Source organism: Corythoichthys intestinalis, chromosome 5 (assembly GCF_030265065.1).
Source record: "Corythoichthys intestinalis isolate RoL2023-P3 chromosome 5, ASM3026506v1, whole genome shotgun sequence".
NCBI classification, from domain to species: Eukaryota; Metazoa; Chordata; class Actinopteri; order Syngnathiformes; family Syngnathidae; genus Corythoichthys; species Corythoichthys intestinalis.
Genome location: NC_080399.1, coordinates 9,959,111 through 10,081,006, shown reverse-complemented (window position 1 = coordinate 10,081,006; position 121,896 = coordinate 9,959,111). Strand labels below are relative to the sequence as shown.

Genomic DNA, 121,896 nt, shown 5'->3' with positions numbered 1-121,896 from the left:
AACTCTTTAAGCTGCATACAGACTACTTTTCAGTGTGTCAAAGTGTCATTTTGTTAGTGTTGTCCCATGAAAAGATATACTTAATTAAATATCTGCAGAAATGCGAGGGGTGTACTCACTATTGTGATACACTGTATTTGTGAGAAATGTAGCCCTGACCCCCGCTCAATAATCTGTTTGGTTTTATAATGTCCTGTTCGCAGCAAAACGTGTACATGCAGGTTATGCTGTTATATTATCCCTACCAATGTTGAGAGCCAACCTACGCCCTGGTCTCAAACTATGGCGCCATTTTAAATCAACGCTTTAGTTAAAACTCTTCTCGCCCTTCACTGCCCAAATGTTTGTGTTTTGTTTAAAATCTACCGTGTTTTATAGAAATGTAAAGAGGACAACGTGTGTTAATAATGGGTTTTGCAGCGTCAGGAAACGAATAGACGACGAATTCGGTAGAACTTGTCAGCCATTGCGAGGTAGGAGAGGAAGTGGATGTTCGCTTACGTTGCGAGGCAAAAAGTGGGCTGAGCCGTCGAAGGATATGAGCTCGTCGGGAGGCGGAGAGGAAGAACACACGCCACAGAGAAGCCGAGCGGGCAACACGAAGAGGAGAACGCGCCCGAGCCATGCAGACCAAACGGCCACCAAAACGACCAAAATGGCCAGAAATGACCGCACCAAACGACGGTGGATAGTCACAGCCGAGGATGTTGGTAAGAAAAAACCTAAGAATTACACGTTAAAAGGCGGGAAGGCGCGTCGACATGGGGTACGAGGCAATATGGTGGAAAAGAACAAGCTACCAGACGCAGTGTTGTAAAAAATGGCCATGGTGTGCTGGGGGGAATAAAGACAACGATTTATTCGACGAAATTTGCTAGATAATGTGTGTTTTTGAGTGGGAAATGACTTATTTGCTTGCCCTACATCGACTTTACATGGAAGATATTTGAAGAAGAGTCTTTTTGCCGATGTTTCTTGTCGTCTTTGTGCCTACGCATTTAAAAATGGCTTTGTCCTTGAAAGGACAAATGCCCTTTGTGGTTATTGTCGAATAAATGCATTTCATGAGGCAAATGTTTCGTGTTTAAAACATGTACAATTGCTTTGTGACAACCCCAATGTGGATTTTTGTTGTTTTGATGATTTTCCTTTATTTGTTCATTTTTAAGTGTTTTCGTCGAATTGCAAATTGTTTAAAATCTCATAATGAGGTGTTTTTCCAGCATGTAATCTAATGCACAGTCGATGAAAGTGCATTGGAAAATTTTATTTCAAAGTCTTATATTATTTAATACATTTTGATTGGTAAACTAATCGCAAAAAATAATTTAAAAAAAATCTAAAGTAAGATTTGCAACAGTAGAGTCACTGAATATTCTCAAAATGTATTGAAACTGATATATTCAGCACATGAAGCCCTTACATGTTAAAATACTTAGTATATCTGGAAATACAAAATAGGGTGTTGGCTTTTAACCCTTTAAGGGAATGGCTGGAGATTTAATTTCTATTTTTCCCATCCATTTTGCATCTCCTTTTTACATTAATCATGCAAAAAACGTTTCAAAGTTATTTTAAGTGAACATGAACTCACATTTATATAGTTTACTGGAAATATATGACTAAAATGGGAATAAATACAATGTATTCTTAAAACTGCCATCTTGTGGACGAGACTTGGTTAGGATATAGTAGCAGACAAGTAATACTTGACAAAATACTTAACCATATTTAAATGACCAACTATATGTAGTTGAATATAAAGAAGTAGTCTACAATTGAAGAAACAAAATGTCCTCGCTCAGCTATTCCCTATGGGATCCTACTGTAGAGATCAAATATAATAAGCCCCCTAGAGATAGTAAGAATTTTCTCACAAAACAAACATGTTACCATGTAACTGGACTAATTTAAACTAAATTACACAACATTTTGGGAATATTATTGTAAATCGTAATGATATGAAATACATATCAGAGAAATGAGAATACATATAAAATTGCATACTTTTGTGTTTTGAAGGCATTCAACTTGGCGGATAACGCAATCCGTCATCGAAGGACCAGCTCGTCTGACCCAAAGAAAATGGTAGGTTGTGGTCCTTTTCCATGTCAAAGGTCCGAATTTGCTGTTACTTACACTTCGCCACTAGGGCGAGCTATTGCCTTGTTTCATCTCGTAATTCGGAACCTTTTGTATTTAAGGGTTGACGTCGGGCTACGAAGGCATTATGGATGAATTCGGACGATTTTCTCTCCTAACTAGAACGGTAAGTGTTTTTCGAACATTGAAAACTTATCTTGAAAATCTTCGTTTCTGATCGAGAAGACAGAAATTTTAAATTACGCTAATGCAGATTATTATTTTTAGCTGATGTACATTTTAGCAACTTTGATGTTGCATGTTTAATGTAACATCGCCTATGCAACATTTTAATTTTGAAAGCAATAAGCTCAGTAGTCCATCTTAATGTTTTGTGTTGTATAGTTCTAGAAACTGATACCTACAGTAATTGAGTCATCCCTCATTTTCCGATTTATATTTTTTGGCTAGCTAGCTAATATGCTAAACATTTTTTGGTTATTCCAAATATATTGTTAGTGTTTCATAAAATTACATTAAATTTACCTGATGGCCATTTCATCGAAATCATACCATACTTTTAAAACAATCCTCGGACAAATAAAATTTTGGTAGATGCCAAGTATCCTAGCTTTAGTAGAAGTTTGCAGTTGAAAGTAAGGTTCTTTGCCAAAATCTTTTGGCATAAAGTTGAGCATTGATTTGAGCCAAATTTGTCTCCCTTAAACGACACAATGCACACTTTTAACATTCCCGATCATGGTGGAAAGAAATAATTTAAAAAAAAAAAAAAAAAAAAAATGCGTTGCCAAAACTGACAGAAAAAAAAAATGTAACACAAACAACCATAATTACTGATATGGCCCGGGCCAAGCATCCATCAAGCCAGTGGTATGGTTTCCACTTCGGATTGGATGGAATACTTTCAACAGCCACATATTTAACATACACCAACATCATAGTGCAATCTGGAGATAAATTCAACCAAGAAGATGGAATTACAAATGACCCTTGGAATATTCTTTCATTGTCATTGGCAACCAGAAGAGTCCATTTGAGATTGATTCAAAGCCTTGGAAAATTACCCGGTCTTAAAACTTGCCAAAAGGCACACTTGGGTGACTTTGCGCCCTGATTCTCACTGATGGCCAACCAGCTATTCAAACTGAGTAGTTGCTATCATGAGCCACATTTTAAGAATCTTTTCTGATACTTCTTCAGATTCATCTGGATTATGTCTTTCAATCTCTGCATGTTCATGACTTGAACTTGGATTCCCGAAGTCCTATATCTGGACTTGAGTGGAGTACTTTGACTTCAGACTTTCTCTTTGTCCTAATGTGAAATTTTAGGGACATGCACAATGTACACGGACGTTTACACAATCCATCAAGTCACCTTTTCGGCTTTATCCCCTTAGGAGTTCCTACAGGGAAACAGTCGAATAGCATGATAGATTTGACACACAAGACTTTGCGCTGGATGTCCCTCCAGGCGCAACCAACTAGCAGGTATCAAAACCGGGCGTCATCAATGGTAACAGCCCGGGTACCCATTATCATTACTGTATGGAATAGATATGGCACACAAGATTTTACACTGGATGTCCTTCCTGGGGCAACGCACTAGCAGGGTTCAAACCCCGGCTTTATCAGTGGTAACAACCTGGGTACCCATTATCACTCTTGTATGGAATAGATTTGGCACACAAGATTTTACACTTGATGCCCTTCTTAGTGCAACCAACTAGCAGGTATCAAACCTGGGTTTCATCAGTGGTAACAGCCCAGGTACCCATTATCACTACTGTATGGAATAGATATGGCGCATTAGATTTTACACTGGATGTCCTTCCTGGCGCAACACACTAGCAGGGTTCAAACCTGGGCTTTATCAGTTGTAACAGCCTGGGTACCCATTATCACTATTGTATGGAATAGATTTGGCACACAAGATTTTACACTAGATGACCTTCTTAGTGCAGCCAACTAGCAGGTATCAAACCTGGGTTTCATCAGTTGTAACAGCCCAGATACCCATTATCACTATTGTATGGAATAGATATGGCACACAAGATTTTACACTGGATGTCCTTCATGGGACAACCCACTAGCAGGGTTCAAACCCGGGCTTTATCTGTGGTGACAGCCCGGGTACCCATTATCACTATTATATGGAATAGATTTGGCACACAAGATTTTACACTGGATGCCCTTCTTCGTGCAACCAACTAGCAGGTATCAAACCTGGGCTTCATCAATTGTAACAGCCCAGGTACCCATTATCACTATTGTATGGACTATATATGGCACACAAGATTTTACACTGGATGTCCTTCGTGGGGCAACCCACTAGAAGGGTTCAAACCCGGGCTTTATCAGTGGTAACAGCCTGGGTACCCATTATCACTATTGTATGGAATAGATTTGGCGCACTAGATTTTACACTGGATGTTCTTCTTGGTGCAACCAACTAGCAGGTATCAAACCTGGGCTTCATCATTGGTAACAGCCCAGCTACCCATTATCACTATTGTATGGAATGGATATGGACAAGATTTTACACAGGATGTCCTTCCTGGGTCAACCCACTAGCAGGTATCCAACCCGGGCTTTATCAGTAGTAACAGCCTGGGTACCCATTATCACTGTTGTATGGAATAGATTTGGCACACACGATTTTACACCGGATGTCCTTCCTACCACAACCCACTAGTGGGTATCAAACCCGGGCCTCATCAGTGGTAACAGCCTGGGTACCCAGTGTCACAATTGCATGGAAAAATACCTTTATAAGCGCATTTATGCATTGTAACCTTGACCTCTAGTGGGGAGCAGAATTTTGCCGGTGACAAAAAAAAAAAAAAAAAAAAAAATATATATATATATATATATATATATATATATTTTTTTTTAATCAGCAAATTTTCAGGTCTGAAAAGCGCGAGTAATTAATAATGGGTCAACAAAGTGCTATGTTGATCCCAGTAATGATAGTGATCCCTTGCGCATGTATGCAGTTATTTTTGGACACAAGGATGGCCATTCCCCAAATTTTCTTTGCCCTTCGCCCATGTAAATCTTGAAACTACAATCTGTCGTTTTAAATAACTGATTCAGTTATTCAGTTAAAAGTTTAAGTAAACACTGACTTAACAATGAAATAAACTAAAGGCTTCCATGCCTGGCACATGAAGTAGTAATTTTATAGTGGGATATTTTAGTTTTGGATATCACTCATGTTTGTCCTCCTCTCTTTCACAGAAGAGGCATGAGGATTGACAAATTGGGATCAGTTTGAAGACAGCTCTGTAAGTTCCTTTCAGGTCTTTGACTTAAAAGCGCCATTCTTTTAAATGGCCTTTACATTTGCTGAATACATTTACTTTCTAATCACTTGCAAGAGACCTATTTGTCACATAAAATGCTACGATGAATCTGTTTCACGAATGCTTCAGTTTAGACTATGTTCAATACATTGCGTCTTTCTCGCATTCTATTTCATGCTGTTTAAATAAGGGGGTGGAGCCACACATGTTGACTACAGTTGATTAGATTGACTACAGAATGGGCCATGTACTTCATGGTTTGCAAATTAAAAATAAAACAACCATTTCGAGGATTTACTGGTAATGCTGGGTTTCATTTTTTTTGTTTATACAGTTGACCCACAGCGCTGTACTTTTAAGGGTTCATTTTTGGTATATTGGTGATTTCTACCATGTATCAAAGTTATGTTATGATGTCGCATGTATCTGACATCACTACTACAATCCCACCAATAGACTTCACAGTAGAAATGAATGCTTGATCAGGGTTTACTTTCTCCAAACCCCATAACAAGGCAAATGGAACCATACCACTGAGTGAAAGTCGGGTTTTTCTACGGACGAAAATGGCATTAGCTACTTTTGTTGTTTTTGTTTTTTAACATTCCTGGCTCTTTTATCGCTAACTTTAATACTAATTCAACAGAGTGAGGGGAAAAAAAGTTCGTTCAGCATTTCATTTTCAGATATTTATTAATAGTGTCTCTTCAGTCACTTCCGTTAGTTTATATCAAGAAGGCCCACTACTCAACCTGGATACATCAACAAACCTAAACAGCATAAGTCAATTTGGAATGCTAACTGATCACAATTATACGTCAAGTTTTTTGAACCACCAAATGGCATGAAATAGTCAAACATTTTAATCCAACTAAAACGCAGGTTTTAGTCTTCTGTCAAGAAGTTCTGATTAAATTAAAATGTCTTATAAAATATTACAAATATTTGAATTTATAATAAACTTAACTAACTTGGCCAAGATGCGTTGAAATTGAGAATCACTTTTGTTTTCTTTACCGTCATAAGTTACTATTGTCGCATAATAATGTAATGGCCTGGTTAGCATGACCTGTTAAACCCCTAGTGGTCAATTGTTGAATTGCTTTTACCAAATTGTTACAAACGATTGACCGCAATTAGTCTACTTAAGCTTCTGATTTTTGTCGATTATGGGACATGAGTGATAATTTGACATTGTTTCCTTCTTTTTTGTCCCATCAAGAACCCATTCACCTGGATTTCGCTGACAATGGAGCCAGCGTTAAAACGTGAAGATAGCGTTGTTTAAACGCGAAGATGGCATTTTTTTTGACAAGCTGAAACCTTTTTTTGATGGGATTTCCTATGGATTTTTGAAAATGTTTTAAAACATCGTAGACATCGGATGGCTGTGTCATGGACTTAAAATATTTTTTCACTGTTTTTGAGAATCACAAAACTTGGCAATTGTACGTTGTTGGTATTCATGCTGTTTTGAATAAAGTGTTATGTATTTTTTCTTTGACTTTGTTTCATGAGAATTGTTATTTTGCCGTTTTCATTAAATTCCGGAGTTTCATATTTGTATTACAGTTGGCTACGATTTTAAATTAACTTGATAATTAAGATCGGTCGATGTACTTACAAGGCAAATGTAATTACGAAATATTGGTAACACCTCTTAAGTCACTTCTGTTTCTAATAATCATGTTTTGTATTGGGTATTTTTTGTCATTATTCCTTATGTTTACTCAATTATGTCAATAAAAGTTTTAAAATGGTGACTCTGACATGACATTTAATGAGATGAAATGGTCTCCTAAAGCTTTCTAAAATGGCTTCTGGTTGTTCTTCTTCCTGCTCAAGCAGGAAGTGATGCAATTGCTGCAGAAGGGGAGAGAAAAAAATTATTTCCACTCGTTATTCTTTGTCCATTTAAGTGATACTACCACTTACACTTTAAGGTTGTTTTTTTTCTTTTAAATTGTGATGAACATAATTCCACGTTTCCCTAAACGAAAAGTTAAAGATGAAGGGGAGGGACTTAAACATCACCTGAGTGTTGGCTAAATGAAAATAACGTCAATCAAAGGCTTTCAGAGCTAGGAAGGAGCTCTAGATGGCGGATGATCCTTAGGAAGGCTGCTATGGACTGTCGTCATTCTGTTTTTCTTGCCCCCTGTGTCGACTGAGGCGACGTCCTGCTCCGTTCTAGTGATGCCTCCGGTTATACGCTCGACGTTTTGACCGCTTTGGTGCCGTTTCGCCGAGCTTTTTGGGTGGTTTTTCCGCGTTGAAGGTCTGTCGGGCTGTGGGCAGTGCTTGTCGTTGTTTTCCATGCAGAGCTCCGGCAGCCATGGCGCGCCTCCATTTTTAGTGTGCTGCTGCTCGCCTCTTGTCTCGCTCAGGCTTGACAGCTGAGCAGGTTCTGGGAGGCCTAAAATGTATTTAAAATGGCATTTTTTTGTATTTCATTAAAATAACTTGCTTTTCCCTGCCGCTTCTGTTAATTTGACATTTTAGTTCATTTTGCAACCGCGGCGAATCGAAACGAAATAGTTGAATGCATTAGCTGCTACCTTGTTAAGATTGCTATGTTTGCATGGTTTGTTTGATTAATCCAACATTGTTTCAATGTTTAACTTTATTTTTTGGTGGTCATTCTGATGACGCAGTTAAAATTAATTGACGTGAATCGGCCCACATTGAAATGGATAGCCGAGCATATGTAGGCTAATGGAATAGCACATGTCCGTAGGAAGTATATTTCGTGTATATAATGTATATATATTAAATATAATGATCAAACATTCGTATTTAATTCCACTTTCTCCTCTCGCGTCGCACCGGGGATTTAAACTGTCTGTCGAGGGGCGAAGACAATCTTGAGGGACTTGTGTGCTACTTCACGTCTCCTGGCTGGAACTTTTTGACACGAATACCAGGAGACAAGATAATTTCCCAAAGGATATAAACGCACAAAAATATTCTTCCACGATGAAGAACAGAAACAAAAAACAAGGGGATGAAGGATCGGCACAAAGTAATGCATCCAGGTATGGAAACAATGCTGATTATTACTTAATTATATAGATATAATTGAAAAATGCTCTTTAACGTGTACATGACTTGTTTACCCTGTTAAGCATGGTTGATCACCTGTCTCAGCGTGTGTGTGTGTGTATGTATTTGCATATGCGTGCTTTAGTCACTGACGAAATGCACGATCGTCACCAATGACCTTGCTATTGTTTAATAGCCACACCCTGATTTTCATTGCATTTGTTACACTATACGTACTAGTGAGTTTACGAGGCTGGAAGGGACATCATTACTCTAGAAATGAATTGGCACCTAACTATCCCCCAATTGAATGCATTGCTTGTAATATGTACTTGTTTAAAAATGTTTTACTTTGTTTTGTCAGTGTTAAACAACCAGAGCATATATTTTACTTGCTGCTGCATTGCACCAATTTTTAATGATATTAGCAGCTACAAACTAAGATTTAGTTGAAAGCAAGGAAAGTCGTGATAAGTTCATTTAAATAAACCTATTAAATCATTCTACACAAAAGTGAATTTGAATCTCGTCACTAAATGTGAAAACTTTTAAAATCTTTAACTCGTCTTCCATTTTTGTTAGAGGTACTTCAATGAATGCAGTTTAACTTGTGTTTATTATAAAATGCCAGTTTACATATTGTCCTACATGAACGAATTGATTCAGTTGTTAATCTCTCTGTAACATTAGTTTGATATTTATGAGCGTTTATTTGCCATGTTTTTGCTTTTAAACATTACTTGCATATCAGCTAACTACTTTGATTTTTTTTTTTTTTTTAATTATGACTATACATTGATATAACGTCCAAGAATTGTCAATTTCCTTTTAGCAAGGCAACTTTGTATACGGACTTCTCTTGTAACGTTTTACTCACATTTTAACATTATTTAGACATCATATTCGAATGTTCGACCCATCCCCCAACTTTGCTCAAAAAACAGCACGGCTTTAGCGTGTCGGTTAACATTTAATTACGTAAAGGTAAATTGAGGTGTTGTGTAATATCCTTGCTAATGCAACTCGCATTTACTAATGACGTACATTTTACATAAACTACGGAATTTCTTTGAGCACACGAACAGTCTACTCTCACTTGTATGCATTCGTGGCAGCCATTTTAGTTTGGTTTGCTTAGTAAAGTATTAGAGCCTTTTTGTCACTAGTTAAACCTCCTTTCTTGACACATAAACATTGTGGGAGCGCGGCAGGTAAAGATAAATTCGCTGACAGGAAGCTTACGAAATGAGTAACCCCTGTTTAGTTAAATATTGTTTAAAATCTAATGGCCCGAGCTCTCCCTGCTGTTTGTCCACTTCATTGGAAAAATGTGTGACTCGTTAACCGGAAGTGTTCATTGCTTGGGCGGGCTGAACCTAGGAACTCACGATTGGTTGGAATATTACCCAGCAACGCTTTGACCAATAGGAATTGTAGATTTCGTATATTGTCCCGCCCTCAGGGGAAGTAGCTTTATCCTTCCGTGTTAGGTCATCATCAGAAGTCCTCGACTATTTATATCTTGCTGTTGCAACCATTAATATTACTTTTTTAATAGCCGTCATGACATTTTTTATTTTTACTGCTTAAAAACAGTTTCTGCAGTTGCGACGCTAATAGTCTAGTTTTGTTTGTTGCGGAATGATGCCCTCATGTGTTGAGAAGCAGAATGACAGAACAGAAAAATGTGGAAGGTTGTGTTTCTGCGCGACAAACGACACTCTTTAGCCTTATCAGAGACAATGGTCGCTATACAAAAGTTAGCACTTAAGACCTTTATACGGCAAGTAACTATTTTTGTTTATTTAAATAAAATGAAATATGAGAAATTAGTGTTCGTTTTAATATAAACCATTATTGTAGTTTAAAATTGAAATACATTTATTAATTAATACAACGTTAATGAAAACAAAGTTGATTTATTTATTTTTTTGTTCATCGTATGTAACTCATTGCAAGGTATTTTTCAGGCAATAGATGTCCAATTTATTGAAGCCGTGAAGAGTGGCTGTGAATACTCATGTTTAAGTACCATTGACAGCGCTAGACGGCCAATCCATTTTGACTGGGAATGAACATTTATTCATCCCTCTCAGTCAAAATAGATTGGACAACTAGTGCTGTCAATGGCAGCCAATGATATAAATGAGTAAGGGTTAAAAACAATCGTAATACAAAGCTTTCAAGTCAGAAAAATTCCTAAAATCATGAGTACTAGTTATGATTGTGTTTGGCTTTTAGATATAATCACAGATTACATATGCAGCTGTACCTCTAAAAAGGTATAAAATATGTATTCATTTTTGGAAACTTGCTCCACTTTGTTTGCTGCCATGTTGCTAGTGCAAGGAAAGATACTGTATCAGTGTTGATGTGCTTTTAGCTACTGAAAACACATCAAGAAATCAAAGAAAATAATTTTGAAAAAGAAATTCAGATTAATCAATAAACTTATCTATGGCTGCAGCTATCAAATATTTTAGTATTCGATTAATCGATGGACTAGTTAGTTCGAATAATCGGATAAGTAAAATGAAAAATTAAAATACAAGAGCTCAGCCTCAAACGGTACAATTTTTTTTTTTTTTAATGCGGATCTATGTACAACAAAAGGCTAACTTACATATAAAAACTCCGCTAGCTTAAATGCTATAAAATGCTAGTTTTTTTTTAACAATGCTCTTAACAAATGCTTCAGATACATATTCTCTCAAAAAACGGCTAAATATACCTATAAACTAAATTATGAATGCATTAAAAAAAACATTAGCTCAAACAAAAACTTAGCTTATGTTGGTTTTAACAGGGAGCAGTTGGATTCAGGCATGTGAAAAGAGGCAGTCCAGAGGGCAGTGTATCTGCCCTAATCCATAAAACTAAATGCAAACACTTCCAAAGTTAACCATTACAACGCCACTTTGATTAAACAAATACTCAAAGCAACAAAATTTAATTCGAATATTTTTTTCAAATCGAATACTCGAGTTAATCGATTAATCGTTGCAGCACGAAACTTATCACGCTTATTTCAACACACATCATCACATGCAGAAGATATAGCTGTGAAAATATAATTCAAAAGGGGCCGTGTTCTTACCACAGCAATTCAGCGTCGGAAGAATCCAACCGCTCCGCGTCCGAGTCGGGGAGTCAGTCCGAGAGCGAACACGGCAGTGAGAGGCAACCTTCCCGCCGCTCTGAGTCCAACAGCTCGTCGGGATCCGAGAGTCACTCAGGCAGTGGAAGCGAGTCTGCCGAGTCCAAGAGGCAAGGTAGCGGCGATCTCAAAGACAAGCCAGTTAAGAAGAAGGAACGTCTAGCTGATGTCAAGAAGGTAAAGAAGTAACATTAGAATTCGTCTTTTAATATTATAAGGGGAAATAAATAATGAGCTTTAAATATACTCAATTTTCAAGATGTTGCTTGTCGTTATTTTTGCTTCAGATGTGGGAGGAACATCCAGACGTATATGGAGTCAGAAGGTCAAATCGCAGTAGACAAGAACCATCTCGACTGAATATCGGCGCTGGGGTAAAGCAAAATTTTCGGCTGAGTAAAACCAGACAAAAAATGTGCTTTCATTCAGCTTCATTTAGCTGTTGCATAACACCCTGCAACTCTCGTTCTTACTCGACTGGTTAAATAGGCCCCCTGAGATGCCATTTTGGTTTCCTCATTTTCAGTTTCAGCCAAGAATATTCATATCACTGATTTTTTTGTTTTGTTTTTGTAGTTGTCAGGCCTGGTGCTTAAAAAGCTGTATTGATGTTTTTTTACAGGGAAGCAGTGACTCAGAAAGTGAAAGTCCCAAAAGAAAAAGCTCTCGAGTAAAGAAGAAGGAGTGAGTATTTGGTCGTTAGCATCTTCTAATATCATTTAATTCACAATATCATTTATATTTTCAGTTCATGTTTTCATTGATATGATTTATTCTCATTTGGAGCTGGGTGTCTGTTGGCCAAGTTAGATTCTAGTCAGCCAGGTGTTGATATTATCTCTATTTTGATTGCTCCATATAGTGATCAAATTGTGTTAATCCCACACAAGGACAAACTTGCAATTGGTAACAGTAAAACAACAGTAATGCGCCGTGTGGGTGAACTTGTGGCATCTTTTTGTTGTAAAGTATCTGGAATGATGATGACTCAAATGATGACGAGGAGGAAGCTTCCAGCAGTACAGACAGTGAGCAGGAAGAGAAAAAAGTTAGATCCAGACGACTTCCTGCTAGAAGGTAAGAGCTTAGCAAGGCCTGGCCGTCAGACAGCTACCCGCTGGACAACTTCATTCCATTTTATTTGTCTGTTGCATGATTGAGTTACACCTTTATAGAGGACTTATTTAACACATTGGCTGTCATTGACGGCTCATTCACCCCTCTCAGTCAAAATGGATTGGACGTCTAGCGCCGTCAATGGCACTGCAGTATGAGCATTCGCAGCCAGTCCTCCCAGTTTGAATGAATATGATGATGTCCCTTGTCAATTGCAGTTAAATACTATGAAATTGTATCCATAGTTAAAAAAAACTTTTCAACAAGTTTAATTAGGGGCCATAACCAGTATGTTTCTGTTTTTATTCATATTATTTTTTAGTTTGTTTTAATTAACATTGTATCAGTTTAAAGTTAAATGTATGTAATATATATAATGATTAAAAATGAAAAAAAAAAAAAAATACTATAATTGAGACCTGGCATCCACATAGGGATGATTCTCATGAAAGCTATGCATTATGATAATGAAGGATATTTACCAAAACTATTGTAAAATAGCAGAATGCCATGATGTCAGTATTAAGCCTGTCGCAATATGCAATAATTCCATTTATCACACGGTAAATAAAAATGAAGGCGATAATTTTTCCGCTGCGATTTATCGCCTTGCGTGCACCTACGTGCGGCCGACGTGGTGTTAAAAGTTTGGCTTCCTTGTTACCAACTACGCAAAATGCATTTTTGTTCTGGGTCCAGCAAAAAATAGCACCGGAGCCAATTTGTTCCCATTATACATACATTATACATTCAACGTATACCGGCCGCGTCAGTGCTCCGGATTGACTGCGGACCATCTCAGGCGTGTCGGAGCCCGCCGGATGGTTTAGGCTATTTTTTAGTTTAGTGCAGTTTAAGTTTGTTGCAGGTGGAGAAAAAAAAGAAAAGGTGACGGTTACCATTGAAATGAAGATGTGAATGATAGCAAAATATAAGCATGGTGTGTGCATCCATGAACTGGGTCGACAATAGGGCCGTAGAATGCCGATCTCGGTCGGCGGTCCTCCTCCGTTCACCAGTCTTTATAAGTTAAGGTGACAGTTCTTATTGTGGTAACATTGCCAAAGAAATCGCCAGCTTCGTCAGGTTTCTAATCATTTATTCCATCAACTCGCTGAGTGTCCACTGCTTTTGACGCCAGGATTGAAACAGAAAGTAAAATAGCGCTCTCCTGCTCTCCGTCAGCCCCGCGGTGCGTTCAGGTACAGCAAAAATAGTCCGCCACATTAAAAGCCGATTCGTTACATTATTACAGGTACTGTACTGTATTATTGTTATTATTGCTATTAATATATCTTTGTTATTCTGATTTGTATTCATATTTTATTTGTTTTGCTCTTTGTAATTGCTATTTGCAATAGTAACAGCAGTATTTATTAAGGATGTAGTGTGGATTTTTGGTCTGTGGAACGAATTATTGGAATTATAATGTATTCTTATGGGGAAAATCCTGCTCGACATACGACCATTTCGATTTACAAACAAGCTCCTGGAACGAATTAACTTCGTATGTAGAGGTACCACTGTATTACACATGGAACGCCATAGCAGAAGCTATGAGGGGAAAAGTTTTAATTTGCCTAGATGCTTAAATTATTAAGTGGAATTTTTTTTTTCTTAAAAACACATTTTATTTCTTCTGTGTTTCTGTGCAGTATTAATGTTGTTGTCTTTTACTTAAAAGAGGCATGGTCTATTGTTTTTAGTTGTGATTTCTTAAGTATTTTTGAATTTAAGAGTAAACATTTATTGCTTTTAAATGGGTGTAAGTGGTCTATTATTATATACTGTATTCTCACAGTGCTATTGTACTTTTTTTTTTAATTGGAGGGGATGCAATAATATCGCATATCGCAATAATTCATGAAATAAATTATCGCACACTAAAATTAGTTATCGTGGAAGCCCTAGTCAGTATTCACATATTTAAGAGAACTTCGCTGACACACTGCTGTAGTTTTATATGATTGTAAATGTAATGTAATTTTGAGTTGTCAAATATATATGTTTATGCATTTATAAATGTTTTTAAGATGTGGACCCCAGTCAAAATAGCCATTTTAAAAGCAATGGCTAATGGGATCCCAAAAAATTAGCAATAGACTCAGTAATTTTTTTTCATAAACAGTTTGAGGTCCCTCGTATTGTATTTGCAGTAAAATATCCAATTGATTAATTTCTAAGAACATGTAATACACATGGTAACGATCACCTCTGGTGGGGAAGTAGTCATATGTAAACATAACAACTTTTAACAATTTCAAAGCTTACCTATCTTTTTTTTCTTGCCTTTTTTGAAGTGCATTATGAGAATAACTTCATTAAAAAATGATTATGATAGGACCATAAATGCAGTGCAAAGTAATGAAAGCTGCATGCTTCAACACTAGATTTAGCTAAAATATTTTTATACAAAATAAGCAACCACTATAATTGATCATAATCTGCCAAATGATACATTTTTAAACAAATTTATATTTTTTAGTGAAAATGATGCTGTATTGGAGTGAAAACATCAAACTTTCATAGACGGATTACATTACGCATTTACAACTCCAAAATTAGTTAAACATAAAATAATATTTTGACAACTAATAGACATAACCATCTTTCAGCTAAATATGAACCATTTTAGGTTTTCATGACTACAGTATATCCCTAAAATCTTCAAAGACAAAGTTTAGGTTAGCTTCATGAAAATCACATACAGTGGGGAGAACAAGTATTTGAGACACTGCCATGTGGATCATGTAGCCCACACACTTGTATACAAAATGCTATATGACCCAAAATGTGATGTCCATCTATGTCGATGCCAGGTCTTTATGGGCTACTTTTAAAAAAAAATTATTATTAAAAATAGTCACTTGCCTATATAAAGGATTAAAACAGAAGTGGGAACACAACAAAAAGCTATTAAACCATAAAAGAAAAATTCTTTGATTAGCAAATTTGTTTGCTTCTTGCTGATGACAATGGTATCTTGACATACAAGCTTCCCAATTGACAGGTCTTTGAAATACAAGCTGTTCTATTAGAAAAAATCAAATATATAAAATGCAATGCATTTGAAGTTCCTTTTTTGAAGTACTTTTTGTGTACTTTGGGCTTTGAATAGAATAGAATAGAATAGAATAGCCCTTAATTGTCATTATAAAATTGTAAAATGAAATTGTGGAGCATCTCCCTTTACAGTGCAGGATAAGATAAGTTAAAATCTCAAAAGTGACTTGCAGGTATAAAAGTATAAAATGTAATTATAAATATAAATGTGTATGATATAGTCTTATGTTCAGGCAGTGCAAATAATCAAAGTGAAGTAGCACATTGCCATGTTCACCAATCACCACTGTAGCATCTGTGGCTTTAAAAGGCGGGGCCTGGCATAAGGAGACTGAGTGTATGGTCACAGAGTGAATTAAACTCATAAGTCAAGGTACCACTGTATTTTTGACGAATTTAGTATGGACCTTAGAAGGAAGGATGTTACCCACTTCTGCTTTAAAGAAGATATTTGGTGAGGCCTCTCTAAAGTGGATCAACCTACCCCTTCTTCCCTTTTTTCCCTTCTTTTGTTCTTTTACAGACCTCAGACAAAATCCTCAAACAAAAAAATGTCCCAAAAAACGAGGAAATCAAGAAAACAGGAATCTTCTCCTGAGGACGAAGATGACGAGGAGGAGGAGGAGGATGATGACGATGATGAGGATGATGATGACGACACTCCGAAGAGACAAACTCGTCGGAGAGGGGCAACAAAAGTCAAAAGGTATTTAATAAGAAACAACAATCTGGCAAGTAAATAGAACCAAAAAAATCTGCAAATTTGTTTATGCCGACCCATAACTAACCAAGAAATAACAGTTCATCATATGCTATGTTGCCCACCCTTATTTTAGCTATAAAGAAGACCAACATGACTTTGAAACAGACTCTGACGATCTGATTGAGATGACAGGCGATGCGTGCGAGGAACAACAGGATGATGACAGCGAGACCATTGAGAAAGTCATGGACACCAGGATCGGCAAAAAAGGAGGTGATCGCAAGCGTGTTTCAAATAATTTCCAAATATGAGCCATTGCCTGTCCTACCTTTTTGTCAAACTTTCTATTAACCAGTGTTGTTTTTGGCAGCCCTTTTATGTTTTGTCTTACTCTTAGGCAAGGTTCATACTGCAGGTCTTAGTGCACAATTCTGATTTTTTTTTTTATATCTGTTTTTTGGCGTGCCCGTTCAGACTGCCTTTGTCCATTGAGCCCATTCAAGTATTGCACATGCGCACTAATTCGCAGTCCGCGCTGAGCAAAGTGATCTGCATGCGCAGAAGCATCAAAACAAATACGCACTGTGCGTGCATGATGTACAGACATAACCCTTACGTGTGTACTTCAGTTTGCCCCGACTCGGCCATGTAAAGCAATACTGAAATATTGCGCAGTTGGCGCAGGGTAAGAAATGGAGCATTATCAGGCTTATCCTTTTCTTCATTGTATTTTTTTTAATGACTGTGGTCCGGCCCGCCTCCTGCGCAGTAAAAGCCAAGTTCAAGCTAGGCGCTAACGCTAATAAAAAGTCACATTGCTGCCATCTTGCCTGCTGCTCTCGCTCTTTGCTGACGTAATTGCTGCATGAATTCCGATTTTGGAGCCTTGACAATTCAGACCGCCGCCACATTCTGGAAAAATTTGGCCCAGATTGGATTTAAACCACTTTCGAAAGTGAACCAGATCGGATTTGAAATGGTCCACTTTTATGCGACTTTTCCCGTTCAGACCATCAAGTTAAAGCCTCACTCGAGTCGGAAAAACACGCAAAAAATCTGATTTGTGCATTAACACCTGCGGTATGAACCTAGGCGTAGTCTTTAGAACAAGAATACGTATTATTCTTAGCCATATTTTTGTAATTTCAACATGTGTTCATCTTTGTCTAGTTTTTGTCGACGAAATCTAATCCAAATTTTGTCTCGTTTTAGTCGACAGTTAGTCAAAATGTTTCCGTCTGTAAAATTCAAAAGCTTTAGTCCAAAACTAAAGATCTCCAACAATTTCGAATGAGCATTGACAGACAAGCACATATTGTAGTGTCAACAAGGACAACGCCAACTTGGTGATGATAATACACACTCAGCAGGAAAAGCAGTACATTATTTTCAATTAAACCTTCCTAGATGCCACGAACTGTATGTTTAAAAAAAAAAATGAGTCTGACTTATGGAGGATGCTCGCTATGCTAAAGTTGACGCTAATGCTAATAAGAATGCTATGCTAATACGAGGAGTTACATTTAGTGTGAGATGATCACTCAACACAGACCTTTTAAAGGCAAAAGCAACCTTGTCTTCTTTCTTGCCATGATAAGAAAACAAATAATTACCATGTTTCAAAACATGCTAGATGGAGCACAGCCTCGCTTGAAACACATCCTAAACTCTGGTGAGAAGAGTTACGGAGAGGGGCAGCACATGAGTGACACGACCCAAACAATTTATGTATATAATATTGCTACATTACATTCTTTTAAGTGTTTGACCGTAAACACTGCAAGCTAACGTACTCCACGTACAATATGAAAATGCCATTCTGACTCACGCATTGTGAACATATGACAGAAACTGTTGCGTTTTCACCCCCATTTTCAGACGAAAACTGGCATTCGTCTCGTCTCCCAAGCCACGTTTTTGGCTCGTCACGTCATAGTCATGAAAAAAATTGTTGGTCGATGAAATATTTTCATTATCATCATTGTTAAAAAAAAACACTGCTATTAACATTCCCAGTTGAAGTTGGCTGATACACCTTTTTTGGGGGGGATCTTAGCCACAGGTGCTCCCACAACCATGTATGCAATGGAGGAGAACGGGGACCCTTGTGAAGGCTTTGACCCCAGTAATGACGAAGGGGAAACTCAGTATCTCGTTAAGTGGAAGGGCTGGTCTTACATCCACAACACATGGGAGAGCATGGACTCACTGATGCAGCAGAAGGTTAAGGGCTTGAAGAAGCTGGACAACTTCAAAAAGAAAAACGAAGAACTCAGCGCATGGTGATTTTTTTGTTTTTTTAAATCATAAACTAATCAAACAATGTAATACATATTTGGGAAAAAAACCCTAATAATTACAAATATTTCAGGTTGAATAAGGCATCTCCTGAGGATGTGGAGTTCCACAACTGCCAGATGGAGCTCATTGCAGACTTGAACAAGCAATTTCAGTTTGTGGAACGCGTCATTGGTAAGAGCTCACTCAGACACCGTAAACAAATTCCTACAGTTAATTTGGTAAACAAGGTGCACCAGACAAATTTAATAAAATGAGAAAAAGTACATATGTGAGCCGAATCTGAATACAAGCCACGGGTGTCCATGATATGTGTTGATGATTAAATAATATATGTTGCACTATGGTAATTTTAGTTTATCTTATGTATATTGTGTTTGGCTGTGTCTTACATTATATTGTTTAGGTGCTGTGTACTTTGCACTCCCTTACAATTTATGTATATAATATTGCTACATTACATTCTTTTAAATGTTTGACCATGGTTTTCTCTTGTAGATATACATTTTATCGATTCTCTTTTACATCATGGCAAGGGTAGTTCAGATGAAAACTAGTCTTCTGGCTTTTTTAACCATGTGTAATATGAAATTACATTGTCCCATTTCAAATGAATTAAACTGAGGTTAAACTAATATATCTTTATTAACCAGATTAACATCAACATGCCAAATTGTGTCCCCCTTTCAAATACAGTTAAGCTGCTTCACAGTCAGTAAAGCACTTCATTTTAAAAACCAGATCGCTACAATTAGGAAGAAGAAAAAATAAAAATCAATTTCACCTCGACTTGTTATGTGTAGGCATGTGCCGGTATGAGAATCTGACAGTATGATAACCTTTCGTCAAAATATCACGGTCTCACGGTATTGCAATTACAGCTCTAAAATGTATTACTTTGAGATATCTGGGTAAAAAAAAAAAAAAAAAAAACACCCTTTTTTCCTTTGGACAGGATTTTTATTTTTCAAAATACATTAGCAAATTGGAACATAGTATAATGTTAAGTTAAAATAAAATGAAAATAATTACAAAAAGTAACTGAAATATTCTAAATTAAAATAAATGCAGTCCTTTTGGTGAGTTTAAACCCACAGTTACAGTTCAACACTATTACCATCAGAACGAAAATAATTATTTTCCAGAAAAAGCACACGTGTCTGACTCGTATTAGGTTTACATTATACACACACTCTTTCACAGCACAGACAGTTGCCAGAGAGAAAAAAACAACACATTTCACCACCGCTAGACACACTAAACACGCTGGAGTTCCCTCTCGTAGCTGGTGGGAAACATTCATAACAATGTTTACTAACCTTTAATTTTGTATAAATGCAAAATCATACTGGAGGTATTGCCCCCTCGGCAACCACCTTCCGCAAACATGTCTTACATGTCGGTTGGCCCTCCTCTAATCCGTGGCTGTCTGTAACTTTTCTGTAGCCAAAGTATTCCCATACCAGCGATTTCGTTTTCTTTGATGGGGGGAAAAAGTCCAGGAGTTTCACCTCCTCCAGCCATCATGTAGCACAGAGAGCAACAACCGGTGGTGAAGGGTTGAGCCTTGCAGCTGCAAGCGAGGGATTTCTCCATGCATTTTGGACATGAAAAAATAGCCTATACTGTAGGGACCGTATGACGGAAAATTTTTGCGGTTTTGAAACGTGACGTTTTGGTACCACGGTATACCTTGAAACCGGTGACCGGCACATGTGTAGTTATATTGCAGCGGACGTAGTCCTCTTAAAAAAACACTGTTTGACTCCAGGCTAAAAACTTTCCGCTTCGGTGTAGCACAATGTGGATGTTTATTAGGGCCCGAGCACTAAAAGTGCGAAGGCCCTATTGTAATTCTTATTGAATCTGTCCAACAACTAGCTAGCCGTATACTTGTTTTTCACTAATAGTACTCTACATCAATAAAATCCCCAGAATGTTTGAAGTTCAAATAAGCAGCTAGCTTTATTGGCGCTAGCAACAGTTTGCCCTGGCAAATTATGGATGTTTATTTCTTTTCATAAATGTCAAACCACTTCTGTAGTGAAACCAAGGATCGTATTTTGACTACAAGTTGACATGTACCTGTACCTTTTCACAAAAATACCCTGCAAAATGCTATCCTAGCTACAATGCTAAAGGTTCATTCGGAAACTCTGGAGGGTATTGGTAAATAGATGGAAAAAGCTGTTGTAGGTTAACATTCTGAATGCTCCAAAAGTAGCTATGTCATCCCATGATGCTGCCTTCCGCTAAGCAAAGAAAAACTCATTAGCTCGTAAAAATCAATGAATTAAGCTGCTTTGTTGTGATAACAGCATTGTTCAAAGCTAGAGAAAAAAATAGCAACTCATAGTGCGAAAAAATGGTGTCAATACCCCTGTTTTAACTTGATTTGTGTCATCCACAGCAACTAAAACAGGAAAAACACATGGATCCTCTGACTTCCCATGTAAGTAAATCTAATTTACAACAATTGAACTGTCTAGAAGACAGCACTAAAATCAGTGTATCCTTCCAGCCCATAGTCACAAAACGTCATCCAATGAGCCCGAGTATCTATGCAAGTGGATGGGGCTCCCATATTCTGAATGCAGCTGGGAAGATGGCGCGCTCGTCATGAAGAAGTTCCAACCCTGCATAGACAGTTTCTTGAGCCGTAACTCTAGCAAAACTGTCCCCTCAAAAGACTGCAAGGTAGGAGTCAAACCAGCACCACCTTTTGGTCTTAAATAGACAGTGCTTGATATTTTTGGAACTTAACTCTGGTCGTAGGTGTTGAAACAAAGGCCGAGATTTGTTGCTCTGAAAAAGCAGCCGTCGTACATTGGCGACGAGAATCTGGAGTTGAGGGACTATCAACTGGCTGGGCTGAACTGGTTAGCTCACTCTTGGTGCAGGTATGATCGTGTTTCATTGACATTGTTGGCTATGCTAGTGAATTTAATGTGCCGTGTAACAAATCAACCCCTGTTCTTTAGGTGTAATAGCGTCATCCTGGCAGATGAAATGGGTTTGGGAAAGACAATCCAGACCATCTCTTTCCTGTCCTACCTGTTCCACCACCATCAATTGTATGGTCCATTCTTAGTGGTGGTGCCATTGTCTACGCTAACCTCCTGGCAAAGAGAATTTGATACCTGGGCCCCTGACATGAATGTAGTAGTCTATCTCGGTGATGTCATGAGCAGAAAAACGGTAAGTTGTGTTTTTGCTAAATCTGAATGAAATTCAATGTACAGTCTGCAATATTTTTACTATGATTTGTTCTGCTCAGATCCGCGATTACGAGTGGGTGAACCATCAAACTAAAAGAATCCGTTTTAATGCACTGTTAACCACTTATGAAATTCTACTCAAGGACAAGGTGGGTGCTTTGGATATTTTAATTGACATTAAGAAAGAGAAGCTCAGGAAATGGTGTTCTACAGGGGGTCCTGGGCAATATCAACTGGGCGTTCCTGGGTGTGGATGAAGCTCACCGGCTGAAGAATGATGATTCCCTCTTGTACAAAACCTTGATGGAGTTCAGGTCCAACCACAGGCTCCTCATTACTGGCACGCCACTGCAGAACTCCCTCAAAGAACTCTGGTCACTGCTGCACTTCCTTATGCCAGACAAGTATGTTCAACTCCACACCTTTAATGTGGATGGCATTCCATTGAAAAGACAGTTACTGTATATTTTCAGACTACACTAGCGTAAAAGAACACATATATAAGCTTCACTAGAGTAGAGGTTTCATTTTTGGAAGGAATTTTATTTCATCACAGATGAAGAACAGACACTGTTAGTAATAACAATAAAACTGAGAACCAAAAAAGCACTCTGAGAAAGCAGATTGCCAAAGCAGCCAAATTCAAAGCATCGCCATATTTGGTAGAGTGGGCAGTCCTCTCCTTTATACTCCACAATTCTGAGGTTTTCTCTCATATCTCAATATTGTTCTCTAAGCATCGAATTAAAGGAATGTGAGCATGTCTACATGGTCAGGTCAAGCTTGCCCTTTTTTTTGTTTTGTTTTTTTGTTACAGTGTTCCCAGCAGCTGATAAGAATTTTAGATGGTGTTGAGCAGAGTAGATTAATAGATGTCACGTGTTTCCATTTATTAATACGTAAAGCAGCAGGACTTGCAACGTGCCTACAAGCCTTAACACAATTTGATCAGTCACTGGAGTGAAATAGCTTGGTTAATGTTAGCGACATAATGCACAAAGCTGAAACACAACACTGTCATTTTAACTGCCACCCACTGCTTTAAAAAAAAAAAAAAAAACTTAATGATGTATGTGAGTATGACGCACATAATTGTATCTTCTGTAAAATAGTTTTGTAAGTTATAGAGGAGTTCCAAAAATTCGATTCTTACATGCATCGTGATTCGACACGAAACGATTCGATTACGATTCAGAAAGGTTCAAAAACGATGATTTTACCACATAACTTTATGACAGCCGCTCGTAGCGGAACGAAATTCAAGACACGGCCGCCGCCCGGACACCTTTAACGGACGCACGCACGCATAACGTTATAATGGATGCTGCCTGTAACTGAGTGAGGGATTTACTCCTTTTGAAAAAAACGGAAAATTAATTTGTGTATGAGACAGGCAGGCAAAGAGGCGCGACCGCTGTCTGTGCGACCGCACAGTTATTTTTTAGAACAAGAGGAGAAGAGAGATAGTTCGTTGCTCATTGTCTTTCAGATGTCCAGCTGTAGTTTCAAGTCATGTCTATTGAAAACTGTCCTGAGTGTGTTGCTATGACCCGTGTGAGTATAAGAGGTGAGCACACGAACCCTCTTGTACGGTTTAGCCTTTATTGTTGTTGTTTTTGAGGTGTTAATAGTTAGCGCCGAGCGCTAAGCTAATTAGCTAACGTTAAATTTTATTGTGTCGTTGAGGGAAATAAGTACTCCCTTTAAAATGGTTGTTTTTTAACTTTCTTGTAAAAATAAATAAAAATAAAAGCAGCTTAAGGGCAGCTTTTTGTTGTATGGGCATGTTTCCATCGTTCCTGTTGAATCATTAGGATATTTTAAATAAATAATGGACAAAAATTGTTCTACTTTATTAATTAGTAATCTACGATGCATCGATAATTGTGATAACTGTGATCATCGTCAATACCGTGATCATCGTTCAAGAATCGAATCGTAGCCCCCTGAATCGTAATCGAATCGTTGGGTGCCTAAGATGGCACACCCACTCACACTCAGGCCCGCTTTTTATACGCACTTTATTGTCCCGCTGTCCTCTTCCCCGCTCGAAACTCTTGCCTCCTAAGCCTCCGCCATCTCAACTTTGCACACGTGCTTTCAACTTTTTTTTTTTAAACTCTTAATCAACCGTCGACGGTATGCTGTGCTCATCGAGGCATTTGCGTCATCGGTGACATCGATAAGTCGAGACGGCTCTAATTCATACCATACGTTTAGATCACTGGCCTATAAAGCACAACAAGCAGTGATGAAATAGAATTTCAAAATCAAACCTTCGATTTCACTCCAAATCAATACCAAATTAGTAAGTCTTCTGAACAACTCTGGAAGTATAGAACACACTTAAAGTAGCTGCCAGTATGTGAAAAAAAAAAAACAAAACTATATTTCTTAGGCTTTGCAACTCAGTCCGGAAAATATGGTTGTTTGTTGTATGCCCAGATTTGACTCATGGGAGGATTTTGAGGACGACCACGGCAAAGGAAGAGAGAATGGCTACCAGAGTCTTCACAAAGTCCTGGAGCCCTTCCTGCTTCGACGAGTCAAAAAGGATGTGGAAAAATCCCTTCCTGCCAAAGTGGAGCAGATTCTCCGTGTTGACATGAGCGCACAGCAGAAGCAATTTTACAAGTAGGAGTCTTCATCTGTCTCATGCGTTAAACTTATTTTGCATAGTTTGAATATTTAATGCACTTTGCCCGACCATGACTTCAATTCTCACTTAGCTGTAGGCATGTTCCCAAAATTTAGGAATTTGGAACTTCTACTGTAATTTAAAGAATACAAAAGTTACCTTCTGTCAATTTAATCTTGAACATTTTCAGGTGGATTTTAACCCGGAATTACAAAGCTCTTTCCAAAGGCACCCGAGGCAGCTCCTCGGGCTTCCTGAATATTGTAATGGAGCTGAAAAAATGCTGCAACCACGGTTTCCTCATCAAGCAGCCCGAGGAAGGAGAGCCCGAGTCACAAGAGGAACACCTGCAGGTAAGTACCTACTTTAGCTACGGGCGGCACCGCAGGACAACTTTGGCGACGCAAATTAGAGCTGGGTTTGTTTGTGGCAGGCACTGGTGCGGGGCAGCGGGAAGCTAGTGCTGCTGGACAAGCTCCTCACTCGGCTCAGGGAGCGAGGCAACAGAGTGCTCATCTTCTCGCAGATGGTCAGAATGTTGGACATCCTTGCTGAATACTTAGCCAAGAAACGATATCCGTTCCAGGTAGGATTCAACACTTTGCTTTCATTTTCACCATATTAATTAATTTGGAATAGAGGACAAAAGATCAAGCATGCTTCGTTTGAGTCTCAGACGGAGAAAAAAGACAGACACAGATTGCTAAGGTACAGAAGCTATAAAGAGTGTGTTCCTATTTTTTGGGGTATTTTTATCAGTTTTGTGTGAATCAGCGTTTATGTGCTACACGCGTGTAGCGTGACTGATGTTATGTCTCACAAAATAGGTCCGTTTGCATTGTTTGTGTTTAAATATAGGGCTTTCCCCAAACGATTATTTATCTCCCGATTCGTCTGCAGACTTTAACGATAAGTCGACTAGTCTAATAATTTTTTATGAGTTTTTTTTTTTTTTAATGCTAATCTTGCAATTAAACGTTTGTTGACAATTATTAATTCACAATTAATACACAATCACAATTAACCTAATAATTCATTCTTACTTTCTATTTTTGTGGTATGTCTTTATTGTTCTGAGCATTATAGCAGTTCTTCTCAATTCTGTTACAGCCCCCCCACGAAGACGTAAATGTTTCGTGCCCCCCCCAACTCTCTGCTGCCACTGTGAATAGTACCATTTGTTTGTAAAATTATTATTATAAGTACTTTTCTGCATAACATTGTACTTTTTTATATTAAAGAGAAAAAAGCAATATAAATCAACTTTTATTAACAATGTTTTGTCTGTAACAGAGAAGAGTAAGGCGCATCAATTTGCCTTTATAAAAAAAGTTACATTCAAACTGTAAAAATACACTCAAGGGACATTTTTTTTGATCATTTGATATTGAAAAAAAAAACGTAATGAAATCAATCAATAATAAAGAATTAAAATTAAACGACAGTGTCATTGGACAGGTGGACAGTTTTTATTTTTGCTGCAGGCAGTATCAGCTCCTTTGCTATGGTTTGGGGTTATTTTGTATGTAGCATGCTCGTAGTGCATGCTGGTTTACTGCTGTAACATTGACAAAGAGGGACGATAGCTGGCAATATTCGGCATGTTTTCACTGCAAAAACAATCAAGCGGCTTATCAATGTGATCGGGGTCTAACGTCTATAAGTGACAACTTAATTGATCTCGCTTCCCGCTGTCCGCTGCAAACACTTTTAGACACAGTAAACAGACTGGCCTTTCCTCGTCTCCTACTGTATTCTTTTCTGTGTGCTCTTATTCTGTTCAGAAATACTGCACACACTCTGAAAATGAGAGCGCCACTGCCACCTACTGAGTGGGTGTGCAAGTAGACTTTATTCTCGTACGCCAAAAAAGTAGTATATTTCCCCGCGGTCACATGCGCCACCCTCGGCATGGCTCTGCGCCCACCTGGGGTGGTGCACGCCCCACTATTTGAGAAGTACTGCATTAAGAGTGAGCACCAGCAGATTAGATAAATAAATGTCACATATAACTGGAGTGAAATGAGAAAAAACATGTTGATGCACGTTGATACAACTCTACAACGGAGTATTAAGGCCAAATAAATACATTAAAAAAAAAAAAAGAACATGTTTATAGTCGTAATATTGCTACGAAGAGAAAAAAGTCACATTATTACATAGGGGTAATGTAGCTATGAGCTAGGCCTGAACGATATTGGAAAAAACTATTGCTGCGATTTTTTTGGGGTTTGCGATATTATATTGCGATATTTAAAAAAAACAAACAAACAAAAACAAACAAACAAACTAACAAAAAAAAAAAAAAATATATATATATATATATTTTTTTAAAGATATTGTCACTAGATGACTTGAATAGCTGTTTGGAAAGACTTTGGATGACTCTCAATGACCAGTGTACAGTGATCCCTTGTTTTTCGCGGTTAATGGGGACCAGAACCCGCCACGATAAGTGAAAAACCGCGAAGTTGCGCCCCCCGCCCCCCAAATTTTTATTTTTTTGTGTGTGTGCTCAATGTATTTATTCAGATTTAGCATTGGAAAGAGATACATATAAGGCATGTTTTTTTTTCTCACCTTTTCCCCAAAGTATGATTAAAAAAAAATACATATATATATATATATATATATATATATATATATATATATATATATATATATATATATATATACACACAGTACTGTGCAAAAGTTTTAGGCAGGACACCTGCCTAAAACTTATGCACAGTACTGTATATTTTTATTATATTATGTATATACAGGATATACTGTATGTATATATTTTCCCCAAGTGGAAGCTTCCATGATCCTAATAAATTTAATAATTAAAAAAATATATATACATATATAATGTATTGTATATATATATATACAGTGTATTAATAAATGGTTTTAAGCAATTCAAACGTTATTTTATATTATGATCAGTTTTAAACATAACTGTTAAACCAAATCATTTTTGAACAAGAATAAAGTACTGTAGTCGAAAAATGCTTGGCTTTATTAAATACTTCTGTTTATCTACCTTAGCTGTGACTCTTGTTGGACATGTAGAAATTACAAACTCCTCATGATCACTTCTGGCATTTAATTTATATGTCTCAAACGTCTCCACACACGCACACACATTCATTCCAAAGCGGCTTCCTCGCAGAAACGGTTTTACAAGTTAAACGATGATTGACAGCTGCTGCGCTGTGATGTCCGCTTCTTTGGCAAGATCAAAGATACCATCATCGTTAACTTTGATAAACAAGTGCTGCAGTGACTGTGAAGTTCAAAGAGCGTGTGAGGCTCTGCGCAGAGCAGAAAGCAGGGTGTATGTGGATTAAGAAAAATAAAAATTATCGCACGTCCTTGCGATGGGACTACAGCGCACGCACACATCGCGATGGCGATGTTTAAACGATATATCGTTCAGGCTTACTATGAGCCACTACCTACTTTACATACATGTACCTTCGCTGGGAGCTACGACCAAGCATTAGTATGATTTCTTCCATTGCTAATAATTCAATGTAGATGAAGCAAAATAATAAGAATTTCCTTATCAGTAAAACCGATTCCAGAACATAAGATGCTTTCAATATTGTTGATGTTACAGAGGCGGTAACGCGATACGTATAGTACGTGCTGCTTATTCAGCTACATTAGTCCGACATCAGCCCGTAATACTCTGTTGTACGACCCACATAAAGACAACTTCAATAAAAAAATGTCTTTATATGTACTTACGATCCGCCAGCTTGTTGTCTCCTGTCGTCTTCCAAAATTAGAACTGGGTGACGGCGCTTCAGGTGTTCATTCACGGCCGTCATGCTGCTGTGGTATGCAAACTTGGTGTACGGTAGGGCTGTCCCAAATGACTTATTTTCTCCCGATTAGTCAGCTGACTATTTTTACAATTAGTCGACTAATCTAATCATTTTTAATGTTTTTTTTTTTTTTTAACTAATTGAGCAATGAAATTTTTGTTGACGCTTATCAATTCACAAAAACATTTTGGAACACTTAAATTCTTTAATAAAGTACAAATAAACACGTAAATAACAATAATAAATTGCACATAAACAATGAATTCAAATGCTGATACAATTAACTTGTGCAATAGAATGGAATGTAAACAGATTCTGAACACTGACTTTGCCTTTCCAACATAATTCAAAACAATTCTTTAAAATACACCTAGCATTAATATAGTATAGTACTATATATAATAGTATTATAATAATTATTATTCATTGCCAATCAGATTTTTCATAAAGGGTGTCATTTTAAAGGTTTTCTTAGTGTAGAATCTAAATTCTGAAGTATGTGGATTTAACTCCAGAAATCGTTATTTATATGACGAACATGACATGCTTTTATTTTGAAATGTTCACCGGAAGTACGTTCTCTAAACAGCTAAGCTTTACACTCCGCAAAAAAGAACTTTTTGTCATTGCATGTGGTGTCAGTTATAGATTTTTTTTTTCATAATAGATTTTAAAAAAAAATTGCAAATGCTGTTAACCAGCGATTTTTCATGTTTGAAGTGCTACCTTTTAACCGCAAGTTTACGTTTACGAGAAGACTGCCAATGTTTTATTGCAGGCTGAAGTAGGTTGTCTTTTTTTTCCCCCATTCACCTCAGTGTAGCAATGCTAACGTTACAGTGTTTAATATAGATGCGTTTTCTTATTTTGTATGTCTGAACTTTAATTCTACAGAATGTTGATAAGAGAAAGGAACTGGAGTCTCATATGCCATCAGCACGCACGCACAAATGGAGGCATGCGCGCGCGCAGCGATAAAACACAACTGTGAAAATTACCGCCCTCATTTTTATTTGCCGTGCGATAAATGGACTCATTGCATATCGCGACAGGCTTAGCAACTTCAATAAAACATGGCGTTAGTTAGATGGACTTACTCCTGTTGTCTTCGAAAATTACAACTGGGGGACAGCGTAGGTGTTTATTCACGGCCGACGTGCAGCCAAGCCTGGCATTGAAGAGACAGGACACAACAGTGTACCCTCCTTTGTTCCTTTGAAATAAGTCAATGTTTTGGACACTTTGGTGCGCTTTTTTGGCTTTGTGCCGCTTCCCCCGCTTGCATACCGAGCGTCCAACATTCGGAACTTTTCACGCATATATATTTTTAACCCTTCATTACCCGTCGAAGTGATGTTGTGCTCGTCAACGGATTAACGTCATCAATGACGTCGACTAGTCGGGACAGTTCTAGTGTACAGTGTATCCTCCTTTGTTTCGTTGAAATAAGTCCATGCTTTGGTCACTCTGGTGTGCTGTTTTGACTTTGTGCCGCTTTCCCCGCTTGAATCCCGAGCGTCTGCCATTTTCAACTTCCCATGCAAATATTTTTTTAACCCTTAATTAACCATTGACGGGATGGTGTGGTCGTCGACGCATTTACGTCATCAATGACGTCGACTTTTCGGGACAGCTCTATTTAAAAATTAATTTCTTCATTATCAGAGCACGAAGTAATGCACAATTTGGATACTTAAATATTTGTGTAATCTTCTTTTGCGTGAAACCAATTTATCCTGTTCATGGACTCTTTACAGTTATGAATTTATGACTCTAAAATCAGTTAAAAATAAAATAAAAATACTATTTTGATCGCAAATCGTGGACTGGGCCACATAATAGACGTAATCATCGTTTAACTAAAAATGAACTATTTCAGGTTTTCTTGATTGTATCCCTAAAATCTTCAAAGACATAGTTTAGGTTAGCTTTATGAGAATCACCCTAATGTGTTAATGTTGACACGGATCAAATATCAACGTTGTGGCACACATACTTGGCTAGGCCGAGAGTTCATGCAGTTATTTATAACAGCGACTTGTTTTATATGGAAGCGCAACCACGCTTCAGAAGGGTGCTTAGCTCTGTCCGTATTAGTTTGCGTATTATTTCTGCAATAGCCCTGACTTTTTTTTTTTTTTCCTCTTTGTAGCGATTAGATGGCTCCATCAAAGGAGAAATTCGAAAACAAGCACTGGATCACTTCAATGCTGAAGGTTCAGAGGTACGTTCAAGACGTGTGCACCGTAACTAATGTGTTTATTAATGGATTCAAAACTGCAATCTATCTTCCAGGACTTTTGCTTCCTCCTGTCCACGAGAGCTGGAGGCTTAGGGATCAACTTGGCCTCAGCTGACACAGTCGTCATCTTCGACTCGGACTGGAATCCTCAGAATGACCTCCAGGCGCAAGCAAGGGCTCATAGGATCGGACAAAAGAAGCAGGTAAGCTACAGCAGAAATTAATGGCAAAGTGTGATAATGTTTAAGTTGTTTGGCAAGAATACAGTCGTATTTGTGCGTTTTGTAGGTGAATATATATCGGCTGGTCACCAAGGGAACGGTTGAGGAGGACATCATTGAGAGGGCAAAGAAGAAAATGGTTTTGGACCATTTGGTCATTCAACGAATGGACACCACTGGCCGGACTGTTTTGGACAGCAACTCTGGCAACACCAAGTAAGGCCTCACAGTCACATGTTTGTTTTTCTTGATTTTTCACACATGCTTTTCCTTTTGTCTTTCAGTTCCAACCCATTTAACAAAGAAGAGCTAACAGCAATTCTCAAGTTTGGTGCAGAGGAACTCTTTAAAGAAGCAGAAGGAGAGGAATCAGAACCTCAGGTACTCCACAAGTTTTACAGTACCTAATTTTTAGAAACTAAACAAGTATGTTGTCATTTTTTTGCAGGAAATGGACATTGATGAGATCCTGAGGTTAGCTGAAACGAGGGAAAGCGATCAGGGTCAAAGTGCCACTGACGAACTCCTGTCTCAGTTTAAGGTGCCTATGCGCTCATTGTATTTCTTTTGATTTCATTAACTAGCTAACACGTTACAAAGCACTTATTTAGCTCATTGGCTGCCATTGACGGCGCTAGACATCAAATCCAGTTTGACTGAGAGAGGCAAAAGAACGCTCGTTCCCAGTCAAAATGGATTGGACGTCTAGCACCATCAATGGCACTGAAAGATGAAAATTCTCTGCCATCCTCTTAGGTTTAAATGAATAGGACATCTGTCTATCATGAGTTGCTTAAAATGAAATTTTAAAAAATTAGGGCTGTCAAACAATTAAAAATCTTAATCGAGTTAATTACAGCTTAAAAATTAATTAATCATAATTAATCACAATTCAAACCATATATAAAATATGCCATATTTTTCTGTAAATTATTGTTGGAATGGAAAGATAAGACACAAGACGGATATATACATTCAACATACGGTACATAAGTAATGTATTTGTTTATTATAACAATAAATCAACAAGATGGCATTAACATTATTAACATTCTCTTAAAGCGATCCATGGATAGAAAGACTTGTTATTCTTAAAAGATAAATGTTAGTACAAGTTACAGAAATTTTATTCTCTTAATGTTTTCGCTTTATTAAAATTGGCAGAATTTTCAATCAAAAAATAAACTAATAGCTCGCCATTGTTGACGTAAATAATAACACCATGCTCACTCATGGTACTAACCCATAAAATCAGTTGGACCCAAACACCAGCAGAGGGCGCCAAACACCAAAAAACAAGTAACAAGCGGAAATTTCACTGTACTGTCATTTTAGTCTGTTTTAGCGGGGCATGTGCGTTAATGGCGTCAAATATTTTAACGTGATTAATTTAAAAAATTAATTTCCGCCCGTTAACGCGATAATTTTGACAGCCCTAAAAACAAATATGTATACAAGTAGTCCCTGGTTTACGGACGAGTTCCGTTCCTGCGCTGGTGATGTAACCTTGATTTCTGCGTTACTTGGAATTAACCCCTTAAATACCTCAAAACACCCTCTAAAAAAATAAATGAATAAATAATTTTTTATTTTTTTTTAAACTATCCAAAAACATGTATAATAAGTCATTGTACTGTCCTCGCCAAGACGTTGGAGCTAAGTCCTAGCTAGACAACGAGCTAAGCTCTGAAATGACGATGTCGGACGTCTGTATGGTTTGCTGATTTTATTCAGATGCTCATAAAATCAACACTTGCAGAATGAAACTAAAATAAAATCAAATTAAATCAGTCTCATTCACAATAACACCAATTCAAATGTGCTTTTACAAGTAACTGCTGATATAGCAATAACAAACTGTTAGCATGTATGAATTAGCGTCCTTACATCATAAAAAAAAAAAAAAAAAATCACATAAACTCGCCCAAGTATTCGGCCACAATTGAAAACACACAATAAACAGTACAAAAGGGGTTAGATAAGCCGTCACATTTTATTCATTTATAATGTTATTGATCAATAAATAAAATATATAAAAAAATATATATAGATACAATAATGATTGATAATTTTAAAAAAATATAGAATTATTATTGAAACTTGGCAGGCATCCACAAAATGGCTGCCACATCCCACAATGCAAAAAAGTTTCACACTGCATTTTGGACTGGCGTATCCGCGATGAATGCAAACTATGTTGTCGCTACACTTGCACGGTCTGTTCACGTGCGCCGAAGCTGAATAAGTGGCTTTAACCAGTGAAAAAGTGTGCAACAGATTTGATTGTATTTAATATGAACAGATGGCGGATTTTTCCGAAACGAACTTTGCTGCAAGATCATAATCAGTAGTGATGCACGATAATGCATTTTTCGACCGATATCGATAATCGATAATTTCCTGCCCCTTCCACCCGATAACCGATAATGTCACGCCGATAATTCTATTCAATTATGTATGTAAAATTTTAAAGTATACAAAGATCAAATGTTACTGTGCAAAAATGTAATTTAGTGCTATTTTTTTCCACATCAAATGTGAACAAGTAGTAAATTCCAACATCTAAACAATGGCAATGACATTGTGTAATGGTAAGCTTTTGGCAACAATTACTTAGAGATTAAACAACCAAGTTGCACAAAAATGCCTTTAAGAGTAAGCCATTCCTAAAATACATCACATTACTACACTGCAAAAACACCTCCTTAAAACTAGTAGAATTGGACAAAACTGTTGATTGCGCACATTTGGAGGCTAAATCATGTATGTAACTATCGGATTGCATTATCGATTGAATTTCGTTTTATCTGCATTATCTGTGTGACGTCATAATTGCCATTATCGGCCGATAATTATCGGTGACTGATATTATCGTGCATCTCTAATAATCAGGACTGCAATTCTTATGTTAAGATCTTTTTTTTTCCTTCCTTTTCTTCCCCACGAATAAGTTTAGAGATCCTACTAACACTATTGCGAAACGTTTTGCCTAACGCCATGCTGAAGAATAAATGCCAGCAACATATGACGCACAACTCAAATGTATTTATGCGGCAATGCGAAGTCTTTATCAACTGAAAATTGTACGTAAACTGAGATTAGATGAGTTCATAATTTAAGAAGAGTTATGCTGTTAAACGCAATCCTTTTTTATGTGCTTTAATTTTTAAAAAATCTGTAGGTAGCCAATTTTTCCAGCATGGAAGAGAGTGCTCCCGACATGGAGGAAAAACCTTCTCGGGAATGGGACGACATCATCCCCGAGGATCAGCGGCGTAAAGTCGAGGAAGAGGAGAAGCAGCGGGAAATGGATCTATTTATGCTGCCTAGAAGTAGAAGCTCCAACAAGCGGGTAATTAACTAATTTGTTGATATTGACGGCGATAGACGTCCCATTCATTTGGAGTCGCGTGATAGCTTGCAGCCCCTCTCAGTCCAAATGAATGAGACTTCTATCGTCGTCAAAGGCATTATATGAGTTAAAACGTCAATTATTCAAAGAATGCGGATTTATGACAGGCTCAAGCCAATGACAGCGACAGCGACGTGGGCTCCAAGCTTAAGCAACATTCTTCCGGCTCCGACAGCGAAACTGACGACAGCGACGAAGATAAAAAACCCAAGAAGAGAGGCCGACCTCGAGCTCGCAAAAACAACGTGGACGGTTTTAATGACGCCGAGATCCGCAGGTCAATATTTAATAGTGATTTGTTGTGTTTTTGTAGAGCCTTATCGATGTTCTTTATCATTTTGTAGGTTTATCAAAGCTTACAAGAAGTTTGGAGCTCCACTTGAACGGTAAGCGTGCATGGGTGACGTTACACGTGTCATTCCAGAATTGGAGGACATTTTACATCCCACACTTCAAATATTAAATAATCCATAGACTAAAACATCCAGTTTCTGTGTTATTTTACTTCTCTGGAGATAAACCACTGTAACTATTGACCCTCTTATCATATCAAGTTATCACAAAATTAAATTTTTTTGACCTCATGACCCCAAAATATAATCACCTCATTTTAAATTACAAATACTTCCAGTTGGATAATAATCCCTTTACAAATTCATGAGTTATCGAGAACACAAACTTATTTCTGACCTTATACCTTTCGATCCTAAAATTTTAATAACCTCTTCAGTTTCATATTTCAAACATACACTGGATACGCTTGATATTGTTCCCTTTATTTGTTCTTAAGTTATCCTAAAAAAAAGCCATAAGGAACCAGATATGTCGTTCATTTACTGGTGGAGGCAATTTTTAAAAATATGCAGTTTCTGGGTAACGGTCAATGTTCTTAAATGTTCTTGTCCTCAGACAAAATCTTTAAAAAGAATGCTTGGACATATATTAACATCATTAACATCCCAGATAATGACAAATTTAGTTGTGGATAAGACTGTGAAATTGAATTTGTATTGTATTTGTTTTGTTGTTGTCTCTTGCGCCTGTAGAAACATTTGCTACAATGAATAAAATATTTCAAATATTAATTAATTATTGGTGGAAAATGTGTACCACAACTTGGATGCAACCTTGTCATGGTAGAAAAAGAAAGCAGTAGGAAAGCTGGAAATAATCAGTTTTCCAAAAGAAACAAATTCATGTCGCTACTTTTAATTGTCATAATGTTATAGAATAGTTTGCCTTGATTAAATTCTTAATTTAACTCATGCAACATGAATATAATCAGACAATTATTTATTTTTTCTTGGCTCATTTTGAGTTCATTTGATCAGTAGTAACAGCTAGCATCTATTCAAGCAAACTTTGTTAGACTTTTATGGATATGATGGGAACGAGAGTTTTTTCCCCCTTTTTTTTAACGCAAAATAGCTTGCTTCTCCTCTTGAGAGATCACTAGCATTAGCATGGATTTGAAATCCTGTTACTAGCTTCTACTCGCATGGAATTCCAATCCTGGTATTGAAAAGTATTGAAAATATCAAATTAACAATGTAATAAAAACTATATCAGTAAGATGACCAAATCAAGCCTTTGAGTATTTAATACCTATATGTAGGAGAAAGCCAAAAAAAAAGGCAAATTCTTCAAGAATTCTAAATCCAAAATACCCTCCAATACTGGAATGACGCAAATCCCATTTAGTTAATGCAAAAAAATTAAGTTTTCACATAGGAGTGCACGATATCCATTTTTTGTAACCGATATTGATAACTTCCTGCCCCTCAAGGCCGATACCGATACGATAACCGATAACATATATAGAATTTTTGAATATACTGTATATTTCCCTGAGTTTTTGAACACATGGAGGTAAAAAATACTAGTGGTGGATTCAGCATAGATTTGCCTTTGACCTAACCAGTTTTTTTCATGATGATATGAACATCATTACAATGAACAAAACAGACAACAACAGTTTTGACTTCAAATGAAGTACCTATAATTCTTTTTTCAAATATATATAATTTGAGTTAATTACAATCAATTAGTCACTGTCATTGAAGATGTGTTCCCCTGAACAATGAGCACTAAAACAAACATACACCCAACAGGTATTGTGCTTTGTCAGCAGATAAAACATTTGGTGCAACAGGAGAGGAGACTGTTGTGGTCTTGGTCCATGAAACAACTTTCTTAACCTATTAATTATAGGACAGCAAGCCTACCAATAACCAAAAGGCCTCTCAATAACTTGTAAACATAACATTGTAAAATGCAAACATTTGGTAATTGCCATAGTAATGTTCATCACTCAGTAATGGAAAAATACGGCATCTAGAACAGTAACAAAACTTTGCATACTGGCAAAACAGGAGTGGAAACAAAATCCCACTGACACAGTGCCAAAAAAATTATATACATTATCGGGCCTATTAATAATGTTATCAGATTTACTGGGATGACGTCATAATTCCTATTATTGGACCAATAATTATTGGGCTGATAATTATTGTACACCTGTATTTTCACACCTCCAGGTTGGAAGCCATCGCCCGGGACTCTGAGCTGGTGGACAAGTCCATCGCAGACCTAAAAAGACTAGGTGAACTCATTCACAGCAGCTGCTTGGCTGCAGTGCAGGAGCATGAGGAACACTTGAAAGAGAACCCAGTTGAAGGTAAACTCTTGTTGCTCATGCCGATTTAGCAAAAATAGCTCAGAGCTGAGAATATGGTCAATGTAGCTAAAGGTCCCGGAAAACGGCGAGGAATCAACATCAAGATCTCAGGAGTGCAAGTCAACGCCAAGTCCATTATACAGCATGAAGAAGAGTTCGAGCCCTTGCACAAGGCTGTCCCGTCTGATCCTGCCCAGAGGAATACGTAAGCAAGCCATTATTTTATTCGAAAGGTTTTAGCACTTTCAGCTGACATTTGTTCACTTCCTGACAGGTTCAAGCTCTCCTGCAGAGTCAAGGTTGCTCACTTCGACGTGGACTGGAACGTGGAGGACGACGCTCAGCTCTTACTGGGGATTTATGAGCATGGATTCAGCAACTGGGATCTGATCAAGACTGATCCTGATCTTAAGCTCTGTGAGAAGGCAAGTTAAACGCAGTGGAACTTTAGGACTGAGCCAGAATGTAAATGGCGAAAATCCAAAATCAGGGTTTCCGTGACACCTTAAAAAGTCTTAAATTTAGCTTATTTTGATCAAGTGTATTAAAACGGTATTGAATTTTGTCTGTTAGGTCTCAAATCCCTTAAATGTTTGTGGCATTGCGTGAAATTGTGTCTGGAGAAATTTTCTTTTTCTCCGGTGCTTTATTAGCCTGGCGGGTTTTTGATGCACCTGCTAGCGTAATGCTAACATTTAATGGTAGAAGCCATTGTAGGAAAAAAAACTACCAATTAAGAAAAAAAAAAAAAAAAAACATTAAAAAGTAGTTAAATAAATTTTGAAAAGATTTGAGATTGCCCAAATAGTGCAAATAGTTGGTAATCTGTTAATGAAAGAAAAACCCACAATGGTCACAAAAATCACTTGAAAATAAAAATGATAACTAAAAAAATATATGGCGGAAAACACAGACAAGACTGAAAAAGCAGTTTCTGCCCTTGCACTTCTCTTTAAAAGAAACGGCTTTATTTTAAGCCAAAACAACTGTTGTGTTTGATAGAACAATATGTCTATATGCTGCCATAGCAGATTCATGGTGCATTAAGCCCCCGAACTATTTTTAATTTACCCGTTTTACCCTGGATACCCCCGTTTACAGACGTCGTGCAACCGTTTTTGTTTCAACCCAGCCATGAAAACAAGGTAAGTAATTATATTTATTATTCAAAATGTCTGTCATTTTTAGCTTAGAATCATTAATTGATGTCTAATATTTTGTTTAAAAAAAAAAAAAAGACAAAAAAATTATTCACTCGCATATTTTAAACTTTTAAACAAATTACGTCACAATGAAAAAAATGGCGTCTGTGGAAAAATTCACAGATATCTACCGCTAAATTGTATTGTCTCAGAGCGGAACTTCAAGTCACCTGAGTGTTTTCTGCCATATAGAAAATTAAAATCGGCCAAAACCTATTAAGTTTTCATTTTTTAATTCAACATAATAATTAAAAAATGCAAATTCGTGAAACTGGACCCACTATGCAATATTAAGTCTGATATTGACGGCGATGGACGTCCAGTCCTTTTGAAATATGAGCATTGGCATCGCCGTCAAAGGCGGCCAATTAGTTAATGGCATGTACAAAAAAGTCAGTTTCTATGTTTCGCCATCACAGATTCTGCCAGACGATCCAAGCAAGAAGCCTCAGGCCAAGCAGCTACAAGGGAGAGCAGAGTATCTCCTCAAGCTGCTCAAAAAGGAACAAGACAGCACAGACGTGTCAAAAACAGGGGACGAGGTAAGCCGACATCCAACATTTATTTTCTCACCGTATTTCCACCCGCGCAACTCACCCAGGCTGCTTGTCCGACAGGTCAAAGTGAGAAAGAGAAAACCTCGGGTGAAGAAGGAGAAGGTCGTCAAGGACGAGCAAGGAAATGACATCTCGTCCCCACGATTGTCAGATAATCCTTCAGAAGAGGGTGAACTCAAAGTAGGTTTAGCAATTTAAGCATCTGGCTTCTTTTGTGTAATTACCTCACACTTTCCAGTGTAATTACCTCACACTTTCCAGAACTCCTAAAAACTTTTCATTTCTCAAATATCACTGTAGTGCTGCAATGATTAATCGATTAACTTAAGTAATTCTATTAGGAAAAAGCTTCGGATAAAATTTTGATGCTTCAAGGATGTTTAATTAGAGTGGCGTTGTAAGGACTTTGTTTTGAAAGTGTTCATATTTAGTTTTATTGATTTGGGTGGATGCACTGCCCTCTAGTGGCAACAGTGAATAAGACAACACTCATCTAACATGGCTGGATGCAGCTGCTCCCTGTTAAGACCAACATAAGACAATTTAAACTGCAATAAATGCAGTAACCTAAAAAGAACCCATTGATTTTTCTAATGACCAACCTGTAGGTGTTAATAAAAAAAAACAAAAAAACATCAGTTTAATTAAAAACAAACTTTTTGTTTAAAAAATAAAATAAAAAAGCGTTTGAATGGAAAAATTTAGTTGACTCAAAAAAAAAAAAAGCATTTGAACACTGTTTTTATTTGATTAAAAATATTTTCTTTGTTTGAAACAACTTTTTTGATTGAAGTAATGTTTTGTGTTTGGTAGGACAATTGTGTCTTTACAATTCAATGAAGAAAGAAAAAAAATCAATAAATAAAACCAAAATGAAAAATATTAATAATAATAATAATAATAAAAAATCTGATGTCCACATATGTGACAACCAAACCTTTTTTTTTTTTTTTTTAATTACTTTTTTTAAATTACCCAAAAATAGTCTATTGCTCTATAAAATGTTAAAGCAGATGTGTGAATCTTAAAATCAGGACTGGAATTTTCAAAATCGCATGTATATTCGAGCAGGAGGAAGGCTCCGAAAAGTCTCCAGCCAAGAAACGACAGAAAAAGAAGGACAACAAGGAGAACAAGGAAAAACAGGGAACCACGAAGAAGGAGAAAGAAGGGCATAAAGAAAAGAAAGGCAACAAGGCCAGGAAAGAAAAGGTTATTCACTTTTGGTCGCTAATTGTTTACAAAGATTATTGCGGCTTGGCATCAATGCGCTAGTTTGCATTTTTCAGGCCAAAGGATCCAAAGCAAGGAAAAGTCAAGGACCGGTTCACATCACGGCAGGTTCCGACCCTGTTCCCATCGAAGGAAAGGAGGAAGACGAACTGGACCAGGAGACTTTCAGTATTGTGAGTTTGAAAAGAGCCAAAACCCACTTACGTCATGTTTTGAAAATGATTTTGAATCATTTGTTTGAAAAGTGCAAGGAGCGCATGAGGCCAGTGAAGAAGGCGCTGAAGCAACTGGACAAACCGGACGAAGGCTTGTCAGACCAGGACCAGCTCCAGCACACACGCACATGCCTGCTGAAGATCGGAGACCGTATTACAGAGTGCCTTAAAGCCTACAGCGATCCAGAGCATGTGAAAACATGGCGACGGTAAGATTATTACACTGTAATTGCTATATGCAGTCAAGTATAGGGATGCACTGGTCACAATTTTTTTTTTGTCATGAACAACAGCATGTGCCTTTAACTCATTGGCTGCCATTGACAATGATAGACAACCAATCATGTGGCTCTTTTCATCCTTCTATGAATTGAAATGAGTTTATTATTAGTAGATGTCTAATCCATTTGAATGAATGTTCATTCACTGCCACCCTCCCACCTCAAATGGATTTGACGTCTATTGCCATCAATGGCAGCCAATTAGTTAATATTCCAGTCAGTCTTGTCTTATTGAACATGGCATGTTGATCAATACTCTTTAACTTCATATGCAATAACCCCCCCCCCCCCCCCCCCAAAAAAGTAGAAGAAAAAATTGAAAATTCGAAATTCTAACTAGGGATGTCTCGATGCTGAAATTTTGACTTCCGATCCAATTTTTTTCAAGATGTTTTAGACCAGTGAAAATAATGCAACCAGTAAATGACAGGTTTGTATTAAAATGAGACCTGCTTGTACTTCCATAACAAATTGTCTGTTATAAATCTTCATTTACCAAAAAGTTCAAATGCAGCAGTATTTAGCTTTAAAGAAAAAATAATCACAGCGTTTAAAGCAGTACTTCTCAAATAGTGGGGCGGACCCCCCCCAGGGGGGCACAGAGCAATGCTTGGGGTGGTGCATGTGACCTTGGGGAACATACATTTTTGTCATACTAGAATTAAGTGCAATTGCACATCCACTCGGTGTTAGTGCCACTCTCATTTTCCGCATGTGTGCAGTATTTTTGAACAAAACAAGAGCACACAGCAAAGAGCTCTGGAGATATGAAAAGCTTAGACAAGGAAATATGACGACGCATGTATAGCATTTAGCTTTGACTTTTAGTACAGTGGGAGACAAGGAAAGACCAGACTGTTTACTTTCGCAGCGGACAGCAGGAATTATTTTTTTTCAGCGAGTGCCAAATATTGCCAACAATCCTCCTGCTTTGTTAGTGTTACATCAGTAAACCAGCGAGCACTGTCAGCATCATATAAAGTGGCATACCAAGCTGATCAGTGCAAAATAATAATAAATAAAATAAAAACTGTCATTCTGTCGAATGACACTGTCCTTCTTGTTGTATTAATTTTAGTTTTTTTGGTCTAATTGTTCAACATATTGTCTTAATGAGTTAATGTTGCTAATCAATTAGAATTTATTATTTAATGATTTTATTAATTTTTATTTTTCAGCATCAAAAAGTCTCAAAAAATGTATCTTGGGTGTATTTTTACAGAATGGATGTGTTTTTTTTTTTACACTTTATTGTAAGTTGATCCATTTTACTTTTTTCTTTAATATTAAAAAGAACACAATGTATATTATGCAGAGTTGTACTTATAATGATAAGAATTGTAAATACAAATTATACTACAGTATATTTACAGCGGTGGCAGAGAGTTGGGGGGGGGCATGGAACGTTTACGTCTTCCTGGGGGGGGGGGCGCGCGTAACAGAAAATAATTGAGAAGCACTGGTTTAGAGAAATGGATCAATTCATAGACAGTTATACCCGGCTTCTAACTCTTGATATATTTCACAGTTTAACTCTTTATAATGCCGGAAGTGTGAAGGTGAGCCAAATATGTGCCCTCACTAAACAGGTATTATCTGACAATGACAAAAGAAAGACAGGCTAATTATCCCCTCTAGCCGGCCTCAAAACAGTTGACACACAGTGACTATAGGGACACAAAATTAAAATTCCACTCCTTCACACATTAACGTAATAAAGAGCGGCAAATGTGAACGTTTCTATTTGAATCAGAATGTATGAAAATACACAACAAGTGCATTTATATACTCATATTCATGATTATGAATATCCACGACTAAATGCTATTGGGCTACTGTGGCTAACTGACTCTAGAACAGTGGTTCTTAACCTAGCTTCGACCAAACCACAGGTGTTCGAGAAGTAAGTCAGCAGGGTTCGGCAAAGTTTCAGACACACAGGGCCTTATTTTTATACGCTGACGAAAGAGATAGATATAGTGGGGCAAATAAGTATTTAGTCAACCACTGATTGTGCAAGTTCTCCCACTTGAAAATATTAGCGATGCCTGTAATTGTCAATATGGGTAAACCTCAACCATGAGACAGAATGTGGGGGGGGGGGGAAACTGAAAATCACATTGTTTGATTTTTAAAGAATTTATTTGCAAATCATGGTGGAAAATAAGTATTTGGTCAATACCAAAAGTTCATCTCAGTACTTTATGTACCCTTTGTTGGCAATAACAGAGGCCAAACGTTTTCTGTAACTCCTCACAAGCTTTTCACACACTGTTGCTGGTATTTTGGCCCATTCCTCCATGCAGATCTCCTCTAGAGCAGTGATGTTTTGGGGCTGTCGTTGGGCAACACGGACTTTCAACGCCCTCCACAGATTTTCTATGGGGTTGAGATCTGGAGACTGGCTAGGCCACTCCAGGACCTTGAAATGCTTCTTACGAAGCCACTCCTTTGTTGCCCTAGCTGTGTGTTTGGGATCATTGTCATGCTGAAAGACCCAGCCACGTCTCATCTTCAATGCTCTTGCTGATGGAAGGAGATTTTCATTCAAATCTCTCGATACATGGCCCCATTCATTCTTTCCGTTACACAAATCAGTCATCCTGGTCCCTTTTGCAGCCCCAAACCATGATGTTTCCACCCCCATGCTTCACAGTGGGTATGGGGTTCTTCGGATGCAATTCAGTATTCTTTCTCCTCTAAACACGAGAACCTGTGTTTCTACCAAAAAGTTCTATTTTGGTTTTATCTGACCAATACACATTCTTCCAGTCCTCTTCTGGATCATCCAAATTCTCTCTAGCGAACCGCAGACGGGCCTGGACGTGTACTTTCTTCAGCAGGGGGACACGTCTGGCAGTGCAGGATTTGAGTCCCTGGCGGCGCATTATGTTACTGATAGTAGCCCGTGTTACTGTGGTCCTAGCTCTCTGTAGGTCACTCACTAGGTTCCCCCGTGTGGTTCTGGGATTTTTGCTTACCGTTCTTGGTATCATTTTGACGCCACGGGGTGAGATCTTGCATGGAGCCCCAGATTGAGGGAGATTATCAGTGGTCTTGCATGTCTTCTATTTTCTAATAATTGCTCCCACAGTTGATTTCTTTACACCAAGCGTTGTACCTATTGCAGATTCAGTCTTCCCAGCCTGGTGCAGGTCTACAATTTTGTCTCTGGTGTCTTTCGGGAGCTCTTTGGTCTTAGCCATAGTGGAGTTTGGAGTGTGACTGACTGAGGTTGTGGACAGGTGTCTTTTATACCGATAATGAGTTAAAACAGGTGCCATTAATACAGGTAACGAGTGGAGCCTCGTTAGACCTCGTTAGAAGAAGTTAGACCTCTTTGAGAGCCAGAAATCTTTCTTGTTTGTAGGCAGAGGTTGCGCTAGACTTTTTCGTTGTCTGTCATTTTGACTGACAGGGTCATAAAAATCCGGTCATAATCTATTTTTACCAGTCACTTAAATTTTTAAAATGGTGATAATGACATTGTGGTGACCCTTTGGCATAATTCACCTTCCGTACTTGTGTGTCCATTTGGCCGAGCGCGTTACTGGCTACGACACAGTCACGTGACAGAGACATTTAAGAACCGCGCGCGTTCCGGCGTGAATAGACAGTTCACAGAGAGCAGCAGAGCTACAGCGGTTGGACACAGCAATTCGAGCTAACAAGACTCTTAACATTGCATACCGCTTCAAGTAGTGATGGCCAAATGAAGCCTCATGAAGCAATGAAGCTTTGCCACCAATCGGTTTGCACATGTAGCAAAGCTTCATTGTGCTTCATTTACTCTATGGCGCCATCAAGTGGTCTACAACAGGGGTCCCCAACCTATTCCACTAAGGCCCACTGTGGGTGCAGGATTTCATTCTTACCAAACAAGATGACATCACTTTTTCCCCAATCTGGTGTTTTACAAGTGCAATCAGTTGATTGCAGTCAGGTGTGGCTTGTTTTAGCAGAAGCCTCATTGGTTCAACTGCCTCTGCTGGATCAGCCGGAACAAAAACCAGGACCCACAGTGGGCCTTGAGGACTGCATTGGAGACCCCTGGTCTACAAGCCCAAGTGGTCAACATTTTTAAGAATTCAATGGTTATTTGATTATGACAAAGATATGAATGTGCTTATGTTAGTAATTTAGTATGTGAACAAAATACAACAAGTGCTAAGGATAATTTGTTATTCATTTTTGTTGAGAAATAATAGCTTTCCCACAGTGGCTGGCTTTAAACGGTTTCTTTTTTTGGACAATATTTCACCAGCTTTAGAAAATATTCTTTCACAAGGCACAGATGAAGCTGGGGTGCAGATAAATGTGTGTGCCAGTTTATATAAATTTGGGTAGGTATTCTTTTGTGCCTCCCAGTACACTAATGGATTGTTCATTCTGTTGATGTTTGGTTCAGATAGGTACACACACTCACATTTATATTAATGTAGTTCTTCTCCCTTACCTTATTGAAAGCAATCAAATGAAAATGTTCCCATACAGGGGAGGGTCGCTTTTTTTGCGCAGTTTCCATCGCAAGCAAAGGACAAGGCTCGAAAAAAGATTGCACTGGTTGCACTGTTGCGCACAGATCATGTAACAAGTACAGGAGCCCGAAATGCACAAAATGTGAGATAACAGGCGATCGCCATTGCGTTTTGCAACCAATTTATACCGTAGTCTGTAGCCTACTGTGTTTGCAATGCGCGCCGAACGTCGGATCACTTCCGAAGCGTTGAAGAGATTCAGCCGGCCGGCGAGGCTTCTCACGACATCATTTCCGGGTTTTGCCGAAATGACGCGCGCCTCGCTACAAGCTTCGTGGAAACACCCCTCCCATTACTCGACACAAGCTTCGGAACCCCGGCCCATTTCGTCCCATCACCAGTATTTAGTTTTCATTCAAATTAATATTCTGTCCGAACAAGCTTAACAGAGAATCCACACCGTGCCATCACACATCAAGCAGATGAATATGTAACTTTTTCGCCGCAGTGACAAAAACAGCTGACTGTGGCCCAGGTAGGTATGGAACAATGAAATTAATAGTTCACCTGCTGTGGCCTGAACGCAGTCTTCCTCATGGTGCGCATGGACTTGAATTGCGTGCCCGCTTGTGCAGTCCCTGTTTTTTCACCTCTTTTATCAACACCATAGTCGTTTTGGGGCTTTTTGAAGAAACTTCGGACACTCAGTTGCCCTGACATTTTTCCAGAGTAAAGCCAACGACGACATGCATCAAGAGAGACAATAGCTAATTAATATGCCCACTCGCCACCCTGTGGTCTGGGGTGTGAATTGCAACCTGTCAAAATGACTGATGGACTTCAGTTTTTTCCGTCACCGTTTTAAAAAATCGGTCAACGACGGAAAATATTCGGTTAACGCGACCCCTGTTTGTAGGTAACCAAATACTTATTTTCCACTATAATTTCGAAATAAATTATTTAAAAATCAAACAATGTGATTTTCAGTTTTTTTTTTCCACATTCTGTCTCTCATGGTTGAGGTTTTCCCATGTTGACAATTACAGGCCTCTCTAATCTTTTCAAGTAGGAGAACTTGCACAATTGGTGGTCGACTAAATACTTATTTGCCCCACTGTAGATGGATAATTTCCACAAGAAAAGGAGGTTGGTTGTGCGTTGTAGCCCGATTGCGTGGAATTGGGGATCATCCCAAATCTTCCGAGGGCAGTCCGTATTTGCCTTCCTACATGTCCACCGTCGAGGAAAAGGACATGGCTTTGATTACGTGGTTTGTTGCCGCTGCTTGTAAAATCTCTATATAGCCACTCTTTTACTCGTTTAATTGTCGTAGTTTTTGGTTATGTGTTCAATGAATGCATGTTTTAATTTGTTTTAGACTAGGTTTTGGACTTATTTACCCCCAAATTACGGGCTTTATTCAATTTCTTTCAACTGTTAAGGCTGATTTATTCTTCCGCATTGCGGTGACGCTGGACCTACGCCATTAACGTAGACCCGATTTGGACCCTACACCATGGCCTAATGTGCACCTCCAAAAAATCCTGACTACGTGTCACGTCAACGTGTCGTGAATGTCAAAGGACTGATTTGTCCGCTGCCATTCACAAACATTCAAACACTTCAGCAAACGTCTTGCGTCGCCTACGCCTCAACATTTGTATTAACATTTGTTGTTCAATATTGATTAGCCTCAACTCCAAATACACGTGTTCCATCTCCGTTGCCATTGCTGTCTGTAACCAGAGGAAAACTAAAATATCTTGACAAGAGTCCACCAAAACGATGCAAAGACTAAACTACGCTGCTTTAGTGGATTGGCGGTGAATTAAAGAGCAACGCTTTCCCTTGATGCAGAACTTCGAATGACGACGTAGGGTCAACGCTGTCGTTCGGCAGAAAAATAAATCCGCCTTTAGCCCTCTACCTAATTTGCTCAGTTGAAGGCTGACTCACACTTGGTATGATTAAGTATAATAGACATACAGGCAGCGTGGACTATGCGGATGATAAAAAAAAAATGTGCATCATTTCACGCCTTGAAAATTGTATGCTATGATGCGACAACAAAATGAGAATGTAAACATGAAAATAAAAACTGTATGAAATGAGTTTCATTTTCCAACATGGCATAATTATTTATAGTAAATTTGAAGAAATTTAAACAGTAATTCACTTAGATATTAGCTTGCAAGCGTAGCTATTACAGGTGTGCGAAATTTCCGATTCTTAGATTATTCGCGATTCGGTCGTGGAAGATTGAAGAACGATTCACAAACATCCAAATTCCGAATTTTAAATATGTCAGGTAAAGCGGAACTAAAACACAGTCAGCGCGGTCTTGGGACGCAATGAAGAACGGACCAGGAGTAAACATCATGCTTGTCATTACCCGGGTAATGACAATGCTCAACTCACGGCTCTGGTTCAACTCATACTGCTAGATAAAAAAACAATAATACCTGACTGCTGCTGAAAGCCGCTACAAACTACGCCCACATAATGCTACGGTAGATATCACATGTATAAAGAAGTAGATGCGAAATGACAGACTTGCCGGCGTTAGTGAACATCCGCCATCTTAAAGCAGTAGACTTCCCTGGAAGACTGTTGTAGCGAACCTTCCAAGCGAACCTAATTAACTTTTTATCTAAAATATTCGTAAAAATCATTAATCTTGACTTGAATCGATCTTTAAAACAGTTTTCAAACTTTCACTTGTCAAAAGTAGACAGAAGGGAAATTATGGAATAACGGGAGCGATTTTATTTACTGTTTTGAACTGTTCACTTGATACTGAAATAGTCGTTTATTTAAGCCTGAGAGGCTTTTTGTACAGTTTTTGTAACTAATGTACGAAACATTAAAAGCAGCTAATAGCTTGCGGGCGGGGGGGTCACCAATAATCGATTTATAATCAAATCGTAGCCTCTGAATCGTAATCAAATCGTTATGTGCCCAAAGATTCCCACCTCTAGTAGCTATACGTTAAACAACGTTGAGAACCACTGCTGTAGATGCTATCAGCGGACAAGATCATTTTTATTTTTAGTCATCGACCGATCACCGATGCCCCCAAAATTTAAGAAGATTCTACTAATACTACTAAAATGACACTCTTTGTTTTCCACAGAAACCTCTGGATTTTTGTGTCCAAATTTACAGAGTTTGGCGCTAAGAAGTTACACAAGCTCTACAAAATGGCCCAGAAGAAGCGTTCACATGAAGAAGAGGCAAGTCATCTTGTTCATTTTCTTCATCTTCTTGTTCTTTGCATTCTCATCCTCGTTTGGCTTATTTTGGACCCTTACAGAAGGAACACAAGAAGAAGGACGACTCCACCGGGAGAGGAAAGTCTATCCGGCCGGACGCTTCAGCGTCCAGTCGTGACTCGTCGGGTCCGCAATCGGGGTCTCACTCCATGCAGTCTGGCCCGCACGGACATCACAGAGATTACAACATGGGTGCCAAACGACATTTTCCCAACGACGGTAACATACTTTAAACTCTTTCTGACTTGATCAGAGGTTTGTCACTAGTTGACATCCAATCTATTTGAAGTGGGAGGGTGGCAGCTTCAAATAGACATATAGTGCAAATAGTGCATTCAATGGCAGCCAATGAGTAAAAAGTTTGTATTCTTTTATTATTTCCTTTGCCACTAAAGAAAGCACTTAAGAATAACTGATTTTTTGTGTTAATTACTAAATTATAATCAAGAATTTACATGTTTGTAAAATTCAAAATGTTTTGCAGTTTTCCCATTTTGTTAAGAAATACACCGTATTTTTAGAGTTGTTTTGAAATACTTTTCTACTCCATCCATGCTCCACACCATGCTCACATCAATGATTTCCACTGTAAAAATGTGCTGACAGAGCGGGGGGACTGGCAACGGGAGCGCAAGTATAACCACCCGGGCAACAGCAACCAGTCATGGCAGGGCGAGCGGCACCACCCGTACGACGGCCACCGCTATAAGGACCACTACAGCGACCGGCACGCCCATGGTGACTCCTACCGCAGCTCGGGCGGTTACCGCAACAACAACACGCCGAGAAAGAGGCCCTACGACCAGTACGGCAATGAGAGGGATCACCGGTCGCATCGGCCCTACTACGACAGGTAAAAAATATATTCAATTATGAAATGCATTAGACTGGGATACACGTCCAATCCATTTGAACTGGATTTGAACATGATCTGCTGCCACAAAGGAATGATTTTCATCATCGATTCATTGCTGATTATTTTTGTTATGAGTCAACTAATGGGGTCGTATGTAAATCACAATATTTACTGCCGTATTATGTTAGAAAATAAAAGTGCATGGAGAAAAGTTGGACTATGAATACTATGTGACTATGAAAGAGTTATTTTTTCCAAAGTAAAAGCAGTTTTTTCAAAGATTTTGAGTAATTGCAAAAACGATCAGATTTCTTATAGTACTAAAGAAACAAGAACATTTTAGTTATTTTTGGGATATTTTAAATGATAAAATGTATAATTATTTTTTTTTTAATTAAGTAAATATTTTTTTCATTAATTATGTCCTTTTTTGTTTAAAGTATTTTAAATTGTTTTAAAATAAAAACAAAGTAATATTGGCAGGTATTTTTTTCTTTTTTGAAATTAAAAAAGTATTCTTTTTTTTTTCAATAAAAAGTACACGTTTCAAAAAATGCAATTAATAAAAAATAAGGCAATGTACTGTTTTGCTTATTTGGAGTATTTTGTTTAAATAAAGGACAATAAAAAACAATATTTTTTCCTATTTTTAAAAATGTTTTCCTTTTGGTTTTAATTTAGAAAAAATACATTTCAAAAAATGAAATGAAGAAAGTTAATTGTTTTGTATTTAAACTATTTAAATAAATGAAAAGAAATGGATAAAAAATATTTCACCCTCTTTTCTTACATGTAAAAAAAATTAAATATTAAAAAGTCAACAATTTCTCAAAACTGAATCGATTATCCAAATGGTGACAATCCAATTGCCAGTAGGGGTGTGACAATACATCGAAAGGTGATATATCGCGATACTTTGTTGCACAAAAGTTTATCGATATGCTCCCACAGAGAAAAGGGAACCAACAGGTTGCTACCAAAATCTTCCAATAGAATATTGTCTATGTTAGCGCACTGCCTGCAACAGGAAACGATGTGAGATGTAGGAGTGCAACGGTTTGCAGTTCAAAGCCGAATCGTACGGTTCGCCCTGTATGGTTCAATACGCCTTTATGAACCGCGCTTTTTCGGTTTTGCTATTAATTTATTCCGAACGCTTGTGGAATGAATTGGTTGAGCTCTGTGTGCGACGTGAAGCACAGCTGTGGAGAAATTCCCGCCCCGCCGCAAGTAAATGTCCGATCGCTGTCAAGCGCCTGTGTAATAGAAGCCGAGTAACGCCCTCTCTCGCTTACGAGCGAAGTGAAAGTGAAACAAGAAAGAAAACAAAAAGCTATGGCGAGCGGAGGAGTGGAGAGACAGAATTCTGAGGAAGCACTGGCTTCTTTCAAATCTGCGTTGTGGCAACATTTCGGTTTCCCCGTGGACTACAATGCGGTGGGAGAGAAAATAGGAGGGAGAGAAAATATTGAAAAAAAAAAAAAAAAAAACAATTTGCAAGCATTGCTCAGCGCTTATAACACAACACTTATAACATGACTCCGCCACCTCAGCCGGCATCACCCACAGATATCACTTTCTCAGAGCAGGACCCCGGAGATGACACCAGTGAAAACACACCGCACGCTTTGTTGATTTATTTGCAACGCTTGACCCGCATTACATTGTTCCCTCGCGGACATATTTCTCCAACAACGTATTCCCCGACATTTATGAAATGGCACGCAAAGCCATCAAAGATGACTTCGCTAAAGCACATAGTTTCGTTGTGACCACTGATAGTTGAACGTCCCATGCTACAGAGTGCTACTACCTAACTGTGACGGTCCACTATAATTCATACCTGTCAAGTTGTACGGTCTCGGCGTAATTTGTGCAAGTGTGCACGGATTTTTAAATGTGTACGCCCTATGTTACATTTGAATTCTGTACGTTTTTCTTGCATTACGTTTTTTTTCCTCTGTTCATTAATACGTTGGTTGAATGACGCGAGAAAAGTCAGAGGCACGGAGAGGGAAGAGTGTTTGTTGTGACGCTGTAGCAAACGCGATGCTAGGCTAGGTGGCTCCAATATTTCCTGACTGTAGCCGACAGCCTACAACCTACGCCTAGATATCTCATGCATATAGAATTACATGCGAAATGACAGACTTGGTAGCGTTAGTAAACAGCCGCCATTTTAGAGCAGTAAACTTCTCAGAAAGGCTCTGTTGTAGTGAACCTTCCTAGTGAACCTAAGTAACTTTTTATCTAAAATACTCCTAAATCGTCAAAATCTTGACTTGAGTCTATTTTTAAATGATGAAACAGTTTTAAAATTTTCACATGTCAGAAATAGACATAAGGGAACTACTGCAAAAACGGAAGCAATTTTATCAACTTTAACGGTTGATTCAGGACATTAAATGACCTCCAAACATAGCAAAGGTTGCTGTTTTTTTTTTTTGTGTTTTTTTTTTTTTTTTTTTTAAATGGAAAAAAAAAAAAAACATGAAAGGTAACACCAGTTACTTTGCCAAGTAACTTTTTTACTACTGTGTGTGTATTTCAGTAGTCAGTCACTAAACTAGCCAAAGAGCAAAAAGGTATTTTAACAGTTGAACATGTTTACATTTGAGCAAAAAGGTATTTTAACAGTCGAACATGTTTACATTTTAAGTGTTTATTTCATTTTCTTAAAAGCAAAATAAAGGCAGTTTAAAAAAAAAAAAAAAAAATGCTAAAAGCAAACCGAAACCGAACCGAAACAGTGATCCCAAAACCGAGGTTCAAACCGAACCGTGGGCTAACTGAACTGTTGTACCCCTAGTGAAATGCCTAAAAAAAACTGGTTGCCTGGCTCTATGGCTGCCACTAACAGCCATAGACATCCAATGGGTTTTAAGAACCCTCCCAGTTTAAATGGATTGGACGTCTAATAGTGTTTCTCTTTCCAATTCACAGAAGGAGGAAAATAGCTTGTTTTTCTGTTCATTAGTTGTTGTTGAATATTTTTAAATTATTTCCTGATAATTGTATCGCCATATCATAAGATCATCGTTATCGTAAGCCTTGCATTGCAAATTGTATCATGAGTTGCCCAGAGGTTCCCACCAAGTAACCTTTGGTCCATTTCAGCTCCAGGCACCAGGACCCGAAAAGACGGCGTCCTGACGACTTCCGCCCCAACTACCACCACCCGGGACGCGAGGGCCCTTCTCAGGACTTCCGTCGGATGCCGGACCACCGGCCATCACTGCCGCCAGGCCCGGACCACTACAACAGACCCTTCCTAGGGGACAAACCCCCGCCTCTGGACCCGCGTTCACCTCAGGCCCAAAAGTCCCCGCACGAAGTCCTCTCGTCTCCGGCGGACCCCAACGCTCCGGCCGAGCTCGCCTGGAACAACAGAAAGAACTAAAAGTTTGGACCGGACCACTGATAAGCTGAAAAGACAGACAACCACCACCCTCATTGAAGTGACTGGACGCTGTGGAATGGCTGCTTAGTCCCATGGACTACATTTTTTAGGCTGAATTTAGGACGCAATGAACTCTTGACTGACCTTAAAGTGCCTGATGGATTTTTTTTTTTTTTTTTTTTTAAACTACAATAGGAGGATTTTTCTTTTCAGTCTCCGCGCTTCACTCTGAATGTCATCGTGTATCGTCACATGCACCCCCACTCCTATCTGTTATATGGTTAAAAAGTGTTGGTAAATTGCTGAGAAATATTCCAGATTGGAAACTTTCCGCGGGAATTCCATGCTCAAAATTTGTTGTCACAACTCAAAGCCAACAATCACTCAATCGACAACTCGTAACTATCAAGTCAACGTAGCATAGTCAGGATTATGCTAAAATCACTTTTTCTCACAAAGTTCCTTCAGTTTTACTTGTTTAGTTACTGACCAGAGCATCAGCACGAGGAGCATGTTTGATAAAGCAACAATTGAGTAACTAAGCACCAAATCATGCTAAATAGCCCTTTATTCACCTCCATGCTTAATTTTCATGAGTCTTCATTTAGAAAGTGTTTCTGTCAGCTACTAATTCATCTATTTCTTGTACCAGAACATGCAAAATAGCCCTATATTCAATTCATTCCAAGTTTAATATTCTATTGGAAAGTTTTCAACTTGAACTCATTGCCTGCCATTGACTGTGAAAGATGAACTAAGAGTTGCTTTAAAATGAGCTGATTTTTTACATTGACTGTACGGTAACTGTCAAATTACTATGTAAAACTCTAAGGAGAAACCTCAACCTTCATACTGTTCTAATGGTGTTAATGTTATTTCAAAATGGCGGACAAAGCAATCGCCGAACAGTCAACAACGCACCTACAGTACATTTCCCGAGTTGGACATTTTTTTTAACAAAAGAAAAATACAGAGGCCAAGAAGTGTCAGGCAAATTGCAAGTACTGAAGTCTTGCAAAAGAAAAAAACGTGAAAGCTAATAACAGTAACACGAACGCAAAACGACTACAACGGAAGTAGAGTTTCGACAAGCAGATTTACAACGATACAGTGGTAGTTTTCGCTGCTTTGTAACTATAGTTATCTAGTAGAGATTGTTTTATGCTGTTCGCAGCTAACATTAGCATCGAGTAGAGCTAGTGTAGTTCTGACTTTTAGCCGCTAACGTTATATGCCGTTCACAGCTAATGTTAGCATCCAGTAGAGCTAGTGTAGTTCTGACTTAGCTGCTAATGTTAGCCATTTAGACAGGAAAGTTACAACGGAAGTGTTGTACGCCCACATGCTTCTGCAACAGAAATAAGCACACACCCACGTCTGACCGGCTAATGTGAGAGCTACAACCACTGCTACTGGTTGCTAACGTTTGTAAGTCTACCTCTCTTGTAAATGTGTACTTTTTTTTAGGTCATTTTGGGTTCGTATTGCATGCATTAGTATTTGCCACACAGTTGCCGACCACCGTAGAAAAAACTCATGGTACACTTACAAAAATATTGCCAAAAAGTATGTAGTCTGACTCCCTTGACTCAGAAATGTGTTTGTTTAGTGTCAGTCAAAGCAGCTGTAGCGTAGCTGTTGTGTTGTTAGACTGCCGAAACACAGTCATGCTATTGCTAGCATTTGAAGTAACATTCATACAAATTTAATGGCTAATTTTCAGCAGCACTTTGTGATTCCCTGCGGTGAAAATAATTATTTCTACAACATCACTGAGAAGACCTCAATGAAATCGAAATGAACGAAGTATTTGTTGCCTTGTCACACGAAGACGTCACTGCTATAATTTTCCTACTGTGTTAATGAATGCGTCATTTGCATTTTGTAGACATTTACTGAGTGGTAAACAAGGCCCACCCTTTTGTTTGTGCCTTATTGATGGCTGGAACAGTACAGTATAGTATTTCATGTACCCTACTGTGGGGGAAGGCTACCTAGTTAGCATTCTTGCACGCAGGAAACAAATCAGTATCGCTTCAAAACGTGAAAAATGTAATGTTATACCGTGAGGAGTTTCCCGCAGACCAAACACTATTTCGGTTCAGGTATACAAATTAGGTTTTCTGTCCTAAAAATCGGCGACTGGTGTTGTAATATGCTGCTCGTTTACAGTGCAAAGTGTTTTAGATTAAAACATTTTAAAAGGAAGACAATCATGTCTTCGGATAACGCGAAAACCACGTTAAGTGTTTAATCGTCATGGTAAAATGTCAGTATTTTCACAAAATGAGATCTATTGTGTGAAAATTGGAATTTTTCCACGTTGAGACTTGATCATGTTTGTCATGTTAAAACGTTAGAATGTGATACCGAGCTTTTTCTGCTGCAGCAATCCATTTAAAAATATTCCTCCCGCATTCTAAAACAAAGCCCCAATGAAAAATCACCCGAATTTAGCTCTCTCAAATGAACTCTAAAATGCCAAATTGTGGCTTTCCTGGATTTAAGGACAAAATGTTACCCCGTTTTCAATTTCAAAACTAATTTATCACTGTTGCATTATATCACATTTTTAAGAACTCGGCAAGGAATGCATCAAAGAAACTGGTTATGGGACCATGTATAAAAGTGGTCGAAATGCAAAGAAGTGTTTTCCTCTTCTTCCTCCGCCATGTCAAGTTGTTCTGCGCGAAGATGTCTAATTTATATTTGTGACAGCACCACTCTTAATGAGAAATGCTCTTGTACATATGTTTGGACATATGTAATAAAGTTTGTTAAAGATTCATTCCAGACTCGCATACTTCAAAATTGCCAGTGTCTCTTCAAATCCACTAGAGGGCAGTAGATGACTAAGAAAATGAACACTAGTACGCTTCACTTACATTTTCTTTTATTCAATAAATAATTAACATTACAAACCGCTGGTTATTTTTTTTACATACAGTTTGAACTATTGGGCCATTTCCCAGCTGTTTTATTATTTTAAACCTTTTAAATTCCAAACAACAACAACACAAGAGCTAGATGAAATCATAAAGTGCGTTCATTTGGCAAGCATGAGCAGCACAAAACACAAAAGGTGAAAATTGGGATTTGTGCTGTTCGTGGCCCTGCAAAAAAAAAAAAAAAAAGTCTTTTTACAATATTTGACTTTCACAGTTAATATCAAATCAACACAAGCACACACTACACAATCTCACGTCAGCTACTATAAGTCACAATACAAAACATCTACAAACACAAAAGATGTGGGAGTGTATCTGTGCAATTTTTAGGTAAACAAACGTGATTTTTTTTAAACTGATTATTTGGGGACCAAAGTATTCGGTGTGAAAAATTCAAAATTAAAAAAAAAAATTCTAGTGTTAGTATCTAGTATTTGATGTTATTAAAGAAAGCTTGTGTTAGACATTTAAAATAAAATGGCACGAAAATGCAAAGAACAAAAAAATCCAATCACTGCCATATGAGTTTGAATAAAAAAAAAACAATTTACAAGGGAAAAAAATTACTTGTTGGGTAAAAATGAAAGATGCACGATAATTATCGTCCGATAAGGGCAATTATTACATCACACCGATAATCCAGATTTTAAAAAATTTAACCGAAAATGGATTTCAATAATTATATAATTGATTTAGTCTCCAAATGTGCGCAATCGACGCAGTTTTGTCCAATTCTGCGCCGGTGCCTCAACCTCTCCTAAAGGCATTTTTGTGCAATTAAGTATTCATTTTGTAAGTATTATTATAATAATTGATATACATTGTTTAGATGTTGGAATTTACTACCTGTTCACATTTGATGTGAAAAAGTAGCAATACATTCTCTTTTTGCACAGTAACATTTGCTCTTGTGTATAATTTAAAATTGTATATATATATATTTTAATAGAATTATCAGCTTGACGTTATCAGATACCTGCTCAAAGGACGAGGAAATTATTGGTTATCGGTAATCGGTATCGGTTGAAAAATGCATTATCGTGCATCACTAGTAAAAATGTAGGCATTTTGAGCAATCTGAGTTTGTATTTAATTGTTACATAGAATCTTTTGATGCTAAAACAATAAATTGAAGGTGAAATTTTAGGGGGAAAACAAACAATAAAATCTTTTAGAAATCTCAGATGGCAAAGGTAAATTTTGAATCTTTAGTTAATTTTTGTTTTTTCAATATTTGTTAAATTCAATAGAAATAAAATGCAGTGAGCGATAAAAGTGTTAAAAAGTAATTGCCATGAATGTTAGTGTTTTAATACAATTCTAAGTTTAAGAAAAGTTACTAAATTTTTTAAAAGTACAGATTTGAAATTCAAACCCAAATGGCAACAAACCACTACGAAACGAAAGTTTTGGGGGGACTAAACTTTCTTAAAATGCTAAGAAAAAGATAATTATTTGTTCAGAAATTTGATGTTAAAAATCCTAATAAACTCCAAAAGCACAGATAAACTCCCATCCAAATTCCACAATACAATCACTTAAATTGCGTTGCTGCTGCCGTCAAAGCACCCAAGGGAAAAAAAAAAAAAAAAGGGCAGCAGTGACGAATACTTCAGTGTAAAAATCAACCCAAGACGATGAATAATCGAGCTCGCGTTAAAATAGGGACCAAATGCCGCTGGTTCAGTTTGTTGGCACGGAGGCTTGTTTCTTTGGCAACCACTCCAGCCTCCAAATCACATCCACGTGAATGATGACGCTACGCCGTATTTCCTCAAATTGTGGCTTCCGTTCAACACCCGCCACAATAAACAGCTTTCGAATGAGCCGCCGCGTTCTGCGGTTTCTTTAAATAGGGTTGCAAATGTAGCGGAATTTTCAACGTTCGAAACTTTCCAAGAGAACTAATGGGAACTGAAGTTTGGCTTTTATTTGCGATTTTTTTTTTCTCTTCCAATTCATCAATAATCAGCAACAGAGTTGTAAAAAACCTTTCACGATGATACGGTGTGTTTTAATTCTTTTGATAACGATATTACAAAACCTGCCACGAATCAATCGATTTAAAACTTTCACTGTCAGTCAAATTTCACCTATATCAACTCATAATACAAATCAGTTTGGATGTTTTAGTCAATTTTGTTGCCAAAACATTTCAGACACTTGAATGAAAACTAGTCTTGTTCTGATTAGACACAGACACCGTGGTATGAAAACGTCAAGGTTTCAAAACCGTAAAAAATTTCCGTCATACCTCCCCTACGGGCTAGCTAGCCAGCTATTTTTCATGTCCCAAACATAAATGGAGAAATCCCTCGCTTGCAGCTGCAAGGCTCAACCTTCCCTCACCGGTTTTTGCTCAGTGTCAGTGAGTCAGCTGTGCAACACGATGGCTGGAGGAGGTGAAACTCCTGAACTTTGTCTCCATCCAAGAAAACGAAATCGCGGGTATGGGAATACTTCGGCTACAGAAAAGTTAAAGATGGCCGCGGCTTAGAGGAGGAGGGCCAACCAACATGTAAATCATGTTTGCGGAGGGCGGATACCGAAGAGGCAATACCTCCAATATGATTTCGCATTTACACAAAATTAATGGTTAGTAAACACTGTCATGAACGTTTCCCACCAGCTACGAGAGATAACTCCAGTGTGTTTAGTGTGTCTAGCGGTGGTAAAACATGTTTTTTTTCCTCTCTCTGGCAACTGTGTTGAGAAGGAGAGTGTGTGTATAATGTAAACACGATATGAGTCTTACACGTGCTTTCTATGGAGAATAATTATTTTTCTCCAGATGGTAATAATGTTGAGCTGGGAATGTGGGTTTAGGTTTACCTAAAGGACTGCATTTATTTTAATTTTATTTAGTATATTTATTTATTTTTTTAACATTTTATTTATGTTCCAATTTGCTAATACGTTTTGAAAAATAAAAATCTTTTTCAATGGAAAAAACTTTTTTTTCTTCTTTTTTAAACACCTATAACGTAACACATTTTAGAGCTGTAATTGCAATACCGTCAAACTGTGATATTTTGGCTTAAGGTTATCATACTGTCACAATAACATACCGGCACATGCCTAGTTCTGATACAATTTTTTGGCACCCGATACCCAGCTGTGAAGCATCGGCCCACGCTGATCCTATGCCTTTTAGACAATCCTGTATTGAAATATATTGAAACACAAAGTACTGCGTTCACAGTTCCATATTAGCGGTATTTGTTAGTACTTGCTAATACTGATACCGTCTTTTGGGAAAGTGTAAACTGAAATATATTGAGACACAAAGCTCTGCATTCACAGGCCCTTCAATAAACGGAATCGGCACGTTATTAGTACTCACCGATACTATGCTGTTCGGAAAATTCTATAGTGAGACAGGAAGCGCTACGTTCACAGTCCTAAATTAGTTTCAGTAAATTGCTTCAGCGTCTTATTTGTTAATAGACGCCGTTACTGATGCCAGCATTTTAGTCTACTAGTGTCTGTATCGGTCCAAAACTAATGAAAACTATTCTTTTTAACAAAATGGCTGATCTAAAACATGACCATATTTCGATTTGATTGGATCGTAGCTTAACCAATCTATGTATGGATCCAGAAACATGTATCGTTACCAGAAATCTTTAGACGCACAAACTGGGCTCATCTCATGATGAAAAATGTGTATCGCTGCCAACTGCTGGCAGTTGTGCAGCAGTACAATTTCCGCCTAGCTTGAAAATCACAACAGTGATAGCCCATTCCGAAGGAAATCCTAACCTATTTGCTAGCATTGACGGCAATCGACATCTGATCCATTTGATCTGATATGCTAGTAGTCCCTCCCAGTCAGAATGCATTTGACGTCTTTTGTTGTCAATGCTAGCAAATGAATGGAATATTTCCAAAATTCTCCATCTTTGGAAAACGTGAAACCCTTTTGCAACCCTACGAACCCTACAAAGCAAGCACGCAGCCCAGGAGCACAACAAAAATTTTGAACAGGAAGTGTTGGGTCGTCATGTGCGAGGCGGCCATATTGGTGAAAGCGTCTTTCTCGAAAATGTGATAGCGCTTGCTATTCGAGTGTAGCATCTTGACGTCCTCCAGCGCGTAGTAGGCGGCCATGGTGAAGTTGATGTCGCCAGACGACAGGAGGTCAAAGACGCACGACTGGAAGTACAAATCCTCTACAGGAAGTCGTTCCTTGCACTTAGCTTTCGCCGCACGGTAGGTGAACCCGCTAGATCCTCCGACGACCTTTTTGAAATCGATTCGCTGGTTGGCGGGACAGCCGTGCAGACACAAATACAAGTCCTGGTTGTCGTCCTCCTCCACTGAGCGCACCACGTCCTCTGGCATGCGTACGGCGAATGTTAAGTAGCGGCCCACTTGCCGGACCACTACGGTGGTGCCGATGTAGCGGGCTTGGATCTCCACATGCTGGCCGGGTACTTTTTCCACCACTCGGAGGGCGTTGGCGCCGTGGCGCTCGCCGCCGTTTTTGGAGCCGTCGGCGAAGGCGGCGGGGAGCTCGTCCGTCTCGGCGTGATACATTTTCTGGTCCACGCACTCTTGGAAGTTCTTAAAGATGATTGTCAGCTGCAAGATGATCAAATGAATCCAAGTTAGATCATGTTTCATCAATGAATTAAATCCTTTTGATAATACAAAAACTGTCATTATAACGCTAATATACAGTTCAATGAAAGATGCCCTTGAGATGCTAATGAACATGAAATTGAAATTGTGTATTGAATAGGGCTGTCAAAATTATCGCGTGAACGGGCTTAATTAATTTTTTAAATAAATCACGTTAAAATATTTGACGCAATTAACGCACATGCCCCGCTCAGATTAAAATGACAGCAGTGTAATGTCCGCTTGTTACTTGTTTTTTGTTGTTTGGCGGCCTATGCTGGCGCTTGGGTCCAAATGATTTTATGGGTTTGAGGAGTGAGCATGGTGTAATGACAACAACAACAATGGCGAGCTACTAGTTTATTTTTTGATTGAAAATTTTACAAATTTTAATAAAACGAAAACATTAAGAGGGGTTTTAATATAAAATTTCTATAACTTGTAATAACATTTATCTTTTAAGAACTACAAGTTTTTCTATCCATCGCTTTAAGAGAATATTAATAATGTTAATGCCATCTTGTTGATTTATTGTTATAATAAACAAATACAGTACTTATGTACCGTATGTTGAAAGTATACATCCGTCTTGTGTCTTATCTTTTCATTCCAACAATAATTTACAGAAAAATATGGCATATTTTATAGATGTTTTGAATTGCGATTAATTACAATTAATTAATTTTTAAGCTGTAATTAACTCGATTAAAAATTTTAATCGTTTGACAGTCCTAGTATTTAATGCTCAAAAGAATGAATATTCACATACATAAAGGAACATTCATAGACAAGAAATACTATAACACTTACAGGTATATCCTATTTTAACGAGCCAAAAACAATTTATATCAACAGAATTTTGTTAGGACTTCTACTACTCTATGTTACTATCAGAGCACTAAACTGCTTCGCAGTGAGCAAGGTGCACATAAGTAGGCCAAACAGCACTTGTGAACCGTAGTTCCTTTCATAAATTCCTTGCATTGTTGAGTCAGTTTCTTATATTTTTATTTATTAGTGGCTTTGTATGTTTAGAATTTTGTGTCTGCTGATTGAAAGTTTGACTGTTAGAAGTGCTGTTTGCAAGAAGCACGAGCTGATAATTTTATATTTATTGTGGAGTTTGCATTTTCCCCCCATGCCTGTGTGGGTTTTCTCCATGTACTCCAGTTTCCCCGTACATCCCAAAAACATGCATGGTTGCTGATCAAACATTCTAAATCGATACTAGGTTTGAGTGTTTGTGCGAATGGTTGTTTGTCTCCTTGTGCCCTATGATTGGCTGGCAACCGATTCAGGGTGTTCCCCACCTACTGCTCATAGTTAGCTGGGATTGGCTCCAGCACCCCCGTGACCCTAATAAAGATAAGCAGCTTGGAAAATGAATGAAAAAATAAATAATTGATTGATTTTACTTAATAAAAATTGAACTACTCTAATTTCTCACATGTTCAGAACAGATTCATGAAAACTTTCAGTTAAAAACATAATTAAAAATGAAGTTTAAAAAATTGCCATTAAGGCTGCAGCTATCAATTATTTTAGTAGTCGATTAATCGATGAACTAGTTAGTTCGAATAATCGAGTAATCGGATAAGGAGCATAAAATTAAAATACCTGAGCTGAGCCTCAAACGGTACAAAAAAAAAAAAAATAAAGATCTAAGTACAACAAACGAACAATTGGCTAACTTACATAGCAAAGTCCGCTAGCTTAAATGCTATAAAATGCAAAAAAAATTTTCACAATGCTCTTAACAAATAGTTCAAACACATATTCCCCCCCAAAAATGGCTAAATATAGGAAACAACTAAATTAAAAATAAAAAAAAAACATTAGCTCAAGCAAAAATTTGGGTTATGTTGGTCTTAGTTATGTCATATTCTCTCTTCCCATAAGAGGGCAGTGTGTCCACCCAAATCAATAAAACTAAAGGCAAACACTTTCAAAACAAACCATTACAACGTCACTTTAATTAAACCAATACTCAAAGCAGCAAAATATAATTCAAATCTTTTTTGGTAATAGAATTTCTCGAGTTCAGCGATTAATCGTTGCAGACTAATTGTGATAATAATCTTGATCAAATGAATTATGACCAAGATGCTATGCAAAGCTGCTATTTTTTGGATAGCTGGAGCTAAGCATGTCTGCAAATAATTATTTAGACCTGAGCCCCCCCCCCCCCCCCCCCCCAAAATGCAGATATATATATACCCACCAAACTGAAATCTTTCTACGAATAACGGAAAAGTGGACATTCTAAGTAGTGTCTTCACCATGAAGAACAAAACAACTGACTTTTATTGGTTCAAAAAATATACATACAGTATATAGACTGATGCATCAGGATATTTGTTGAAATTTCGGCTATGAATTGCGTATTAATTTGCCATATCAACAAAACTCAAACTCAAGGGTATAATTACAACTGTCTTTATTACCCAATGTCCATTAACCCTCTCAATCAAAATCTTTCGCCATCAATTGCAGCCAATGAGTTAAAATCCCTACAAAACTCCAACCATTAATTTAGTAAATTCCTGGTTTCGTGCCATCTAGCCCACCACCCAGCTTCAGTGTCACATTTCAGCTAGCTCAACACGGGGGGGAGTGAGGGTGAGGCCAAGGTAAACGCGCTCCCCCCAAAAAATAGAAGCCAGCAGTCTGAACCGTGTGTAAAAATCAGGCCTCAGTGTGCAGACACAAAGACGAGCCATTCATCGCTCTGAAAAACCTGCCAGTGAACCCCACAACTATGCTCCGGGGAGTGGCGTCTAGGGCTAGCGCTTAGCTGTGTGTACACTGCTGCTTATGTAGCCAGACTGGTCAGCAATATGGACACTGACGAGTCATTGTCAGAGTGCCGAAACTTCAAACTCTTTCAAATTGAAGAAATTCGGTGAAAACGACTGTTATTCCACTGTAGTCAGCCAGCTTCTTTATGTGCGCTACATTGCTTGGCTAATGCTGATCTCTTAGCAGATTGTTTGCACAGGTGCCTTTGGCTAGCTGCCCTTGCTTTCCCTTTGTCCACACTCAAGTCTTTGCTTTGCTTCCAAATGGTGTGCAGTAATAAAAAAAATACAAATGGAATGAGTTCAAAAGCTAAAAGAGAGGCCTAAATGTGTAATTGAATGCCATTAAGAAATTTTTAATGAGAGAAAATACAAAATACAGATTAGGGATGTGACAAAATATCGAAATGGTGATATATCGTGATACTTTGTATCCCATAAGGTTATCGATATGCCCCTGCCAAGAATCGAGATACCGTTTTAAAAAGGTGTCAATGTCTAAAAAAATAAATAAAAATGAACCAACAAGTTGCTACCAAAATCTTCCACCATTATAGTGTCTCAGTTAACTCTAAGGCTGCATTGACGGTGCTCGACGCGCAATCCATTTAGACTGGGAACATTTGTTCATTCGAAACCAGAGCATTCACAGTCATTCTGTCCGATTTTCAGGGCATTTACAGGCCACTTGCTGTTCATTTTTGGGCCTTTACAGAAGATTTTCTGTTGAATTTGAGTCACTGCGTATTCATTTGGGTAATTCCCAGGTCACTTCTTGTTCTGTAACTACAAATAAACAGGAAGAGATCCATAAAATACCCCAAAATCAACAGGAAGTAACTGAAAATCAACAGGTAAAAGACCTTAAATGGCCCAAAATTACCTCATTGCCTGGCATTGGCTGCCACTACCAGCCATAGACGTTCAATCCGTTTGAAGTGGGAGGGATGGCAGCGAATGAACGAACGTTCATTCGCTGCCACCCTCCCAGTTCAAATGGATTGGACGTCTACTAGTGATAAACTCATTCCAATTTACAGCAGAAACTTGTTTTTCTGTTTATTAGTTGTTTGTAGAATATCCTAGAACGATTTCCTGACCAATGTATCAATAATCGTTAAATTGCGATATCGTCATGTCATCGTTATCGTGAGCTTTGTATCAAATATCGTATCGTGAGGTACCAAGAGGTTCCCACTCTTAATACAGATACAGGTAAGCAATGTTAGCATGTAGGAATTACCATCTTTTCTTCCATGTCAACTTCCTAAACAGAATGTAAATAACTTATTGATTGCCATAGACAATGATAGACGTCCAATTCATTTGAACATCTATTGCTGTCAATGGCAGCAATGATTTAAGAACAAAACCATGCTTAGTAAAGATATGCCTCAAAATACTGTACTCAGCATGTAGTTTATGCCAACAGAAAAAAATAAAAGTACTTTATAGTAAATATTGCTGACAACACAGAGACGGGAAATGCTCATAAAGATCCAAGAGTTCTTTCTGTGCTGGAATTTTTTACGAACACCAACATACATCATAAATCTGTCCATTTTCTCTTGGACTAGTCCTCATTAAGGGATTAGTTTTTTCTTACTGTAGCTGTTTGTATTTTGCTTTTGTCTTGGACTTTTTGTTCCATCGAATAACCAGTTGAGAGTCAGTATCTGAGTCAGTATCTTATTGGCTCCCGATACGGATTCCTCTACCTGGCTGTGTAGTTTGACCGATGCTCATACTGTACCGATACTAGAGCTGGGAATCTTTGGGCACCTAACGATTCGATTAAGATTACGATTCAGAGGCTCCGATTCGATTATAAAACGATTATTGATGCACCCCCTTCTTTTTTTTAACGGTTTGTACATTAGTTCCAAAATTGTTCAAAAATCCTCTCAGGCTAAACCAAACTACTATTTCAGTATCATGTTAACATATAACAGTAAACAAATATACAAAAATAACAGTAAATAAAATACTCCAGTCCCCATTCTGTATCAGCAGCTTTACACTACATTCAATTAATTTCTTGTTGTGAATCAACCGTTACAGTTGTTAAAATTGCTTCCGTTATTCCATAATTTCCCTTCTGTCTACTTTTGAAATGTAAAGTTTTAAAACTGTTTCATCATTTAAAGATAGATTCAAGACAAGATTTTGCCGATTTAGGAGTATTTTAGATAAAAAGTTAATTAGATTCGCTACAACAGAGCCCTCTAGAGAAGTCTACTGCTTTAAGATGGCGGCTGTTTATTAACGCCGGCAAGTCCGTCATTTCGCATCTCTGTTTAATAATACATGTTCTAACACCGCCGTCGTCTGTCATTTTGCATCTAGTTCTACATATATATGATATCTACTGTAGCCGTATGTTTGTAGCAACTAGCAACCGGGTGTTGTTTGTAGCGGCTGTCGGCCGCAGTCAGGTATGATTGATTTTTTTTTTTTTATCTAGCGGCATGAGTTGAACATGATATTTACTCTCGGTCCGTTCCTCATTGCGTCCCAAAGACCGCGCCTACTGAGTTTTACTTCCGCTTTACCTGGTATAAGTCAATAATCGAAATTTGGTTGTTTGTGAATCGTTCTCGAATCTTCCACGGCCGAATCGTGATTAATCTAAGAATCGGAAATTTCACACGCCTCTAGTATTTATATATAATTTTTACATATTTTATTTATTGATCAATAACATTATAAATGAATAAAATGTGACGGCTGTATCTAACCCCTTTTGTACTGTTTAATGTGCATTTTCAATTGTGGCCGAATACTTGGGCGAGTTTATGTGATTTTTTTTTTGGATGATATAAGGACGCTAACTCATACATGCTAACCGTTTGTTATTGCTATATCAGCAGTTACTTGTAAAAGCAAATTTGAATTGCTGTTATTCAAGATGAGACTAATTTAATTTGATTTTCTTTTAGTTGATTTTATGTTCCTCACTAGCCACGTTTACATGGAGCCAAATATTCCAATTACAATCGGTTTAGATGTTCAAACCGAATAAATGTGTTCCATATAAACACCTCATTCGGAATGAACAGGCCCAAACCGAATGGAATTTCATTCCGTTTCACAGGGGTGGAATATTCCTTTTCCCAAACCGATTAGAAGTAAAAATATATCATGTAAACAGGGGAACGGAATGGTGTCTGGTTGCGTTCTTTCTGCACATGCTCCGTACTGACGTGGTGACGTCACTTGGTGACGTAAGTAACATCACTTGCAACATGGCTTCCAAGCACAGCGCACCTACAGTAATTGGAGTCCGGCGGAAAGTTTGTATTTAATTCAAACTTTAAAATAATTGAATATAATTGCTCGCTTAGACGGGCGTAAAACGAGGAACAGTGAACTATTTAAAAAAGTTCACGAGAGGTTACAGGAAGCCGGAATAGACCGGAGCGTTGACCAGATTAGAAACCGGTGGAAAACGCTGAAAACCGGCTACTACAAGGCAAAAGAGCAAAACAGCAGCACTCTGACGATCGATCTCCATGTTTTGCAACGTGACGCTTTGTTTTGATTAATCTGCGCATGTCAGACGGCAGTTGTCAAACGTCCTTTCGGAATAAAGGCAGACACATGTAAACGCTGGATCGGAATAGATGAAGTGACATGTAAACAGGTGATCTGAAATTTCCATTTGGAATGATTTGAATCGGTATGAATAAAAGTCAGCATGTAAACGTGGCTATTGTGTCCCAAGCACATTAGCACATTATTTCTTAGTACTAGCCGATACGGATGCCTGCATTGTATTGCCATATCGGGGCCCCTTCAGATACTACTACTGGTATCGGTGCAACATTATTCGTGAATTAATTTTTTACTGAAAACACAAAGCGCTAGCAAGTCAAGGCACTACTTCACTCACAAAGTCATGAGAAAATGGAAATCACCTTGCTCGTGGCAGTGGCTGAAGATCCAGGCAGCACGGGGGTGTTGGTCACCTGGACCGACAGGTATTTGTTGTGAATGAGCGGCCAGGCGCCCTCCACTTTACACGTTTGGAAGTCATCCCCGAAGGTTCTCAGGTGTGGGTCTCCGAAAAAGCCGCAGTGCGTGAAGTTAGGCTGCGCTGCGTTGCGCGGGAAGCTACGCTCGTAGTGGCAAACCTCCGGCCCGTCAGAGCGTTCCTGGCTGTCGGGCGGCAGAGGAGGTGGCACGGGAGGGAGTGGGGTACGGGGGCGCGGCTGCGAGGTGGGTCCCTCCTTGGAGCAGTTGTGCTGGCTCATGAGGTCTTCGATTCCATGCTGAGCCGAATGGTACGCCAAATCACCTCGGCAAGTTCGAGCAGTACGCCGTACGCAGTTGTTGTATGCGCGTAGCGCCGTGCAGAACTCCTCCTCCGGCCCGGAGCTGGTCGTGGAGGCCCAAAATTCGGAGTTGCACTTGAGGATCTTGCACTGCAGGGTCACTAGAATGGAAGAATGACACCATAAGTACCGGTAACTCTTATCGATAACCCAGGGGTGAAAGTGGCTAGAATTTCTTGCTGGAACTCCCTGACGTGAAGGTCGCCACAGAGCCAGAAATTTTATTTATTAATTTTTTTCCTTCATTTTTTGTGTGTGTGTGTGTGGGGGGGGGGGTGTCAAACCTCTTAAACTACTGAATGCAAAGAAAACTGTTTTTTAGAACAGTTATTTCTATAACACATACAAAAACTGATTTTCATTTAAACTTGTATTTTTTTCAATGATTTGCAAAATAAAAGTTAACAAAAACAGCAATAACCCCAACCTCCATCTCCTAATTTTTATTTTCCCTCATTTCCTCACATACTAAATGCCATATCTCAACATACCTACTTAAGAACATAGGATGTATATTAAAATTGAAGTTCATGGAAACATTTACTTTTTTTTTTTTTATAACAAAGATATACGTTACATACATTCAGGAAAATAAGTACAAATGACTTATTTGTGACTTATTGCCCTTTTTTGTCACATAAATTCAACAACCTTTTTTTTTTTTTTTTGCTGTTCCAGAAAACATGCACATTTGAACCAATCAGAGCTAACTACCTCTGCTGATCACATGTCAGCATGTCAGCAAACTGAACGGATAAATGAGTCCAGGCGTTTTGCTTTGCTGCGTGCATTGGCACATTGATGTGGTTCGTCATCGTCAGACTCCGATAACTGCAGCAGCTGGGAAACCTCCATGCCGTCCGCGGAATAAAATAAATAATAAATATTGGTGGAAACGGATTACGCTACACAAGCACTTTATTATGCTTGTTGTTAACACTTGTGTATGTAAATCTGATGTTGTTAGATAGTTTTATTCTTGGAGATGAAATGCATGTGTGGCAGCTTAGCATTTTTTTTTTTAAATAGCGTTTTGACAGTTGTCATCATATTTTCGGAATCAAAGCACCATGTACCGGAACAGCATTCCGGCCCTGAATCTTATACCGGAACTGCGTTCCTGACCGTTCTGGCCCACTTTCACCCCTGCGACAACCTAAGTACAAAGTATTGTAATATATCACCATATCAATATACAGTGGACCCTCATGATACGAGCACCTCACCTTCTGGGTTTTTCACCATACGAGCATGATCATGAGAGAAAATGTGTCTAATTATTCGAGTAAATCAGTGCTTCTCAATTATTTTCTGTTACGCCCCCCCAAGGAAGACGTAAATGTTTCGCGCCCCCCCCCCCAACTCTCTGCCGCCACTGTAAATAGTATCATTCGTCTATATTACTATTATAAGTACGCCTCAGCCTAACATTGTGTCCTTTTTTTTCTATTAAAGAAAAAAAGTAACATAGATCAACTTATAATAAAGTATAACTTTTTTAACATTGTGTTGCTTGTAATAGAAAAGACGCGCATCAATTTGCCTGAAGTTAAAAAAAAAAAAAAAAAAGTCACATCCAAACTGTAAAAATACACTCAAGGTACATTTTTGACCATTTGATACTGAAAAATAAAATGTAATAAAATCAGTAAATAATAACAAATTCAAATTGATTAGAAACATTTACTCTTCAGGACAACATGCCAAAAAATTTGACCGAAAAAAAAACAAAACTGAATAGAAGGGGGGGAAAAAGGTCTTTGGACAGAAGGAAAGTTTTTATTTTCGCTGATTCACCACAGTGCTCACTGGTTTACTGATATAACACTGACAAAGCGGGACGATTGTGACAATTGGCAATATTCGGCACATTTTCGCTGAAAAACAATCAAGCAGCTTATCAATGAGATTGAGGTCTAATGTCTTTAAGTGGCGTCTTAATTGATTTGGCTTCTCCGCTATAATCATTTTTAGACTCAGTAAACAGTGGTCTTTCCTCATTTCCCACTATATTAAAAGTCAAAGGCAAACGGCCCGAAAAAAGCGCATTCTCGGCGGCCGAGGGAGAACCGTAGGTGAGGGCGGTGGTCGTGACGATCCCAAGCCGAAAACGGCACTTCTCGGCCGGACACGTGAGAACCGAAGAAGACAGTGGGTCGCTGCGTGAGTCCAGCTCTGCATGAGTCTCTTCCGTGTGCTCTTGCTTACTTCAAAAATACTGCACGCACTTTGAAAATGAGAGCGCCACTGCCACCCACGGAGTGGATGTGCAAGTACACTTTATTCTAGTACGGCAAAAAAAAAAAAAAAAAAAAAAAGCATGTTCCCCGAGGTCACTCGCGCCCCCCCTGGCATCGCTCTGCGCCCCCCCAGGGGGGCGCGCCCCACCATTTGAGAAGTACTGGAGTAAATGTTCACCATACAAGTGCCAGAAAGGCTTCTCTCTAGCTTGCTGTGTCCCAGTGCCTCGGCATCCCACCAGGTGGCATGCGAGCATCTCGCGTCAACAGAATTTATCCATCTGCCTACCTCTTGACTCATCCTGGACCTCATTGTCTAATTTTTGATCAACATGCATCCAAATCATTTGTGCTCACAAGTGAACATTAACTATGCCCCCCAGGAAAATGATCTGATTTGAAACAAAGCATGAAATAATAGGAAAACATGAAAAGAGTGTGTTTTTTAGTGATCTTTGTAAAGACTACAAGCTCGGCTGGCTTGCATTTTGCTATGTCGCTAGAAGACTAGCCCTCATGGTAAATGCTTTTACAGGTAGTCCCCGGATTACGACATACTTGACTTACGCGATTTCGACTTTACGACGCCGGAGTCTCATCCGCCATTTTGTCTCTAGTCTTTTTTTTTTTTTTTGTCGCACAAACAGTACCTAATTGTACGTCAAAGTATCTTATTTATTACTTTGTTTGCTTAACATGACTTGCTCCGTCCTCACTAAACGTGAAGTTGTTCAGCTTGACAGACAGCAAAGCAGTTGTGCTTTTTGAAGCTTTTTACTTTCTTCACTTTTGACAATTTGTAAAGCTGTTCAAAGCGGCACGCATTTTAACAATAAAACACTCAAAACAATTGGTGTTCAAACGTCCATCTAGTCTGATCAATATGTACATTCAGTAGATTAAATTAGCCTAATTTCCCTCTCAAAAATCCTCTATCTTAAATTGTACGAATCCTAACATATTTACAATGGCAAATCGCTCACACATAACTCCACAAACTGTGGCTCTAAACCTAATTTCAAATGCATTTGGTGGAAAACACAGACAAGGCTGAAAAAGCCGTTTCTGATCTTGCACCGTCTTTAAAATAAACTGCTGTATTTTAAGCCAAAAGAACTGTTGTGTTTGATGGAACAATATATCTACTTGCTGCCTTAGCAGATACATGGCGCATTAAGTCCCCAAATTATTTTTAATTTGTTTGTTTTACCCTGGAAACCCCCATTTACAGATGTCGCGCAACCGCTTTTGTTTCAACCAAGCCATAAATAGAAGGTAAGTAATCGTATTTATTATTCGAAATGTCTGTCATTTTTAGCTTAGAATCATTAATTGATGTCTAATATTTAATATATTTTTAATATTTTTTACTTTTTTTAAATGGCCTCCTGTTCAGAATTTTTCTTCCCCCAGAAAATTGAGATTTTAAGATGCCACCAGAGGGCAGTGTATCCTCCACCAGTAAACAAAATACAATACTTTAGGACTTTTTGGATAGTTATTGAATTTTTAAAGGGTTAATTCTGACTTAAACTGAAATTCGGATTATGTCGCCAGCGTAGGAACAGAAGTCGTTCGTAACCTGGAGACTACTTGTATACAAATAACATTGTTTTTATACTTTAAATGTCTTTTTCAGATTATTTAGCCTTAAAATCATGCATTTAATTATTATTTAGGGATAACATGGGGGATCACGGGTTGTGTTGCACGCATTTACTGTAATTCAATTATTTCTTATGGAGAAAATACATTTATCATAGAGGCACATTCGTGTTACGAGGTTAGCCGTGGAACAGCTTGTGTTCCTATTATGAGGGTCCACTGTTATCACACCCCTAGTTTTAAGTAGTGTGGGGGAGTTTGATAACCACTACACTAATCTATCCATTTATTTGCATAAACACTCAGCGATTAAAGTTTGTTACTTCTTCAAGATCCGATTGGCTCATTTCACAAGTTCTTTAAACATTACTCTGTGTTGTGGTGCTTTTAAGAAGCTGGGTGGGGTGCCTAAAAACACTATAAAGTTACACTTTTAAACACTAGCCTCCTTAAAAGACTCATCACTGCCTCCAAACCCTAACAGATGACAATCAAGACAAGCTAAAATCTCAACTATCAGCACGTTATCACCTTGTTGTTGGATGGCGAGTGACTTAAGAGGGAATAGTGATAAGGGTTTGGCAAACATTTAGAGCTGAATGAAGTGGGGTGAAAATGTCCTAGTACTGTCAGTCTGTTTATTTGAGTTATAAAAGAGCTTTTATGAGTATAGTTTCTACTGTAGTAACTTTAAACCTGTCAGTGTTGTGGTTCTTTATAAAGGAATGACCTAAAAAAGGCTCACATACAGTATCAAATTCACACACGCACACACTTTTTAAATTAGTTTTAAAGACAGAAATAAAACCAGCTCAACACTCACTCATTTTTGTTGGTATGAGAAAATGTAAGAGAAAAAAGTATTAACTTTCCACGAGCTACTGTTAAAAAACCGAAAGCACTACCCATCCCCCAAACAAAACAAAAGCTGGGAAAACATCTTCAAATTACTTTTTCACTTAACAAATTCAACATGCTGATTCTATAAACTTAAATGATCAGGTTTAAATGTATATAATGACAATTTCGCCCTTTGAAACTAGACATTTTCCCCGAATTTCAGAAGTGTTTTCCTCTAATCTGGCACTCGTTACCTCCCATTAACTCATTGGATGCCATTGACGGCGACAGACGTCCAATCTATTTGGACTGGGAGGGCTGGCAGCAATCGTTTGATCTGGCACTACCCAGATGGCAAACCGACGTAGAAAAGATGTTGGATCAACATTCCGCTGTCTTACATCTTATATCGTTGAATCAACGTTACTTTTGCACCTTCAATTAATGTTGTTTCAACGTTGAAATCCTTACAAAACCTAAACGTCATTTCGATTATTAATAATATTGGAACAATGCTGAATCAATGTTATGTTTTCGACCAAAACGCCCGTTCATCCATAATTCAATTATTTTTCAATTATATTTCCCGGTCAATCATAAATCAACTATTTGTCAACATTAGTTCATCAGCTATAAAATAATGATTAACTCAACCATCGCCTGACATACCATAGAACAACGTTGTGTCAACGTCTCTTGACGTTGGAAATTTCGATGTCAACCACACTGATGATTTTGATGGAAAATCAACGTTTATTCAATGTCAGCCTGCTATCTGGGATCATTACTTCCTATTAGTCACCATTAACTCATTAGCTGCCATTGACGGCGACAAACGTCCAATCCATTTGGACTGGGAGGCCTGGCAGCAATCGAAATGAAAGATGATCACTCAATTCCAGCTATCAAAATTTTAATGGATTTGACAGCTATCACTGTCAATGGCAGTGAATGAGTTAACTGTTGCAAAAGTGTTCCCATTGAGCTCGCTTTTGCGACACTTTTCTAGATTTGCAACACTTTCAGTAGCGCCAAATATTACAGATTTAAACTCAATATCGTCGTCATAATGGAGGAAAAGTGTCCCATTTTTGTCAGAACTTGTACAACTACGCCGTTTTTTTTTTTTTTTTTTAATCATTTTGGGAATAAAATGCCTTCTTACCTGAAGGAAAGAGCGACAGGAAGACAGCAAGAACTCTGCACACTTCAAGCGCCGAGGGTCTGCCTCTCTTCCCCATAACCATCCATCCAGCTCGGGGTCGCCCTTCACTCCTCTGCCTGGTGGAACGGGCGACACAACGGGGGACGAGTTGAGAAAAGCCCGGAAAAAGACACCAAAGTCGGCCACGATCTCTCTCATCACTCCCCCTCCCCGCTGGTAATTGTACGGAAAGTTAGCTTAGCCAGTCGCGGTCAGAAAGGCGGCGAGAGGGTCATTTGTTTCCCTCGCGGGAGGGAGCCCGGGGTAGCGGTAAATGTGTGCGTGCCAGCCAGGGAGAGAGAGAGGGGACTCCCGGCGAACCAATCACTGTTCGGAGCCCCCCTCGGCACGAACTCCCACCTCCTCACGTTTCAAATTACACCTCAATGCGCTGATTTGTTCGACTATGAGCCACTGAGGCGGTTACAAAGCAAGTAGTTTGATTATTTGAGTAATTATTTAGACACCGTATTAACATAAAATTGTTTTAAAAATCCGGAATTTCAGCCTTTCGCCTGTAAATATCGTCAGATTTCTGTAGTCCCCCACGAAAGCAGATGAATATTATTTATGTTTCAGTTATTGCCATAAGCGGATTTTAAGGGGGGCCAGGCCCCCCCGGTTGCCGAAAAGTGTCATTGCATGAAATTGACTTTCATATATATATATGAAAAAAAAAATGTAAAGCAATAAAACTGCAACAAAAATGAATGAAATGGACAAAACAATATATTTCTATAATGGATCAAAATTATTTTTCGAACAGATCATATGACTAGCACCTTAGAGGGTCATTTGCTTTGGATATAATTTTCAACAAAAAAAAATAGGAGGACAATTTATTTTTTGAAATGATTTTTTCTTTGATTGAAAATATTGATTGAAGAAGTGAACATTGATTGAAGAACTTTTTTTGGGATTGAATAATTTAGACACAAATCTCCTACCCATTATATGGCCCAAACACAAAAAGGATTGCTTCAATCAAAGAAAACCTTTTCAATGAAAAATTAAGTGTTAATGCAAAATTTTCAATCTCAAATATTTTTTCGCATTCAAATACGTTCGCTAGAATTTAAATTTGTCTTTTTTTGACTAAGATGTTTTTTCTTTTTGAAAATACATATTTTTTTGAAGCAACCTTTTTTTTGACTGAATAACAAAGACAAAAAATGTTCTAGCCAAAATATGGCCAAAACACTAATCAACATTTCTTCAATCAAAAAAGTTACTTCAATCAAAAAAAAAAAAACGACTCCAATCCAAAAAAAAAAAGAAAAAAAATTCAAAGAAAAATAGCTTTCACGTGCATTGTTTTCAGTTTCAAATTTATTTTTGCATTCAACCACATTTTTTTTTCATTGAAGCAACTTTTTTTGATTGAAAATATATATTTTGATTGAAGCAACTTTTTTTTTTTTTTTAATTGAAGCAGCTTTTTTTATTGAATAATAAAGACACAAATCTACCTCCATATGGCTCCGCCCAGGGGATACAATTTTTGCCTGGGGCAACTACATTGGCACGACACTGGTGAGCGTACCATATTCAGTGGATGACGATCTTGGCGAAAAGTATTGTTGTCCTAAGCAGCCTGATTTAGAATTCCCCTCAAGAATGATGGCAAACAAAAAACGTTCAATGTCAATTTATTATTGTAAATATTCTTTTAAGTTGATTTTATTGCTGACGCTGCGTTTCGGGGTCATCAACATGTTGTGCCACCCTGACCCAAAATTTAAACTCCTCCGCCTATGATTATTGCCTGCCATTGACAATGATAGCCGTCCAAATCATTCTGACTAGGAGGGCTGTCATTCGACGTCCAATCATGTGGCGTTTAAAAATTAAAACTCTTTAAATTATCACTAAAAGGCGTCCAATCCTTTTGAACAGGGTGGGTGGCAGCGAATAAACATTCTTTCATTCACTGCCAACCCTCCCACTTCGAAATGGATTGGACATCTAGCGCCGTCAGTGGCAGCCAATTGGCTAATTAAGATGAAACATTGGCAAAATATGCTTTAACTTTGGTAGAAAATGATTTAACATTTGTGTCTATTTTTCTGACATGCCACTGAACTAACCAATAATGTATTCACAATTAGTATTCAGACATTTTCTCCACCATTAGATTTAAATATCACAATAAGTTAGTATTCATACATTTTCTGCACCATTAGATTTAAATAATGACCTGCTTTTGAATAAAGGGTTAACATTTTAAAAATCTGATCAATCAGAAAAAGGTCATTAATAATGAATTTTTAAAAATAGGATTTTTGGTAATTAAAAAAAAAAAAATCATAACAAAGTGTCCACATAGGTAGGCAATACGTCTAGAGCTGTCCCGACTAGTCGACATAGTCGACGTCATCGACGACGTAAATCCGTCGACGAGCACAACATCCCGTCGACGGTTAATGAAGGGTTAAAAAAATATATGCGTGGAAAGTTAGAATGTCGGATGCTCTGTTTGCAAGCGGGGAAAGCGGCACAAAGCCAAAAAAAGCGCACCAGAGTGTCCAAAACATTGACTTATTTCAAAGAAACAAAGGAGAGTACACTCTTCTGTCCTGTCTGTTCAGTGCCAAGCTTGGCTGCGCGTCGGCCGTGAATAAACAACTCAAGCGCCTTCACGCAGTTTGAAATTTTTTTTTTTCCTTCATTTTTTGTACACCAGAGGGTGCTGTCGCCTTACTAAATAATAATGTTTCATTGACAATGGGCCTATAAGTGCTATTAGTATTGTTCTTAATGCTAATTGAAAGGTGTATTTCATGTTATGGTTTATTTTAATGTATAGAAAATTATATAAGGTTAAAAGGTCATAAATATATACAGTATATACAGTCATTGCACTCAAGGGAGAGATTGTCAATGATAAGGAAATAAGGTAAAGGCAATTCATATAGGCAATTCATTGATATATAAATAAGGTTTAAAAGGAAAAAGGTGAAAAGTTTTTGTTAATTTCTAGTTGTGTTGCTTTATTTGTGTGCACCGTAGCTCTTACAGTGTGTTTACATCAAGGATGGAATAAAAGTTGTAAACCATCAGTTTAAGAGACCATCTTATCAATCGGGATGCTACACTAGTTAATTCTATCAGCATTTGAACTCATTGTTTATTTGTGATTTATTATTGTTATTTACGTGTTTATTTGTACTTTAATGAATAATTTGAGTGTTCCAATATGTTTTTTGTGAATTGATAAGCGACAACAAAAATTTCATTGCTAAATTAGTAAAAAAAAAAATTTAAAAAAAAAAAAAATTATTAGATTAGTCGACTAATCGTAAAAATAGTCGGCTGACTAATCGGGAGAAAATTAGTCGTTTGGGACAGCCCTAAATACGTCATTTAAGTCACAATATTAACATTTGTTATCCAAATTTGGTTTATATGACCCAAAATGTGGTCTCAATTATTATTATAATATTCTTTTTTTTAATTATTATTAATCATTATCTATTTTTTAAATTTTGTATTATATTTTTATGATGAATCATTGCTGTATTTTATATTTCCTATGAATGAATACAATTATAAATGAATAAAATGGTAATTAAAAACATAAATAAAATTCAAATGAATTAAAAATAACAGTAATACACAATGGGTATGGCCTCCAATAACACGCTAAAGTTTATGTTGTTAAATTTTAATTTCATGATATTTAACTCATTGCTTGCCATTGACAACCATACACGTCCAATTCCTTTCAACTTGGAGGAATGGCTGTTAATGCTCAACTTTCAATCCTATTGAGAACGCTAGAGATCCAATCCAATCGTCTAGTGCCGTCAATGTCAGCGAAAAAAGTTAAAATCAGGCGCTTTTTTTTTGGTGGTAGTAACATAGTAATGGAACAGCTTGAGGTTTTGAGGGTGTGTCTGTGACAAATGCTTGACACCTTGTAAGTCACATGTTTTGTCCCTGATTGGTCGTTTTTCCTTGGGTGCGGTGCTTCCAGCTCATATTTATCATGTATTGTACTACTGTCAAATTCTAATAATGCTTTAATAAATGTGAAAAGGATTTTCTGACAGACATTTGTTAAAATGTGAATAAAAATGCATTGTACCAATGGGGCTTGATGTGTAGGAAGATTAAAAAACACAGAACAGAGGGGGTAAAACCATGCAAAGCCAATGAAACTTGCTTTCTACAAGGTTTTGCTTCCAGCATAATAATAGTCACTTACAGTAAATTGATGGATAGAGCATAGTTACATGCAGACGACATTAAAGTTTTAAGAGTTGGAGTCCTACCACAATGGAAGAAATGACAAGAAAAAATACTGTCCCTGTCAACAATTTGTGTGTGTTTGTTGTACAGCGAGCCAAGAGGCGCATTCCTTCAGTCCAGGATCCCCAAAGCATGACAAACAATAGCAGTTTTTTTCCCGCAGAATAATTGACAACCAGGAGGATGTCAACAGAACAGGGTGTCCCTGAACTAAAATTTCATTTTCTCAGTTAAAAATTCACCCTAAAAATATTTGTCCTTTGTTTACGGAACGTAACCGCACATTACATGTGGACATTAGGGCAACACATGATGTTTTGATTATGTTGGCATTCCAAAAATTGAAACACATTGTTTAACTTAGGGAAATTGTGAACATAATGAAATAATATGTAAGTGCAGTAATGTATGGTTTAAAATGAACCAACACTAGAAGAACCCAGATTCCGTTAAGTGATGTTAAGTGTACTTAGGTTGTGGCCAGATGTCATTTTTCAGAAAGAGCGAGGAATTTCTGTCTTCAATCCTCTCACATATGATGGATTTGATCTTGAACAAGCAGGGCTGAGCCTTCACACGTATGCAACAAGGGTGGCCCTGTGCCGCCGCATTTCAAGTAATGGAGCCCAATTTGACAAATTATTCAGGCCTGTGGATGGAGACACATTTTCCTGATTTTTTTCTTGACACTTGGACATGAATTATTTTGAGAGACACTCTCAACAAAGCATTAGGACAACCTCAAGATAATTGTTTCTCAGCGGGAAATTATCTATGCAGTATATTTACATTGGCAGGTAACCATGTGGTATAGTGAACAGCTATAGAAAATCTTATAGACATTTTGATATAAATCTGCATATTAGGTCAGGACAGCCTTGTATCCATCATTTTATACGACTGGATGATTGACCGCAAACCATTGTGCATGAATCTAAAATGGCATTTTCAAACTGGAACTGCTGTTTGTACAAGTTTTGTTGTTGATCATCAACTAGTGTGGAAGGGGAAACATATTGAAATAACACCTCTTGTCTTTAATATTGTGTCAATTTGTCATTTTTATGAGCTACTAAATGGCATGTATTGTTGCCTAATAACATTATGACATAAGTTGTTTTTAGCTCAATGTCATAATAACTATTAAATGTGCTTACTAAAACTTTTACTTTCCTTTAAGTGTATGTACTACACAGACATTGAGGTCATCGTAATCGACAAACATCGAGTTGAGGAAATGAGATTTATTTTTTTTAATTAACTCATCCATATTGGACAATCAACTATTTTTGGTAAAAACTCAATGTAGTATCGACCTGGCGTTAAATGTAGGGCTGCAGCGATCGATTATTTTAGTAGTCGATTAATCCATTAACTAGTTAGTTCGAGTAATCGGATAAGGAACATGAAAAATTAAAAAACCTGAGCTGAGCCTCAAACGGTATAAAACGGTATTAAAAAAAAAAAAAAAAAAAAAAAAAAGGATCTATGTACAACAAAAGAACAATTGGCTAACTCAAATAGCAAAAGTCTGCTAGCTTAAATGCTATAAAACGCTATTTTTTTTTTTTTAGTGCTCTTAACAAATGGTTTCGACACATATTCCCACAGAAAACTGCTAAGTATACATATAAACTAACTTATGAATGCATTGAAAAACCATTAGCTTAAACAAAAACTTATGTTGGTCTTAACATGGAGCAGCTGGATTCAGCCATGTGAAATGAGGCAGTCTAGAGGGCAGTGTTGCCATCCAAATCACTAAAACTAAATTCAAATACTTTCAAAATAAACCATTATAACGCCACTTGAATCAAACGAATCAGAAAAGCAGAAAAATTTAATTTGAATCTTTTTTTCTAATCGAATACTCGAGTTAATCGATTAATCGTTGCAGCACTAGTTACATGGACATCACATTATGCGTCATGTTGGTGACTATTAGTGCTGCAACGATTAATCAATTGAGTAATTCGATTAGAAAAAAAGATTCAAGTTAAATTTTTCTGCTTCAAGTATTAGTTTAATTAAAGCGTTGTTGTAATGGTTTGTTTTGAAAGTGTTTGCATTTAGTTTATTGATTTGAGTGGATACACTGCCCTCTAGTGGCAACAGTGAATATGATATAACTCATTTCACATAGCTGAATCCAGCTGCTCCCTGTTAAGACCAACATAAGCAAAGTCTTTGTTTGAGCTGTTTTTTTTTTTTTTTTTTAATGCATTCATTATTTAGTTTATAGGTATAGTTAGCAGTGGGAACATGTGTTTGAACCATTTGCTAAGAGCAATGTAAAAAAAAAAAAAAAAAAAAAACATTTTATAGCATTTAAGCTAGCGGACTTTTGCCATGTAAGCTAGCCAATTGCTCTTTTGTTGTCCATTGGTAAATGGTGTTATACTTATGTAGCGCTTTTCCACCTTTCAAGGCGCTCAAAGCGCTTTACACTATATTGCCATCTACCTACTGGTGACGCAGCACCAGGAGCAATGTGGGGTTCAGTATCTTGCTCAAGGATACTTAGGCAAGTTCATCAGGGCAGAGAATTGAACCCACAACCTCTGGGTTGGGGGACAACTACTCTACCACTGAGCCACGCCATCCCCATTGATCCTCATATATTTATTTTCTTTATACCGTTTGAGGCTTGGGTCAGGTATTTCAATTTTTTATGTTCTTTATCCGATTACTCGATTATTCGAACTAACCAGTTCATTGATTAATCAACTACTAAAATAATCGATAGCTACAGCCCTAGTGAGAATATTAACATTTAGTGTACAACTGTGGCCTACATGACTCTGTGTAAATTTTAGTGCTGTCAAATTTCTTGCGTTAACGGGCGGTAATTAATTTTTTTAATCACGTCAAAATATTTGACGCATTTAACGCATGCGCGGAATGACCCACTCATGCATTGCTTCAAACAGATTACAATGACGCCGTTTTTTTGCACATTGAGAGCTAAGAGGCAGAGAAATGTGAGTGGACACAGGCGTTCATTGGACCGCGCCGTTTATTAAGCTTCGGCAACTCCTTCCCAACAAACATAAGTATCATTTAGTAAAAGCACAACAAAAAATAATATTCCTATCTCTCAAAAAAAAAAAAAAAAAAATGTTCACAATAATGTTCACAAAAAAAGAAAAAAAAAGAAAAGTGATTCAATCTGTATTAATGAGTCCCTATTCCCACACAATGCAATGCAAAGAGAACTGGCATTCCCAATCAAAATAGCTATGCAAAATACAAATAAAACTTACTCAGACTTTAGTCAAACTCTATTCAAACATTTCGTTTAGCTCAACAAATACACTGGATGGCAATATTTAGTCACAATATACAAACTATGATGCTGGGAGCCATTTTCAGGAGTCTAGTGAAGACAACACACTCAACACTCAAATGAACGTGAATCACAATAGACCCAGTCTAAAAAAACAACAACAAAAACTGGGAGCTATGGCGTCAGTCAAGGGACAAAACACACTCATTGGCTTGGTTTCTAAGTAATTTAAAACTCGCCATTGATAACTTGTGGTGTATTTCAATCACTACCTTACGTAGTTAAAGACACCGTGGCCATTGTTGACGTCACTGCTCGGTGATGTCAATAATGGCGAGCTGCTAGTTTATTTTTTAATTGAAAATGTAACACATTTTATTAAAACGAAAACATTAAGAAGGGTTTTAATATAAAATTACTATAACTTCTACTAACATTTATCTTTTAAGAACTACAAGTCTTTCTATCTGTGGATCCCTTTAACAGAAAGAATGTTAATAATGTTAATGCCATCTTGCGGATTTATTGCTATAATAAACAAATACAGTATATATGTACAGTATGTTGAATGTATATATCCGTCTTGTGTCTTATCTTTCCATTCCAACAATAATTTATGGAAAAATATGGCATATTTTAGAAATGGTTTGAATTGCAATTAATTACAATTAATTCATTTTTAAGCTGTGATTAACTCGATTAAAAATTTTAATCGTTTGACAGCCCTAATAATTTTATTACTAATCATAATTGTGTGTGTTTAAAAAAAAAAAAAAAAATTACCTTCGTTAGTAGTTGAAACATACAGAAGGCGGAGATTAAGTGTTCGATCCCGTGTTCAAGATAACTCAAGAACGAATAAAGGGATTATTATCAATTTTGACGGATATTTTTAGAACTAAATTAATACGTTTATTATGAATAAAAACTCAATAACTAAATACTCAATGGTTGTGGCCCCCAATAAAACTCTAAAGTTGTTTTATTTTAAATGTCATAGTATTTAACTCATTGACGGCGCTGGATGCCTAATTTATTTTGACTCGGAGGTATAGCAGCGATAGATTGGACGTCTATCGCCTTCAATGGCAACCAATGAGTTAAATGACTTCCTTTTAAAGGGTTAATGAGTGAAATGTAGGGTCACGTTACTTATAGAGGCACATTGCAGCAGTAAAACATCACGTCATCCAATTATTGCATTGCAGCAGTCAAACCTTTCTTCCAATTCTAAGTGATATACATTAACCTGCGCATGTAGTGTCAGTCAGACTAATCCCCGTTCCAACAGATGGCGCTTGTAAAAATCAACTAGACCTCGACAAAAAACGCACATGGTGTTTACGAGGGCACCCAAACCTGTCATTAGACTTCAACCTTATTGGACAAGTGGTTATTGCTAATTGCAGCTGTCACGCTATTAAGGTTTTACAGGTTTTTCATTCATTGACATTTCTGGTAGCAACAGTTGAAACAAACAAAAAAGCACGAACCAACCTTTGCGACTGCATGGAGTCCTGCAGGAACCCGGAGGACGGCGGACCAGACGCAGACGCCGTCTGGGGAGCCCCTTTTTTTACCCCCACTCAAATCAACCCGTCCGGTGTCAGTGTAATCCCAAATTAGACGCACTCGGCGGCTCTCTGCGTGTAAAATCCGCAAATGTGCACATGACGTCCGCCGTGGGAATAAAAAGTGCTTTTTCGGAGTTGTGGTTCATTCAGACCGACGCGGATCACTTCTTCTGGATCCAATCGACCTCCAGTCGATCGGTAAAGAGACATAATGTGGGATTAAATCCTACAATTGAGCACATCTGCGCGTTTAATCCAACCGGTGTGGAAAGGAGATCAAATTGAGGGAGGGAGGGAGGGAGGGAGGGAGCGAGTGTGGCGAGGTCCGCTCCGTGGATGTTGTGAAATGGCTCGTTAGAAAGTGTGAGGGAGACAATGATCGGCTCTGCGTGACGACGACACTTAACTGTGAAACCCTCAAAGAGAGAGACTCGGATTAGCAACCAGCGAGATGACTGCACGAAAAACGTTGATTGATATTGTCTTCCCTACATTAAGATTTGTGTAAATTTTACAATTTTAATTAAAAAAAATAAAAAATAAAGCAGTATTATTGGTTTACCATTGACGGCAATAGACGTCCAATCCATTTTGAATGTGAGAGGCCTCCCAGTCAAAATAGATTAAACGTCTATCACCGTCAATGGCATGAATTACTTACTCAGTTTATAGGTTCAAATGTGGATTATCACAATATACAAAAACAGGGTTAATTTAATTTCTCTTAAAATATGGGCACATTTATATTAGAGTTGCCATGACTATTAACAACAATTACCCAATTATCAAATTAATGATTCATGCACATTTTAAAAAACGCTTTAACTCATTGGCAGCCGTTGACACCGCTAAACGTCCCATTCATTTCGAGTTTTGCATGTCAATAGCACTATGAGCATTCACAGCCGGTCTTCCGAGTTTTAATTGGACGTCTATGGCCGTCAATGGCATGCATGTTAATTACTTTCGGGAAAAAAAGTATTACTTAGGGCTGTAATCAGAGTATATTTCTGTTCTTATTCAGTTTTTACTACCATTGTATTAATTCATAAATTTACTTATCTTGACATAAAAAGATCATGTAAAAAAAACAATGATGAATGATATTAAAAAATACATGTATAAGGCGGGGGGGGGGGGCACAAAATATCAAAATATTAAATGTGAAGGATCACTTACTTATTTTTCCCTTTTGTCATTGTTTGCATACTATCCTAATTAAAATATCAAGACCTTTAAATGTTTCAGTGGTTTTAGTTAAAGCAGACACTGTTTTTTCATCTGTGTGGTATTGACAAAGCTCAGATCACATTTGATGGGGATTTTATGCAGAAATGTGAGAAATTCCAAAAGGTTCAGATACTTTTTCATACCACTTTATATATGGCGGAAAACACTTTGAAATAAATTGCTGTATTTTAAGTCAAAAGAACTGTTGTCTTTGATAGAACAATATGTCTATATGCTGCCATAGCAGTTTCATGGCGCATTAAGCCCCCAAACTATTTTTAATTTGTCCGTTTTACCCAGGAGACCCCCGTTTACAGGCGTCGCACAACCACTTTTGTTTCAACCCAGGCATAAAAAGTAGGTAAGTAATTATGTTTATTATTCGAAATGTCGTCACTTTTAGCTTTTAATCATTAATTGGTGTCTAATTTTTTTTTTTTTTTCACGTTCACTCGAAATTGTTGGAAACCTTTATTTATTTATTCATTTATTTATTTATTCCTGGACTAAAACTTTTGAAGTTTATATATGAAAACATTTTGAGAGTTGTCGAGTAAAATTAGACAAAATTTGAGTTTTCGTTGACTAAACCTAGACGAAGACGAACACATTTTGAAATGACTAAAATATGACAAAGACTAATAAGTATTTTTGTCCCAAAGACTAAGACGAAAATTCAAATGGCTGCCAAAAACAACACTGCGGTATACTTTTTCGCCAGGTGGTCAAAGAATGTAGACGAATGAAAAAAAAACTGTTTAATTCTTTACATTTTTTAAAATTATGTATTTTATAATAATTGTGTAATTACTGAATTTTCCCATCCCAATAAATAAAATGTAAAATTCTACTTTATACACACACAAAAAAAAAAAAAAAAAACTGGTGGATTTACTTGATAAAATCATTGGAACAATTTGCACTTACTTTTATTAAGTAAATAACTGCTTGTGAACTGAACTTAGTATTGCAAGCAGAAAATTTTACTTAATAAAAGTGCAAATTGTTCCAATGATTTTATCAAGTAAATCCACCAGTTATTTTTTTTCAGTGTAGGGGTGTAAATTACTAAATTAATTCCAATACATTACAATATTGATTCATTGTACGATACAATCTTTGCTTAGACGATTGGATTAAATTCAAGGGGCCTTCGATCGATTTCACTCAATATTTTGTACGCATTTAACACAATCTGTTACACTTCAACTAAAGCAATAAAAATACTAAACGATTTTCACGTTTTGGACATTCCGACATTTGAATGAAAACTGTTCTTTTGAACAATACATCTTGCATTTCTATCAATTTGATTGGATCGTTGTAATCAATGTATCGGTTTTAATTGATGTAGAGGGGGAAAGATGTTCGAAAACTAAAAAAAAAAAAAAAAATCATGTTGGATTTAGTATGAATTTGGTTACAAACAACTTAAACTTGTTTCTTTCTGCATTACTGTTGATTTTTTGTTTGTTTGTTTTTTTTTGACGTTTTGATCGCTGTTGGAAAAAAGACAAACCCAGCAGGTAAGAAGAAGACAAATCCAACTTAATGAGAATTTAATGGCGATGGAGGAACATAGCAGCAGGGAATGAGGGAGTTCTAGCGGGGAGGGCCGCACAGAGGCTGCACCTGTGTTTTGGGATCAGGCTGCAGGCAGGAAAATACCATTGCAAGCCACCCTTCCCCCTTTCCTACTCTCTAGTCTGAACTCCTGCCCACACGGGTGACTCTCCCGGCTCCGGTTTCTCCTCCTCTGATCAGGAAAAAAAAAAAATCACGACAGAGTGTGTCGAGATTTCCCAAGTAGCTCTCTTTGCCAAGACGCAATGTAAAACGGGGGACTGAAACGCTTGCGTATTGGATCTGTGAGAGCCTGGAAGAGGCCCCATTAGTATGCAGACGCCGGACCGAGCTATCGCATGAGATCACCCTGTTGTGTCTCTGGCAAGAGAATGACCTGTGTAATTCGTTGATCTTCGCCACGGACCTGCGTGGCCTCTCCAGATGGTCGTTGAAAGGCGGCGTATTTTACGTTGATGTAAAACAACAACATGAAAGGGTGACACCCGAGTGAAAAAGGACGGTTGCGTAGGTGCCGGATGATAGCTGGCTTCTCAAACACAGCTGCTGTACATCCCGTCTTGTTGAGTTTTCGTGATAGGGCAACACAACGGATATGCTTTACATATGACTGGCTAATTATAGGCATTCAGATTGCCAATTTAAATGTGGGCTAGATTATTTCTGTTGGTAGGAAATGTGCTGGTAAGAAAAAGATTTGATAACAGTAAACCTGGCGTCCTTTGTGAAATTTTTAGTATTTTTAACTCGTTCATAGACTTCATAACCTTCTCGATCGAAGCGCGCGCAAGTCTTGTAGTTCTCCCACCAGGCCAGCACCTTCCGGATCGAGAACCGGGCCATCCTTATCCTCTCAGGCTCCTAAAAACATGTTTGTTTTAGAAGGATAGGTGTTTTGATTCATCTTTTTTATAAAGTGAATAATGCTGGCCACTTACTTCCGCCCCAGGACACCTGGGCAGCACCATACAGCCATTGTTGTGGAAGCTGCTGTAAATGTTCTTCCAAAGGTGCATGGGGTCAAAGTAGACGAAGATCTGCTTGTTGCCGCCGGCGTATGGGGTTGGTGTAGGACCATGGTGTTTCACTGAAAGTTATTAGATTGAAATATTACATAAAATAAAACACTTAAAAGCTGATTGTTTTTTTAATATGGACGCAGAAATGTCTAAAATGAAATCTAGTGATACAAAATCTAACATGGCCGCCATAGCAGAAAAATGAGTTTTTTACGTTGAAATTCTTGTGAATAAATACGTAAATCCCTGAATTCTTTATAGATATGGACGTAAAACAGTCTCGATTCTTGGTTAAAAGCAAAAGAAAGCGTGCAGGTAGCATGTATTTTACTATGGCAAATGTGCGGCTCACTGTGGTGCCGCCTGACAACAAGTCCGCAGCAAAGAACTTTTTGATTGAATCACTGAATTCTTTATAGATATGGGCGTAAAACTGTCTCGATTTTTTGTTAAAAGAGCTAAAAAAACGGGCAGTTACGCATCTTTTTTACGTATATACAGTATATTGAAGAATGACGCCGTAGCGGTTCCCATTCTCCCATTGATTTTTTTTCACAACGTTTCAAAATGCATGCATGGTACGAAAAATACAATATTTTCCTTGAATCCTCGAACAGATCACTCCTGAGACTTTCCCTCGTGTTTGTATGCGGTAAAGCTTTCGTAGTTCTTAAAAAATCCAAGCTTAAACCCGGCTTTGTCTTGATCGTGTGCCGTCTTCGGCTGACTATTACTAAATGAAGCTTCAAGCTCCGCCCCCTATGGTAAGGCGTGACGCAAAGAATGATGAAGTGTCAGGTCAATAGGTAATGAAGTCTATGACTCGTTATAAGGCAATTGACTATTTTTGGTCATTAAAAAAATAACACATTTTGGGTTGTGTAGGCCAGGGAGATCAAACTCATTTTGGTTTGCGGGTCACATTCATGGCAATTAGATCCCATGTCTGCCAAACCAGTTATCTTTGGCCAAATATGTTTGGTTCATTCGCCCCTACCAGTCACTGGATTGGACGTTGGTGCTGTGACTGGCACCGAAAAATGAGCATTCACATCTAGTCTTTCCGGTTTAGGTTTATTGGACGTCTATGGTTGTCAATGGATGCCAAAGTGTTAATTTTGGGTCAATTCCTTGTTATTTTAGATTACTTGAGGGTAGACATGTGCCGATTACCGGTTTCGAGGTATACCGTTTTATGAAAACGTCAAGGTTTCTAAACTGCGAACATTTTTTCATCATACCGTCCACAAGGTATTAGAATAGAATAGAATAGCCCTTTATTGTTATTATGCAGTTGTGCAATGAAATTGTGGAGCTGTCTCCCTTTACAGTGCAGGCTAAGTTAAAATTTCAAAAGGGACTTGCAAGTATAGAAGTATAAAATCTAAATATAAATATTAAATATGTATGAGATAGTTCTATGTTCAGGCAGTGCAAACAATCGAAGTGAAGTGGCAGCAGTTTGCTAGTGAAGGCATTAAATATTGCACGTTAATATTGCACGTACGTAAGTATTGCACATAGAATGTGTGTGAATAGAAGTGAAGTAGCAGCAGTTTGGCAGTGAACGCATAGAATATTGCATGTTAATATTGCATGTGGGTAAGTATTGCACATAGAGTATTGCACGTAAATGAATATTGGACATTGGATGATGTGGTGTTACATATGGCAATTCAGAGTGGAGATGGCTTTAGCAAAGAGCTATTAGCTATTTTTTTATGTTCCAAAAATGCATAGAGAAGTGCTAAGTGTCAGTGAGTCAGCTGTGCTACACGATGGCTGGAGGAGGTGAAACTCCTGAACTTTTTCCCCCCATCGAAGAAAACAAAATCGCTGGTATGGGAATACTTTGGCTATAGAAATTTTACAGATGGCCGCGGCTTAGAGGAGGAGTGCCAACCGACAAGTAAAACATGTTTGCGGCGGGTGGCTGCCGAGGAGGCAATACCTCCAATATGATTTCGCATTTATACAAAATTAAAGGTTAGTAAACACTGTCATGAATGTTTCCCACCAGCTACGAGAGTAAACTCCAGTGTGTTTAGGGTGTCTAGCGGTGGTAAAAAGTGGTGTTTTTTTCTGTCTGGCAACTGTCTATGTTGAGAAAGACAGTGTTTGCATAATGTAAATATGATATGGGTCATACACATGTGCTTTTTATGGAAAATAATTCAATTATTTATTATTCTGATGGTAATAATGTTGACCTGTGGCTGTAGGTTTATGCTCATCTAAAGGACTGCATTTATTTTAATTTTATTTAGAATCTATATTTTTTTTAAACTTAACATTATACTTACAGTATGTTCCAAATTGCTTCCAGTTTTTTTTTTTTTTTTCCATACTGTCAGAATCTCATTGACAGAGCTTGACGTCCAATTCATTTTGACTGGGAGGGGAGAATGAACATTCAGCCAATGAGTCAGTGAATGTTCGCTGCCAGACCTCTGGGTCCAAATGGTAACATATAAACAACGATACCAATTGTCCAACTTTGGATCAACCAACAGGCCTTGTGCTTCATCCTCACGACCATATAAAGACATGCCTGACAGCTGGACATGAAACTAGAAACCGACTCTTCCGAGCAGTTATGACGCTTCAGTTCTTTGCGCCAACATGACATTTATATACATTTACCTCATTATTACCTCAGTAGGAAGGTCATGTTTTTAGTTTAGAGCTGATTCGTCTACTGGCAAACATGCATAAGCACATTTTGATTGTTGAGAAGCCAGGTTTGGGCTTGGGCCAAAAAAATGAGGAATTTAATACATCATGACTCAGTTCTGACAAAGTACATACCAGAAACGATGACTAATTATTTCTACCTATGGCGAAACAGATTTTCAAGACAGTAATGGTTACACATGATTGAAAGCGACAAATACCAAGTTTTTTTTTTTTTGTCATTTGGGGTCACTTCTAATACATTTGTTGATTATTACCTTGTTGATTTTAGACCATTTCTATGTTAGTTCCTGTACATTTGTCAATTCCTGTTGGTTTGGGGCACTCATGGTCAGTTAAGTAACGCGTTACTGTAATCGGATTACTTTCTTTCAGTAACGAGCAATCTAACGCGTTCATTTTTCCAAGCCAGTAATCTGATTGAAGATGAAGAATATTGTAGTCATGTACAAAGAGCATTTGAAAAGAAAATACTGCGCTGGAGTTGAAAAAAACGGGTCACGTGTATTACCATGCTGCCTGTGCGCGTGCCGTCTGCCACGGCGGTCAACAACATAGCCTGGCTAGTGGCTACCTATCAGGATGCTAACAGTAAAAGAGCCGGAGAGATACAACAAACGGCTGCATTTGCTCACTGGAGATACAGCCATTTCTTCACATATCCGTCCAGTAACGATGACAAAAATATCTCCGTGCGTTGCAAACTCTGCGCTGGCTCAGAAAGACTGTCGACTGCTAAAAACTCGACATCCAATTCAACAAGGAAGCACTTGGAATTACAGCACAACGCGAAAAAACTGGAAACAAAGCCGACAGGTATCGAGACGGCCAGCACTTCTACAGTTTGTAACCAGCCTTTATAATATGTGTAATTACGTACATTTTATAGTTATGTAATCGTAGATGAAGTTTTACATTTGTGGGACTGGGGGAAAAGCATGTTGAATACTGAAACAAAAGTCAAAAGTTTGGGCACACTTCATGATTTTTGCATTTTAAATATTTTCGCTACTGTTGTATAGACCCTACCCACGTGACGTCACAACTCCTTCCTCCTGACTGGTGCCGCCCACTTGTCCCTCAACACATCATGTTTCCCTGTTACGGCTACGTACATTCTTCCTATTTACGACGTGTTTTTCTGCTCGTTAACATTAATAATCAAAATGGTGAAGGCGTGTGTGGCGGTCGGTTGCAATAACAGAGGAGATAGATGGAGAAGACGGAGAGACTTGAAGTTCTACCGGATTCCGAGAGACCCGGAAAGAAGAGAGCGAGATGGCTGCTGCAATTCGACGAGAAAACTGGGCTCCAAACGATTACCCCAGATTATGTAGTAGTCATTTTATATCTGGTAAAATGCATTTAATATATATTTAGAGGGTTTTGGGCTGACAACCACAATTAAGATCATTGCTAGGCTAATCGCCGACAACATACACGTATGTATGTAGTGAGTGCTATCGCTAAACCATATTAACATTAAAAGCCCTAACTCCATTGACAAACGACATGAAATACATTAGACTTGACAGTGGATGTTAGCAATAACAAAAGATTTTGAATTGAAAATTTCGTAACTCACCTTTCCAAGCACAAGATAGATTCCTGCCGAATTTTCGTGGACGAGGACCTGTTTCACCCAACCAGCAACGAAGTATTTATAAGCCTCCAAGCTCTTAAAGTTTTTCAAACTTTCGTGAGAATAGGCTGATTTTGTGTGGACAAGATAGTTGTACAGTTCAGGGTAGCTAGCAGATGTCAGGCAAATACGGCGGAGACAGCGGGTCGAAAAACATCGATTTAGGCATCAAATATGGATCTGGCGAATGGATAAACTGAAGCTTTTCCACATAACGCCTTTTATGCAACGCATCAAGTGAGTTTACGGCATCTGAAAGCACCGGGTCTTCCATGAAATGCATTATAAATTGCTCGATCAATTGAGACCATTGATAATACAGACACAAAATGACGGACAAGTGGGCGGAACCATACAGCGAGCACGTGATTTTGTGACGTCGGTGGGTAGGGTCTATATTCTCACTGAAGACATCAAAACTATGAACGAACATGTGGAATGGCAAAAAAAAAAAAAAGTGAAATAACTGAAAACAGGTTTTGTGTTCTACATTCTTCAAAGTATCCACCTTTGAGGTGTCTCCAAACTTTTGGCCAATACTGTGTGTGTATATATATATATATATATACATATATATATATATATATATATATATATATATATATATATATATATATATATATATATATATATATATATATATATATATTAGGGCTGTCAAAATTATTGCGTTAAAGGGCGTTAATTAATTTTTAAAATTAATCACGTTAAAATATTTGACGCAATTAACGCATGCACTGAATGACCCGCTCGCATATTGCCTCAAACAGATTACAATGAGGCCGTTTATGGACATTAAGAGTGAAGCGAATGCCACCGGCCGCTTGGGGGCAGCGCCGTTCCATACTCATGTTATTTCTTCTAAACGTGGGCGAATTAGTAGTTGTGAGACGTTTATGCTGTATTCACAATGCAATGCAAATTGCCATTTGTGCTCCACACATATTTCGGTAAGTTTTCTTTCTTTTAGTGGCAATTATGTGTCCCTTGTTGTATTTTGGGTAAGATATGTACAGATATATGTTATACAGTAAAGGCGAGTGGACACAGGCGTTTTTTGGACCGCGCCGTTTATTGGCATAAGCTTCGGCAACTCCTTCACAACAAACATAAGTATCGTTTAGTGAAAGCACAACAAAAATAATATTCCTATCTCTCCCCAAAAAAATAATGTTCACAAAAAGAAAAGCACTTCAGTCTATAGTAATGAGGCCCTATTCTGACACACAGTTAAACAACAATGCAAAATGAACTGGCATTCCATATCAAAATAGCTATGCAAAATACACGTAAAACTTATACTTTGGTCACTCTATTTTTATTATTGTTATTTTTATTCTTATTATTATTATATTAACGGTACTTTTGATTGAAAATTTTACAAATTTTATTAAAAAGAAAACATGAAGAGGGGTTTTAATATAAAATTACTATAACTTGTAACTATAACATTTATCTTTTAAGTACTACAAGTCTTTCTATTCGTGGATCACTTTAACAGAAAGAATGTTAATAATGCCATTTGTGGATTTATTGTTACAATAAACAAATACAATACTTATGTACAGTATGTTGTATGTATATATCCGTCGTGTGTCTTATCTTTCCATTCCAACAATAATTTACAGAAAAATATGGCATATTATAGAGATGGTTTGAATTGCCATTAATTGCGATGAATTACGATTAATTAATTTTTAAGCTGTAATTAACTACATTATAAATTTGAATCGTTTGACAGCCCTAAAATATATATATACACACATCTTGACACTGTTCGAGTTCAGTCAACTGTTCAAGTTGTTGTTGCCAGTGTTTGAAAGTTTCAAGAAATTCTAAATATCCATCTTGCCTCCTCTGGTGTAGTTTTGGCTAAGCAAAGCAAAGGATAGTCTCCAAGGTGCTAGTCACATGATCTGTTCGAAAAATCATTTTGACCCATTATGAAAACTTAACGTTGTAGGATTTTTTTTCATTTCATTATTTTTTGTTGTTTGTTTTATTGCTTTACAACTTTTAGAGACAACATTTTAACGGCTAGGTCTTTATTTCAATGGGGAAGTTCAGAATTTTTTACATTAGGCTTAATCTTGAAGTTAGCGGGGGTTTAATTAGTCGTTGGAGTTGATTTAAACAAATTTTCTGCAGTTTGTCAGTTATTTGTTAGTTTTAGGGCTCCGGAATGGCTAAGCTAGAGCGAGTCAATGGTGGTCGACTAATTAAACCCCCGCTAACTCAAAGATTAAGCCTTATGTGAAAAACTCAATTACAGGCGATGACATTTTTCTGTTATTTTTAGGTTGAGGCAGCAAAAGGAAAAAAAATTAGTAAAAAGTAACTGATAAGTTACTTTTAAAGTAACTTAGTTACTTTGATAATAAAGTAATGAGTAAAGTAACTAGATTACTTTTTTGAGGTGTAATCAGTAATCAGTAATTAAATTACTTTTTCTAAGTAATCCGTGACAACAGTACTCATGGTTCACTTTCTGTTGATTTTTGGTCACTTTCTGATGTTTTTGTGGCATACTCTGGTCACTTCCTGTGCAGTTTGAGTCACCTCTAGTTGATTTTGGGACGATTCGAAGAATTTTATCGGTCAAAAATAATGATTATTGATGGAGATTTATTTTGCAGGTCTGAGTTCAACGTGGCCATGAAAAATGTATGGGTAATTTTTTTGTCAAATTTCAGTGGAATCCTGGAAATTTTGCGCACTTCATAAAAAATGAAAACTGATTTGTATTTTTTATTCTTTAGGTAAATTGGAACAGATTACGTTAAATGTCAACATTTATATCTACATGGCTTGGACAAAATAATGGAAACAGCTTAAGAAGTAAACAAAACCTTTTGCAGCAATTACAGCCTCAATTCTCCGATGTATTGATTCATAGCACTTGTGAATTGTTTCCAAAGCAATTTCAAGCCATTCTTCAGTTAGAATACTCTAACTTTTTTAGAGACAATGGCGGTGGAAATCGACACCTTAATTGAATCTCTAAAACTGACTGTAAATGTTCAATAATGTTGAGGTCTGGGGATTGTGCCGGCCATACGAGATGCTCAACTTCATTAGAATGTTTCTCATGCCATTCTTTAACAATTATGTTGAATGATTATGATGCCAAAATGATATTTTCTATCTATGTCTATGGCTGAAAACACAATATTTTTATAAAGTCGTCTTACCCTAACCCTAACCCTAACCCTTTTTTTTTTTTTTTTTTTTAACTAAATGTTAGACATCAATTATTGATTCTAAACTAAAAATGATAGACATTCAATGACTTACCTTCTTTTTATGGGTGTGTTGAAACAAAAGTGGTTGCATGGTGTCTGTAAACGGGGGTCTCCAGGGTAAAACGGACAAATTGAAAATAGTTCGGGGGCTTAATGCGCCATGAAACTGCTATGGAAACATATAGACATATTGTTCTATCAAACAAAACAGTTCTTTTGGCTGAAAATACAGCAGTTTATTTTAAAGAGGGGTGCAAGAGCAGAAACTGCTTTTTCAGCCTTATCAGTGTTTTCCACCCATATCTGTAGTCACTGTATACACAAATGGAACTTAGTCTGATTGTTTGTGTGTCTTCGTTCCCTACGGACTCTGAAAGAGCTGGCCGGATTTTGACAAAATTTTACACAGTTGTACTTTCCGGGGGTGTTCCTAGATGTGTTTGATCTCTGAGTCTGTAGGCCTCCATTTAGTGCGGAAAATTAATTTGAAACTTCAAAAATTATCATAGAAAATCCCTGATTGAGGAGGCGATAGCGCCGTCTTTTGGGCGAAAGACGCAGCTCTTGCGATTGCAATGTAGTAGTTGGCTTCCAAACTTTATGGTCTCATGTACAAATTTAAATGTGCTTTGATGATACGTTGTGGCTTTGAGTACTCCATATTTATAAAGACGTTGGATTTTTGAAAAATGTCAAATTTTCCAGAGTATTACTAAGAGATTCATTGGTAACACTTTATAATAACTATCTGTTTTACTAATTAATAGATCATTAGTAAACTGTTGATAAATGATTTATTGTTGATTTGTGAAGTATTTGTTAACAGGGTGTTCTTAACCTGAAACACAGTTTGTGTAGAAACGTTTCAAGTTTTTGTGTGTAATGTTTGTCATTTCTATATTTTCAGGTTAAGAAATGCCGTTCACTTCAAAAGAAAAGGCATTTTTATAAGGCATTTTGCAGGCAGCGCTCATGTTGCACATTTATGAAAATCTGCCATAGAACCAACAAATATTTGTACTTTTCTTTGTATATTTAACCAATAAAACTTATGACCTTCAACATAAAGTGTATATAGTTTTATTAAGATCCATCAACTAGCATGGGCATTTAGAATGGGGTCAACCATATTGGAACACCCTGTAAATGCTGAACAAACTGTTAACAAATACTTCACAAATCAACAATAAATCATTTATCAACAGTTTACAAATGATCTGTTAACTCGTAAAACGGATAGTTATTATAAAGTGTTACCGATTCATTTTGGCTGGATATACCTAAGCCCCTTCCAGACTTGTATCCCGGTGCTTTCACACATGGAGAGATAACCTGGGAAGGATGCTTTTTGTCTTACTGCGAAGAAAGAGGAAATGACGATCAGTCCGTCATCAACCATCGTGCTGTGACCCGGGAATTTAACGCCTGCTTTCACACGTACGGCTTCCCAGGAAAGTCCCGGACATTATACTGATACCCCTTTCCCACTGGCCAAAAAACTCATGTCAACCCACTAACAATCGGCTTTTGGTGGCAGTGGGAAAAGTACAGCGACCCGCCTCGACCCGTGTCAATCAACCCGCCAAGCGACCAACGTTAAAATCACCTCGGCTCTGATCGTCATGCAGTGTGAAAGAAAAACCCCGGGTCAACAGTCAATACCCTAATCTACGTGGTGACATAGGCTCTTACGTTATGCGTCATAACAACGTGCCAGTCGCCTCCCATTTAAGACGCCCCACAACCGTAGTTACGTCGATGCTCACAACAAAGCTAGTAGAAGAAGAAGGAGCCAGTAGCGCACCACAGTGAACAACATGTCCCAGCATTGGAAAGATGATGAGACCTGCCAGCTCTTTCCATCCGTGGAGAAGAGGAGATTCAGCGACAGATGTCTGGGACCGTGCGAGACACAACAATTTATAAAAATATTGCTGGTAAATTAAAAGCTCGAGGCTACGACCGGACGCCAAGGCAGATCATCAACAAACTGAAAGCATTGAGGACAACAATAACCGGAGTGGAATGGGTCATTGTGACTGGCCATTTTACGAGCTGTGCAACAGCATTCACGGCACCTCTGCTTTGGCTAACCCCATGAGGCTATCTGGCTCCATGGCCGCGTCCGTTGCACCTGCACCATCCGCCCCACCGTCCCCGTCCCAATCCGTTCAATTTCAAACCAAAATTCACGTCGCCTACGTTGCCTCAGCACAAGCAGAGTGTTGATCCTTTGCTGCATTTCGACCATTTTGAGGGCAGTAAAAAGCATGAAAACAGAGAACACAAACGGAAAGGAGGCTTCCATGTTGCTCTGCATTGTTTACTTCCTTGAACTGAATGAATTCAGTCGCACTTGTCGACGCACATCTTTGCGTGGTGACGTCACGTAACCTTACACACGGCTGAGGAGGGGTGGGGGGTTAGACGGGTGAAAAAAAAAAATACACGGCTTTTTTTTTTGTCAATGGGAAAGGTGCCAAATGCCAATTGCTAGTGGGTTGCATCGGCTTGGAAAAACGCGCGTTGACCCACTAGTTTCAGTGGGAAAGGGGCATGAGACGCAACTCAGTAAATGTATGCGTCTCCAAATTGTTTTAACGTATCAGGGCTCCACGTTTAAATCACAGGATATAAACAGTGTTTAGGTATGTGTGAAAGGGGCTATACTGTAGCGACTGTTATTATATGGGTTATTATATGTCATTGCAAAAGCCCATATAGTGAAATTACTTCTTTTGTTCTTTTTAATGGCATTTCTTCTGCATACATAGGAGCCCTAACTGTTTGACCCGTAATATATCAAAACGACCGGAATTTTCGCGCAACGCAGGGACTTTTTCGAACGACCCCGAAACATTTTCGATTCGCCAGTAAACAGCGATTTAAAAATAAAATAAAATAAAATAATAATTCAAAATGTATCTCGCCCTACAATTTTTGACCAAATCACATGATTTGGACATTAAAAAATTCCGGGACAGTGAGGGGCATAAAAGTTGTATACAGAATTTGGAAAAAACGTACGGTTCCCCCAAAAATTTGCCAAAAACTGTCCCATTCATTTCTAAAGGGATGCCATTGACAGCCTTTTGAGTCCAAATTTCCCATTCATTTCAATGTCATTTATTTTGCATTTATGCACATGTAGACAGGTGCCAATGAGGGCTATGCACGTCCATGCCATTGACGGCCATGTATGTCGATTCTATTGATGCCAATGTACTTGGATTCCATTGGCGCACATGTAAGTCCATGCAATTGACGGCCATGTACAGTTGTGGTCAAAAGTTTACATACACTTGTGAAGAACATAATGTCATGGCTCTCTTGAGTTTCCAGTTATTTCTACAACTCTGATTTTTCTCTGATAGAGTGATTGGAACAGATACTTCTTTGTCACAAAAAACATTCATGAAGTTTGGTTCTTTTATGACTTTATTATGGGTGAACAGAAAAAAGTGATCAAATCTGCTGGGTCAAAAATATACATACAGCAGCACTAATATTTGGTAACATGTCCCTTGGCCATTTTCACGTCAATTAGGCGCTTTTGGTAGTCATCCACAAGCTTCTGGCAAGCTTCTGGTTGAATCTTTGACCACTCCTCTTGACAGAATTGGTGCATTTCAGTTAAATTTGATGGGTTTCTGACATGGACTTGTTTCTTCAGCATTGTCCGCAAGTTCTCAATGGGGTTTAAGTCAGGACTTTGGGAAGGCCATTCGAAAACATTAAATCTAGCCTGATTTAGCCATTCCATTACCACTTTTGATGTGTGTTTGGGGTCATTGTCCTGTTGGAACACCCAACTGCGCCCAAGACCCAATCTTCGGGCTGATGACTTTAGGTTATCTTGAAGAATTTGAAGGTAATCCTCCTTCTTCATTATCCCATTTACTCTCTGTAAAGCACCAGCTCCATTGGCAGCATAACAGCCCCACAGCATAATACTACCACCACCATGCTTGACGGTAGGCATGGTGTACTTGGGGTTAAAGGCCTCACCTTTTCTCCTCCAAACATATTGCTGGGCATTGTGGCCAAACAGCTCGATTTTTGTTTCGTCTGACCACAGAACTTTCCTCCAGAAGGTCTTATTTTTGTCCATGTGATCAGCAGCAAACTTCAGTCGAGCCTTAAGGTGCCGCTTTTGGAGCAAGGGCTTCCTTCTTGCACGGCAGCCTCTCAGTCCATGGAGATGCAAAACACGCTTGACTGTGGACACTGACACCTGTGTTCCAGCAGCTTCTAATTCTTGGCAGATCTGGATTTGGTGATTCTCGGTTGAATCGTCACCCTCCTGACCAATTTTCTCTCAGCAGCAGGTGATAGCTTGCGTTTTCTTCCTGATCGTGGCAGTGACAAAACAGTGCCATGCACTTTATACTTACAAACAATTGTTTGCACTGTTGCTCTTGGGACCTGCAGCTGCTTCGAAATGGCTCCAAGTGACTTTCCTGACTTGTTCAAGTCAATGATTCGCTTTTTCAGATCCATGCGACTAAAATTGCTAATTCGTGTTGCTGTATGTATATTTTTGACCCAGCAGATTTGATCACTTTTTCTGTTAACCCATAATAAAATCATAAAAGAACCAAACTTCATGAATGTTTTTTGTGACAAACAAGTATCTGTTCCAATCACTCTATCGGAGAAAAATCAGAGTTGTAGAAATAACTGGAAACTCAAGAGAGCCATGACATTATGTTCTTCACAAGTGTATGTAAACTTTTGACCACAACTGTATGTCCAAATTTCCCATTCAATTCCAATGGCAAAAAAACCTGTGTCCCCAAATCAACAGGAAGTGACCTGATATCAACTGGAAGTGTCCCTGAAATGTGCCTAAATCAACTGCAAGTGACCCGATATCTCCAGGAAATGTCCTCGAAATGTCCCTGAATCAACCTGGCTAAAATTTGTATCTCCCCCACAGTATACAGCCCAATAGTAATTTTTCCAGAAATTGCAGTTTCTAGTTTATTATGTGTTACGTCCGCAATGGTTCATGGGAAGTTGTGGCAACTGTGACTGAGAGTGGTGGTTGCCATTGTTATGTCATAACGTTCACATTACACAAACCTGAGAAACGCTGGGCCACACTGCTAGTTATGTATTAAATCGATCGAAGGCCCTTTAGATTGAATCAGAATATTGTGTCATTGTCCAAAGAATGAATGATGAATTATACCAGAATGAAATATTTCCCACCCTCAAAAAGTTCCAGCCCCTCTCTCACCACCCCTAAATATTTTTTTTTGATCCCCTGGAAGTACGGATATATTTTACATTTAGATGTGTTTAATTTTTTTGGCGCAATATCAGATCGGTGATATGAATATCACTCGAAATTGGCAAATCCTCAAAATCAGGTGACTCGGGAAGGTGGCCACCCTCCCAGTTCAAATGAATTGTCAATGAATTAACTGGAAAAGATGTCTGACTGAGTTACGTTCATCAGAAGGAAGCCACGTTACCATCACTATGCGTTTTGGTGTGTGCAGATGAATTCAAAACCTCCATTAAGGGGTGATTTGTGGTAGCTCTGCAGAGACACTGTGTGGAATTATTGCTAGGCTCAATAACTACACAAATGCAGGACGCTTGCAAATTGGCCCGTTCGTGCCCGCAGAGGAGTGAGCTTGAATACGTAAACCCTCATTACACAATCTCCTTTCTCCTTCTGCGGCAGAAAGGTGAGTCCCTTTGAAAAACCAGACTGCAGTCCACTGAGAATAAAGCATTCTGTTTAATCCTGGATGCCGACCGCACTAGACAGAGTGTGTAAAGACGTCAAGACAAATAATTAGCTTTGCCGCAGAGCGACGGCCTCAATGAAAGGCCGTGCGTCAAGACAAATTTTGGAAACGCCGCTGATCCGATGATAGTTTTGGACAGTGAAGGATGGTCACAATGCCACACCTGGCAGATTGTTATTTCACGTCAGTAGGCGGCTATGACTGAATCGACGCGAAGTGATGTCAAGTGAAGCTTATCGCCGTATGACAGCTGTCTTTTGAATTTCCTGCTTTTCAAATTCCTAACACAAAAAGGAAAAGATTGTATATTTTTAGTTTATTATGTGGGGAGCCCATCTGTCATTGGGCATTAAGCAGTTCATTAGACATTTTGGCATGGTTTCTGCTAAATAATGACTACATACCGTATATGGTGACTGACAATGACGCGTATTTTGACTAGAAATTGTTTTATTCACGGCAACACTAAAATATGCTGATCATTTATCGATGCTAATTCTATTGCTAATTGTTACAATTTTACCAATATTTGATATAATATTATTATTTATCATGATAATGTTACTTAACATTTTAATGTAAATTTTGTGTCTGGGAAGCATTCGGGGATCTTTTTGATGATTTAACCCTATATTATGGTTGTGCAAACTTTTTTCATTATTATTTTTAATTGTAAAAACAAAAACAGTTTGTCTGCTCTAATTTTCAATTTGTATTCATGTTAGCTAGGTTTATGTACATCTAGCTTGGCTAAAACCCTCTTTATTCAGGGGTGAAAAAAGGATAGGAGGAGCAAGAAAGCAACATAGAACATAGACTAGAATACATAGACCAGTGTTGTTAATAACAGCGTTAGAATATAACAGCGTAACTAACGGCGTTATTTTTTTCAGTAGTGAGTAATCTAATTAATTACTTTTCTCATCTTGGCAATGCCGTTACCGTTACTGAGGATGGAAAGGCTTGCGTTAAAATGCGTGACTAGATTGGTTAAATGACGCGAGAAAAGTCTGAGGGAGATGGACTCACCGAGACGACAGAGCAGAGCAGGAGTTGGGAGGATGCAAAAAAGTTGTGACGCCGAGCAAACGCGATGCTAGGTAGCTCCAATAATACCTGACTGTAGCTGATAGCCTACAAACTAGCGTTGTTCCGATCATGTCTTTCTGCTCCCGATCCGATCCCGATCGTTTTAGTTTGAGTATCTGCCGATCCCGATATTTCCCGATCCGATTGCTTTTTTTTTTTGCTCCCGATTCAATTCCAATCATTCCGGATAATTTTTCCCGATCACATATTTTGGCAATGCATTAAGAAAAAAATGAATAAAACTCAGACGAATATATACATTCAACATACAGTACATAAGTACTGTATTTGTTTATTATGACAATAAATCCTCAAGATGGCATTTACATTATTAACATTCTTTCTGTGAGAGGGATCCACGGATAGAAAGACTTGTGACTTTGTATATTGTGACTAAATATTGCCATCTAGTGTATTTGTTGAGCTTTCAGTAAATGATACTGTGGCCATGCCTAAATGCATGATGGGTGGATGTAACATGCCTTTAGCACGAATGACTGTGCGTAGTGCTACCAATTGATATATCTTCTCTGCGTTGGGAAATAACATAGGGTGTTAAGAAAAAGATCAATTGCTACCTTGCGTCCCCACATTGCTTCCCACGATATTTCTAATCGTAGGGAGAGGGATTGTAAGGCTTTAGCCAATTAAAAAAAGGCTGCCAAAATTCACTCTACTCATTTTACGCTGCTTTTTAGCTCTCTATATAGGTAAAACGGCGCCATTACAGATTGTGCGCGACAATGCGTGAGTGGGTCGTGCAGGGCATGCATTAATTGCATTAAATATTTTAACGTGATACATTTTTTAAAAAAATTAATTACCGCCGTTATCGGGATAAATTTGATAACCCTATCTTAAGCCTAAACTAAAGACTCTGGATGAGTGTAACATATTATGTCTGTAACGTTAAATACAATTAGAAAACGATTTAATTAAAAAAAAAAAAAAAAAAAAAAAAATATATATATATATATATATATATATATATATATATATATATATGTATATATATATATATATATTTTTTATATTAAAAAAAAAAGGCATGTCCGATATTTTTTTGCCGATTCCGATACTTTGAAAATGACGTGATCTCTCTACTCTACTACAAACTACACCCACATGATATGGTAGATATCACATATATAAAGAACTAGATGCGAAATGACAGACACGGCTGCATTAGCAACATGTACAGTATAGGAACTAGATGTGTTAGTAAACAGCCGCCATCTTAAAGCAGTAAACTTCTTAGGAAGGCTCTATTGTAGAGAACCTTTCTAGCGAACCTAAGTAACTTTTTATCTAAAATACTCCTAAATTGGCAAAATCTTGACTTGAATCTATCTTTAAATGATGAAACAGTTTCTTAACTTCCACATCTCAAAAGTAGACAGAAAGGAACTAATGCAATAATGGGAGCAATTTTAACAACCTTTACTGGTTGATTTAGGGTAAAGGGTAAATTAGGGTAAAGAATGGGGCTAGGGCCAATTGTCCCAAAAAACTTTTAAACTTCACATGAAGTAAGCTATGTTTTTTTTTTTTTTTTTTTTTTTTTTTTTTTGAGGAAAAAACAAAACAAAATTATCACCAATTACTTTGCCAAGTAACTAATTACTCTTACATTCAGGTAACTGAGTTACTAACGCAATTACTTTTTGCGAGAGGTAATTTGTAACTATAATTAAATACTTTTTAAAAATAAGATTAACAGCACTGACATAGACTACATGGGGGCCACATGGAACAGGACAAAGAAACGGCTGACTAGCCAGAAGTTATCCTATCTGGTGACTAACTATAATAAGGAAAGCATAAATGTTAACTGTGTACACAATAATCCTAACAACTGATTTTTCATACTTTTACATTCATTTACATTTGTTTATCAAAAAACAAATGATTTTTTGGGGGGTGTTAACTTACAATTAAGATTCTCTTTTTAAAAAGATAATATTTCTTTGAAGAAGAACAAAACAATACCTATTCTTGATTTCTTTGAGTACTATGGAAAATGTAGTTTCATTGTGTATTAGCAAGAATCATGAAGTTGAGTTTACAGTGGGGCAAATAAGTATTTATTCAACCACTAATTGTGCAAGTTCTCCCACTTTAAAATATTAGAGAGGCCTGTAATTGTCAACATGGGTAAACCTCAACCATGAGAGACAGGATGTGGAAAAAAAAACAGGAAAATTACATTGTTTGATTTTTAAAGAATTTATTTGCAAATCATGGTGGAAAATAAGTATTTGGTCAATACCAAAAATTAATCTCAATACTTTGTTATGTACCCTTTGTTGGCAATAACAGAGGCCAGAAGTTTTCTGTAACTCTTCACAAGCTTTTCACACACTGTTGCTGGTATTTTGGCCCATTCCTCCATGCAGATCTCCTGTAGAGCAGTGATATTTTGGGGCTGTCGTTGGGCAACACAGACTTTCAACTCCCTCCTCCCTCCTCCTCCCCGTGGCGTCAAAAATGATAACAAGAACAATGAGCAAAAATCCGAGAACCACACGGGAGGACCTAATGAATGACCTACAGAGAGCTGGGACCACAGTAACAAAGCACAATGCGCCGCCAGGGACTCAAATCCTGCACTGCTAGACGTGTCCCCCTGCTGAAGAAAGTACATGTCGAGGCCCGTCTGCGGTTCGCCAGAGAGCGTTTGGATGATCCAGAAGAGGACTGGGAGAATGTGTTATGATCAGATGAAACCAAAATAGAAGTTTTTGGTAAAAACACAGGTTCTTGTGTTTGGAGGAGAAAAAAATACTGAATTGCATCCGAAGAACACCATACCCACTGTGAAGCATGGGGGTGGAAACATCATGCCTTGGGGCTGTTTTTCTGGAAAGGGACCAGGACGACTGATCTGTGTAAAGGAAAGAATGAATGGGGCCATGTATGGAGAGATTTTGATTGAAAATCTCTTTCCATCAGCAAGGGCATTGAAGATGAGACGTGGGTCTTTCAGCATGACAATGATCCCAAACACACAGCCAGGGCAACAAAGGAGTGGCTTCGTAAGAAGCATTTCAAAGTCCTGGAGTGGCCAAGCCAGTCTCCAGGTCTCATCCCCATAGAAAATCTGCGGAGGGAATTGAAAGTCCGTGTTGCCCAACGACAGCCCCAAAACATCACTGCACTAGAGGAGATCTGCATGGAAGAATGGGCCAAAATACCAGCAACAGTGTGTGAACAGCTTGTGAAGCGTTACAGAAAACGTTTGCCCTCTGTTATTGCCAACAAAGAGTACATAACAAAGTATTGAGATGAACTTTTGGTATTGACCAAAAACTTATTTTCCACCATGATTTGAAAATAAATCATTTAAAAATCAAACAATGTGATTTTCTGTTTTTTTTTTTTTTCACATTCTGTATCTCATGGTTGAGGTTTAACCATCTTGACAATTACAGGCCTCGCTAATATCTTCAAGTGGGAGAACTTGCACAATTAGTGGTTGACTAAATACTTATTTGCCCCACTGTCGTTTAGGTTAGTTTCATGTTAATCACCCAAAGGTGTTAAAGAGAACAAAACAGTCATTACATGATATTCAACCAATAAATATATTTATTCATATAACTTACATAAAGTAAATGCTACCATTTTGTGCTTTGTTAAAATAATCTTGAATTCCTGCAAACGCTTTAAAGTCTGCCTCCTTGTGTGTGGTTGTTGAACTTTACCGTGTCCTGTCGAGTTGCCCTGTATGCACAGCTGCAGCAGCTCCATCCTGCCCTTCCTTTTGTCCCTTCTTGTCACAATAGATGCAGTGAAAAGCTCAAGTTTTTGCAGGTGCGAGCAAAGTATCGGCCACCCAAAATCACTTACGCTTGACATAAGCAAGAAAGAAACATTATCATGAGTTTGTCGGCTGTTTTTTCCTGCTAACAGTCTTCATCAGAGTAATAAAGAAACCAAACCCGCTGCATTTTTGGCTCCGGAGTTATTCATAGATCAACTTTAAATGACCACCCACGTTGAATTTTTCAAGTTCCTTCGCTAAGAGAGCTGCATGCTTCTCCTTTCCGCTCTATTCTATTCCTAGCTCACGATTAGCAAATGTAGCAAATTAATCCTTCTAAAAGGTCAGACCCAATCCTGACATTGTCTACGCAAAGCGGCTCTCATTTGCAATTGAAATGGTTCATCTTTTCTTCATTTATTAGCACGGGTCAGTCGCTCGCTAAGATTGTAGCGCCGTTCATCCGAGTGCATAATTTTACCCTCTGCTAGCAAAGGGAAATGAATTTGCAATTCTAGCTCTTAGTCAAGGATCATTTCCATTTTGAAATATTTATGGTCCCTTCCAAAGTGTTGAAGAGTGAAATTCAGTCCTGGCTAAAGGCATTAGAAGCTACCAAATATTTGAAAATAAGGATGTCTCTATTTTGAGTCTTTGTGGAGTATTATCTTTGTACCGTGGTTTGTTTTACAAATTCCAGTCCCTTAGATCTGGATTAATTGACGTCCAAGGATGTCTAATTACAGGAAAAGACTAAACTCCGAGACAGTAGACGTCTCCCTTGGGTTAAACGAGGTTCTGATTATTTTATCAATGCAGCGTTGTTTTTGGCAGCCCTTTTAATTGTCGTCTTATTCTTTTGGACGATAAGTCTTAGTCATATTTTAGTCATTCCAAAATGTGTTTGTCTAGTTTTTGTTGACGAAAACGCAGACTCATTTCGTCTAGTTTAAGTCGATGTTTAATCAGTATTTACATCTGTAAAATTCAAAAGTTTCCAACTATTTTGAATGAACATACGACAGACGAGCACATATTGTAGCATCTACAAATCTATCGTGATGAAAGACACACAGCAGGAAAACAGTACATAATTTTCAATTAATTATACCCACCTGGAAGCCACGAAATGTATGTAAAAAAAAAAACAAAAACAAAAACTTGTCTAAGTGTTTAAAGAGCATACGACAGGAGAAAAAAGTCTTAAATGCCATTATTATATGAATTAGAATCATATTTTGAGACGATTCGACTATATACAACAATGTAGCAAAGTGCAGATGACGAGAAATTAGTCTTTTAATCTGCCGGTTAGCCACGCCTACCATTATAGGGCTTTAGCGTCCCCAACAGGTGGATGACGTCAGCGGTAGACTGGGCTCATCGGTTTTACTATTCAGCCCATTGAGGGGGAATTATTCAGAATGAGGAAAACGCGACGAAGGGAGCCGCAAAATGTCATTGTTTCAGTCTCTCTACTCCAATATTTTTACAGGATATTCTTTTTATCCAAGTATTTTCCCCCAATACCTATATAAATGGCTTGAGAAGGACCAGTCATTCTGTCGAGGGGGAACAATTCACAACGAGGAAAACGCGACGAAGAGAGCTGCAAAATGTCATTGTTTCTGTCTCTTTACTTCAATATTTTTACAGGATATTCTTTTTTATTCAAGTATTTTCCCCAATTGCTTAATAAATGGCATGGTCATGACAAATAACAGTCTTGTGCTAAATGGAATATGAAATAATAAAAATGCACTTATTCAGGACGACATGGCAAAATGACTCCATAATGGTCAAAACTGTCGACTTCACCTTTACTGTCGCGCCTCCCGAACGATATTTTATGACACCTAAATCGGACATATGTCATTTCCCTTCCCCGGCTTCGGAGAATGTAAACAAACCAAGAGGCGCGACAGCAAGCCGACATGCTAACCCTAACCGAGTGATGTTTCAAAGTCTTCGAAGCGGAAAATCACATATAACTAGCCCGGATTATTTGACATGACGACTGCGTTGTGGATTGTCTTTGCGGACTGGCAAACCGCCTGGAGAGCAATTTTTTCATTCCCCGGAGGAGGGCGGCTGCAGTTGCTGTGCAACTAACGTGCAGCTAATATGCATGAGGAGAGCTTTTTATATGCCTATCAATGATCAAACGTAAGTAGTCCTTTATTTAAAGAAAGTTTGTAGTGTTTACTTTGTAATCGCTGCATTCGTATTTGACATAATACAAAACAAGATGTTTACTCACTTCTTCGTAAGTCCAATGGTCCCACAGTAGTTGGGCTTGTTTTGGCCAATATCCGCGGTGAATGGGAACCTTTTGAAACTCCAAAAACGCGCATACGCCTCTCCCTCATACAGAATGATTTTTCTGCAGCCATTTGGCTGGCGTGATGCGAAAAATGAACGTATTAATCCGCAAAATCAGCTGAGTTCTTCGTCCTCATACACAACAGTACGCTGTATAGTGAAGAGGACGCCTTCTCCCGTACACGTCACAGCGCCCTCCTCCTCAATGCAAGACCGAAGCCGGAAGTCACTCATTTTCATGGCGCGGGATTCAAAAAACTAAATAAATATAGCGATCGCTTCCACACACATCCAAGCGGTCCATATCATTCAGGAGCATAAAATACCGCCTGTAATATGAAATAAACATGCTTTTTCGTGTCACATGCACTTTAAAAGGACGCTCTGTGTTAGCATTAGCCTAATGCTAACGCAAATGCTATGCTAGCGCTACGAGTTACAGTTCATGTGTGTGTCACTCAGCACCAGTGTTGTGAATAACGGCATTAGAGTATAACTGCGTTGCTAACGGCGTTATTTTTTTCACTAGTGAGTAATCTAATTAATCCTCATCTTTGCAACGCCAATACCGTTACTGAGGGTAACAGCGTTGTAGTTAGTGCATTACTGCAACTTGGGTTGAATGATGAGAGATGTCTGAGTGACACAGAGAGAGCAGAAGGGAGTCTTGACGCCGTTGCAAACGAGATGCTCGGTGGCGCCAATAATACCTGACTGCAACTGACAGTCTACAAACTACGTCCACGTTGCTACAAACTACAGTGGGGCAAATAAGTATTTAGCCAACCACTAATTGCGCAAGTTCTCCCACTTGAAAATATTAGAGAGGCCTGTAATTGTCAACATGGGTAAACCTCAACCATGAGAGACAATGTGGGGGGAAAAAAACAGAAAATCACATTTTTGATTTTTAAAGAATTTATTTGCAAATCATGGTGGAAAATAAGTATTTAGTCAATACCAAAAGTTCATCTCAATACTTTTGTTATGTACCCTTTGTTGGCAATAACGGAGGCCAAACTTTTCCCGTAACTCTTCACAAGCTTTTCACACACTGTTGCTGGTATTTTGACCCAGTCTTCCATGCAGATCTCCTCTAGAGCAGTGATATTTTGGGGCTGTCGTTGGGCAACACGGACTTTCAACTCCCTCCACAGATTTTCTATGGGGTTGAAACCTAGAGATTAGCTAGGCAACTCCAGGACCTTGAAATGCTTCTTACGAAGCCACTCCTTTGTTGCCCTGGCTGTGTGTTTGGGATCATTGTCATGCTGAAAGACCCAGCCACGTCTCATCTTCAATGCCCTTGCGGATGGATGGAGATTTTCACTCAAAATCTCTCGATACATGGCCCCATTCATTCTCTCCTTTACACAGATCAGTTGTCCTGGTCCCTATACAGAAAAACGGCCCCAAAGCATGGTGTTTCCAACCCCATGCTTCACAGTGGGTATGGTGTTCTTCGGATGCAATTGAGTATTCTTTCTCCTCCAAACACGAGAACCTGTGTTTCTGCCAAAAAGTTCTATTTTGGTTTCATCTGACCATAACACATTCTCCCAGTCCTCTTCTGGATCATCCAAATGCTCTCTAGCGAACTGCAGACGGGCCTGGACGTGTACTGGCTTCAGCAGGGGGACATCTCTGGCAGTGCAGGATTTGAGTCCCTGGCGACGCATTGTGTTACTGATAGTAGCCTTTGTTACTGTGGTCCCAGCTCTCTGTAGGTCATTCACTAGGTCCCCCCGTGTGGTTCTGGGATTTTTGCTATCCGTTCTTGTTATCATTTTGACGCCACGGGGTGAGATCTTGCATGGAGCCCCAGATCGAGGGAGATTATAAATGGTCTTGTATGTCTTCCATTTTCTAATAATTGCTCCCACAGTTGATTTCTTTACACCAATAGTTTTACCTATTGCAGATTCAGTCTTCCCAGCCTGGTCTACAATTGTCTCAGGTGTCCTTCGACAGCTCTTTGGTCTTCGCCATAGTGGAGTTTGGAGTGTGACTGACTGTGGTTGTGGACAAGTGTCTTTTATTCCGATAATAAGTTAAAACAGGTGCCATTAATACAGGTAACGAGTGGAGCCTTGTTAGACCTCGTTAGAAGAAGTTAGACCTCTTTGACAGCCAGAAATCTTTCTTGTTTGTAGGTAACCAAATACTTATTTTGCACTCTAATTTGGAAATAAATATTTAAAAAATCAAACAATGTGATTTTCTGTTTTTTTTTTTCTAATCTTTTCAAGTAGGAGAACTTGCACAATTGGTGGTTGACTAAATACTTATTTGCCCCACTGTAACTGCAGACACGAAAGTGAGCCAAGTGTAGTAGTGCACAAATCTCCGGTTTTACGGCACCAATGTCAAAATACTGTAAAAGCATGTCAGATTGAAAACCATACATTTGATTCCAACTGTTCGGTCATGAATAATAAGATAACGATAAGATAAATGTCGTCTCTACGCTCGCTTTAATTAAACTCACTAGTGAGCGGACCGGCCTGCGAGTTGAGACAGAAAAAGATCAACTTAGCCTGAAGGCAACTATGAGTCACTGATGTTATTTTGTGTCTAGCGATGGGATTTTTTTAGGGGGCGGGGGGTGGGGGGTCGAATCTCTTCCTGTTTCACAACTTTTCAAGACGGTGTCACTGTGTGAGGTGTTGCTACCAAGAGCCGTCAGTTAAAGTCAACAGGCTCCATCATCATTCCGCTCCCTGGCAAACACCTGACTAAACAACATGTGACATCTCGTCTTTGTCGTAGGATTTCAGCTATGAAGCTACGCATCAACTGTTCATTCGCGTTGGTATTAGGGCCAAACGAATCAGGAAAAAAATAGGACTTTGAGATTAAAGTTGTAGTATTAGTACGAAAGAAAAGTAGTCATATGACGAGAATAAAGTCATGCTTCGTAATATTACGAGATTTAACTGGTTGTGTAAGTATGAGACAAAAATGTTGTTAGAATTGTTATGTATGGCTGCAATGTGGATAATTTATTTACACACAAGTGAGCCAAATCACAATTCTTTTTTTGAGGCTCTTAATAGCAAATTATTTGATATTTCAAATCTGTACGTATTTTATTAAAAAAAACAAAAAAACAAACAAACAAACAACAAAAAACAGCAACAAGAAGAAATATTCTCCTTTTATATATTTTTTTGTTTACGGCCCCACCCTATAATAATAATTTTAAAAAAAACTTGGGGGCAGGGTTAACATGATTTTTTGTGTGTTTTTTTAAATGTAGTTATATATATTTTTTTAAATTAAATATTTAGTCAAATATTTAAAATTTAATTAAAAAAAAAACATACAAACTATTGTCTTTTAATGTGTTTTGGGAAAACATTGTTTTCTTTTTGTTTGCATATCTACATTTTTAATTAAAGAACAAAAAAGAGGAAACAGGATCTTTTTTCTTTCATAAAAAAAGAAAAAAACAATATTTTTTTCTTTTTCTATGTTTTTTTTGTGATCATTTTTATTTTTATTGATTTTTGTAAATATAAAAAAGGGAACAGGATCAAAGAAAACATACACTTTTTAATTTTTACATTATTTTTTTTATTTCACAAAAAAGAAGATTACAATAATTTTTTTAAATAGTTTTTTTTTTTTATATTAAAAAATAAACACTAGAAAGGTAAATACTATCGTTTATTAATGTTTATTCATATTCATTGTCTGCTATTAACATTGATGGATGTCCAATGATTTTGAAGTGGGCAGAGTGGCAGTGAATTAACGAATTACTCGTGATAAACTCATTTAAAGATTTTTTAATCTTCAGTGGTATTCTTACATTTCTGCATAAAATCACCATCAAATGTGATCTGAACTTTGTCAAAATCACACAGATGAAAATACAGTGTCTGCTGAACTAAAACCACCCAAACAAGTATAGCTCATTAGTCTTTTAGACGATAATACTTATTGATGACAAAAACTCAGACTAATTTTCATGGTCAGATGAAACCAAAATAGAACATTTTGGTAGAAACACATCTTTTCGTGTTTGGAGGAGAAAGAATACTGAATTGCATCCAAAGAACACCATACCCACTGTGAAGCATGGGGGTGGAAACATCATTTTTTGGGGCTGTTTTTCTGCAGAGGGACCAGGGCGACTGATTTGTGTAAAGGAAAGAATGAATGGGGCCATGTATTGAGAGATTTTGAGTGAAAATCTCCTTCCATCAGCAAGGGCATTAAAGATGAGACGTGGCTGGGTCTTTCAGCATGACAATGATCCCAAACACTCAGCCAGGGCAACAAAGGAGTGGCTTTGTAAGAAGCGTTTCAAGGTCCTGGAGTGGCCTAGCCAGTCTCCAGATCTCAACCCCATAGAAAATCTGTGGAGGGAGTTGAAAGTCCGTGTTGCCCAACGACAGCCCCAAAACATCACTGCTCTAGAGGAGATCTGCATGAGGGAATGGGCCAAAATACCAGTTGGGCTGTGAGAGGAAGGGTGTGCTTGGCCGTAGTTTAGGGTTATTGTCTGTTTTGGATTGGGCTGGAGGGGTTCGGGCGTTACTGTTGGGCAACAAGAATTGAGGATTTTGCCAGCCTCAGTGCCGCCTGAGTGTCAACTACTCAGTCACGGGTTCCTCTGTTATCAGATGTTTCTAGTGGGAGGAGAGAATGTCCTTTCATTGTTCTGGACTGTCCATTGTTGGTTACTAGAAGAGCTGATGGTGGGATTTGGTGGTCCAGACTTGAGCTTGTAGATATCTTGGCCATCACCTGCTTGTCTCGCTTCGTCAGCTTCAATCTTGCTCAGTCAGTTGCATGACGTACCGAGTTGGGGTTCCGTAGTCAGCAGGCATCTTGTAGTTGTTATCGTCCTTATCTGCTCGTTGTCTTGGCGCTGCAAATTCCAATCACTCCAAGTCCAACTACTCATACTTCAAATATATTCTACTTTTCTTAAACTATGATTTAAATGCTATTTATTTTATTTTGGGTGTGTTGGAGTAATATAAACAGCCAAACAGTAAACATGGGAAAATATAATATTCCCTTCACTAGGTTGTGCTCCATCTTGCTTATTTGGAAACACAAGGTAAGATTTGATTTCTTATCTTGGCAAGAGAGAATATGCTGTGTTGCTTTAGCTTTTAAAGGTCTGTGCTGAATGATCATCACACACTAAATGTAACTCATCGCATTAGCATAACATTTGCATTAGCATTAGCATCAACTTTAGCATGACAGGCATCCTTTTAAGCGCTCGGACAACTTTTTTTTTTTTTTTTTTTACATACAGTTCATGTCTTCTAGGTGGGCTTAATTGAAAATAATGTACTGCTTTTCCTGCTGAGTGTGTATTATCATCATCACAAAGTTGGCATTGTCCTTATGAACGCTACAATATGTGCTTCTCTATGTTCATTCATAATTGTTTGAAACTAGGGCTGTCAAACGATTAAAATTTTTAATCGAGTTAATCACAGCTTAAAAATTAATCAATCGTAATTAATCGCAATTCAAACCATCTGTAAAATATGCCATATTTTTCTGTAAATTATTGTTGGAATGGAAAGATAAGACGGATATATACATTCAACATACTGTACATAAGTACTGTATTTGTTTATTATAACAATAAATCAACAAGATGGCATTAACATTAAGATTCTGTTAAAGCCATCCATGGATAGAAAGACTTGTAGTTCTTAAAAGATAAATGTTAGTACAAGTTATAGAAATTTCATATTAAAACCCCTCTTAATGTTTTCGTTTTAATAAAATTTGTAAAATTTTCAATCGAAAAATAAACTAGTAGCTCGCCATTGTTGATGTCAATAATTACACAATGCTCATGGTGCATAAAAATCAGTCGCACCCAAGTGCCAGCAGAGGGGAGACAAAAAACACAAGTAACAAGTGGACATGACACTCAGCTGTCATTTTAATCTGTTTGAGCGAGGCATGTGCGTTAATTGCGTCAAATATTTTAACCTGATTAATGAAAAAAATTAATTACTGCCCGTTAACGCGATAATTTTGACAGCCCTATTTGAAACCCTTATTTATTTTTGGACTAAAACTTTTGAACTCTACAGACAAAAATATTTTGAGTAACTGTCGACTAAAACTGGACGAAATTTGTATGGAATTTTGTTGAAAAAAAAATAGACGAAAATGAACACGTTTTGAAATGACTAAAATATGACCAAGACCAGGGGTTAATTTATCCCAGATCCTGCTGGAACAAGATCCTGCACCTCTCGTGTATAGAAAATAATAATAACATGAAAACATTTTTTTAAAAATGTATAAAATACAATAATAATATGCATAAATTCATTTACAGAATAAATCCCAAGAATTGCATGCTGTTCATAAAAATTTAACATCATTTGAAAGAGTCTTGAAAGAGTTTTGTTGATGCACTGAGAAGCTGGTCCAACAAATCACTCCCCTGACATTTAGAAAAAAAAAAAGAAAAAAAAAAACTTGCCAAAAAGCATGCATGTTGTTTTCAGCACCATTTTCTGCGTATGTTCCTGTGTCTGTCTTGTCATCCCTGCGCTGTCATGTGTACTTTGCGTGCTGGCACCTTATGATATACAAATTAAGCACTGACTAAGACTAATAAGTATTGTCGCTCAAAAGACTAAGACGAAAATTAAAAGGGCTGCCAAAAACATCACTGCTGAAAATGCTGAAAAATCAAGAAGAAATGATCCAAAATTCACAAGAAGTGACCCAAAAGTATCGTAAAATCACATGAAATTGACATACAATTAACTTATTGCCTGCCATTGACAACGGTAGTCAACTTCACTTAAACTGGAAGGACTGGCTGTGAATGCTCATCTTCCTGCCCCTCCCAGTCAAAAGGCACTGAACGTCGAGCGCCGTGAATGGCAGTTAACATATTTGGCTCAATATAAAGTATTCCGGCCTACATGAGATCTAAATGCCCGCGAACTAAAATGAGTTTGACACCCCTGGCTTAAACGACAAAGTTCAAGAAATGCAAAGTCAGCTATTTTTTCCAGTTCGCTTGTGGTTGCTAACTTTTAACACAACGGAAAAAAACGGATGATTTACAGCCTCTCCCTTTCAAGTCCAAGTCTTTTAACTAGCCGCAACTCGATATATGAGTTGATGAAAGAAGTTGCGGTTCCGAGAGCCTTTTGCATCTTCTGTCTGTTAAACACAAATCAGGATCACCTACTACGCAAATCACATTTGTGTCACGGCATTGTCGCTTGTCATTCAAATGAATTCAAATCTTCATATCAGCCTCTAAAATACATAAAATCATTTTCTGTGGCCCACCAAAATAAATGTTGCATGTCGACTTCATGCTTCTCGCTAAAATAAAATTTAATAGATTGGTGAGTATAGAAGTCAAAGAATAGTTAGGCCCGCCCCCACCCCTGCCCTTTAAAAAACTTTCAATGCCATTGACAATGATAGACATTCAATCAAATTACAGTGGTATGAAAAAGTGTCCGAACCTTTTGGAATTTGTCACATTTCTGCATAAAATCACCATCAAATGTGATCTGATCTTTGTCAAAATCACACAAATGATAAAACAGTGTCTGCTATAACTAAAACCACGCAAACATTTATAGGTTTTCATATTTTAACGAGGATAGTATGCAAACAATGTCAGAAGGCGGAAAAATTAGTAGGTGAACCATCACATTTAATATTTTGTGGCCCCTCTTTGGCAGCAATAACTTCAACCGAACCGAACTTCAACCTGTAGCTGCAGATCAGTCTGGCACATCGATCAAGACTAATCTTGGCCCATTCTTCTCTAAAAAAACACTGCTGCAGTTCAGTCAGATTCCTGGGATGTCTGGCATGAACCACTGTCTTTAGGTCATGCCACAGCATCTCAATGGGATTCAAGTCTGGACTTTGACTTGGCCACTCAGAATGCGTATTTTGTTATTCTGAAACTATTCTGAAGTTGATTTACGTCTGTGTTTTGGATCATTGGCTTGTTGCAAAATCCATCCTCTTTTTTTTAGCTTCAACTGCCTGACAGACGGCCTCAGGTTTTACTGCCAAACATCCTGATAAACATTTGAATTCATTCTTCCATTAATGATTGCAATTTGTCCAGGCCCTGAGGTAGCAAAACTGTCCCAAATCATAATGCTCCCTCCACTAAGCTTCACAGTGGGGATGAGGTGTTGATGTTGCTGATCTCTTCCATTTTTCCTCCACACATGATGTTGTGTGTTACTCCCAAATAATTCAACTTTGGTTTCTTCAGTCCACAAAATATTTTTTCAAAACTTCTTTTTGTGAACATTAAATGAGCAACAATGTTTTTTTTTTTTTTTTTAGACAGCAGGGGTTTCCTCCGTAGAGTCCTCCCACGAACACCATTCTTGGCCATAGTTTTACATATAGTTGATGTGTGCACAGAGATAATGGACTGTGCAAGTGATTTCTGTAAGTCTTTAGCAGACACTCTAGGGTTCTTTTTTTTACCTCTCTGAGTATTCTGCGCTGAACTCTTGGCGTCATCTTTGGTGGACGGCTACTCCTTGGGAGAGAAGCAACAGTGCCAAACTCTCTCCATTTATTGACAAGTTCTCTGACTGTCAATTGATGAACATCCAAACTTTTAGAGATGGTTTTGTATCTTTTCCCAGCTTTATACAAATCAACAATCCTTGATCGCAGCTCTTCAGATGGCTCTTTTTACCGAGCCATTATGCACATCAGACAATGCTCTCATCAAAACCTTTCTTACCAGGTGTGTGTTTTATAGTGGGCAGGGCATCTTTAAACTAGGGATGTCCCGATCCAGGTTTTTGCACTTCCGATCCGATACCGATATTGTTTTGCACTTCCGATCCGATACCGATACTGGCCAATACCGACCTATCTGAGCATGTGTTAAAGTTTAAAGTTATTTAGCCTCCTTACTTAGTTGTCAGACTCATGTTGAAAAAGGTTTTAGTACTCTTGAATTAGGTGAGTTTGAATAACACACAACGGTTGATAACAAGAAACTGACCTGTTTATTCAGTGACAAACACAAAACATTATAAATAACAAACAGAAATGGCATAGTCAGTCAGTAAAACGTGCAAATAATATTGTAAACTGTCTTAAAAAAGCAAAACACACCAACAACCTCAGTGGAAAATCCCACAAATCCCCCAAGCTATTAGATGCTTTTAATGTTTCGTGCATTAGTTACAAAAATTGTATAAAAAGCCTCTCAGGTTTAAATAAACGACTATTTCAGTATCAAGTTAACATTTTAAAACAGTAAATAAAATACTCATGTCCCCATTCTGTATCAGCAGCTTTAAACTACATTCAATTCATTTAATTTTGCGAATCAACTGTTAAAGTTGTTAAAATGGCTCCCGTTATCCCATAATTTCCCTTCTGTCTACTTTCGACATGTGAAAGTTTTAAAACTGTTTTGAAGATAAATTCAAGTCAAGATTTTGCCGATTTAGGAGTATTTTAGATAAAAAGTTAATTAGGTTCGCTTGGAAGGTTCACAACAGCCTACTAGGGAAGTCTTCTGCTGGCGGCTGTTTACTAACGCATTTGGTTTTCAATACTTCAATGTTGTTAACGCAGTCGAGTCTGTCGTGTAGCATCTGGTTCTATATACATATGATATCTATTATCTCCAGTAAAACGACGTTGACGTAGTTTGTTGTGGCTGTCAGCAGCGGTCAGGTATTCTTCTGTTTTTTATCCAGCGGCATGAGTTGAGCTAAAGCCGTGAGTTGAGCATTGGCATTACCCGGGTCTAAGACAAGTTATGTTTACTTTCGGGACGCAATGCGGTCAGTTTCTCATTGCGTCCCGAATACCGCGCTGTGTATTAGTTCAGCTTTACTTGACATATTTCAATCATCGGAATTTGGATGTTTATGAATCGTTCTCGAATCTTCAGCGGCCGAATCGCGTGTTGGATGGTGCGTTTTTACTCACGTGAGATAATGGCTCGTCATCCAGAATGAATTCTTCGGCAATGACTCTTGTTATTCCCTGGGCTTTGGGACTGTCGAGTGCCAGTTTGTCACGCATAGCAAAAGTTTCTGCCAGTGTTAGTTGCGTAGGACCTTTCTTTTTGTCTTCGGTTTTCTTAACATACTCCTCATATTGTTTGTGGTGGTATTTCGCTAAATGCTTGATTAGGTTGGTTGCATTAAAACTTCTTACAGCTTTACCACTACGCTTGACTTTATTGTGGCATATGTTGCTCTCTGCCTCTTCGTCTTTGTCGTTCTTTAAGGTGAAATGATTCCACACAGCTGACATTTTTACCGATAAAGTCTCTCGGTAAATTGGGAGACGGTAATGTAAATGTAGTGTGTTGAAGGTTTGCTGTAAAATGCGGACCGGATTTTAGGGAAACCGAAGCAAAAACTGGAATGGATTATGTAAATCAGTGCGCTGGAAAACCCGGACTGGACTTTAAAAAATTACTGGATCGGAAGTCTGGATCGGAATTTTTCCCGTGTTTCGATCCGATACCGATGCGCATTTTTTTGCCCATATCGGCGTCCGATCCGATCCAAATATCGGATCGAGACATCTCTACTTTAAACCACTCATCAGTGATTGGGAACACACCTGACTTAAAATGTTTGGTGAAAATTGCCTCCAATTGCTCTTTAAGTCTCCTTATGCAGAGGGTTCATTTATTTATTTTTCCCCTTCTGTCATTGCTGCATGCTATCCTCATTAAAATATGAAAACCTATAAATGTTTGGGTGGTTTTAGTTAAAGCAGACACTGTATTTTCATCTGTGTGATTTCGACAAAAATCTGATCACATTTGATGGGGATTTTATGCAGAAATGTGAGAAATTCCAAAAGGTTCAGATACTTTTTCATACCGCTGAAGATTAAACATCTTTAAATGAGTTTATATTATCTATAGTAATTCATTAATTCGCTGCTACTCTGCCCACTTCAAATGGATTGGACATCTATCGATGTTAATAGCGGACAATAATTATGAATAAACATTAATAAACGAGAATATTTACCTTTCTAGCGGTTTAAAAAAAGTCAAATAATGATTAAAAAAAATATTTATTGTGATTTTGATTTTTTGTTAAATAAAAAAAATTGTAAAAATAAAAAAGCGTATTTCTTTTTGCCCCATTCCCTTTTTTATGTACAAAAATCAATAAAAATAAAAATGAAGATGAAAATAAAAAAAAAACAGAAAATAAATTTTATTTTTTCCATTTTTATTAAAGAAAAAAGATGCTGTTTCCTCTTTTTTGTTCTTAAAAATGTAAATAAGCAAACAAAAAGTAAACAATGTTTTCCCAAAACACATAAAATGACAATAGTTAGTGTTTTTCCTTTTTTATTGAAAAGACAAAGAATTGTAAAAATGAATACAAACGAGAGGATATCTCTTGTTTTCTTTCTTTTTTTTTTTTTTTTTTTAATTTTTAAATATTTAACAAAATATTAAAAAAAAAAAAAATCAAAATTACATTTGAAAAACACACACACAAAAAAAATCATGTTTTTACCTTGCCCCTGTCTTTTTTATTTTTATTTTTTATTTTTTTAAATTTTTTAAATTATAGGGCGGGGCCGTAAACAAAGAAATATAAAAGCAGATTATTTCTTGTTTTTCTCATTAATTTTTTTTTTTTTTTTTAAATAAAATATGTAAATACATAAACAAATACAGATTTGAAATAACAAAATATTTGCTATTAAGAGCCTCAAAAAAAGAATTGCACTTGGCTCACTTGTGTGTCCGCAGTTACATTTGTTCATTCGCCCCCTCCCGGTCTAAATGGATTGGACGTCTAGCACTGTCAATGGCAGGCAGCCGAGTTAACTTTTTTAGCCAAAAATAAAGTAGTCCTGCCCACATGAGATCTAATTGCCATAAATGTGGCCCATGAACCAAAATGAGTTTGACACACTTGCTCCAAATGATGACTCAACTATAAAAATAGTTCCTAGTTAAAAAAGTTATAGCAGTAGTTCAAATAAATTATTACACAACTCAAATCTATAAACGTTAATATGACATGATATACTAATGGACTGTCTTGTTTCCTATCATTACCAAAACGACACCTGGGGGAGTTCCAGTCCAGGAATGACTGGTTTCCACAACCTTTTTCCCCTGACAGTAAAACATGGCTTAAAAAAAAAAAAGCTAGCTTCCTCATTCATTTTAATGAGACCACTGGCTGGCAGAAAACGCCTGTGGCATCCAACGCTTAACAGCTCAATTCAAATAAAATATGGGTCAAGCTCAGCATTTTTTTTTTTGCTTCTGTGAACCTTGCAATGGAAAGTTAGAATATTAATATCAGTTCTTAAAAAATGTTTGAAGGGGGAATTCACCTTGCCCGAGTATGAAAACTCTACCTTTCAACGTATTCAAATTCAAATCCTCTTCTTTGAGCCTCTTAACAGTAACCATTCTCTCATTCATATAGACATCAGACTGATTATGTTTGAAAAAACATCTTTGCTTTGGAAAACAATTACGCAGTTATATAGTTTCATAGTTACGTAATGTACAGGCCAATTACTCTTAAAGCGGTTACGCAGTTATATAGTTTCATAGTTACGTAATGTACAGGCCAATTACTCTTAAAGTGGAAGTTCAGAACTTTCAACGTTAGGCTTAATCTTGGAGTTAGCGTGGATTTAAATAGTTAGTGGAGTTGATTTCAACAAATTCTGTGCAGTTTGTTAGTTATTTATAAATTTCAGGGTGTGGAGTGGCTAAGCTAGCGCGAGTCAATGGTCCCGTCCTAGCATGCCAATAAAAAAAAAAATTATATTAACAGATCAAACAAAGTCAAATAAATTCAAAATGCAGATCGTTGTTGAAAATACTCATGCAGCCAAAACCATTTTACACCAAACTGCCGTAATTTATTTACTTCTGTGGGATTATTTTTTTTCAGATGCATAATGCGACCACAATAGAGAGGAGTGCTTCGGCCACTCGTGCTCATGCTGCATTCGACGGAGGTAGGAAGTCGGACTTATCCCACTCAGATGGTATCAGTTGCGACCTCAAAGCGTTCCAAGCGTTTTTTTTTTTTTTTATTTCAGCCATCAAGACACGTTGACCTCCAGCAAACCTGCCTTTTCGTAAGCGATCAAATAGTTGAGGAAAATCGACTACTAAAGTAAATAGACCACACTGTAAATTGCCTTCTTTAGTTTTACTATTGACGGTCAGCTTTTCGGCGGGCAGCGCATTCTTTCGAGTGACGTCTGATTGAAGCTTGTGAAGTTGGGGTACTTTTTTCCCTGACTTCCAACTAGGGACTTCCAGTTCGAGTGGCGTTCGAATGATATTTTTCCTGGTCGGAGGTCGGACTTCCCACGTCCTCGAATGCAGCATCAGTCTATATCTTAATTGAAGAAAGGCAATATAGTAAAACGTGCATTAAGAGGCTGTGGAAACAGACAGAAGAAATGGGCAAATGTGTGTTTCCACAAATTCCCTATGACGTACGAGGAACAATACAAACTGTGGATACTTGCTGCTGGCTAGGACATAAACACACCAGTGGAAAAATTATAAATCTGCTCCGCACCCTGTTACCTACAGAGCTGCTGGATTAAAAATGTTGCTATTCATACTACAGTATTTGACATGCAATGGTAAGTTTCAATAACTTCAGCCTGAAAACATAACCAACACTATTGATTGCATGGGTCATCGGTGAAATTTATGCTGGCATATGTTGTTTTTTTATTGGCATGCTAGGACGGGCCCACTGACTCGCGCTAGCTTAGCCACTCCGGAGTGCTGAAACGACTAACTAACTAACTAACTAACTAACTAACTAACTAACTAACTAACTAACTAACTAACTAACTAACTAACTGCACAAAAATTGTTCAAATCAACTCCACCAACTAATTAAACCCCTAACTCGAATATTAAGCCTAATGTAAAAAATTCTGAACTTCCCCTTTAAGGGGATGTTATGCTTCTGTGTCGAGGCGACACCGCAGCTACGCCATTGACAATGTACCGCGCTTTGACTTCACGCCATAGTCTGACGTGCACCTCCCAAATTCCTGACTACGCGTTGCAGTGATGCATTGCTACGTGAATGAGAAGGACTGTGATTGGTCCACACAAAACGTCATTTTCGTGATTGTTGTTTATTAAAGGTTGAAGAAGATCGTAAAATCTGCCCGCTGACATCCGAAAATATCGAAAGTGCACAGAGGTTGCGCTAGACATTTTCGTTGTCTGTCATTTTGACTGACAGGGTCATAAAAATCCGGTCATAGTCTATTTTTACCCATCACTTAAATTTTTAAAATGATAATGATGACATATTCAATAGTATTTAGTTTTCATTCATTTTTAATTAATTAATATTGTAACGCTTGCTTGGCGGCGAAAAATTAGACACGGAAGTCATGGTATTTTTCTCCCTTTTTACTCTGCTTACCGCCAACAACTCGGTCCCCAAAAAAAAGAAGAAAAAAGGAAAAAAAAAGAGGCAACGATATAGACCCCAATCACCAACGTCACACAATGATCTTAATTGTGGTTGTCAGCCCAAAATCTTCTAAATACGTATATATTAAATGCATCTTACCAGATATAAAATGACTACTATATAGTCTGTGGTGATCGTTTGGTGCCCAGATTTCTTGTCGAATTACAGCAGTCCATCTCGCGCTCATCTTCGGGTCTCTCAGAATACGGTAGAACTTCAAGTCTCTCCGTCTATCTTCTCTGTTACAGCAACCAACCGCCACACACGCCTTCACCATTTTGATTATTAATATTAACGAGCAGAAAAACACGCCGTAATAGGAGGCATGTACGTAGCGGTAATGTGTAAACATGACGAGCTGACACACAATATGACGGCTCCGGTCAGGGGGGCGGAGTTGTGACGTCATGTGATTGGGGTCTGTACACAGGCGGCAATCTTGTCCATCAATTGGATGACGCGCTGGCACACCGGGTGCACCAATAAGAACCTCGCGTTGATGTGTTAATCACGGTGCCACCGCCAGACCCCGGTGACGCTACAATATTCTGACAGAAGAGCCAACGACGTCATGCATTAAGAGAGACAATAGCTAATTAATATGCTAACTCGCCACCCTGTGGTCTGGGGTGTGAATTGCAACCTGTCAAAATGACGGACGGACTTCAGTTTTTTCCGTCACCGTTTTAAAAAACCGGTCAACGACGGAAAATATCCGGTTAACGCTACCCCCGAAAGTGCATCTCTTTGTCCATTCACCTCAGTGGGTAAACAAGTGTGGCAAATTCACCTGTTTTCTGCCTCGACTGGTTCAGTAGTCGGACAGACCACTTCCGCAAATATTTTCT

The 121,896-nt window shown here is 37.9% G+C and overlaps 2 protein-coding genes across 5 annotated transcripts; one reads left to right on the top strand and one right to left on the bottom strand.

The window, feature by feature from the left end:
• Positions 1-259: 259 nt before the first annotated feature.
• chd2 (chromodomain helicase DNA binding protein 2) lies at positions 260-52,686 on the top strand. Of its 4 annotated transcripts, none has more exons than XM_057835888.1 (42): positions 260-710; positions 2,023-2,088; positions 2,205-2,269; positions 5,346-5,392; positions 6,633-8,445; positions 11,555-11,786; positions 11,897-11,983; positions 12,232-12,293; positions 12,579-12,686; positions 16,312-16,494; positions 16,625-16,764; positions 18,548-18,773; positions 18,863-18,963; positions 21,200-21,241; positions 21,311-21,486; positions 21,565-21,689; positions 21,771-21,987; positions 22,067-22,156; positions 22,221-22,411; positions 24,453-24,641; positions 24,836-24,998; positions 25,079-25,231; positions 30,616-30,687; positions 30,759-30,908; positions 30,994-31,142; positions 31,211-31,307; positions 31,375-31,467; positions 34,108-34,278; positions 34,446-34,615; positions 34,683-34,724; positions 36,876-37,015; positions 37,082-37,220; positions 37,290-37,440; positions 38,637-38,759; positions 38,835-38,954; positions 39,846-39,986; positions 40,064-40,180; positions 40,253-40,431; positions 48,115-48,214; positions 48,295-48,472; positions 48,860-49,106; positions 52,227-52,686. In XM_057835888.1, the coding sequence occupies exons 5-42, from the start codon at positions 8,387-8,389 to the stop codon at positions 52,507-52,509; spliced, it is 5,406 nt and encodes a 1,801-aa protein (XP_057691871.1). In that variant the 5' UTR covers positions 260-710; positions 2,023-2,088; positions 2,205-2,269; positions 5,346-5,392; positions 6,633-8,386; the 3' UTR covers positions 52,510-52,686. The 4 variants fall into 4 exon arrangements, with proteins under 4 accessions (XP_057691871.1, XP_057691869.1, XP_057691870.1 ...); XM_057835886.1 differs by having other exon boundaries at positions 39,843-39,986; XM_057835887.1 differs by lacking the exon at positions 5,346-5,392 and having other exon boundaries at positions 39,843-39,986.
• Positions 52,687-55,155: 2,469 nt separating this feature from the next.
• Positions 55,156-82,513, bottom strand: rgma (repulsive guidance molecule BMP co-receptor a). The gene is made up of 4 exons (XM_057835891.1): positions 82,136-82,513; positions 73,063-73,178; positions 66,796-67,313; positions 55,156-60,041 (listed from the first exon to the last, which is right to left on the bottom strand). The coding sequence occupies exons 1-4, from the start codon at positions 82,147-82,149 to the stop codon at positions 59,397-59,399; spliced, it is 1,293 nt and encodes a 430-aa protein (XP_057691874.1). The 5' UTR covers positions 82,150-82,513; the 3' UTR covers positions 55,156-59,396.
• Between the last annotated feature and the right edge of the window lie 39,383 nt (positions 82,514-121,896).

Coding starts and splice junctions, on each gene's coding strand:
- rgma (XM_057835891.1), bottom strand. Junction 67,314..73,062: donor CCTGTCGCTCTTTCCTTCAG/GTAAGAAGGCAT, acceptor CTTCCATTCTAG/TGACCCTGCAGTGCAAGATC. Junction 60,042..66,795: donor CAGCCACTGCCACGAGCAAG/GTGATTTCCATT, acceptor ATCATCTTGCAG/CTGACAATCATCTTTAAGAA.
- chd2 (XM_057835887.1), top strand. CDS start 8,387: ATGAAGAACAGAAACAAAAAACAAGGGGATGAAGGATCGGCACAAAGT. Junction 18,774..18,862: donor AACGAAGAACTCAGCGCATG/GTGATTTTTTTG, acceptor CAAATATTTCAG/GTTGAATAAGGCATCTCCTG. Junction 22,157..22,220: donor AAATTCTACTCAAGGACAAG/GTGGGTGCTTTG, acceptor GGTGTTCTACAG/GGGGTCCTGGGCAATATCAA.